This window comes from Lynx rufus, unplaced genomic scaffold, assembly GCF_022079265.1.
Source record: "Lynx rufus isolate CCGP_SWC_20201006 ecotype Redwood Valley unplaced genomic scaffold, mLynRuf1.p SCAF_7, whole genome shotgun sequence".
Classification (NCBI taxonomy): Eukaryota; Metazoa; Chordata; class Mammalia; order Carnivora; family Felidae; genus Lynx; species Lynx rufus.
This window is the reverse complement of record NW_025814889.1, coordinates 141,983,396-142,119,094: the sequence shown is the minus strand read 5'-3', so window position 1 is coordinate 142,119,094 and position 135,699 is coordinate 141,983,396. Positions and strand designations below refer to the sequence as shown.

At 50.5% G+C, this 135,699-nt stretch overlaps 3 protein-coding genes and 1 pseudogene across 5 annotated transcripts; 2 read left to right on the top strand and 2 right to left on the bottom strand.

Moving 5' to 3' along the window:
- The first annotated feature begins 15,865 nt into the window (after positions 1-15,865).
- RABL2B (RAB, member of RAS oncogene family like 2B) lies at positions 15,866-39,196 on the top strand. Of its 3 annotated transcripts, none has more exons than XM_047066685.1 (10): positions 15,866-16,051; positions 16,270-16,474; positions 17,418-17,587; positions 31,042-31,071; positions 32,160-32,239; positions 32,940-33,019; positions 35,950-36,061; positions 36,397-36,491; positions 36,859-36,942; positions 37,118-39,196. In XM_047066685.1, the coding sequence occupies exons 3-10, from the start codon at positions 17,481-17,483 to the stop codon at positions 37,196-37,198; spliced, it is 669 nt and encodes a 222-aa protein (XP_046922641.1). In that variant the 5' UTR covers positions 15,866-16,051; positions 16,270-16,474; positions 17,418-17,480; the 3' UTR covers positions 37,199-39,196. The 3 variants fall into 3 exon arrangements, with proteins under 3 accessions (XP_046922641.1, XP_046922640.1, XP_046922639.1); XM_047066684.1 differs by having other exon boundaries at positions 15,868-16,051; positions 36,394-36,491; XM_047066683.1 differs by lacking the exons at positions 15,866-16,051; positions 16,270-16,474; positions 17,418-17,587; positions 32,160-32,239 and adding an exon at positions 28,532-30,216 and having other exon boundaries at positions 31,042-31,173; positions 36,394-36,491.
- Positions 39,197-55,781: 16,585 nt separating this feature from the next.
- LOC124502019 (glucose 1,6-bisphosphate synthase-like) lies at positions 55,782-56,886 on the top strand (annotated as a pseudogene).
- Positions 56,887-67,248: 10,362 nt separating this feature from the next.
- Positions 67,249-73,520, bottom strand: ACR (acrosin). Its single transcript, XM_047067213.1, is given in 6 exon segments — positions 67,249-67,624; positions 67,626-68,005; positions 68,555-68,700; positions 71,840-72,123; positions 72,326-72,532; positions 73,391-73,520. Coding segments are annotated over 6 exon segments (1,278 nt in total). The 5' UTR covers positions 73,468-73,520; the 3' UTR covers positions 67,249-67,440.
- A 7,180-nt stretch (positions 73,521-80,700) lies between these two features.
- SHANK3 (SH3 and multiple ankyrin repeat domains 3) lies at positions 80,701-129,837 on the bottom strand. Its single transcript, XM_047066426.1, is given in 22 exon segments — positions 80,701-81,492; positions 81,494-81,596; positions 89,566-91,828; positions 96,843-96,927; positions 97,553-97,683; positions 105,597-105,677; positions 106,639-106,771; positions 106,869-106,993; positions 107,502-107,584; positions 107,877-107,952; positions 113,178-113,291; positions 114,445-114,647; positions 117,634-117,907; positions 123,602-123,668; positions 124,628-124,705; positions 125,110-125,226; positions 125,401-125,568; positions 125,664-125,815; positions 125,891-125,999; positions 128,053-128,124; positions 128,943-129,146; positions 129,538-129,837. Coding segments are annotated over 22 exon segments (5,427 nt in total). The 3' UTR covers positions 80,701-81,003.
- Positions 129,838-135,699: the final 5,862 nt, after the last annotated feature.

The following is a 135,699-nucleotide window of genomic DNA, read 5'->3' as shown; positions in this document are numbered from 1 at the left end:
CCCAGGACTCAACCCTAACCCTAGTCGTGGCTTGGCCCAAAGGGGTTTCCACTTCCTAGGGAAGAATGGAACATTCTGAGGGATGTTCCGAGGAAAGAATGGATTTGAGGCCCATGACCTGTGCAAAATCATTCAACGAGGAGCTCAGGAGTTCACCATGACATTTTCAAGTCAGGGATGGTGCTGCAGAAGGACAATGTCAACCTGTGAACAGTCAGTGTGTCCATCAGCAAGAGATGGAATGCTGACCAATCCATCTGCCAAGAAGCAAGACCTACTTCTAAGGAGGATGGACCCATCTCCCCCATAATTACTGGTGGAAGGAGGGGGGTGGTTAATGAATGCTAAGGAAGCAAGTAGGTGTTCACAAGCAAGGTGCTCTTTCTTTCCAGGTGAGGTCTCAGAACCACGAGCAGCATCCCCCTCACCTGGGAACTTGTTGGACCATGGAGTCTGGATGCCCACCCTCTGCCTTCCAACTCAAAATTGGATTTGACAAGACGCCCAGAGTGTGGGATGGTGGCCAACCCCTGGTAGGGCAGACAATAATGTGCAGAGGTAGACTGGGTGGTCCATATGGGAGCAGAAAGTCAATCTTCATAGCACTAATTTGCCACTGGGAGTCAAAGGCAAGTCATCAGCCAAGAGAGATGTAAAGAAACAGGGTGGGCCCATGGAAGAGAGTAGTTTAGACAAGAGAGAGAGTGGACCATGGCCACAGGCATGGATGACTCATCCTTACTGAGGACACATGGTAGAGAAGACCATGCATGTGTCCCTAACCCATAATGCTGGCAATTTCATCCACCTGTGCATACATTTTAACCTAGATGTGAGAGTGGGGTGTCTGATGCAAGCTTGGGAGGATTGCAGAGCTTGTGCAGTCAGTCCGGTCGAAGGAGGAAGGCAAAACAGTGGTTGAAATTATGCATGAGCTCTGCAGGGGAGGAACTCGCTAGGGACAAGGGGACAGGCAGGAAGGAGCACAAGACTCAGGGCTCTACACTGTCATAGATTCAGGGATGTGGGAGAGAAAGCTGAAGCATGGGGGATCACACAGGATATGGTGCACTGGAAGTCAAGCTCAGAGACAGTGCATCTACAGGTGGCGGGGCCATCATCCTAATGCCCTGGCTGCCACACTCTGTGTTCTTCAGCACCTGTTCCTGACCCACTTCTTGCATCGAGATGTAGTGTGACCAACACACATCAAATTGGGGTTGAGCCATCTCAGAAAACAAGCCGGACTACAACTGCATATCCTGCTAACAATGCAATTATTCACTTTTTGGAAAAATAAAAACCTAATCGCATACATTAAAAGACTGAATAACATAAGACAGTAGGCAATAAAAGATGTGATTTGACTGGAGTGGGAGACTTTCTGGTTGTTCTGTCCAGATTTCTAACTAGTATTTTAATTATTTTTAAACAGTTAAATGAGTGTATGTTGCCTACACAAGCAACTAGCTCAGAAAGAAGTCTTCCTGGAGGAAGCTGTGACAAATCTGAGCAAGTTAGCCCGGAATTTAAATACTGTGGACCAACCACCATGTGGTTAGTGCTTAGCCCAGCCTCCATCCAAGTGAACAAAATAGAATTTAGCCAAATGGAAAAAGGGAACTTGCTAAAATGATGAGTATGACCTTCAGGACTCCTGTAACCACAGCACCCACATCACGTGGTATCAGTGCCCTTTACAAACTAGTCATTAATTCTCCCAAGGGCCCTGCAATGTTGGAAGTACAAGAACTACTGTGGGGTCAGCACTCAGGACTGAGGAGCTGGAGGGCAGGTCTCCCCTGGAATTTCAGCTGGCAGGGGTGGGGGAGGCCAGGCAGCCCAGTCCAGGAACAGGAGCGGCCAGCAAACCCAGCAGAGAAGTTAGAGTGACCCACTTGCTCCTGCCCACAGTGTGCAGGCACCCGTGTACAGTGGGAGGCACAAAGGGGGGGGGGGGTGGGGGGTGACCCTCACAGGTCTGGTGGGTGGAGGGGAGCCCTGAGTCCCACATTGGGCCTGCCCAGCTGCAAGAGGGCAGAGCACAACAAACACTCCCTGGATGACCAAGCCTGTTCATTTTTTTTTTTTAATTTTTTTTTCAACGTTTATTTATTTTTGGGACAGAGAGAGACAGAGCATGAACGGGGGAGGGGCAGAGAGAGAGGGAGACACAGAATCCGAAACAGGCTCCAGGCTCTGAGCTGTCAGCCCAGAGCCCGACGCGGGGCTCGAACTCACGGACCGCGAGATCGTGACCTGGCTGAAGTCGGACGCTTAACCGACTGCGCCACCCAGGCGCCCCCAAGCCTGTTCATTGAACTGAAGACGTAGGCACCACGTCGGAACATTCCTGAACAAAGCTTTTGAAACCGTGAGGGGCCCAGGCCTGAAGAGTCCTCGGGACAATCGAGAGCAGAGGCACCGATGGAAACCGGACTGCTGAAGACAGTCCCATGGAAGTCTGATATTTGGGAGACTCTTGTAGGGGATGATGTCACTGTCAGCTTGACTGGACCACAGGGTGTGTGCCAAACAGCATCTGGGTGCATCTGTGAGGTGCTTCTGGGTGAGGTTCGCACCTGAATCTGCCCTCCCCAGTGATGGTGGGCCTCGTCCAGTGCACTGAGGCCTGAATACGGCAGAAAGGGGAGTAAACCCCTCTCTGCCTCGCTGCTGAGTGGGACCCGGTCTTCTCTACCCCCAGACCAGAATGTGCACCTGCTGTGCTCGTGCTCTCCAGCCTCCTGGCTCGGGTTCTGACCCCCACCACCAGCTCCTGGGTCTGCAGCAGGCCGGCTGCAGGTCAGGGGGCTCCCAGCCTCCACAACCACACAAGCCATTCCTCATATAGTACACACAACAGGTACACACACATATACACATACATACACACACACACACACCACATACACACACACACAGGTACACACACACCCACACACACACGCCCCACACACATACACCACATACACACACTACACACACAACACCACACATGGACACACCACACACACGTACACACATACCACATACACACAACACCACACACACAACACACATGCACATACACACAGATCACATACACACACCACACACACACATGCACACACACCACCAGCTCCCAGGTTTGCAGCAGACTGGCTGCAGGTCAGGGGTTTCCCAGCCTCCATAAGCGTATGAGCCAATTCCTTAGAGTACCCACACAGGTACACACACACATACACACATACTACACATATATGCACACCACACATATACACACATGTACACAGCGCACACACTACCAGCTCCCGGGTCTGCAGTGGGCAGGCTGCAGGTCAGGGGGCTCCCAGCCTCCATAACTGTGTGAGCCAATTCCTTGTAATATTATATGTTATGCTTCCCTGGAAAACCCACACTGAGACACTCATGTCCACTGTAAAAGACAAGAACCAAAATTATATTTGCAGTACTTTCCCAATTTTCACAATTTTAGGTACATAAATACATACATACACATGCATGAGACAGTTTGGGAAGAAACACAGCAAAATACCCTGGTGGTTAAAACTGAGTAGTGGGAGTCTGAAGAATTACTTTTTCCTTATCCTTTATTCTAATTTCTATATGTGGTATGAGCATGATTTAGTTTTTTCAGAAAATAATAAACATTTGTTTTTTCTAAATTCATACTATCCACTGTTAAAGACATTTATTTACAACCATCACAAACATGGAAACCACCCAGTGTCCATCCACTAGTAAATGAATAAACAAGAGAGAGGACTGTCCATACAAGAGACCACGTGGATACAAGCAGATCGCTGGTCCGCGTCCCCCCACATCACAGTGAAGTTCAGATGTCCTGCAGAGAGCGAATGTCCTGTCCATGACCCAAGTCAAGAACAGGGAAAGCTGGTGGACAGTAAGGGAAAGCAGATGTTTACTTGTCTGGCATGGGGTGAGAGGGTTACTTGGAATGGACATGAGGAGACTCTGGGGGTGAAGGAAATGTCCTGGATCATGGAGGTGATCTCACGGGTGTGTACATCTGTCAAAACTCACCAAACTGGACATTTTAAATCCATGCAATTGACAGTATGAACGCTACGCCTTAATGTGCTAATTTTTTATAAAAGCAAACATTTCCTGGTTATAATTAAGTAATTGGATGAATGCAAGAATGGATGAGTGAAATCCAACGTTGCCTGGCATCTTTCTGAGGAGCCACCTGCACAACTTGTGGGTCCTGCATGGTGAGTCTGCCCCAAATTCCAGGGTCTCGGGGCTGCACCCACACCCTGGCTGCCCCAGAAGCCTCCTTTCCTGCGGGGGGGGGGGCTTTCTGGCTGGGAAAGTCTGTCCCTGGGGGCAGCCTTCCCCTGTGGCAGCTGGGAGTCAGCAGACAGGACATCCCGAGGTGTGGTCCAGGCTCTCAGAGGGTCCCAGCAGGATGGACAGTTACCCACAGCTGAGATCTGCTTCTCCCCCACCACCTTGACAGCCAGCTCCCAGCACATGATGTCCTCCTGTGCTCAGCCCTTTCCCCCCAGGATTTCAGCCTGGGAGGAGGGAAGGGTATCTTTCAGGGTGCAGGTCACTGGGAGCCCACTGCTGCTGCAGGCCAGGGTTCCAACACCCAGGCAGACCCCTGATACAATAAGGAGCAAACATGGGAGCAAGCCGTGAGACATGGAAGAGAGGGTGCCAGGCCCCTTGTGCCCACCCAACCCCACACACTCATTCCAGTGGGGTCCTGATACGCGCAGCCAAACAGGCCTGACTTACACAAAAGACACAAGAACAGTTACCATCTGCATCATGTCAACATCTGGCAGGATTATGTGTCAGCCGTGCATCTCAGGCTAATGCCCATTCACCACTGGTTTGATGGGTTTGGGGACTTTTCTGATAAATGTTGTTTCTTATTTAATTTCATTGCTTCCAAAAGTGATGATTTGTTAGAGGTACCAATGTTGGTATGTTCTTTTTTTTTTTTTTTTTTTTTTTTTTTTTTTGGTATGTTCTTAAACAATGCAAGGGTTAGGGCATCAACCCCCCATACAGTCAAAAACCCATGAATAACTTTTGACTTCCCCAAAACCTAACCACTAATACTAATAGCTACTCTTGAGCAGAAGCCTTACCGATCACATCAACAGTCGATTAGTATATATTCTGCATGTTATAAGTATCATATGCTGAATTCTTGCAATAAAGTAAGCCAGAGAAAAGAATATGTCATTGAGGAAATCATAAGGAAGAGAAAATATATTTATAGGACTGTAGGGTATGAATTTTTTTTTAAATCCACATATAAGTGAACCCGCACAGTTCAAAACCCCATCCATTTCATCTGGATAGACCTTCCAAAGTCTCTTCAGATTAAGAATTACTATTTTAGGGGAGACTGGGTGGCTCAGTAGGTTAAGCGTCTGACTCTTGATTTCAGCTCAGGTCATAAGCCCAGGGTTATGGGATCTAGCCTCAAGTCAGGCTCTGCACTGAGCATGGAGCCTGCTTAAGATTCTCTCTCTCTCTCTCTCTCTCTCTCTCTCTCTCTCTCTCTCTCTCACCCTCTCCTTGTTCATGCTCTCTTCCTCAAAATAAATAAATAAACGTTTAAAAAAGAATGACCATTTTAAAGGGTATCCACAGACTTTATAGACCCACTTAGCACAATGCTTATATAAAATTGCTCCCAAACATGTTTATTTTATTATTAGGGAAGGAGATGGGACGCTTGGTTGCAAGTGACAGAAGTTCAGCTCACAATCGTGGATCACTTACATCTAAAGGTGCTGCAGGTACAGCTAGACCCAGGGGCTGAGACGCCATTGTTGGACTCCCTCCTCCCCTCTCTCTGATGGCCTCTGGTTCTGCTTGGGGTTGGTTTCCCTCTCCCACAACGATGCACAATAATGGCAAAGACTCTCTCTCACCATACTGAGAGTCTCATGGAAGGACTACAATTGGGTCTCATGCCCCACCCGTGAACTTACAACCCCGAACAGGATGGGGAGCCACGACCAGTCAGACCTGGGCCACCTGCCTGTGCCTGGGAAGGGTGAGTCCATCACCTCACAGAACCGCGGGGCTGGGTGGGAGAAGCACCCTGGTGGAAGGGTGGTGCTGAGCAGGCAGAACCAGCACAGGTGTCGCTGTGTTAGAGCCACAGGTGAATGTGCAACCACAGTGCGTCCTTTGGGGGCATGGTTTGCTGCCATAAAAAAGAGACCTGAAATGCAGTGGCTTAACGAAGGGGGACGTCTCTTTACTTCTAACAGAACATTGCCAGAGGTGGACAGGCAGACCGTGGGCAGCGTGGCATCTGCGGGGAGGAAGGGCATGCTCACAGATTCAGTGGGACAGGGAGTGGCACCCATCAGCTCTGTCACATACCATTGACCAGAACTTACTCACAGGGCTGTTTGCAGCTGCCAGAGAAGCTGGGACGTGCAGTTGCTAGCTGAGTGACCACAGGCCCAGCTACAAGTGTACTACATTAAGGAAGGGGAAATAGATAGGAGTGCCAAATCAGGAACTGCCCCCAACGCTCCAGTGTAATTAGCGCCGTAATAAACATACGTGGAAAACTACTTGCCCACTAGCACTCTAAAGTTGACCACGTGCTGGGGAGGATGTGGAGCAGCTGGTGGGGGCAAGAAACGGTACAGCTGCTTGGGAAATCGGTTCAGCAGCACCCTTCGAGGCAGACAGGCACATGCCCTCTAACCTGGCAGTCCCTCTTCTGGGCGTAGACCCCACAAAATTAAGGGCATATGTTCACCAAAAGGCGTGTATAAGAATGCTCATAGCAGCTTTATTGTAACCTCAAATTAAGAAACATCCAAGTGGACAAAGGAATCCCGGGGTGTTCACATCGTAGAACACCACTAGTCACGTAAAAGGAAGGGTTCGTGCCAGGAAACAGACGAATCTCTGAGACACGGTTCTGAATGTCGGGAGTCCCACACAAAAGCGTACAGTCTGTATGTCCGTCTGTTGAGTCTGGTTAGAGGCCCCGCCCCGACTGGAGCATTCCCAGTGGGCAGAGGAGGCTGGCAGTGGCACCGTGGCCCTGACAGCCCAGGGCTTGGGTTTCCCTGATACCAACACGCAGGCGGGGCCTGCTGGCCTCCAGACAGGTGATCGTCCAAACAGGGGCAGGTGGCTTTGGCAGGGGTGGGGAGGCACATTTTTCATTTGTCCTGGTTAATAGGCCAGGTGAGTGCTTCCCTCCAGGAGAAGCTTCCAGATGCCTGCCTGGTGGCCCGACCACTTACACTCACATCTGCACCTGACTTCCACTGCTGGGTCCTGCCCAGTGCGCGTGTTGTTGGCTGCCCCAGGTCCATCCGTTCTGGGGCTGAAGCCCGAGGAGATGCTCCTGTCACCTTCCAGATGTATATGGTGACAGGAGATTTCACAATTCTGGTGGGGAAACATACCAGCCTGGGAGACCCTGCTGACAGGTGCAGCTGAGTCTCAGACACATCGGCACAGTGTTCTGATCCAGATTACCTGGAAGTCGATGTGTGGACTGATCCCATTTGGGGGAGCTCCCAGAGAGGCTTTTCTTGCAGCTGGCCCTGGCTGCATCCACCTGGCCTCACCTTACTCTCTGGAGGGGGTCTGCACGGCCATCGATGCCTCAGCAGGATTCTGTTGGGTGGAGACTGGGCAGGAACTCTTTGGATCTCTTTTGTTTCGAAGACAAAGTGTGGGATGTGGGATCAAATGATGGGCTGCTGTTGGCTTCATTGCTCACATTCTCATGTTCTTCCTTCTCTAACCCAAACAGAATCAAGATCTGAAGTTATTTAGGAGCTCTGAACATAGACCATGTCTGAAATAAGAAGCCATATCTAGGAACCTCCCCACCCAACCACACACTCATAGAAGACCAGGGACCTGGAGGGTGTCACATCCACATAGAAGAGGAGGTGGGAAGCTGCCTGCCAACCCTGTGGATTGCGAAAGGCACATGCAGGCAGGAGAGGGTCTGGACGGGCAGCTGTGTCCTAGAGTGGGGGTGGGGCTTTGGGACAATCGACCTCTCCTGGGGTCCCCACATCTCCACAGGTGGGCTGTGGCCCGTGGGACTCCTGAGGCTACCATGGAGGCAGCCGTGCCACTGTGCCTCCTTCTCATGGGACACCTGCTCGGGTAGTGTCCATGGGACAAGCTGGATTCTGAGGGCACCCAGCAGAGGGGCCACATGGGGCCATTTGGAACAAGAGGGGCCTCTCTTGTTAACTTCGGCCAGCAGTGAGCACTGAGACGCCCAGGGCCTTGGGCATTAGCTGCAGGTCCCCAGCGGCAGGGACGCTCCCTGCAGTGGCTGCAAGCCCCCAGGAGGCAAGACACCTTGAAACATGGTGCCAGACCATCTGGGCCACGAGGCATGTGCTTTCTTCTGCTTCCTCGCTCCTCTGGGCATTGCCTTCTCTTTCTTAGACTTGAAGCTCCAGGGAAGCAGAGATCTGATGTTCCTCCTCATCCTCAGAATCAAAGTCTCCCTGAACATGGCAGGTGCACAGAGACAGTCTTCACCTGCTCATGCCCCCCTCTCTGCTGCCCCCCTGTGCACCTGCTCTGCTACAGCCATGCCCACCCCCCAGTGATGTGCACACTGTCTGCTGAGCCCAGGCTGCAGGCACCAGCAGTCAGGTCTCCCTGGGTTAAATGTTGCTACACAGCATTTATGCCATCGAGGTGTGAGGACCTGAGATTCACCTGTAGGATGAGGCAAAACGTGTTCCTCAGGATAAGTCAAGGCCAGCCCGACCATCACTGCCTGCCAAAATGTCTTTCCTATCTCTGGGAGCTGATGGTGGGCTTAGTGGGCAGAGCTGGGCTCTCCTTTTCTGTCTCTTGGCAAGTTGCTGAACATTTGCCATTTCTGGTTACCATATCCGCAGTGTGATGTTGTCTGTGCTGCAAGGGGGCAAGGCTGGACAATGAGGTCCCTTCAAGGTAGGGAGCTGGCTGGCCAGCGGGCCTGTGGTGCATTCCCAAGTGCAGAGCTGAGCCCCAGGAGGGGCAGGACGCCCAGGGTCAAAGATTCTCGGTGGAGAGCTGAGTGACCAGGCATGGTGGGACCATTTCAACCTCAGTTCTACCAACGGAGGAGACTCCCAGGGGTGCTTGAGGGGGAACCTGAGCTTAGATTTTGGGGGGTGGGCCCTGGAGTGTTGGACCGGGAGGGCAGGCTTCCTTGAGGTGCCAGGAATGTGTCAGGACCACCAGTGTCTACAGGTCATCAGCAGAGGGAGGGGCTGGTAGTGACAACACATTCTCCTCTACAAGCCCGGCCTGTATGGCTCTCTGAAGTGGGAAAAGCATGGGGTTGGCATGGGTGACCCTCATGTGGGGCAGGAGTTGGGTGATGGGGCAGGACGATGTGGTACGCAGAGGTCATGCCCTCACGTTCTTCCCTCCCTCTGAGACTCTGCCAGCCCCCGGCCCCCCTGCTCTTCCCCTTGCACCAGTGGCCACAGGCATGGGCCCTGACCCCATGGAATGCATGTCAGGGGCCTGAGGTCAGGTAGGTAGCATGTGGGGAAAGACGAGAAACACCCCGTACTGGTCCCTCACCCCTTGTGGCTGCCGGACCTGATAGATCACTTCCAGGGACCTCAGTTGCCCCCTCAGTGGTCTGGGAGGATGGATGTCTTTGAAAGACAGTCTTTGTCACAGAGTGGCCCTCAATGTGGGGTCTAGATCTACCAATGTGTCACCCCTGCTCCTAGCTCTGCCGTGGGCCACTGCCACCACTCACCACCTGTTGCCCCTGAGAGCACATGCACGGTGCAGCTGGGGTATGTGTGCTTGTGTGTATGTGTGTTGTGTGTGTGTGTGTGCATGTACATGTACATGCATCTGTGAATGTATACAAATGTGTGCACACCTGAATACACATGTGTCAATGCATGTATACAAATGTGTGTGTGCATGTAACTGTGTCCGTGCATGTAGACAAATATGTGTCCGTGTTCATGTATGTGTATCCGTGCATGAACACAAATGTGTGTGCATGTGCAGGGGGGAGTGAAGGTGGGTGGGTATGTGCAGGGGGGCAGTGGGTGTGTGCAGAGAGGGCTGTTGGGTGCATGTCGGTGGGTCATGGTTAGGTTTGGGCTCAGGATCCCCTCCTGCAGCTCTATCCCAGCCTTGGAAATATCATGGTGAAATTCTGGGTTCCTTGCCGAAATGTTCTGCACCAATCCTCACCCCAAATCCTTTCTTATACCTCAAAGCTGAGGCTGCTTAGGGCATGAGCCATGGGTAGGGTTAGCATTAGGTCCCAGGAGGCATCATGGACTGAACCACCAACAGCGCAGTGGTCTCCCTGGAGGACTGAGTTGAGGGCATGTGTTTTGGCACATTTCAGACTTAGGGTTTGGGTTCAGGGGTCTGACAATTTGTGGGCCAGGGTTAGGTTTGCCCTCAGGATCCACTTCTGCAGCTCCATCCCAGCCCTGAAAATATCACAGCAAACTTCTGAGTTCTTCACTGAATTATTCTGCACAGGACATGGGCCCCAAATCCGTTCTTTCCTCAGAATTTGGAGGTGGAACAGGCCTGAATGAGGAGGCAGGTCTTGCCTTGGGGTGGGGGGTTCGGATGGGACTACAGCCCCGGCTCACATTTTCATCTCAGGGGACCCAGCTAAGCCTCATCCAGACCCCTGCCCGTGGACACTGTGAGATAGTAAATGTGACTTGTTTCAAGCCGCTCAGTCCGCTTAATGTTGTCATGTGCCAAGATCACTGATGCCAGTGTCTTCCCGTGTCTGGGCATATTTACACCCTTCTCTTTGAAAGCCACGTGTGCCCTTGGGAGGTGGGGCCACACCATGTATTAGTCCCTGTGGGCCACAAGGAGACGGCCACCGTGATTTCTCCATTGTTCACAGTGGCCGAGTACGTTCAATGAGGATCCTTGCGTGTGTCTGCAGGGATGCCTCCACACAGGCTCAGTCACAGGCCTGCACCTGCACAATTCAGGTACACAAACTGCCACACTGCCTCCCCAAAGGGGCATCGTGGTGGGCAGAGTGTCAACAGTGAAGACGCCAAGAAGAAGAGAAAAAGGATTTCACTGCCTCCACTCTAACCAGGGTCTGCACTCTCTAACTGACAAGCTCTTCATTCCAGCCACCCCTAAACTCCAGCAAGAGACCCCACAGACAAAGCATCCTCCGCTGGAACCCACACCACACCCTCAAGCAGCAAGGACTGCCCTGAGCCGGCCAGACCCTGCCTGGGACTGACCCCAGGACAATGATGGGCCTGACCTCAGTGCTCCCTTACACTCACCCACCAGCCTTCGCTCCCCCGTACATGCACCTACTGGCCTTTGCTGACCCCTGCACGCACCCACCAGCCTCACTGACCCCTTGTGCACACCCAGTGCCCTGCACACACGTACGTGCTCCCCCGCACGCACCCAATGACCCCCCCCCGCACGTACCCGCCTACCTCCCTGCACACATCCACCTGACCCCATTACACACTTACCTGCCTTCACTCCACCTACACACACCTCCCTGCCCCCACACCCCTGCATGCACCTATCTGCGCCTCTTCACACACCCACCTGCCCCCTGCCCCCTGCATACACCCACTTGCCCCCCGCCACATACCCACCTGTCCCCCTGCTCGCACTCCACCTACAAACACCCACTCACCCCCCTATCCCTGCATGCACCCATCTGCCTCTCTGGATGTACCCACCTGCCCCCTGCCCCACACCCACCTTCCCCCGCCATGTACCCACCTGTACCCCAACACACACATGCCTTCACTTTCTGTAGGAACCCACCCACCCCCCTCTGCCCCCTGCATGCACTCACTCCACCTGCATGCAGCCACATGCCCACCAGCACACAACCACCTGCACCACCGTATGTGATCACCTGCCCCCTGCCCCCCTACATGCACCCACCTACTGTTGACATTCTTATTCCCATCCTCCAGCGTTGCTCGAGGGTTGTTGGCACCCACCCATGGATTACTTTTGCAGTAGCCATTGAAATGGGGGACAGTCCATCCCCATGTCTGTGTTTTGCAAAGTTCTGAGCCTCTGCACAATCAAGTCCCCCGTTGTCTTTTACTGAGGATACCTTTTACAGCTACCTGAATCGGCACTTCAAGACTTCCAAACTCCTCCACCTCTTCCTTCCTTGGCAATATCCAACTCCTGTTAATAGGCCTTTCCAGACACTTGCCCTGTACCAGGTCCCTGTCTACACGTATCTCCATGGCATGCACAATAAGCAAGCACCCCATCAGCCTATCGAGAGCACCTGGGTGCCCTCCAAGCCTGTGGAGCTTCGGTTGGTCTGGAACCCCCTGCACAGCAGGGGGGAACACCACCACCCAGAAGTCTTTTCACCACCTTTCAACTGGCCAAGCTCAGTCCCCGTTTGGAATGGATACCCAATAGGCTCCAGGTTCTTGCTAGTATCTATAGCTCCCAGGTATCTTAGTGAGGTATACTCCAGCAGCCCACCAGGCTGAATCCTGGAAAAGCAGTCCAGTCACCTGAAGCTGTACCTTTAGAGAGAAGATGCACACTTTTGTAGGATATGAGAATAGGCGGGTGTCTCGTCCTGGAAACAGCCCACGCCCAACACCCAGCTTTTCAAGACACTTGCCCTGGTTCCGGATATTCACTACCTGAACCTCTACAGTCCAAGCATACACAGTACGCACCTCCTCAGTCTGCCAAGGTCAGCTGGGGTCCTTCAGACCCGTGGAGGGCAAGCTGGCCGCAAACCACCTGCTCGGTTACCTGACTGTTGGAATCAAAACCCCGCAAACGCTTCTGCAACAGGGGTTTTAAACTGGTGAAGATCAGTCCCAACAGATGCCTGGCTTCTTCAGCCATCAAGGCTCCCAAGTGTCCCTTATAGGAGGATAACACAGCCAGTCTATCCGGCTGCACCCTGGCAAGGAGGTCCACTCTCCTCTAGCTCAGCTTCCAAAGGGAATAGGTGCATTTGTGTTGGTTCAGGCTTGGAAGTGGGTAGAGTCCATGCATCCACAACAGCCTGCTCCTGAGACCAGTCTTCTCCTGAACTTTTCTCTGTACAGATTGCCTGGGTAAATCCAGCTGTGTGGGACATGCTTGCGCAGGACACATTGATCGGCCAGCCTGGTGCATCCAGGGCCCGACAAGCCAGTGGAGTTTGGACTGTCCCCAGCAAAGTGTATAACTGATTGAAAAGAGGGAGTGCACCCCCAAAATCATTCCACAGTGGCAGATTTAAACTGGGGCGGATTTAATCAGTATGCTGGGGATGTTGACTTCCACAACAATCAGTGCTCCCAGCTGTTTTACTGGAGGAAACCAAAGCAAGTTTGTGGAGCCTGACACAGGCAGGACGGTGCACCTTCCTCCAGCTCTGCCTTCAGGGGGAATATGTGCATTTGAGTAGGATAATTCTTGGAATTAGGCAGATGTCTGGTGCCCCCAAATAATCAGCTCCCGGGACATGCATGGCCTCTCTCCACAGCTAACCCTATTCCAGCTCCCTGGCTCCTTGGATCCGCCCAGCTTACACACTACACGCCCCCTTAGCCTGCAGAGGTCAGCCTGCACCCTGCAGGTCTGTAGATCCAGGGCAAGTCCTAAACCACTTGCGTACCTCCCGGGTAGAGGGATAAAACCCCGAAAATTTTGCTCAAGCAGCACCTTTAGGCTGACAACAGTCAGACTCCAATTTGGACTGGCTGCCTGAAGGGATCCCGGCTGCTACAGCAATCAAGAACCCCAGGTCTGTCTTCTTGAAGACAATCCCCCACTCTCACCCTTTGTCTGATATTGATATGGCCACACCAGGTCTCCACCACTGCTATTTGTATGGACTGTCTTTTCCAGCCTTTCACTTTAAACCTATTTGTGTCATAGAGTCTAAAGTGAAGCTCCCATGGACAGCATATAGCCAGATCTGTCTTTTAAGCCATTTTGCCAAACTCCGCCTTGAATAGCAGAGATCAGTTCCTTTACATTAAAAGTAATTACTAATAAGGAAGGACTGACTTCGGGCATTTGTTTTTTGTTTTCTGTATGTCTTAAACTCTTTTTCATGTAGTCAAGAGTTATTTCAAACCTTGAAAACATTTGGACTAATCAAAATGGCGCTACTGTAATTTATTACAATACTTTAGTATTTAACATGGAGATTTTCAAACCTAGGCATAATGACCTAACCCCTAACAGCACATTGTAAGAGTCACAGAGGGTGACAAAACAACACAGCAAAGAACTTCTGGGTACTTAATGATGACATAATCAGCAGTAAGCTATTCAAATAAACCAAATGCAAATTTGTTTTTACACTTCTTGATGAGGGAGCATAAGGCAAGCTGACACCCCTACAAACCGCCCCCCCCCATCCTCAGGTGGAGTATGTGTGACATTCCTCAGGCACTCCTGGCTGCCCAAGAACAAAAGAAAGGATAGAAAACAACTGGTTAGCTGATAGAGATCACAGGACAGGAGTCTCCATCGGTTTAGAAATGTCTTAGTAAATTACAAGAAAAAGCAATCTTATCAATAGCCTAATCTCCAGAAACCTCTAGATTCAGTTTCCTGGAGCCCCTAGTATCACGCTCCATGTGATCCCCTGTGTGTGATATGTATCCCCTCCATGTGATATGGGAACAAAGGCAAGAAGAAAATGTAAATAACATTAAAGTTATTACCTGCAGCCTACTGACAAATATTTGAGGCAAATACAGAGTATAACATTTCTCCAGGAACCCCATACTGCCCTAATGTTAATGCCTTACTAGAAGAAAACAACCTTAGCTTGACAATAGGGAGGTCTCCGGTATCTTAGGGGTCTTCTTTGGCACATCAAAGTCCTTCTGGGAAACTCTCTGATGCCTTTACCTCGCCAAGTCCATAGTATATAACCAGTCCAGCCCAGCTCCTCCTGCCCAGGGGTCCTGTCCCCGTGCTTTAATAAAATCACCTTTTTGCACCAAAGAATTTCTTAAGAATTCTTTGTTGGCCGTGAGCTCAGGACACACCACCATCACCACGACACCAAAACCCATCACTTCTCATGTTTGTTTATTTATTTACTTACTTATTTATTTAAGTTTACCTGAGAGAGATAGAGCGAGACAGGGAGAGAGAGGGAGAGAGTGGGAGAGGAGCAGAGACAGAGGGAGATACAGAGAATCCCAAGCAGACTCCGCACTGAGACTGTGGAGCCTGATGCGGGGCTAGAACCCACAAACCATGAGTCATGACCTGAGCCCAGTCCAACGCTTAACGGACTGAGCCACCCAGGGGCCCCTCATGTTTATTTCTAATTTTCGCCTCAAAGTCACTCATAATCGAGGCATCTTTCTTTCAAGTACAGGATTTCTAAATATTTTAACAAAGAAGAAATGAAACTGCCACGAGCTACTCTGTCACAAATTCCTACACCAAGATGGAAAACACAAGCCAGCTGCATTTATCCACGTTGCCCCACTTGAACGTCGCAGGAAGCCCAACCCCGCACATTCCCGCCGCCCGGCCTCCAGCCCGCCCGACTCAGCACCCGCGGCGGTGCACGCAATCACCTGAGGTCCTCCCGGCCGGCACCGCGCTAGCCAGCCCGCGCCCAGGAGGGGTCCTTCAGGCCTCCGGCCGGGCAGCCCTCCTCCGGGTCCTTGCGCGGTTGCGTAGCAGCTGCGAGGACGCCGACTGAGCCGGAAGCGGAGCGCGGCGCGGAGTAAGTCCCCGGCTGGCCCGCGGGGTCCGAGGCGGGACCGGGTCGGAGAATGACGCGATTCGGGGCGGAACGGGGACTGGGGCGGGACGCGACCGGGGCGGGGTGGTCCGGGGACCGGGACAGGATCGGGATGCATAACCGGCGGGCGCGGACTGGGGAATGGTTGGCCACAGGCGGGCCAGCCTGCGGAGTCCGTGGTCTTATTTGTTTCCCCCCAGCAGGCTCAGCGTTGGGACCCACCATCCCTAGGCCCTAGGCAGGAGAAGGACGCGTCGTTGGGTGCACGCAGCGATCTGGGGGCGAGGGCAGTCCAGCCTGACAGGGAAGGTTGGTTCCGAGATGTGTTGAATGCCAAAAAAAAAAAAAAAAAGTTGAATGAAAGACAGCTTGCGCACTGGATGGTGAGGACAGTGACAACCATTGAAACTCTTCGAGCTTGAAGTTAACAGGGTTGGGTTTGGCTTTGGAACAGGTCACTCTGCTCCAGGGTGGAAGTGGAAGGGGCACCCCTTCATTATGCTTACCAAGCATCTGCCGCTTCCCAGGCACTGCTCATGAAGCCGAGGGTACCTGGGTAAACAAGGCTCAGTACCTACCTGCGGAGAGGCAATGGCACTGCAGTGGTACAATCAGGGAAACTCGGGATCCTGTTGGTATTTTACACCCTCCACGGTATTCACACCCCTGCCGTCGCTCTTGCCACAGTAGGCTGCCAACATCGTGTCTCCTTTCTTCTGAACCCAGCACAAGGTCTGCTCATGGTGAATGCTCAGTAAGAGCCTATGGCGTCATTTCTGTGTGCCTAATTACCTCAGAGTCTGGACTATTGTACATTCTCAGTACAATTTTAAAGGTTCTGTTTGGGAGTGAGGAAAGAACAGAGCTAGAGATGATGTCGCACCTAGATGTTGTCACTGGGTGGCCGGCACTGTCTTGTACAGATGAGGGATGTGAGGATTGATGTTTGGGGTGGGCAGGACTTAAGTATTTGTGTTTTCACATGGTATTTGTCCCTGTGTGGCAGAATCTACTAGTCCAAGTCTGGTAGGCAGTTGCCTACTTGAGTCTGCTGCCAAGAGAAGCAATCTTGGTGTAGGTACAGATTTGGCATCGTCAGCAGTTAGAAGATACTTGAAATAACCTTAGAGAAGAGGGTCTGTGGAATGTCCACAGTGAGAGAGGAAGAAACAGCTACTGATTGAAGCAGGGTGAAAAGTGTAGGGGAGGTGAGGGGCATGAGGTGGGTGGTCAGGAATGCACATTAGGTGTCTCTGGCTGTGTGGGCTGTCGTTCAGAGAGAAGAGCTCAGGTTTACAGAGGACTGTCTCTGTCTCACACTGATTGTATGACATGGGCACTGGCTTTTGTCCTTGTTTTACCAGTGAGAAACTTGTCTATGTACAGTTTGTAAAATACTGTCTTTTGAGGTGGGAGTGGAAGGTGTGGCCGTGAACATAGCTGTCGTAAAGAGATGACATAGGGTCCACCACCTGAAGAGGATTTGGGTGGGTACAAGATTACAACCCCACAGTGAAGCAAGTGACAGCCAGGTTGGTGCTGAGTAGAGAAGGATGTAAGTGTGTCCTTGGGCCCTGCTCTCATCAGCTCCTTCTCTCCCCAGTCCAGGAAGAGGAAGAAATAGATTTGGAAACTTCCCATCATTTTAACAACAGCCTCTTCTTGAACTTCCCAGACAGTGACAAGACCCCCTACACACACACCTACCCCAGGCTGAACAGCCAGGAGCCGGGAGCCAATGGCCAGCGACAGAGCCAAACCCTGTGAGCTCGACCAAGAGAAATATGATGCTGATGACAACGTGAAGATCATCTGCCTAGGAGACAGCGCTGTGGGCAAATCCAAGTATGTTGGGAGATGAGGGAAGAAAGACCAGTCCCAGCGCAGGTCAGGGTTATTAGAAAAACCTGCTGGAGGCACAGAGGATCATGACTTCTGTAGGGGTGGTAGGGAATAGTCTTGGTTGGAGCCCAGGTGGGGGGGGGGGTGGGGGGGAACACATCAGCAGCTGTGTGTGTTGCAGGAGGGCGGAGCAAGTCATAAGGACTGAATAAATCAAGCTTTTTCCATGAGTCCTAGCAGCAGATATGGGCAGGTCACCCTGGAGGCTACTGAAGCAGTCCAGGGTGAGGACATCAGAGCCAGGGGATCCTGCATGTGCTGTGTGGGCGAGTCTGTGAGGCAGAAACAGTGGGAATGGAGACCCGGTGACAGATTGATTAGAAGTGGTGCAGATGCTTTCTTGGAGGAACCCATCCAGATTAAGCAGAGTAGAAAGAAATGACGACTGGCTGTGATCAGTGTGGAGACTGGCTGCATCATAACTGGCTCCAGTGCCCATGTGCACAGTTTGGGACTCCCACCTGTAGGGCTGAGGAGGGGCTCTACAGTGCTGGCAGATCCCACGCCTCCCATTCTGCCTTCTCAGCTTGAGTCTTGTCTCCTAGGTGCTCCAGAGCTACCTTGTCTTCCAGCTTCATCATTTATTACCTTACCCTTTGATTCCAAGGGCTTTGCTGGTTTTTAGGCCATCTTCATGAATTCACATTCTCTCCGCCCTACCCCATACGTACACACTGCAGCTCTAGTTTAGCGTCTTGCAGTGACTCTGACCGTCCTCAGCAACATGCCTGTACAACGAAAATGTGGGTGAGTGTTGTAGCATGGGGAGATTACATAGTAAATAACACCCCCTTTTTCCCCAACCAAGTTTAGTATTTGCCAGCACGCAGGGAGCAGGAATGGCAGGCAGGCAGGGAGCAAGCTGTCAGCTCATTAGCAGATGGGGGCTGTAGAGAGTGTAGCTTGGTGTGAGCCCCAACATGGCCACCTTGCCAGCTTCCTTGGTGCTGCCCAGCCCCAAGTTCAATGCCAGTTTCTTACAAGCCTCACTTAGGATGACAAACACAAAGTAGTAATACAAGACTTCATCGATTACCACAGTGTTGGCCACTGGGGCCGCCCCAAGCGCCAGACTTTCTCTGAAATGCCTTTCTTGTTCACACAGCACATTCGTGCCTCTTGATTCCATTTCCTGTTTGCACCTGTGTTTCTGGCCCCCCAAGCCTCTGTTGAGGGTGGACTCTAATGATGTAGTTCTTCCACTGCTTGTGAGCAGGCGTCCTCAGATCTGGTCACTGCCTCCTGAGGGGGGCTTTTCCTTCGCTCCTGCATGTGCCCCCATCCTTTCTCCATTGTATAATCTTAGTTCTCTGATGAAATATTTGACCGTATATGTGTGGGCTTATTTCTGGGCTCTCTATTCTGTTCCATTGGTCTATATATCTGCTCTTAGGGGAGTATCATTAAGATACGATCCTACATTTTCTTCTCAAAGTTTTATAGTTTGGGGCACCTGGATGGCTCAGTCGGTTGAGCGTCCGACTCAGTATATCAGCTCAGTTCATGATCTCACAGTTGTAATATCAAGCCCCACATCGGGCTCCAGGCTGAGCATAGAGCCTGCTTGGGATTCTCTCTCTCTCTCTTTCTCTCTCTCTCTCTCTGTCTCTGTGCCCCTCCCCTATTCACATGCACACTCTCTCTCAAATAAACAAATGTTAACAAGAAATAAAAGTTTTATAGTTTCAGCTCTTAAGTTTAGGTCTTTGATCCATTTTGAGTTAATTTTTGTATATGGTGTGAGGGAAGGGACTCACCTCCATTCTTTGGCATGGCAATATCCAGTTTTTCCAGCATCATTTGTTTAAGAGACAATGCTTCCCCCCACATTAAATGGTCCTGACACCCTTGTCAGACATCAGTTGACCATGTATGTGAGGGTTTATTTCTCAAGTCTCTATTCAGTTGGTCTGTATGTTCATATTATTTGTGCCAGTACCACACTATTTTAAGTATTATAGCTTTGTGTGAAGGTTTGACCTCAGGGAAATGTGAGTCCCTCAATTTTGTTATTCTTTCACAAGATTGTTTTGGCTACTTGGGATCCCTTGAAATTCCATATGAATTTTGGGATATGTTCTTTTATTTTGCGAAAATGTCATTGGGATTGAGATAAGGATTGCATTGAATCTGTGGATTGGTTTGGGTAGTGTTATCTACTTAACAACAGTAAGCCTTCAAATCCATGAACACTGATATCTTTACCTTTATTTATGTCTAGTTTAATTTCTTTCAGCAGTGTTTTATAGTTTTAGTGTACAAGTATTATGTCTCCTTGGTTAAATTCCCTTTTCATTGCCAGTGTATGGAAATACTATTTTTGTGTGTGGAATTTATATCTTGCAGCTTTGCTGAATTATTAGCTCTATTACTGTTTTTGTGGACTTCTTAGCGTTTTCTATGTATAAAATCATTATCTTTAAATAGAAATAGTTTTACTTCCATCTTTCCAATTTGGATGCCTTTTATTTCCTTTTCTTGCAAAGGTGCCTGTGTTAGGGGCTTCTTGCAGCTGGTGTATTTGACTTAAGCACCTGGGTGGCTCAGTCAGTTGAGCGTGTGACTCTTGATTTCAGCTCAGGTCATGATCTCACAGTTCATGGGATTGAGCCCCACGTCAGGCTCTGCACTAACAACATGGAGCCTGCTTGGGATTCTCTCTAAATAAACATTAAAAAAAAAAAAAAAAGAATATACCAGCTATGACCTGATGGATAAGGGTGGATGAGAGGTATAAGCCAGCCCTGAGCTCCCACTTTGGGGAAGTGAAAGCCCTGGGCTTGTTTTGACTGAAGGTGCACTTTCAATACACCCACAAGAAAAAGTCCCAAGATTTATTACTTACGGATCCCAGAAGTGGGAGTGAAATGAGCCAGGGGAAGGGCAGCCCTCCATCCTGGGTCACCAGCAAGCACTTATAAGGTGTTTGGGGGTGGAGGTCACTCACTTTTTGCAGGCTCAAATCTAAGTGGCTGTTTAAAAAAAAAAAAAAAATTAATTTACTTATTTTTTGAAGGAGGCTCCATGCCCAGTGTGGGGCTTGAATTCACAAGCCTGAGATTTAAGAGTCACGTGCTCTATGACTGAGCCAGTCAGGCACTCCCTAAGTGGTTGTTTTAGAAGGTGCAGGGAAAGACAAAGTGGGAACTTGGGCGGGCATCCTAAGCTCAGGTTCTTATCTGCATTTCGAGACTCAGTGTGAGCAGCCTTGTCCTGTTTGTCAGATGCCTGAGCAGCAGCTCAGAAGGGCTGTTTTCTCCCCATAGCACTTGGACTGGAACTTCTACGGCTGTGTTGAATGGAAATGGCAAAAGTCGGATCCTTCTCCTGTTTCTGATCTTAGGGGAAAAGCTTTTAGTCCTTCACAATTAAGTATAATACTTATTACAGTTTTTTCGTATATGGCCTTTATCCTGTTGAGGAAATACCTTCTATTGCTAGTAATTTAGTGTTTTTGTCATGAAATGGTGTCAATTTTGGCAAATGCTTTTTATGCATTTATTGAGAATAGGTAGGATTTTTCCTTCAGTCTGTTAATATGGTGTGTTTTTTCCTACATTGAGCCACCCGTAAATTCCAAGAGAAATCTCCCCTGGTCACAGTATATGATCCTTTTCTTAGTATATGTGCTGCTGAAGCAAGCACGATATATGATCCTTTTAATATTAATTTGGTTGCTATTGCTGTGTTGAAGATTTTTACATCTATGTTTAAAGGTACTGTTTGTTTTTCTTGTATGTCATTGTCTGGCTTTGGAATCAGGGTAATGTTGGCCTCCTAGAAAGAATTAGGAAATGCCCCTCCTCTTCAATTTTTTGGACAAGTTTGAGAAGGATTGGTGTTAATTCATTAAGTGCTTGGCAGAATTCACCAGTGAAGCTATCCAGTCCTGGCCTTTTCTTTATGGGAGATTTTTGGATACTGCTTACTTGGTATAGTCCATTCAGATTCTCTGTTTCTTCTTATATCAGTTTGGTAGTTTGCATATTTCTAGAAATTTGTGCATTTCCTCTAGAGTATCCAGTTTGTTGGCATACAGTTATTCATGGTAGTCTCTTTTTTTTTTTTTTTTAAGTTTATTTATTTTGAGAGGCAGAGCCCACAAGCAGGGGAGGCAAGAAAGAGAGAGTTGGGGAGAGAGAATCCCAAGCAGGCTCCATGCCGTCAGCACACAGCCCGACATGGGGCTCGAACTCACAAACCATGAGATCATGACCTAAGCCAAGGTCAAGAGTCCAACACTTAAGCGACTGAGTCACCCAGGCGTCACCATGGGATTCTCTTATCATGTTTTTTGTTTCTGTAAAATTGATGTTAGTGTCCCCAGTTCTGATTTTGAGCAGATTTTGCCTTCTCTCTCTTTCCTTGGCCCAGCTAAAGGTTTATTGATTTTGTTGATTTTGTCAAAGACCTAATTATTGTTTCAGGGGTTTCTCCATTGTCTTTTTAGTCTCTATTTTGTTTATCTTCACTGAAATCTTTACTACTACCTTCCTCTCATGAGCTTGTGTTTAGTTTGCTCTTTTGTGTCTAGTGTTTTAAGGTGTAGTTTGTCATTGATTTGAGATCTTCGTTCATTTTTAAGGTATGTGCTGAACGGGTATAAATTTTGCTCTTGGCACATCTTTGGCTTCATCCTTAAGTTTTGGTTTGCTGTGTTTCATTTTCATTCATCTCAAGACATTTTCTTTTTTTTTTTTTTTTTAATGTTGATTTATTTTTGAGAGAGAGACAGAGCGTGAGTGGGGGAGGAGTAGAGAGAGAAGAAGACACAGAATCAGAAGAAGGCTCCAGGCCTCTGAGCTGTCAGCACAGAACTGACAGACATGAGCCAAAGTCAGACACTTAACTGGCTGAGCTACCCAGGCACCCCAAGTCTCAAGACATTTTCTAATTGTCCTTATGATTTCTTCTTAGACCTTTTGCTTGTTTAATACTGTGTTGTTTAATTTCCACATAGTTGTGAATTTTCTGGTTTTCCTCCTGCTATTATTTTTGGTATCCTTCCATTCTGTTGGAAAAGATGCTTCCTATGATCTCAGTCTTTTTAATTTTATTAAGACTTGTTTTATGTTATCACCTATGTTCACTCGAGAGACATGTGCTGCTGCTGTTAGGTGTAGTGTGCTCTGTATGTGTGTTAGGTCTGACTGGTGTGTGCTATTCTTCAAGTCCTTGGTTTCCTTGTGGTTCTGCCTCAGCCATTCTCCCCATTGCTGACAGTGGGGTTTGAGATCTTAGTATGTTCTCGTGCAGCTAGCTACAGCTCCCTTTACTTTTATCAGTGTTTGCTTCCTGTATTTGGGGACTCTGTTTTTAGGTGCATATATGTTTATAACTTTTATATTTCCTTGGTAGATTAAAAAAAACTTTTATCAATGTGTAATATCCTTCTTTGTTTCGTAACTTGTGACTGAAAGTTTATTTTGTCTGACTCTAGTACAGCTGTCCCAGCTCCTTTTTAGATACTGTTTGCATGGATTATCTTCATCTTTTGTTTTCAACCTTTTTGTGACTTTGGGTCTAAAGTGAGTCTCTTACAGATAGTACATGCGTGGATCAGCTATTTTCATGTATTCTGCCAGTATTCTCACTCTTAATTGGAGAGCTTTATCCATGGACATTTGAAACAACAGTAATTGAAGCAATTACTGGTAAAGAAGGACTTATTTCTGCCATTTAGCTGTTTGTTTTCTGTGTCTTTTGGTTGTTTTCCTCAATTACTTTAATATTTTTTTTATTGATTTTTTTTTTGCAGTGTGCTGTTTTGATTCTCTTTTCCCTTTTTTTGTATAATTCTTTAATTGTTTCTTAGTGGTTGCCCTGAAGACTACAATTAACATCTTAAACTTATAACAACCTATTTAAATAGTACCAGTTTGTTACAGTAGTACACCAACACTCTGTTCCTAGATGTCTCCATCCCAGACCTTCGTATTGGTTTGTTACAGACTGCATCTTTATATGTTCGGTGCTCGTTAACTTAGATTTATAGTTATTGTTTTATGTATTTGCCTTTAAAAAATTTTTTAATGTTTATTTATTTTTGAGAGAGACAGAAACAGAGCACAAGCCGGGGAGAGGCAGAGAGAGGGAGGGAGACACAGAATCAGAAGCAGGCTCCGGGCTCTGAGCTGTCAGCACAGAGCCTGATACGGGGCTCAAACTCACGAACCTTGAGATCATGACCTGAGCTGAAATCGGACGCTTAACCGACTGAGTCACCCAGGTACCCCTGTATTTGCCTTTTAAATCATATAGGAAAAAGGGGAGTTGCAAACCAAAAGTACAAGAATACTGGCTTTTATATTTACCTACATAGCTACATTTACTGAAGATCTTTACTTCTTCATACAACTTCCAATTACCATGTAGTGCCCTTTTGTGTTAACCTAAAAGAGACTCACTTTAGCATTTCTTGTAGGGCAAGTTCACTGGTAATGAGCTTCATCAGCTTATCTTTATCTGGGAATGTCTTAACTTCTTAATTCTTGAGGAATAGTTTTCGGGATATAGAAATCCTGGTTGACAGCTTTTTTCTTTCAGGACCTTTTAAATATGTCATCCCACTGCCTTCTGACTTCAGTGGTGTCTGATGAGAAAGGGGCTGTTTGTCTTATTGAGGATTTTGTCTTTAGGGTTCAACAGTTTGCCTATGATGTGTCTCAATGTGGATCTCCGGGTTTATCGTGCTTGGAATGTGTGAAGCTTTCTGGGTGTGTGTATTCATGTCTTGTGTCAAGTTTAGGAAGTTTTTAGCCATTGTTTCTTCAGATCTCTCTTTTCTTTACGATGCATATGTTAGTTTGCTTTGTGTTGTCCCACACGTTCCTTAGGCCCTGCTCATTTTTATTCTTTCTTTCTTCTGCTTCTCCAACTGGATAATTTCAACCACCTTATCTTCAAGTTTGCTGACCCTGTCTTCTGCCTGCTTAAATATGTTGTTGAAACCCTCTAGTGAGGTTATTTTGTTTTGTTTTGTTTTCATTGTAATTAATGTGCTTTTGTGCTCCAGAAGTTTTGTTGGGTTCCTTTTCATAATTTTTATCTCTTTATTAATATTCTCATTTTATTCATGTATCATTTCCTGATTTCTTTAATTCTTTGTCCATGAATTCCCTTAGCCCTTTGAGCATATTTAAGATACTCAATTTTGATAATTGATGAGTAATTCCAATGTTTGCATTTCTTTTGGGGTTGATTCTGTCAGATTCTTATTTTCATGAGAATGGGTCATATCTTCTCATTTCTTTGTAAGCTTTGGAGTTGTTTTGATGAGAATTAGACAGTCTGAGTGTTTTAATGTGACAACTTTAAAAATCAGATTCTCCCACTCTTCAGGCATTGCTGATTTCCCCTTGTTTGGGGCTAGAGTCGTCTATTTGTAATTTTTCCAGACTATTTTCACAAAGTGTGTATTCCTTGTGTGTGGTCACTGATGTTTCTGTTCTATTATCTGTGGTCAGATAGTGACCTGACAAAGATTTCCTTAAACTTCTGGCTCCAAAAATAGAAAGAAAAACTAAGATCTTCCTAGCCCTTGAAATCACCAATATACACCAGCACGGGAAACCTGAAGCCTGAGAGAGCTGAGACCTAATTGAGCAAAACATGTGACCCAGACTTATTGAGGGCAATATCTCTCCGGCACCCCAGACCGTAGCCAGAACCTTGGAGCATAGCTCACCAAGTTGGTGCGGCAGGCCTGAGGGATGGGCAGCTGCCGCTGGTTGACACACGTTGCCCTTCTACGGGGATCAGCACTCTGTTGCCACCTAGTGCTGTCCTGCTTCTGTGTGTCCACTCAGGTTCCGGAGTTCTGAATTGGTTCGTTCTGATCATCTTTTCCAGTTTACTGGATATTTCAGGTGGGGGTTGACCCCCCTAGAACCTCCTACTTCCCCATTTCATTAACGGCCTCAAGGTTCATCTCTTCCCGGTACAGATACTCAATTGCTCCCACATGCTTAATTGATGAAACAGTTAACCCCACTCAACTATAGCGATGCCTTTGTCCTAAGTGCAATGACCACACATGTGGTTGCATGTATTTTAAGGGCTTATTTATTGTCTGTCTTGACAGGGATCTTCATCTGTTTTGTTCAGTGTTATGTCATGACACCTACCATAGTATCTGCTAAGTGGTAAGCAACTTAGTAAATTTGTTTTTAACTAGTTTGTACTAAAATTGTCTACTCTTCTGTTGAAGAACATTTCCAATGTTGTCATTTTTATGATATTAAATACAATACTGCCGTGAGTATTTTTGTGCCTACCATCTTGGGCACACACTTAGGCCTGGGGTGAAATGGCCTAGTTTCAAGATTACCTCAAACATTGAGATATCCAAATTGCTCTCCAAAATAGTTATATTAAATTTATGCTGCTGCCAGCACAGTACAAAATCCCCAACATTCAGTGTCATGTGACTTTCTGAATTGTGCCAGTCTGAAGGGATGTGAAAGCTACTTCATTTTAATTTGTGTTAAAGTTATTAAATTCTTAAAACACTGAGCATCTTTTTATATGTTCATTAGCCATTCACCTGTTTGTATTCTTAGTGCACAGGCTGTCTGTGTGCTCTCTCACTTGCGTATCAGAGCTGTTCATATTTTCTGTGTATTCATGCTTGTCAGTTACTAGCATTGCAGACATCTCCCAACCTGTGGTTTTTGTTTGCCTTTTTTTTAAATTTAAATCCAAGCTAGTTAACATACAGTGTAATAATGGTTTCAGGAGTAGAACCCAGTGATTCATCACTTACATATATAACACCCAGTGTTCATCCCAACAAGTGTCCTCTCTCATGCCCATCACCCATCTGGCCCATCCCCCGCCCACCTCCCCTCCAGCAACCCTCAGTTCTCTGTATTTAAGGGTCTCTTGTGGTTTTTGTCCCTCTCTGTTTTGCTTTTTTTTCTCTTTTCATTTTGAAATAATACAGATTCACAGGATGTTGCACAGAGTGTACAGAGAGGGCCTGTGCACCCTTCACCCAGCTTCCTCAATGATAATATCTTAAGTTACTGTAGAACATTATCAAAATCAGAAAATTGGCATTGGTTTGATGCATGTATAATTCTGTGTCATTTTATCACATGTGCAGATTTATGCAACTATCAATGGAATTAAGATACAAAACTTTGGTCATTCTACCCATTTATAGTCACACCCACCCCACCTCACTTTCCACCACCCCTAACCCCTGTAACCACCAATTGATTCTCCATCTCTATAATCGTGTCATTTGGCAACATTGTGTAAATGGAATGATACAACCTGTGACCTTTTTCACTCAGCATAATATCCTTACAACCCATCCAAGTTGTTGCACTATCAATAGTGTGCTCCTTTTTGTTGCTGAATAGTATTTCATGGTAGATGGCCACGGTGTGGTTTTCCAGACTTTTCCAGTCACCTGTTAAGTGACATTTCAGTTAATTCTGGGTCTTGGCTAGTACACATGAAGTTGCTGTGAACACATGTGTGGGTTTTGGCACGGATGTAAGTTTTTATTTCATTTCATGGCTAGACCATACAGTGAGTATATGTTTGATTTGTTAAGAAACTACAAGGTATTTATCCAAAGAATACAAAAATGCTGATTTGAAGGGGCACATGCACCTCAATGTTTACAGCAGTGCTATCGACAACAGCCACCTTATGGACAGAGCCCAAATGTCCATTGACTGAGGAATGGGTAAAGAAGATGTGGTATGTATATATACAATGGAATACTAAAAGAAGACTAAAAGAATTTCATTCAAAAAGAATGAAGTCTTGCCATTTGCAGCAATGTGGATAGAACTAAAGGGTACTATGCTAAGCAAAATAAGTCAGAGAAAGATACCATATGATTTCACTCATATGTGGAATTTAAGAAACAACAGATGAACATAGGGGAAGGGAAGGAAAAATAAGATAAAAACACAGAGGGAAGCAAGCCATAGGAGACTCTTAAATACAGAGAACAAACTGAGGGTTGCTGGAGGGGAAGTGGGTGGGGGATGGGCTAGATGGGTGATGGGCATTAAGGAGGGTACTTGTTGGGATGAGCCCTGGGTGTCATATGTAAGAGATGAATCACTAGGTTCTACTCCTGAAGCCAGTGCTACACTGTGTGTTAACTAACTTGAATTTAAATAAATAAATGTTTTAAAAAAGAAATAAAATTATTTTCCAAAATGTCTGTTTTCCCACCAGTAATGTGTGAAAGATGCAGTTTTTTCTGCATCCTTGCCAACATTTAGTGTTATTGCTAATTTTTATCTTAGCCATCGTGGCAGGCATGTAGTGATAGCTCAGCATGGTCTTACTCTCCATGTCCCTAATGCCTGGTGATGTAGAACATCTCCTCTTTGGTTACGTGTCTCTTCATGCCTTCTGCTCATTTTCTAATTGAGAGTTTTCTTCATTGTAGAGTTTTGGCTATTATTTTTCCAGGTACTGGTCTTTGCTGGATGTGCTCTTTGCAAACATTTTCTCCTGTTGAGAGCTTGTCTTCCACTGTCTTGTAACAAGCTATTTCATAGAGCAGAAGGTTCTACTTTCCATGAAGTCCATTTGTTTCTTTTATGGATCATGCTTTTGATGTTACTGAAGTCATGGACTTTGATCTCTACCAAGCCCTGGGTCCCAAAGATCTTTTTCCTGTGTTTTCTTGTAAAAGCTTTGTATTTTTACATTTTACGTTTAAGTCTGTGATCAATTTTGTTTATTTTAATTTTTTTTAACGTTTATTTTTTTTATTTTTGAGACAGAGCATGAATGGGGGGAGGGGCAGAGAGAGAGGGAGACACAGAATCAGAAGCAGGCTCCAGGCTCTGAGCCATCAGCCCAGAGCCCGACGCGGGGCTCGAACTCACGGACCGTGAGATCATGACCTGAGCTGAAGTCGGACGCTTAACCGACTGAGCCACCCAGGCACCCCTATCTGTGGTCAATTTTGAATTAACTTTTGTTTAAGGTATGAGGGTTTGGGGTAAAGGTTTATTTTTTCCTTTGTAGATACTCACTTGGCCCAGCATCATTTGTTGAAAGACTGTCATTCCTCCATTGCCTTCTGCACTTTTGTGAAAAACCAGTTGGCTTTACTTCTGTGAGACTATTTCTGGGTTCTTTCTTGTATTCCATTAGTCTGTGTGTCTGTCCCGCTGCCAGTACCACACATCTTGCTTACAGTAGCTATAGTAAGTCTTAAAATTGGGTAGACTGATTCTTCCCATTTTATTCTTATTCACATTTGTTTTAGCTTTTCTAATTCCTTTGCCTGCCTACATAAGTTGTATGCAATCTTGACGATACCTATAAAACATCTTGCTAGAATTTCAATAGGCATTGCGTTAAGCCTGTATATCAATTTTAGGATCATTGACATCGTTTTTTTATTGAGTTTTCCAATCCATAAACATAGTATGTCTCTCCATTTATTCAGATCTTTAATTTTTTTCATAAGTATTTTGTACTTTTCAACATACTAATTCCCCTCGATTCTTATTTTTTTTTTATCGAGAATGGATGTTGAGTTTTGCAGATGCATTTTCTCCATCAATCAGTATGATCCTGTGATTTTCTTCTTTAGGCAGTTAATATGTTAGATTGCATTCATTGATTTTCAGATATCAAACTAGTCTTGCACGCCTGAAATGCATCATACTTGGTCATGGTGTATAACTTCTTTTGTATGTTCCTGAATTCTGTTAATAATTTGTTGATGCTATATTCATGGAAGATATTGGTCTGTAGGGTTGTTTTTCTTTTCCTGTACTGTCTTTGATTGATTTTGATATCAGGATAAAGTGACTTCATAAAATGAATTCCCTCTTCTTCTGTTCTCTGGAAGAGATTGTGCAAAATTGATATTAATTCTTACAGTGTTTGGCAGAATTCTACCCTGAAACCATCTGGGCCTAGAGATTTATAGTTACAGAGCTATTCAAATGATCTCTTTCTTACTAGGTTAGTTTTGCTTGTTTGTGCTTTTAGGAATTGGCCCATTATTGAAGCTTTCTGTATTTTCATTTATTTCAAGCACATCTATAGTTGCTCATTTATGACAGCTACTTTAAAAACTTTGACAAATAATTTGAACATCTGTATCAGCACAGTGTTGGCATTTATTGATTATCTTTTTTCACTCACTTTGAGATCTTCCTTGATTCTTAATATGATGAATGATTTTTGGAAGAAACTTGGATATTTTGAAGATCATGTTATGAGACTCTGAATCTTATTTGAACCTTCTGTTTTAGCTGGCTTCCTGCAGCATTGCTTCAGTAGAAGAAGGGGGGAGGCAGCACCTGCGGTCTCCACTGGCACTATGGGGTGGCGGCAGCGGGAGGGTGTCTCATTGCCATATGGTAGAGAAGAAAGTTCCAGCTCCCTATTAGGACAGCTTGGTAATGTTGTTGAGGTACCCCCCAAGGGTGGAAATCTAAGCTCCCCACTGAGGCTACAGTTTTTCCTGTGGTGTTTGCATGCTAGTCATAGTCTAAATGTTTTTTGTCCTAGGCACTGGCTGTGCAGCAATAAACTAAAATTGCTTTCGTGGCCTCCCATTCTAGTCGAGAGAGGTAAACTGTCAATAAGTAAAATACTGAGTGTTTCTGTTGGTATTACCTACAGGGTAAGACAGAGTACAAGGTAAGATAGAACTTGCCTATCACAAGTAAGATCACCAGGGAAGGTCCCACTGCTCAGGTGACATTTGAGCAAAGCCCTGGAGGACCTGCAGAATATTAGGGGAATGGCTCTTGGGCAGAGGGCACAGTCTGCCTGGTGTCAGTTTCCTAGGCATAAAGCAGGGATCATGGTATTTGTCAGTAGTGTGCAGAGGCAGGAACAGTGGGTCTGAGAGCCTCGCGTGGACTGGTATATGAACTTGTGGTAATGTAGCCTGTTTTGTTATGAGGGGCTGGTAATGCTGATTCCAGGTTCCAGACTTGGAGAATGGGGTGATGCCACTAACTAGATAATTCAGGAACAAGGACAGGATGAGTGGGTTAAACAAACTCACTTTTAGATTTATCGAGTTCATGGTTCACACAGACTTCTCCAGTGTAGACATATGACAGAGCTCCAAAGATCGGTCTTTATCCCTTCAACTAATGTAGGTTACCAGCTGTTGTGGTGCTCCAAAAGAAGGAAGGTGGGGTCCCTGCCCTCCGGCAAAGCAGCTGTGGGTGCTGGATCGGTGTTACAACTAAGGGATGCCGGGCACTTAAGGGGAGTCAAGAAGAGGGTTGGGGGGCAGTTCCTGGGCATTGTCCTAAAAGGAAACTGTGTGGCTGTGGAATGAATGGCCCCAGCTTGTCAGCCTGGACAGGGGTTATGACGCGGGGCAAGGAGGAGGAAGGTTGAAGGATGTACCCTGATCACCTTGCACACTGTCCTTACAGACTTATGGAGAGGTTTCTCATGGATGGATTGTATCCTTCAAAGTTTGAAGTGCTCCTTGTTCCTGGGGCCCTTCTCCCCTCATGCCAACTCAACCTCACCGTTCACCCCTTTGCTCTGGGGAGGAGGGCTAGGTGAGTGAATGCATAGGTTTCCTTCATGACTGTTCTCACCAGTGTCCTATTTGCATTTGCTTTACATCAGAAAGACAATAGAATGGCTAACAGTACCTGGTCACGTGCCTGGATTCAAACCCCACCTCCTCCTCCTTAGTAGCTCTGGCCTCGGGCAAGTCACTTAACCTCTCTGACCTCAAAGCTTGGGCTAATGCTTTAAAATTCTCTGGTATGAATGAACTTTGTAAAACAGGAACTGCTCCCTCCTATGGATTGTCACAAGGTCTAGGCTTGGAGTGAGACACTCCCTGGCAACTGGGATGGTTTTAAAAAGCTTCCCACGTCAATCTACTAAGAACTGTAGCAGAAAAGAGCCCTGGAGTGTCCTGCTTCCTGCCCTAGGCCTTGACCCCCAAGGTGGAGCCTGAGTATATCTTGCTTCACCTTCTACCAAGTGCTTCTTTGCAGCTGCCCCTGCATCATCCCAGCTTTGCTGGTTCGACCACCCTGCATCTTGCAGCTTCAGGAAGTAATTCCCCAGGCTTTTTGTTGGGGTTTCATGTACAGGCAGTTCACAAACAGCTTGTCAGCTGTCTAGCTTGTAGAGACTAATTTTCCCTGGAATGGTCATGTTGCTGCCTAAGGCTGGGTTTCCTCTCTGGCCTGCAAGAGCCCCGTCCATGAAGAGGCTGGGGCCCCCATGGTAGCATTTTCCAAGTACGTGATGCTGTTTATGATGGCTTCTCTTGTAAAATTCCATTCCATGCTGTCCCTGGTACTTAGATGGCCGGGATGTCTCCCAGCCTCTCCTGCCCTTCGCCTTTCCATGGAGTTTGTGCCAGTGATACTGGAAAGTGATCCTGTCTGCCACATTCATTCAGCTTAAAATCTAAAGAACTCCAAAAAGAAAAGGAGAGGGCCAGTTTCATCACACCAGTGCCTCCCCCCCAAGCACCTTCCTTGCCTTCCTTTTCGTTCATCTCTTTTCCTTAACCTGAATGCAGTCAGCCGCAACAGCTGTCCACGTATGCCCTGACCCTGTACAAGCACACGGCCACGGTGGACGGCAAGACTGTCCTTGTGGGTGAGCAGCACAAGACCGAGCCATAGACTCTCAAGGGCGAGGAAAGGGGAGGGGATGGAAGTCCCTGGGAGAGGGTCAGGCAGGGAGCAAATGAGACCCCCAGCAGAGACTAAGGGTTGTAGGAAGGACCGGGAGAGGAGCCTAGGGAGGGTGGGAGGAGGCACTCAAGACCTCCGTTCCAGCTCTCTGACCTGGTATTCTAATTTAACCAGCATAAAGAAATAACAGTTGTGGTCTGAATATCATCTTCCACAAAAGCTTTTAAGATTGTGGGGTCATAGCCTTCTGCTTGGTTAGGCCATGCACCCTGCCTGACTGTGTCTGCCATCTGTGGTCAACACACGTGGAAAATCAGCCTGGTTTTGACCTCGGAAGGTCCTGCATCTTGTGGGTGGGAGAACAGGGACACCTGCCTTCTCCCTTTTGGGACTTCCTGTCTGCGTTCTCCTTCCTCCTGGCCTGCCCATGTGTCTTCTTCTCACCCACCCCCATGCACCCCCATACACACACCTCCCACGGCACACCCAGGTGCGTTGTGTCCTGATGACGCACACATGCGCGCTGTGTGGTCTTCGTTCCTCCCTGTCCTCCCCGCAGGTTCTGTTTCTGCACACAGAGATCTGCACAGAGATGCTCAGTGTGTTCGGGTCTCTCTGCCCTCCGGCCCCATGAGGCAGTCAGAGCTGTGTTCATGTTGCAGACTTTTGGGACACAGCCGGCCAGGAGCGGTTCCAGAGCATGCATGCCTCCTACTACCACAAGGCCCACGCCTGCATCATGGTATGAAACCAGCGGGGCAGTGGACAGGCTGCCCTCTGGGCAAGCTTGAGGGGTGACCCGGCAGTGCTGAGCCCTCCTCACCAAGGCCGGGTGCTGGGGGAGAGGGGAACAGGGAAGCCTGGGGAGGTTTCAAACTACACGTGCTTCCAGAGGTTCTGAGTGTGAGCAGGCCCAGGTGAGCTTCGCTTCAAGTGGGTCCGGATGAAGAACCCCCGTCCAGGGGGAGGAACACACCCAGGGCCTCAGCATCAGGCATGCCATCTAAGGCAAATGCAATCCTTTCCTGATGGAGCCACCTACTCGGATAGGCTCTCGAGGCCCCCTTGACTGCCAGCTGGTGTTGCTCCCAAGTGGCCCCTTTCCTCTGTGGTGTCCAGAACACAGTCTTCAGAGGTCCCCCCAGAGCCACAGGATAAAAAGTGCCATAAGAGGGCCTGAGGGAGGGCTAGGGAAGCACAGGAGAGCTGTGCAAGGCTGTGTCTCTAGGGCCTCCTGCCCAGAGTCCTGGCTCCATTCACAGGTTCCACTATCCCGTAACACAAAATCTCTTGAAATTTTCCAAATTGTAATACTAGGTAGTATCTTTAAGGGGACAGAACAAGGAGGTGACTGGGAAAGGCAGATGGGGGCAGTACAGGCCAGCAGTCTCACCTGGAGGCTCACATAGTCAACATCTTTGACCTTGGAGAACTGGGAGGGCAAGGCCCAGCCATTTGTTTTGATTCTGCTCAGGCATTTGGGGCTTTGAGCCCACCTCCGTTTTCTCTCTGGGAGTGTACTCCTCCTGCCTCTGACCCCTCTCCATTGGCTCCATTTGGACTGTCTTCTGAAACCTGGGGATGTCTGTCCTGCCAGCATTCCTGCATGCCTGTATCTGCCGGTGCCTGCTGCATGGGGTTAGGGTTAGGGCTCACCTGGTGATGAGCACCTGGGGATCTGCTAGTCCCAGAGGGAGCTAGGCTTCCACCCTCCACCTTGAACCACCTTGAAGTCTTGATGGGGCTGCTCCTCGTCCCAGCCAGCTCCTCCTCAGCTCTCAAAACAAGGAGAGGCAGCTCAGGAAACCAGACCTGGATGAAAGGTGATCGACAGTGATCATGGGAGGCAGCCTGATGTGAAGCCGATTGCAGAAGACTCATTACAAGTGTCATTTAAATTCAAGACAGCATGGTCATTTGTTGAAATGGGGCCTGTGGGTACCAACCTCCGGGGGACCTCCTGCTGCCTCCAGGGTGGGGACCCATGCCCACTGCCATGCAGAGCAAGCCCCTGGCCCCGGGTGAGATCCATTTGGTCCCATGCAGGACTGGGTGGTTTGGAAGTAAGAGCAGCCATTCCAGCAGGTTACAGGGTTGTCCAGCTCTATCTACTGTGTGCCCGGGGCCTTTGAGTCCATCCTGGAGGATGGCCTTTGAGGAGCTCCCACGGGGGTTGGAGGGACTCCATCCCTGCAGCAGCAACTTGAAGCGTCTCAGGACTTCTGGCCTCCCTTGTCCTTTGAGCCAGTCTGCAGTGTTCATGTTTATTGCTAATATTTTAAAATAGGTAGGGGCGCCTGGGTGGCTCAGTCGGTTGAGCGTCCGACTTCGGCTCAGGTCACGATCAGGCGGTCCGTGAGTTGGAGCCCCGCGTCAGACTCTGGGCTGATGGCCCAGAGCCTGGAGCCTGCTTCCGATTCTGTGTCTCCCTCTCTCTCTGCCCCTCCCCCATTCATGCTGTCTCAAAAATAAATAAATGTTAAAAAAAAAAATTTTTTTTTTTTTAAATAAAATAGGTAAAAAACTGTAACTTGTAAACTGGTAATCAAATTACAAGCTACAAAATAATAAAAGATAGTCTTTCCATCTCCGGCCACCTACAACGGATGGTCGTGTGGAACTGCTCCAGCTTCCTGATCCAGAGGGACAAGCGGACACACAGCACCGGCCCCGTCACTTGAGGGCTCGCAGCTCCTTCCGCTACAACTGGCGGATTCTCCCCAAGACTGTGAGGAGGAGCCTGCGGCCCAGCAGGGGTTAGTGGTGGTTAGTGGTGGTCGTGAAGTGGAGACCTGGCCGGTGAACACCCGCTGCCTCCTGCGTGTGGACCACTACCGACACAAGAACGCTTGGACGACCTTCCCAGCATCAGGCCCAGGACCTGCAGGAACAAGCACCACTGCGATTCCCAGAGCCAGCGCAGTCGTCCGCAGCCAGAGCCTGGCGGCGGCGAAGACACACCTGCCCCCTCCGCCAAAGCAGGAAAGATGCCGGCTGCCTCATGATGATGATGATGATGATGATGATGATGGATTGAAACTACTTTTAGGAAGTTTAAAATACAAAATGAATACGAGATTAAACAAAAGTTTAAAATTAAAAGTACGTCAATAGTAACTAAAGGGAATTTTACAAGCATTTAAAATTATCACAAAGAAATTTTAAGACAAAGTTTAAGCAATAAAAATAAGAATAGACTAAGGGGGAGAAAAAGCAAAAATTTACAATTTGTAACAGACTATTGATTAGTACAGTGATACAACTTGGTTAAAATAGGTAAACGGAATTAGGTGACAACAGAAAAGGAATAAACTTTTTTTTTAAGATTTATTTTTAGAGAGTGCGGGAGAGAGGGACAGAGGGAGAGAGAGACTTCTTAGCAAGCTCCACACTTAGCACGGAGCCCAACGAAGGGCTCAGTCCCATGACCCTGGGATCACGACCTGAGCTGAAATCAAGAGTCAGACATTCAACCAACTGAGCCGCGCAAGCATCCCTGGAATAAGCATTTTAAAAACCACTTTTGGATCTGAGGCTCTGAGGACTTCCCTTAGAGGGGCGGGAACAAGTGCAGCCTTTCTTCACAGGGCCGCTTGCCTGCATGTGCACATCACGTGTGGGTGGGGTGCAGACACCGACACCCTGAGCTCTCTCCCCTCCTGTTCATTGCAGGTGTTCGATGTGCAGAGGAAAGTCACCTACAAGAACCTGAGCACCTGGTACACAGAGCTTCGGGAGTTCAGGCCAGAGATCCCGTGCATCGTGGTGGCCAATAAAATTGATGGTGGGGCCATCCCTGCATCTGCGTGTCAGCATTCCGTGGGGGACCCACCACCACACATTTCCTCCTCCATTCCTGGGGCAGGGAACCTTCAGTGATCTGTCCTCCTTCCCTTGTTTGCTTGCCATCAATCTCTTGCCAGTAAAGATACCAACTGAGGCAATCTTCCCTCTCCCCGAGACACAAATCCCTTTAAATGAACTCTTTCTAGGACATGTCCCCTGATTGCCCCTGCCTGCCCCACTTTCTGGAATGGGGGCCTCCAGTGACCTGTCCTGCCAATTCCTGTCCTTGTTGCTTGATAGACAGGCCAGTGTTTTACCTTCTCTCTACAGCAGACATAAAGATGACCCAAAAGAGCTTCAATTTTGCCAGGAAGTTCTCCCTTCCCCTGTACTTTGTCTCAGCTGCTGATGGTACCAATGTTGTGAAGGTAATGGTGGACTGCAGAGGTAGTCTAGTGAGGTTAGGGAAGGCCAAATGGTGAAGGGACCAGGGAAGCTGCAAAGAGAAGGGCTGGCCACAGGGACGGTGGAGAGGACAGGTATTGCAGGGACTATGAGTGGGCAATCCAGAGCAATAGAATAGGAAGGGGTCATTGTATTGACAGTAAGGGAGGTAATGGGCTGAGCTTGGCGAGAAAAAGTACATTGATGGGGAGAAGGTGAATTGAGGGGTGACCTTGCCGACTTTAGGGGTAGAGTATTGGGTGGACATATGACACGGACAGGGCATTGGCACCCACGGCCATGTCTTCCTTCCTTCTTTCCTTCCTTCCACCACCTCCACCTCACCCCCAGCTCTTCAATGATGCAATTCGATTAGCTGTGTCGTACAAACACAACTCCCGGGACTTCATGGACGAGGTTTTGCAGGAGCTTGAGGTAGGTCAGGCCAAAATTTTGGGTGGGATAAGGAAAGCAGCTTCTCCTCAGAGGGATGTGGAACATAACCCAGCCTTTTCAGGCAACACGTGCCCATCGTGCATGCGCCCCTAGAATTATCAGAGCTGTGCTCGGCAAGTACAGGGCCAGACCTCACCTGCAACCTTGTTCACAGAACTTTGATTTGGAGCAGAAGGAAGAAGATGTGCCAGACCAAGTGCAGCGTGGCAGTCTTGAGAGCCTCTCCCCTTCCTGAGAGAAGGAAGCCTCTCTTCATGGACTTGGGGGGTGGGGGTCCTTTCAGAATACCCTCCCCTCAACAACGCTCCAGCTCTGAATTGAAAAACTCTTGCAGGCCATCCCCCTCTCTACCTCCTGCAAGCCCACCCATCCCCCCCCGCCCCCACCTCCATGGCCCACGATACCTGACCTTTCCACAGTTGCCACCCCCACCCCCGTACTCAGGGACAGGGATGGGGTCTGCACAAGCAAGCGCCCTCGACAGGTATGAGAAGTCCAAGCAGAGCGTCCAGCAGAGTTAGAGATCAGTACCCGAAGCCTCCCTATGTTGTGTGGGGGCAGTGAAGAGCTTCAGGGAACATGCTTTGTGTATCTCTCAAATCAAAGGAAATTGAGGTGTGTTTTCTCTCCCAGAACTGACCTCAGGGCCTATTCATTGCCTTTCCACCAAGGGAATTATTTCTAATCCCTTACCATCCCATTCCCACCTCTACAGATTTGGGGGGGGTGCTCCATTCTTTTTCCTCTTTAGTCTCCCAAACAACTTTTTTTAGAAATGGTTTTGAGCAGACAGCTGTTCATCCCACATGTTTCTCAGGGTACCTGGGTACTGCCAGCACACTGGTAAACTGAGGTCTAGATCACAGGACAGGTTGGCCATTAAAGTTAGGGAAACAGGTGACATGTCTAACGACACTTAATACCATGGCTCACCTATTTGGATTAGAAGAGCTTCCCGTAGCCCCCCCCCCCCCTTGTTTTTTGAGACTATTTGGGCACTGCTTTGCGGGGCAGGGAGAAGGGCTGCCCTACTGCCTTTCCCACTTCTCTCCTGGACTTGGGGCTCACTGGTGTGTGTATGATCATCCTGTGCATTGTTTCCATTGCTTTCATTTTTATAGTAAAGCTTGACTTAACACAAACATTACACGTTATGTGCATGCTTGTGGGTCTGGATTTCACTGAGCAAAAACCCACAGAAAGAACTTGTGATCATCAGCTGATTAGGAGGAAGGTTGCCTTGACCTGACATGCGAGGGCAGCCCTGGTCAGCTTTACTGACCATTTCAATGGAATTCAGCATTTTAAAAAGAATGAGTGTGTATTTGGGAAGAACAAGAAACAAAAACAAACCTTATTTGCCTTTAAATTACTAATTCTTACAATTTCAACTGAAAAGATGTAACTTGACCTGGGATTTGGGGGAATGTGTTACCCTGGTGAGGTGGGCCTTTAAGAATGTCAAAAACAAAACAAAACAAAAAACCTTTGGTGCTGTAAATGACTCGTAACTATCTTTTTAACATAATGGCTTTATTGAGATATCATTCAAAGACCATAGAATTCACCATCAGTATTGGTTTTATGTAACCATTTGGAGTCAGGTTCCAAAGTGAGGGGAGCAGGAGAGGGTGGGAGGCCAGCTTCAGTCTCCTCTGCCTCCGAGTTGGTCCCACTTAGAGACCAGGAGCTTTTTGTGGAGGTCAGCTATTGTGGGTCAGGGAGGGGGGTGCAGGTGGTGGCCCCCAGCCTCCAAAGCAAAGTGGCTCCTGCTGCGAGTCAGCAAAGGGCAGTTCTCTGGAGAAAAGGGCAGGGTTATCCATCAACACTTAAAGCAGCCAGGGGAGGAGTGCTCAGGCAGGGTTTCAGAAGCACCCATGGCCACCCACCTTCACACGCTCAGACCCACCTGCTGCTTAAAGTTCATTCCACCCTGACTAATACAGGGAACACCACCCCTGGATCTTTTTTTAAATAATTTATTGAGGTGAAACTTATATAACATAAAATTAACCATTCTAAAGTAAACGACGCAGTCCCATTTAGTACAATTTCAATGCTGTGCAGCTATCACCTCTGTCTAGTTCTAAAATATTTCCATCACTCAAAAGTAAAACCCCTTGCTCATCAAGCAGTTTCTCCCCCAGACCCCCTCCCTTCAGCCCCTAGCAAATTCTAAGCTGTATTCTGTCTATGGATTTACCTATCCTGAATATTTCATATAAATGGAATTATATACTGTGACCTTTTGTGTCTGTCTTCTTTTACTTAGCACAATGTTTTCAAGATTCATCCACGTATTAAATATTTCATTCCTTTTTAGGACAGAATCATGTTCCATTGTATGTATCTACCACCATTTGTTTACCACCACCACCACCACCCCCATTCGTTGATGGACATTTGGGCCGTTTCCACCTCTTAGCTATATGAGTAGTGCTGCTACAAACAGGCTTGTACGTGGACTTCCATGAGCACCAGGCTTCTGCTGTCACAAATTACCACTGCCCGGAAGGCTTACAGCAGATGCTTGTTTCTCAGTTCTGCAGCCTGGGTACTCTAAGGGCGCCAACAAGGTTGGTTTCATTCTGAAACCTTGTTTCTTGGCTTGTAGGCAGCTGCCCTCTCACTGTGTGCACACAGGACCTCTTTGTGATCAGAGAGATCTCTTTCTCTTCGCCTTCTTAAAAGACCATACATCCTTTGACATCCAGATTGGGCCCTACCTCATTTAACATTAATTAACTCCCTAAATTCCTTGACTCCAAATACCATCACATGGAGGGTTAGGGCTTCAACATGAATTCCAAGGGGACATAATTCAGACCATGGTACAGTACATAATTAGGAGTGGCATTGAAGGATCATATGGTAATTGCACGTTTAAACTTTTGAGGAACTTCCGATGTTTCTCAAAGTGGAACCATGTTACTGTCCTACAAGCAATGGACAAGGGTTCCAATTCCCCACATCCTTGCTAGCACTTGTTAGTTTCCATTTTTAAAGACACATTTAGTCATTCTAGTGTTGTAAAGTGGTACCTCATAGTGGTTTTGATTTGCATTTCCCTAATGACATGATGTTGAGCATCTCTTCATATGCTTGTTAGCCATTTGTAAATTTTCTTTGGAGAGATATCTATTCAAATACTTTGCCTGCTTTTAAATTGGGTTGTCTTTTTGTTGTTGAGTTATAAGAATTCTTTATATATTCTGGATCTAAATCCTCATCATATTTATGATTTACAACTATTTTTTCCCAGTCTATAGATTGTCTTTACACTTCCTTGATAATGTCTTTGATGCATGAAAGTCCAATTTTTTTCCTTTTGTTGCTCACCTAAGAATCCATTGCCAATTCCAAAGTCATGAAGACTTAACCTTTATGTTTTCTTCCAAGAGTTTAATGGTTCCAGCTCTTATATTTAGGTCACTGATCCATTTTGAGTTAATTTTTGTATATGGTGTGAGGTAGGGGTCCAACTTCATGCCTGTGCATGTGGACACCCAATTGTTCTGGCATCATTTTTGCAAAGACTATTCCTTTTTTTTTTTTTTTTCCTAATCTCTACACCCATCATAGGGCTCGAATTTACAACCCCCAAGATTTAAGAGTTGCACACTCCACCAGCTGAGCCAGTCAGGCACCCCTGTAAAGACTATTGTTTTCTCTTTGAATGGTTTTGCCACCTTTGTCAAAAATCAATTGGTCATGATTATATGAATTTATTTCTGGACTCTCTATTCTGTTGGTCTAGATGTGTATTCTTATGTGAGTACACACTGTTGTAATTACCGTAGCTTCATAGCACAATTTTGAGCTTGGGAGGTATGAGTCCTTCAACTTTGTTCTTTTTAAAGATTGTTTTGAGGGGCGCCTGGGTGGCGCAGTCGGTTAAGCGTCCGACTTCAGCCAGGTCACGATCTCGCAGTCCGTGAGTTCGAGCCCCGCGTCGGGCTCTGGGCTGATGGCTCGGAGCCTGGAGCCTGTTTCCGATTCTGTGTCTCCCTCTCTCTCTGCCCCTACCCCGTTCATGCTCTGTCTCTCTCTGTCCCAAAAAAAATAAATAAACGTTGAAAAAAAAATTTTTTTTAAAAAAATAATAAAGATTGTTTTGATATCTTAACAATATTAAGTCTTCCAATCGATGAATATGGGATCTCTTTCCGTTTATTTAGGTCTTTAATTTCTTTCAGCAGTGTTTGTAGTTCTCATGTAAAAATCTTTCACTTCTTGTTTACATTTATTTCCAGATATTCTGTGGAAGCTATTTCCTTTTTTGATTGCTCATTGCTGGTTACAGAAACACAGATCATTTATGTGTGTTGATCTTGTACCCTGAAACCTTGCTGAATTATTTTATTAACTCTAGTAGTTTTCTGTGGATACTTGTACATTTTGTACAAATAGAATCATATATGCATACTGAAAAAGTTTTATTGATTCCTTTCTAATTTAGAAGCCTTTTGTTTCCTTTTCTTGCCTAAGTGCTCTGACTAAAACTTCCAATATCATATTAAAGTGTGAAAGCAGGCATCTTTGCCTCATTCCTGATCTTAGGGGGAAAGTATTCAGTTTTTCACTGTTGAGTATGATGTTAGCTATGGGTTTTTCATATGACCTTTATCATGTCGTAGAAGTTCCCTTCCATTGCTAATTTTCTGAGTGTGTTTATTATCAAAGACTTGAAATTTGGCAAATGCTTTTCCTACATCAAATGACATAACTGTGTGTTTATCCACTTCATTCTATCAATGTCATATATTACATTGATTGAGTTTTGCATATTGTACCACCCTTGCATTCCTGTAACAAACCCATTTGTTGATAGCATATAATCCTTTTAATATGATATTGAATATGCTAGTCTTTTGCAAAAGGTTTTTGCATCTGTATTCTTAAGTGATTTTAGAGATATTTTAGGTAAATTCTTAAGGGATTTTAGGGAATTTTTGATGGTAATTTTCTTTGCTTGCAATGTAGCTTTGATATCAAAATAATGCTACCCTCTTAGAATGAGTTAGGAAATGGCTGCTCTTCTGTTTTTTGGAATAGTTTGGGAAGGATGGGTGTTAATTCTTCTTTAAATGTTTGATCTATTGCTCAGAATTCAATAGATCAAGTCTTTGACCTATTGCTCAGAATTCACCAGTGAAGGCATCTGGTTCTGAACTTTTCTTTCCTAGAAGGTCTTTTTTTCTCTCTCTTTTTCCAAACTGATGTAATCATTGCTCTTTGTAGGTCTGTTCAAACTTTCAATTTCTTCTATTTCTTATTGAATCAGTTTGGTAATTTGTGTTTTTCTAAGAATTTGTTTATTTTATCTAGGTTACATAATTTGGAAGATGTACTTATTTATAGATTTTCCTATTTTTTTTATTTCTGTATAATTAGTCTTAATGATACAACTCTCATTTTTTATTTTAGTTATTTTCACCTTTTCTCATTTTTCTTTGTCATAGCTAAAATTTTGTCAATTTTGTTGATCTATTCAAACTAACTTCTGGTGTAATTACTCTTGTCTGTCTTTCTTTCTTTCTTTCTTTCTTTCTCTCATGCTTACTTATTTTGAGAGAGAGTGCAAGCAAGGGAGGGAGAGAGAGAGGGAGAAAGAGAATCCAAAGCAGGCTCAGCATGCAGTCTGACTCAGGGCTTGATCTCATGAACCCTGAAATCATTACCTGAGTTGAAATCAAGAGTCAGTCACTTAACTGACTGAGCCACCTGGGTGCCCCTCTGTGGCTTCTCTATTCTCTATATTTCTTCTGCTAGCTTTGGTTCAGTTTGCTCTTCTTTTTCCACTCCCTAAAAGTATAAAGTTAGGTTACTTATATGAGATCTTTCTTCTTTCTTAACAGACATTTATTGCTATAAATTTCCCTCTGAGCACTGCCTTTGCTGCATGCCATAAGTTTTTGTATGTTGTGTTTTCATTTTCATTTGTCTGTAAGTATCTAAGTATCTTCTGTATTCTCTGTGATGTAGTCTTTGATCTATTGTTTGTTTAAGAGCATTTCTTACGGAATGGGAAAAGATATTTGCAAATGACATATCGGACAAAGGGCTAGTATCTAAAATCTATAAAGAGCTCACCAAACTCCACACCCGAAAAACAAATAACCCAGTGAAGAAATGGGCAGAAAACATGAATAGACACTTCTCTAAAGAAGACATCCAGATGGCCAACAGGCACATGAAAAGATGTTCAGCGTCGCTCCTTATCAGGGAAATACAAATCAAAACCACACTCAGGTATCACCTCACGCCAGTCAGAGTGGCCAAAATGAACAAATCAGGAGACTATAGATGCTGGAGAGGATGTGGAGAAACGGGAACCCTCTTGCACTGTTGGTGGGAATGCAAATTGGTGCAGCCGCTCTGGAAAGCAGTGTGGAGGTTCCTCAGAAAATTAAAAATAGACCTACCCTATGACCCAGCAATAGCACTGCTAGGAATTTACCCAAGGGATACAGGAGTACTGATGCATAGGGGCACTTGTACCCCAATGTTCATAGCAGCACTCTCAACAATAGCCAAATTATGGAAAGAGCCTAAATGTCCATCAACTGATGAATGGATAAAGAAATTGTGGTTTATATACACAATGGAATACTACGTGGCAATGAGAAAAAATGAAATATGGCCTTTTGTAGCAACGTGGATGGAACTGGAGAGTGTGATGCTAAGTGAAATAAGCCATACAGAGAAAGACAGATACCATATGGTTTCACTCTTATGTGGATCCTGAGAAACTTAACAGGAACCCATGGGGGAGGGGAAGGAAAAAAAAAAAAAAAAGGACGTTAGAGTGGGAGAGAGCCAAAGCATAAGAGACTGTTAAAAACTGAGAACAAACTGAGGGTTGATGGGGGGTGGGAGGGAGGGGCGGGTGGGTGATGGGTATTGAGGAGGGCACCTTTTGGGATGAGCACTGGGTGTTGTATGGAAACGAATATGACAATAAACTTCATATAAAAAAAAAAAAGAGCATTTCTTTAATTTCCACATATTTGTGAATTTCCCAGTTTTTCTTTTGTTGTTGATTTCTGCTTCAACCACTGTAGTCAGAGAGGATCCTTTGTATGATTTCAGTCCTTTTAAATTTATTGACAGTTGTTTGTGGCCTAAAACATGATCTGTCCTAAGGAATGTTCCATGTGGGCTTGAGAAGAATGTGTATTCTGCTGCTATTGGGTAGAGTGTGCTATATATGTCTATTATGTGTAGTTGACGAGCAGTGTGGTTAAAGTCCTACATGTCCTTATAGACTTCCTGTCTACATGTTCTGTACACTATTGACAGTGGGATGCTGATGCCTTCAAATGATACTGTTGTAGCACTGTTTGTTTTTCCCTTCAATTATGTTAATGTTTGCCTCATTATTTGGGGGCTCTGTTGTTTGGTGCATATATGCATATATGTTTCTTAGAGTATCTGTATTTATCCTTTATGTTTCTAATTATCTTCTTGATGAATTGACCCTTTTTTCAATGCCTAATGTCCTTCTTTGTCTCTTACAACAGTTTCAACTGCTTGCACTTATAATCCATTTTGTCTGATATTAATATGGCCGCACCATCTCTCCACCACTTGCTATTTGTATGGACTATCTTTTCCAGCCTTTCACTTTAAACTTGTTAGTGTCACTGGGTCTAAAGTGAAGCTCCTGTAGACAGCATATAGCGAGATCTTGTCGTTTAAGCCAGTCAGCCAAGCTCTGCCTTTAATTGGAGAGATCAGTTCCTTTACATTAGAAGTAATTGCTAATAAGGAAGGACTGACTTCATGCATTTCCTGTTTGTTGTGTTCTATATGTCTTTAGTCAAGATTTATTCCAAACCTTGAAACATTTGGACTAATCAAAATGGTGCTACTGTAATTTCTTATAGTACTTTAATACTTAACATGGAAATTTTCAAACATAGGCACAATGACCTACAATGACCTAACCCCTAACGGCACATTGTAAGAGTCATGGAAGGTGACAACAAAATAACACAGCAAAGAACTTCCAGGTAGTTAATGAGGACATAATCAGCAGCAAGCTATTCAAACAAACCAAACCAAACTTGTCTTTACACTATTCATGTTTATTTTTAATCTTCACCTCATAAAGCGACTGACAATTGAGGCATCTTTCTTTCAAGTACAGGATTTCTGAATATTTTAACAAAGAAGAAGTGAAACTGCCGCACACTACTTTGTTTACCACAAATTCCTACACCAAGAAGGAAAATACAATCCAGCTGCATTTATCCATGTTCCCCCACTTCTCCAACATCAGTTTTTGATATTTTCCTATATGCTTTTGTAAATATCTTTATTGCAATCAGCTCTAATTTATGTAAATTAGGGAAACTGATTTATAATGCCATCTGTAAAGTTATCTTCTGTATATGCCTTCCCTCCAACATGCCCACCAGATCTGTCGCTGAGGTGAACACTGATGCAATCAGCTGTTTGAGGAGCCCAAAGCAATCTGTGACCTTAGCTTCCTAAATATGCAATGATCTCAAATTTCTGCCCATGCAAACAAAAAGACTCAAGGAATCAAAAATCATATAGTCAAAGAAAAATGTATTAGTATGAAGATTATTTAACTATAAGTTTATTATGCCTTTCCTCCAAGGCACAACCTCTCTTTAAATGATCAATAAATTACAGTGCATACACACCTATAACAGCTTAGACTTGCTTAGGAACATATGATTACATTAAAATAAATAACGTTCTAAATATTTCAGAATTTACGGGGCGCCTGGGTGGCGCAGTCGGTTAAGCGTCCGACTTCAGCCAGGTCACGATCTCGCCGTCCGTGAGTTCGAGCCCCGCGTCAGGCTCTGGGCTGATGGCTCAGAGCCTGGAGCCTGTTTCCGATTCTGTGTCTCCCTCTCTCTCTGCCCCTCCCCCGTTCATGCTCTGTCTCTCTCTGTCCCAAAAATAAATAAAAACGTTGAAAAAAAAATTAAAAAAAAAATATTTCAGAATTTAATTGGCTCTTAAATAGTTTTCCCAGGGACAAAAGAAGCATTCTGTGTTCTTTGAGAAACTGGATATATAAGTGAACTGCTATGTATTATTTAAACCTTGAAGAAACCTAACAACAAAGGTTTTTCTCTAAAACTACAATACAGATATGCGTGATAATCATGTTAATACAGTGAAAGTATGAAATGGTATCAAAGATTCAATGTCCTGTAAATATAGTTGTAAAATATTCTACATGGGGAAAAAAAACTGACACAGTCATTTAAAGGAAAGAATCAAAAAATAAAGGAAAGAAAAACCTAAGTCAAGAAAAATGTTGACGAATAAAAATATGTACTCTGACAAAGGAATGAGAAGTGTTACCCAACCCAAAAATGAGACCTATAGAACAAAAAACACTCATTTTACTTTGTCTTAAAAAAATGAACAAAAAAGGGGTACCTGGGTGGCTCAGTCGGTTAAGCATCCAACTTCCGCTCAGGTTATGATCTCTGCAGCTTGTGGGTTTGAGCCCCACATTGGGCTCTGTGCTGACAGCTAGGAACCTGGAGCCTGCTTCAGATTCTGTGTGCCCCTCTTTCTCTGCCCCTCCCCCCTCCAACCTCTCTCTCTCTCTCTCTTTCTCTCTCTCAAAAATAAACATTAAAAAAAACACAAAGTCTGAGTTGTTAATTTTAGCCATTCTGACAGGTGGGAGGATGTATCTTATTGTGGCTTTGATTTGTATTTCCATGATGATAAGTGATGTTGAGCATCTTTTCATGTGTCTGTTAGCCATCTGGATGTCTTCTCTGGGAAAATGTCTATTCATGTCTTCTGCCCATTTCTTCACTGGATTATTTGTTTTTTGTTTGTTGAGTTTGGTAAGTTCTTTATAGATTTTGGACACTAACCCTTTATCCGATGTGTCATTTGCAAATATCCTCTCCTATTCCATTGGTTGCCTTTTAGTTTTGCTGATTGTTTCCTTCATCATGCAGAAGATTTTTATGTTGATAAGGTACCAATAGTTCATTTTTGCTTTTATTTCCCTTGACTCTTGAGACATGTCCAATAAGAAGTTGCTGTGGCTGAGGTCAAAGAGGTTGCTACCTGTTTTCTCCTGTAGGATTTTGATGGTTTCCTGTCTCACATTTAGGTCTTTTATCCATTTTGAATTTATGTTTATAGCAGCACTTTCAACAATAGCCAAATTATGGAAAGAGCCCAAATTTCCATCAACTGATGAATGGATAAAGAAGATGTGGCATGTATACATATACACAATGGAATACTACTCAGTGATGAAAAAGAATGAAATCTTGCCATTTGCAATAATGTGCAAACTAAAGTGTCTTATGCTAAGTGACATAAGTCATTCAGAGAAAGACAGATACCATATGATTTCACTCATGTGGAATTTGAGAAACACAACAGATGAACATAGGGGAAGGGAAGGAAAAAAAAGATAAAAACACAGAGGGCAGTAAACCATAAGAGACTCTTAAATACAGAGAACAAGCAGGGTTGCTGGAGTCGGGAGGTGGGGGGTGGGTTAAATGGGTGGTGGGCATTAAGGAAGACACTTGATGGGATGAGTACTGGGTGTCACGTAAAAGATAAATCACTGGGTTCTACTCCTGAAGGCATGACAACACTGTATGTTAACTAACTTGAATTTAAATTTTTAAAAAAATGAAAAAAAACATATAAAGTCTGGATTTTTCCTCTTAGGTTTATAATAAACCTGAAACCTCTATTCAGTGCATTAGCTTTGATAAGCCTTCTCTGTTTCACAGCACGTGCTATACAAGTGCTGGATTTTATCGTGAGAATTACAGTTCTCAACTCAAATTAATAACTGTTAGCCTTTTTACCCATACTTATGTAGGTTTTATTTCCAACAGTTTTAAGACTTTTCTAGTTATATATTTTACAAAGCTTTGGAAGAGTTTTTAATTAACATAACACTTTTCAAAATCTTGATTTTTTAAGATGACTCTTTTTAGTACTGTCACATGATGGGTTTAACTTAATAAAGCATAATATGGTAACTACATTAAAACAATTCACAGCTTTAGGAATATAACCAAAGTGAGGTTGCATAGTTATGAGCAGTGAATGAATAAAATAGATGATTTCTCACCAGAGGTCATTCTTTAGTTTGCTTTTAGGAACCTGGAAGACATCGTCTTCTTTGAGTTTCAAATGTTCCAGTAAACTTAGTTGTTTCTTAGCTTACTCAATATCACCTTAAATTGCTGAAATAAGTGACCTAAAAATCAAAGTCCTTTTTCCAATCTGAAGCGGACATATTGAAGATTTCCCAGGGAAGTCCACTTTGAGGGTATTCTTGGCATCATTTTCAAAGAGTTTTCCTATTCTTGCATTCTGGGTGCTATCCTCTGCTCACCACCATCCATGGATGTCTCCTCTTCCAACACTGGCTCAATCACAGTGAATGCCAGTGGATGCTTAAACTGCAAGATTACTACTCACTCAGGAAAGTTAACTCTGTTGATGCCTAGCTACTTGGAGCAGCTTGCCTGACCTGCGTCTGGAGCAGCCCCAGCTCCACCAGCAGAACTTGGCCAGTCTCATGGGTTGGCGCACAGTGCAGGGGACGACACCTATAACAAACTTTTCTTCTACTTTTCTGTCCTTCCTTTTCTCCACTGCTGAATTCTTTTCTATTTAGTTGATTTTGTGTAGTGTAAATTTCTTCACTTTAGTATTAAAATATAAATACAGTAACATAAAGTTAGCATTTAACTATTTTTAAGTGTACAATTCAGTGGCATTAAGGGGCCCCTGAGTGGCTCAGTTGGTTGAGCAACTGACTTTGGCTCAGTCACAATCTCATGATTTGTGAGTTCGAGCCCTGCATCAGGCTCACTGCTAGCAGCACAGAGCCTGCTTCAGATCCTCTGTCCCCACCCCCCCACCCCGTCCCTCCCTCGCTTGCACTCTCTCTCAAAAACTGATAAACAAAGGGGCGCCTGGGTGGCGCAGTCAGTTAAGCGTCCGACTTCAGCCAGGTCACGATCTCGCAGTCCGTAGGTTCGAGCCCCGCGTCGGGCTCTGGGCTGATGGCTCAGAGCCTGGAGCCTGTTTCCGATTCTGTGTCTCCCTCTCTCTCTGCCCCTCCCCCGTTCATGCTCTGTCTCTCTCTGTCCCAAAAATAAATAAAAAACGTTGAAAAAAAAATTTTTTTTAAATAAAAAAAAAATTGATAAACATGAAAAAATTCTTCAATGGCATTAAGAACATATACAAAGTTGTGTGACTACCACCACTGTCAATTCCAGAACTTTTTCATGACCTCAAGTAGAAACTCTATTAAGCAATTGCTCCCCATTCCACCCACTCCTGGACACTATTCTACTTTCTGTCACTATGAATTTCCTATTCTAGCTACCTCATATAAGTGGAATCATGCAATATTTGTCCTCTTGTATCTGGCCTATTTCACTTAAAATATTTTCAAGGATCATCCATATAGTACCATGTGTCAGAACTTCATTCCTTTTCATGGCTGCATGATATTCCATTGTACATATACACAACATTTCGTTTATTCATTCATCTGTTGATGGACACCTGGGCTGTTTCTGCTTTTCGGCTATTGTAAATAGTGCTGGTGTTAAAGTATCTGTTTGGATCCCCATTCAAGTAATCTGGGTATATACCTAGGAGTGAAATTCCTGGGTAATATAATTCTATGTTTAATTGTTTTGAAGAAATGACAAACTGTTTCCAGAGAGAATGTACCATTTTACATTTCTAGCAGCTAAGGAAGCACTGGTTGTATAGTATTGAGCATAGCTGCCTTCCTAGCAGCTAAGTGGTGTGGGGTTTCTCTTTAGGGGAATAAGAATGTTTTAAAATTGATTGTGGTGATGTGCAGAACTCTGTGAATATACTGAAAGCCACTGAATTTAAAGAGGTGAACTGTACGGTATGTGAATTATTTTATCAATATGCCTGTTAAAAATATATACAAAGGAAAAACTGATCTACAAGGAGAAGTAGACAAAGAGATTTCAATAACCCCTCCCAAAAATTTAGAGAAAAAATGCACAGAAAACCAGTAAGGATATAGAAAATGTGAACACTCTCAACTACCCTGAACTAATAGACATTTATAGAACATTCTACCAAAAACAGAATAATATACATCTTTTTTTAAGGTACAGCCAAAACATTTATGACTATAGACTATATTCTAGGCCATAAAACAAGTCTCAGAAAGTTAAAAATGAATCAAGCTATTCAAAATATGTGCTCTGACCATAACATGGAATTAAATTATAAATCAATAACAGAAATAGTCCCAACTATTTGGTAACTAAATGACATACTTCTAAATAACTCATGCATCAAATATTAAATCAAAAAGGAAATTAGTATTTTGAACCAACTAAAAATGAAAACAACATATATAAATGTAGGATGTCACTAAAGCAATACTTATGGAGAAATTGATAGTGTTAAATACCTATATTAGAAGAAAAGAAAGATATCAAATCAATGACCTCAGCTTCCACTTTAAGAAACTAAAAAAAAAGAGGGGTGCCTGGGTGGCTCAGTCGGTTGAGCTACTGACTTCGGCTCAGGTCATGATCTCACAGTTTGTGAGTTTGAGCCCCGTGTCGGGCTTTGTGCTGACAGCTCAGAGCCTGGAGCCTGCTTCAGATTCTGTCTCCCTCTGTCTCTGTCCCTCCCCCACTCATGCTCTGTCTCTCTCTGTCTCAGGAATAAACATTAAAAAAAATTTTTTTTAATAAAAATTTAAAAAAGAAACTAAAAAAAGAATAAGCCCAAGTAGGAGAAAAGAAATAACATAGATAAAAGAAAAGATCGATGAAATAGAAAACAAGGGGGGGGGGGAATAGAGAAAGTTAATGAGCCAAAGCTGGCTCTTTAAGATCAGTAAGGCTAGGCACCTGGGTGGCTTAGTCTCTTGGTTTTGGCTAAGGTCATGATCTCATGTTTTGTGGGTTTGAGCCTGGCGTTGGGCTGTGCTCTGGGCACGGAGTCTGCTTGGGACTCTCTGTCTTTGCTCCTCCCCTACTCATGCTCGCTCTCGTTCTCTCTCTCTTTCTCTCAAACTTCAAAATTAAAAAAAAAATCAGTAAAAAAAAAAAAAGTCAGTAAAGCTGACTTTAGTCCAGTCAGACTAATCAAGAAGAAAAAAAGGAGAGAAGATTCAAAATTACCAATATCAGGAATTAGAAAGGTGACATCAGTAGAAATATAGCACAAAGGCAGTCATTAGAAGGATAATAAGTGAATACTATACTATGAACAATGTTATGCCTATAAATCTGACTAGCTAGATGAAAGGGATAAATTCTTTGAAAGATAAAAACTACTAAAGCTCATTCAAGAAGACAGAGGACCTGAATTGCCCACAAATACCTATTAAAGAAATTAAATTCCCAATTTCATACCCTTGCACAAAGTAAACTCCAGGTCCAGATAGCTTTACTGGCAAATTGTACCATTCAAGGAAGAAATAATATGAATTTTACACAAGCTCTTACAAAAAGCTGAAGCATGGGACACACTTCCCAACTTATTTTATGTGGCCAGCATTATCCTGATAGCAAGATTAACACAAAGATGTTTCATGAAAAGGAAACTACAGACCAATATTCCTCATGAACATAAATGCACCATTTTTTTATTTTAGCAAATGAAATCCAACAATATGTAAAAAGGATAATACACTATAATCATAGTGGAGTTTATTCCAGGAATGCAATGTCTATTAAACATTCAAGGGGAGGGTGGGTGATGGGTATTGAGGAGGGCACCTTTTGGGATGAGCACTGGGTGTTGTATGGAAACCAATTTGTCAATAAATTTCATATATATATAAAAAAAAACATTCAAAAGTTAAGGGTTAAGATACACGCCTACATTATCTAGTTTTGTCTTACCTAGCTTAGAGGCCCTGAAAGCAATGACATCTCAGTATCAACAAACAAGCCTTGTGTCCTGATCTTGGTTTCCAAATAACATTCTCCAATTAAAGGAACTAGGTCATCTTGGAGAAATGACTGATAACAAGACTGAGACAGGGAAAATACAAGATAAGCCTGGAGTATTTGTAGTATCAGAAAGTAAGGATATATTCAAAAAAATAAAATGTCACATGAAACGGACACAGTAGCCAATGTGAAAAAATTCCCAATGGCCAAAGCTAGAGCAATGTGACTGACAGATTAAATAACATAGTGTTGGATTATAATCCAAAGTATAAAATATAGATGAGTCTAAAACTGCTAAAATAATAAATAAATAAATAAATAAATAGGAAGAGACAAATATTCCCTACAGAAGAACTCCAAATAATATACATAGATACTACACCTTGCAGGAGCTGACACTTCATCACCACCACTCACCCCCCAAGAGTGGGCTAAATGGAGTGACTCAATTCCGAAGAATAAATATGGAAAGGGAATAGTGAAGTAACCTGGAAAACACTACCCTACCCGAGTGACCAAGGTTAACATCACCACTGATGTCACGTGTACATCATGGACTCCCCATGGGAGTGATGAGAAGGGTACTTCATCTCTATGGGATTCTTTCTGAAAACTCATAATCAAATAATCGTGAGAAAAACATAGAACAATTCAAATTGAGGGACTTTCTACAAAATATCTAACCAGTATTCCTCAAAACTGTCAAGGCCACATAAAATCAAAGTGAAAATGTGAGTAACTGTCACAGACCACAGGACACTAATGGGACCTGACACATAGAAGCAACATGGTGCCCTGGATTGGACTTTGGAACAGAAAAATAACAGTAATGGGAAAACTGGGAAAATCTGAATACAGTCTGGAGTTTGGCTAATAGTAACATACAAATGTTGATTTCTTAATTTTGACATATATACCATGGTGATAAAGATATTAACAACAGGGGAACCTGAAATTGGATGAGGGGCATACGGGAACTCTGTACTACTTTACAACTGTTCTGTAATCTAAAATTATTCTGAAATGAAAGTTTATTTTTAAAAAGAAGCCAATATAATTTACCAGATTAACAAAATAAAACCATATGACCATCTCAATAGACGCAGAAAAAGCTTTTGACAAAATCCAACATTCATTCTTTAAGTTTATTTTGAGAGAGAAAGAGAGAGAGTGCAACTGGGGGGAGGGGAAGAGAGAGAGGGAGACAGAGAATCCTGAGCAGGCTCCATGCTGTCTTTGTTTACAGCAAATATTGTAATATTATTACAATTTAAATAAAATAAATAGATGAATGGATAAAGAAGATGTGGTGTATATACACAATGGAATATTATTCTGCCATAAAAATAATGAGATCTTGCCATTTGCAACAACCTGGATAGACCCAGAGGGTATTATGCTAAGTGAAATAAGTCAGAGAAAGACACATACCATATGATTTCACTTACATGTGGAATCTAAAAAAGAAAACAAACAAACAAAAAGCAGAAACAGACCCATAAATACAGAGAACACATTATTGCCAGAGGGCTAGGGGTAGGGGGATGGGCAAAATGGGTAAGGGGAGTGGGAGACACAGGCTTCCAATTACAGAATAAATAAGTCACGGGAATGAAAGGTACAGCATGAGGGGCACAGTCACTGGCATTGTAATAGTAATATATGGTGGCAGGTGGCAGCTACTCTTGTGGGGAGCACAGCATAACTTCTAGGCTTGTCCAACCTTTATGTTGTATACCTGAAACTAACGTAACATTATGTGTCAACTACACATCAATAAAAAAAGGCTGCTAGAATTAAGAAGTGAGTGTACCAAGGTTTCAGGATGCATAATTAATATACACACACAAAATAATTATATTTCTGTATACTAGCAATGAACAACTGAAAATTGAAAATTACATTTACAGTAGTATCAAAATGTGAAATACTTAGGAATAACTTTGACAAAATACTGACAAAAGGCCCTGCACACTCAGACCAAAACATGGCTAAGGGACATTAAAGAAGTCTTAAATAAATTTTGTTGGGAAGATATACTGCATTAATGATTCAGAGGACTCGATATTGTTGAGATGTCATGTCTCCTCAAACTGATCTATAGATTCAACATAATCACAATAAAGGCTTCAGCAGGATTCGTTGTATAAATCAATAAGGTGATTCTAAAAGTCATATGGAAATACTGAGGACCTAAAATAGCCAAAACAGCTTTGAAAAAAAATTGGAAGATGTACACTACCTGATTTCAAGACTTCTTGTAAAGCTGTACTCAGTACGATAGTGTGATATCAGCATCAAGGTAAACGAATAGATCAAAGTAGAACTGTACATACGTGAACAACTGATCTTCTTCAGAGATACAAAGGCAATTCACTCGAGGAAGAAGTCTTTTCTACACGTGGCACTGGAACAACTGGATAGCCACACACCAAAAAACAAACTTCGATCCATAGTTTACCATACACAAAAATTAACCCAAAATGGACCACAGACCTACATGTAAAACCTAAAGCTCTAAAACTTCCAAAAGGAAACATGAAATAAAGTCTTTGAGGCCTTGAGTGAAGCAAAAATTTCTTATATATGATGCAAAAAAAATGATCTGCAGAGGTGCCTGGGTGCCTCGGTCAGTTGAGCATCTGACTCTTGATTTCAGCTCAGGTCATGATCTCACAGTTCGTGAGATCGAGCCCCGTGTTGGGCTCCACGCTGAGCACGGAGCCGGCGTGAGATTCTCTCTCTCCCCCTCTCTCTGCCACCACCATCCTGGCCTGCAGATGTGCTCTCTCTCAAAATAAATAAATTTTTAAAAAAGAATGCTCTATAAAAGAACATATTGATTAAATGTACTTAATCAAAATGTAAAACTTCTGTTCTTAAAAAGACACTATTTAGAGAATTAAAAGACAAGCCACAGACTGGGAGGAAGTATTTACAAACCATATATGTGATAGAGGACTTATGTGCAGCATATAAAAAGAACTCTCAAAACTCTAAAAAAAGACGATAAAAAATTTTAAAAAAGCAAAAATTTGAACAGACCACCAAACAAGATACGTGAATGGCAGTAGACACATGAAAATATGCTTCACATCACTAGTCTTTAGGGAAATGCACATTGAAACCGGGCGATTTCCAGGTTGGTGAGTTCATAGCAGTGCTGGGAGCGTGGGGTCCTGAGACAACACAGATCTCCACAGCGCGTCCCCCCACATACTTTGCCCTATTCATCTCTTCCACGTGGCTCTTCCTGGATCGTACCCTTTTTTTATTTTTTTTTTGAACATTTATTTATTTTTGAGAGAGAGAGAGACAGAGCATGAACGGGGGAGGGGCAGAGAGAGAGGGAGACGCAGAATCTGAAGTAGGCTCCAGGCTCTGAGCCATCAGCCCAGAGCCTGATGCGGGGCTCGAACTCACGGACCGCGAGATCGTGACCTGAGCCGAAGTCGGATGCTCAACCGACTGAGCCACCCAGGCGCCCCTGGATCGTACCCTTTTAAATAAAACGCTGAACAATCCCAAAACAAAAGAGCAAATTGAAGCTCTGTTCTGGCGTGGGACAAGCAAGAAGTTTCGAGATCATCTTTGTCGCCAAATGACTTCTAGAACCTCAGGACTTGACTCTGCCATGGGGGCAGGGTTTTGCTGTATGAATGGCCTTACAGTGAAACGCCAACACAAACAGAATGCACAAATGCCTTCAGGGCTGTTGCTAAGACTTCACAGGGACTTCGTAGGACACCGGTGTCAAGTAACCAACAGCTACAGACTTGCTCAGCTCGCTGCGCCGGCTGCCCTTGTCCCTGCCTCTTGCTTCCCTCAGTACAACCCCTGCACCTTTTCTGTCAGATGCAGCCCAGGAGCGCCTCTCACAACTGCAGGCAAGACAACAGATACAAGGGTTATCGGGAAACTGGTGTTCACAGCTCCTCATGATAAAGAAATCCTGAAATGTATGGAAACTGTGTGGAGCCCTGCAACGATCCCTGGAATGAAAATGTAGTGGGTACTAACCCACTGAAGAGAGATCCTCTGTGGGACACTTGCAAGAGGTACATGAAGGGTCTGAAAAAGACCTGTTTGCACAGGGAGTTGAATTCAAAGACCACCTTGAAATGCTATACATGCATCTTTTCATGGGGGCAGATGTGACCATGGAGGTGGCCTTTCACATGTTTGGCTTTAAGCCTACAATTCCTGAATCCAGGACTTGTTCCAGACTCGTCTACGGCTAAATGCTGCAGACCCTGACGGCAGTGGCAGAACTCGAGGAGGACGGCCGCTGGAGAGTTTTCACGTCGGTGGCTGTGTTGGGGGTGGGCATTTGATTGCGGGAGGAAAACTACGTCAAGAAATGCCGATGTGAAGGATGTGTATATGTTAGCCACCACAGTCTCTTCCAAAAATCTGAAGCCAGCTGCACCTAAAGAAGGGTTTCGTTGTGAAGAAACATTAGCAGGTTTTAAGTGGGTTGGGAGTAGAATAAAAGGAAGCAACTGCGTGGTGCACAGCCAGGGGGCTAACAGAGGGGAGGGCCTGAGGGTTCTTATCACAAGGAAACCATGTTTCTCCTTTCTTTCCTTTTTTCTTTTCTTGTTGTTATATCTGTATGAGAAGACGGATGCTAGCTGAATCTACTTGACAATCATTTCACAATAGCTGCAGATCAAACCATCGTGCTGCATGCCTTAAAGGTATAGAGTAACATACGCCAATTATTTCTCAGTAAAACAGGGGTGGGTGGTGGGAAGGCCTCCTGGAAAATGGGAAAGAAGTCCTTTTAGTTCATTGGTTTTCCATGTGGAACTTCCCTTTGCATAAAGATGGGGTGAGTACAGCCATTGTTGCTGCTAAGGTGGCATCATACCTGGAAACCATGAACACAACATTGAAACAGCGACTGATTAAGGGTTATGAAAATATGGTTATCAAATTCAGAGACTCCTTTTTTTAAGTTAATTTATTTATTTTGAGAGAGAGAGAGCGTGCGCGCACACAAGCAGGGTAGGGGCAGAGAGAGAGAAAGAGAATCCCAAGCAGGCTCCGCACTGTCAGCGCAGAGCCCCCACAAGGGGCTCAATCTCATGAACCACGAGATCATGACCTGAGCTGAAAGCAAGAGTCAGACACTTAACTGACTGAGTCATCCAGGCACCCCTTTAAAAAAAAAAGTTTAGGGGCGCCTGGGTGGCGCAGTCGGTTAAGCGTCCGACTTCAGCCAGGTCACGATCTCGCGGTCCGTGAGTCCGAGCCCCGCGTCAGGCTCTGGGCTCATGGCTCAGAGCCTGGAGCCTGTTTCCGATTCTGTGTCTCCCTCTCTCTCTGCCCCTCGCCCGTTCATGCTCTGTCTCTCTCTGTCCCAAAAATAAATAAACGTTGAAAAAAAAAAATTAAAAAAAAAAAAAAAAGTTTAGGGGCGCCTGGGTGGCGCAGTCGGTTAAGCGTCCGACTTCAGCCAGGTCACGATCTCGCGGTCCGTGAGTTCGAGCCCCGCGTCGGGCTCTGTGCTGATGGCTCAGAGCCTGGAGCCTGTTTCTGATTCTGTGTCTCCCTCTCTCTCTGCCCCTCCCCCGTTCATGCTCTGTCTCTCCCTGTCCCAAAAATAAACGTTGAAAAAAAAATTAAAAAAAAAAAAGTTTAAAAGACTTCTCAGTTCTTGTGTTATGCTCCAACTAACCTCAAAAGTGAATTTGAAAGGTTTCACAATTTTTATTCTCCAAAAGACTATCCACAATTCTGTGTGATACTTGTTATAGTGCAGGTACAGGACATTAGCACTGGATACGACAGCAGCAGCCTCCTGAGAAATCAGAACAGCCAGGTGATTACCTTTACTTCTCAAAAGGGCTGTGTTGCTGCTGCTTGGATGAGCAGGACAGAACCAAACATAAAGTACTATCAGAGCTGTGGGTATTTCCTGACCAGGGTGACAGTGCCTTATTGGAAGAAGGATTAAAGAAACTTAGTAAAGCTCTGATTTAAAAATTTTTGAACCCAGGGGTGCCTGGGTGGCTCAGTCGGTTGAGGGTCTGACTTCAGCTCAGGTCATGCATGATCAGGTCATGATCAGCTCAGGTTCATGAGTTCGAGCCCCGCGTCGGGCTCTGTGCTGACAGCTCAGAGCCTGGAGCCTGTTTCGGATTCTATGTCTTCCTCTCTCTCTGACCCTACCCAGCTCATGCTTTGTCTCTAAAAAATAAACATTAAAAAAAATTTTTTTTAATGAAAATTTTTGAGCCTAGTTAAGAGTGAGACGATCGGGTCTTCCTTTCTGGTATGCCCCAGTGCGACAGTACTTTGCACTGGTATGTGGGGCAGATCAACCAAGAAAGCTATGCATTGAATGCTTGTTAGCATTCTCTATTTAATCTGGACAAGTGTCTTTTTTCCTTTTATTTCCTTTCTTTTTGGTCAGGTGACTAAACAAACGGCATGAATTTGAAATGAAATGGTCTTGAGGGAAAATATTCAAATTTTTCATAATCTTGAACAAAAGTCATTACATTAGAAGTATTATAGTTAACACTTTGTTCTTCCTTTACCAGAAACATAAGAATACAAAAGTGAGTTTTCTAATTAAAGTATGATTAAACTTAGTTCCATAGTCTTGTGATTGTGTATTGCACATTTTTGAAAGGCATATAAGTGTTAATGTAATTGTTGGTTAAGGAAATTAAATCATAAAGTGGGCAAAAAAAAAAAAAGTGGCATTGTTCCCCATTCACTGTGGTAAAGTGCCATTGTTACATCACAGATATTTACAAATTAGAGTATTTGAAATAGGTATTTAGCATTTGTAGTTTAAAACAGTGTTACAATATGTGCCGTCAGCACCTCTGTTAAAGATGCTCTTGGTGTGGGGACACCTGGGTGGCTCACTCCGTTGAGCATCCGACCCTCGATTTCGGCACAGGTCATGATCTCATGATCATGATCTCATGGTCATGAGATTGAGCCCCAAGTCATCGGTCTCAGTGCTGACAACACGGAGCCTGCTTGGGACTCTCTCTCTCTGTTTCTCTCTCTCTCTGTTTCTCTCTCTCTCTCTCTCTCTCTCTCTCTCTCGCTTTCTCGCTCTCTGCCCCTCCCCCACTCATGCACACATGCACGTGTATGCTCTCTCAAAATAAACAAAAAAAAGATGCTCTTGGTGCAGTGTAAGTTTATTATATGTATTTACAATTATGACGTTCATTAAACAAAACAATAATGGCGACACTCCTCTTGTCAGATTTCTCAGTGAATTCTCAGGGTCTGGTGTGAACTGAAACTGTGTCCTGCATTGAATATGAATTAAGCATTTAATTTAATCCTTAGACAGCTAAAGAAAGTCAAACTGCATAGGGGCTTCCCCTCTACATCAGAGAGATTTGCTGATTTAAGAAAAGAATCTAAGAAGCTCTGAGTCTATTTAAAACTCTAACTTGTGAGTTATACCTTTATAAGTATATTCTTTTGTCAGATGAAGTAATGCTAATTTTACTAATAAACAAAAACAGATTTTAGGTATTAATGAAACACTAAATTGAAGAGCCAGTTTATTCTAACATTTGCTGGCTTCTATAAGAATTTGTAATCACATGAGTTCTATTTATCACCTCTAGTGTGGAAGAACATTCCGGAAGGTCACTTTGGGTGCATTCTATGGTCTTCTGAACAAGACTTAACAGAGAAGTGCGGTCTAATCTTCCCAAAGTGCATCCTGTCCTGTATAGCTCACAGAGTACCTGTGCACTTGGGGCGTAGTTAGGAGGTAACAATCACCAGTCTTGGGTAGAATCACACTAAACAAATTACCTAGAGGATATGGCACTGGTATTAGAGAATTTATTTCCTTAAAAGAAGAGCAATAATACGAAGTTTAAACTGATTAGAATGTTCATTAAATCTTGGTTTGATGCAGCCATAAGCTAACATTTGGTTGAACTCACAGGATCCAAGTATAATTTTCAAATTATTGTATTGCCACAATTATTAATTTGCTCCTTCCTTACTTTCTAATAGCTGCATCTTGCATAAATGCAGAGCACCACTTTTCGGAATGTTTGAGGTTTGTTTTCAAAGGCTTTGGAAGAAGAAATGTGTAGAATTTTTGTTTTGTTTTGTTTTGTTTGCTTTTAGGAATGTTGATTACAATTTTGAAAGTGGCCTATATTCTACAAAGTAATCTGAACCAAGCTGTGTATGTGAAAAATATATACATTTACTGTGAGTAGACAGTGTTTCGGTGACTGGAGAGCAAAGTAGAAGCTGAAACGGTAGGACAGCCCATTCACCATCACTGACCCCACATCACCAAGACCAGGCCGTCTTCACGATCCCATTCTGTACGGCAAGAACACTTTAACTGCTTTAATATAATGCAGCAGTTAAGTCATCTTAATCAAGGTGAAAATTATTGAAGCTTGGATTCTTATCTCACAAATTTAAAAACCCAGAGTTAGGTTAAATTTTATAAACATTCCTGAAGTATACAGCCTGAAGAATCATTTTACCCTAACCACACTCCCGGATCTGTCTGGGCTGATATGTAGCATGAATCTGACACACTGGCACACACTTGCCTAACAAGGTCAATTGAGCAACAGCTCAAGCCACCCAGGAGAATTTAGGGCCAATTTAGGTCCCAGCCCTGGGCTCTCTCTGCACTGTTTATCTTCTTCTTTATGAAAATATCATGGAAATGAATGAATTCTCACTGAGCATGCAGATCAAAACTGGGATTTCCTAGAGCTTTGGGGAGAAGGAAAGACTTTGCGGAGCAAGACCAACGCATACATTGGAACTAAACGAACAACAGAAAGGTCAATAAGGCAGCACAGGAAATGCTTCTTGTGAAGGACAAACCTATCATCACCCTAAAAGTGGGGGATAAACTGTGGCTAAGTTGTTGACTTGTGTGTGTTTATTTACTATTGGTTGTTTTTGTTTTTGTTTTGAATTTTTTAAAAGTAATCTCTATGCCCAACATGGGGCTTGAAGTCGGGACCCCAAGATCAAGAGTGGCACACTCTACACTGAGCTTAGCCAGGTGCCCTGAGGACTTTGTTTTCAACACAAAGTGTTGCTCTCCCTCAGGGAGGCTCTGGGGGGTTGGAAACTGGAATATCTTTACATGGGAGGCAGACCGCCAGCTTCTTCATCAGGCCTCACCTGGAACTGATGCAGCAAAGACGTTAGCAGCATCTTAACGGCGAAACTTAACGGCTGTCGCTATCGTATGCCCTTCACATGTTTTCCATTGATGTTTATGATGCTTGAAAAACTTAAATTCTATTTGGACAAATTTAATTTTATGCCTTTTTCTCTCTGCTTCCTTCTTTCCCTAGGTGCCCTCCCACATTTTGCTACTGTCAAATATTCTTGCCCTATTACCTCACTGATAATACTTCAAACTTACTTATAAACTACATTTGTGGGGGAAACCCACAAATGACATATTACCACACAACCTATAAGAATGGCTAAAATGAGAAGACCAAGCACACCAAGTTTTGGCAAGGCGTTAAAGGTACAGGCTCTCAGACATAGCTGATGGGGATGTAGAATATGGCAACCACCTTGAAAACACATTTTGGCAATTTTTAAAAATGCTAACCAGGGGCGCCTGGGTGGCTCAGTCGGTTGAGCGTCCGACTTCGGCTCAGGTCATGATCTCACAGTTTGTGAGTTCGAGCCCCGCATCAGGCTCTGTGCTGACCGCTTGCTCAGAGCCTGGAGCCTGCTTCAGATTCTGTGTCTCCTTCTCTCTCTGCCCCTCCCCCGCTCACACTTTGTCTCACTCTGTTTCTCAAAAATAAATCAATGTAAAAAAATTTTAAAAAAATCTTTAAAAAAAAAATGCTAACCACACACCTACCACATGATCCAGCACATAAGTACTTAGCAAAGAGATACGAAAGCATATGCCCACACAAAGACTTGTGTACAAATGCTCATAGCTCCTTTATTTGCAATGGCCAAAAACTGTGAACAGCTGAAAGTCCATCGCCTGGTGAACAGAACAACAAATTGTGGTTCCGGCACACAGTGGAGCACTCATCAGTGACCAGGAAACTGCTGGAACACACTGCCACAGAGACAAATCTCAAAATGATTGCACTGAATGAAAGAAGCTAGACAAAAAAAAAGGGCAGTCACTGTATGATTGCATTTATAATTTTTTAATGCAAATGAATACACAATGAGAGAAACAGATTAGAAGTTGCTTGGGCCAATGGGGCTGCAGGGATGACAGAACGCCAGAAGGGAGCCTTCAAAGTGATGGCCAGGTTCACTATTTTGACTGTGGTGCTGGTGCCCTGGGTGCATTCATATGTCAAAATTTACATTGACATACTACCCAGCCATTGCACAGTCTGAGTATTTACCCAAGAGACGTATATGGGCTCAACTATAGTGACCAGAAGCAGGTCACTGATGATTCTTGGTCCAAGAGTACTTTCTGCAGAAAACTACATTAAGCTGATTTCTGTTTCTTGAACAGTTTTCTACACATTAAAGATGAACTACTGGGAAGCCTTAGTGGCTCAGTCAGTTGAGTGTCTGACTCTTGATTTTGGCTCAGATCATGATCTCATGATTTGGAGTTCGAGCCCCAGGTCAGGCTCTGTGCTGATGGTGCACAGCCTGCTTGGGATTCTCTCTCTCTCTCTCTCTCTCAAAATAAACTTTTAAAAAAGAATGAACTACCTCCATTTTTTCTGCTTCCACTTAAAATTTACCAAAATTAGGGGTTCCTGGGTGGCTCAGTCGGTTGAGTGTCAGACTTCAGCTGGGGTCATGATCTTACAGTTTGTGGGTTCGAGCCCCATGTGGGGCTCTGTGCTGACACCTTGTTCAGAGCCTGGAGCCTGCTTCGGATTCTGTGTCTCCTTCTCTCTGCCCCTCCCCCACTCTCACACCATCTCACTCTGTCTCTCAAAAATAAATCAATGTAAAAAAATTTTTAAAAATTTTTTAATTTACCAAAATTATATTAATTGGGATCATTTTTTTCCTTGAAAATATAAAATTTCATGTATGTATCAAATTCACAATTAGAACTTGTACCTACACTCATTATTGCACGTCTACCCCCCCCCCCCGCCACCGAACGCTCAGGAGTCAGGGTTTTACCATGTGCACAGATTTAGCCACTGTCAAATCACTTTGTTACTGTTCTTAGCAATAAAGTTCAGTATGAATTCTATTCTTTAAAAATACTTATCATTTGCCTAACCACCTTACAAGGAAGCAGTGAGCATATCCCTCAGATGCCCTGATGCCCTCTGGTGCTGGCTCATCATGCAGCCTGTGTGTTTCGCCCCTGTTCTTTCCATCTCTGTGCAGCAGTACCTGCTCCGGGATCTGGGAGCCGTTTTCAGGGTTACAATATCCACAGGGACATGAAGGCTATCAGAAGAGTCTCATTTCACTTATAAACAAATTCATTCATAACTTTTAAAATGTAAATTAGAATATCTGTTAGTTTTGCAAACATCAGTGAGTTTGATATAAACCAGTGTTGGCTTACATATGGGGAAATGGGCACATTGAGGGAAGGCTAAAGCGGAAGGCTAGATATTCCCTCCCAGGAAGGAAACGTGGAGCCCTACTGCAGAACACAATTTAGAGGAGGTGGGTCCCTATGTGCTAAGATGGAAATATGCCTAATTTGCTACATGAAAAAGGAAGTCAGAGTAGCATAAACAGCGAATAAATAAGGGGATTAGATTATATATAAATATATTCATGGGCATGGAAAGTTTCCAGAAGATACACAAGAAACCATCACGTGGATTCTGCAGGTTCTACCCAATCCATGGCCTCCCACGAGTATTCCCCAAGCATAGGCTCTGTCTCTCCAGGGAGGAGACCCAAGTGTCAGCGACAGATGACAGGCCCAATGAGGAGAGAGGGATGAGGATTCGAGCGTGTAAAGAAGAGAGAGTGCATTGGCACAAAAACAGACACTCAAATCAATGGAACAGAGTAGAGAACCCAGAAATGGACCCACAAACATATGGCCAACTAATCTTTGACAAAGCAGGAAAGAATATCCAATGGAATAAAGACAGTCTCTTCAGCAAGTGGTGCTGGGAAAACTGGACAGTGACATGCAGAAGAATGAACCTGGACCACTTTCTTACACCATACACAAAAATAAACTCAAAATGGGTGAAAGACCTAAGTGTGAGACAGGAAGCCATCAAAATCGTCGAGGAGAAAGCAGGCAACAACCTCTTTGATCTTGGCCACAGCAACTTCTTACTCAACACGTCTCCAGAGGCAAGGGAAACAAAAGCAAAAATGAACTATTGGAACCTCATCAAAATAAAAAGCTTCTGGACATCAAAGGAAACAATCAGCAAAACTAAAAGACAACCAATGGAATGAGAGAAGATATTTGCAAAGACATATCAGATATAGGGTTAGTATCCAAAACCTATGAATAACTTATCAAACTCAACACCCAAAAAACAAATAATCCAGTGAAGAAATGAGCAAAAGACATGAGTAGACATTTCTCCAAAGAAGACATCCAGATGGCCAACCGACACATGAAAAAATGCTCCACATCACTCATCATCAGGGAAATACAAATCAAAACCACAATGAGATACCACCTCACTCCTGTCAGAATAGCGAACACTAACAACTCAGGCAACAGCAGATGTTGGCGAGGATGCGGAGAAAGAGGATCTCTTTTGCGCTGCTGGTGGGAATGTAAATGGGTACAGCCACTCTGGAAAACAGTATGGAGGTGCCTCAAAAAAGTAAGAACTACTCTACGACCCAGCAACTGCACTATGAGGTATTTATCCAAGGGATACAGGTATGCTGTTTCGAAGGGACACACGTACTCCAATGTTTATAGCAGCACTATCAACAACAGCCAAAGTATATAAAGAGCCCAAATGTCCATCGATGGATGAATGGATATAGAAGATGTGGTGTATATATATATACACACACACACACACACACACACACACACATACAATGGAGTATTACTCGGCAATCAAAAAGAATGAAATCTTCCCATGTGCAACTACGTGGATGGAACTAGAGGGTATTATGCTAAGTGAAATTAGAGAAAGACAAGTATCATATGGCTTCACTCATGTGAGGACTTTAAGACACAGAACAGATGAACATAAGGGAAGGGAAGCAAAAATAATATAAATACAGGGAGGGGGACAAAGCATAAGAGACTCATAAATATGGAGAACAGAGGGTTACTGGTGGGGGTGTGGGAGGGGGGATGGGCTAAATGGGTAAGGGGCATTAAGGAATCTACTCCTGAAATCATTGTTAGACTAGATGCTAACTAACTTGGATGTAAATTTTTTAAAAATAATAAAAAAAAATGCTTAAAAAAAAAGGAGAGAGAGTGCCGGAAGAATGTGTTCTGAATCCTGGGAGGCTCTGAGGAGGAGGGATGATCTGAAGGTGGAAGGAAACCACTGGTACTGTAGCTCCTCCAAACTTGTCCCAAACCCTCCACACCCACCCCCATTCCCTAGCCTGAGCACACCTTGCCCCACCACTCCCACCTGCAGATCCACGGGGCTCTGGCTCAGGATTCAGGACTGCCCAGGAAGGGTGAGGGCAGGTCCGGAGCTGCTGCCATGACTGTTTCTGTTCTGGATCACGTGGCCCATAGTTGGTTTCTGTCTCGCTGTGTGACTGACTCTGAGTTTTATTCAGTGTTTAGAGGATATCTAGCATCTGATACCAGGGTACAAAGCTTATGTACCCAGTAGGGAGAGTAAGAAACTGGCTTTAGAAGAGACAGACCAAAGCCAACAAAAAGAATAATGGACAATCTTAGCAATGTCAGTTCTTAGCCAAGGCAGATAAAATGTGGTGTTTTAATTTAATCAAACATTGCTACACTACAGAGCTATGGGCCGCCCAGACCAATTTGCAAGCTTTCCTTTGTAGCCTAGCATTTCAGGGATCATGAGTGTGCAGATGGTATGCACCAGAGCGCCCCTGCAGATAAACATGAGGTTACCCAGCATCTCCTCGCCAGTTGGCTCTAAATTACAGCATTTACAGCGTGTCAACTCTGCTCTGAATGCTTCCTATCTGTCCTAATTTCATTGTCACACAACCGTCTGGCCATATTCCCAAGGCCACACAGCTGAGGAGGGGTAAAGCAGGGTGTTTGTTTGAACCCAGTCAGACTGATGAATCCTGAAAACGAAGACGCGTGCTGCTTCATCCGTCTCTGTTGCCACCCCAGCAGGAAGAGGACAGAGTCCTTGGTCTTCCTCACCCCAGGTTCCTCCCTCATGCTCCTGCACCTTCTGCCATCTGTCTTTGCAACCAGCACATGGGACCATCTCACACATGAAATGTGCACAGTTTGGTGAACAGAGAAGAGAATGGATGCTTCTTGCAGCAACTGCCCAGCCAGGAGCCAAGAGGGTTTCTTTCTGGGGCCTGCCATCTTTTCTTTTTTTAAGCTTACTTTTATATATTTTGAGAGAGAGAGAGAGAGAGAGAGAGCAAGCAGGGGAGGGGGAGAGAGAGACAGAGAGAGAGAATCCCAAGCAGGCTCCTCACTGTCAGCACAGAGCCCGACACGGGGCTCAAACCCATGAACATGAGATCATGACCTGAGCCGAAGTCAAGATTGGACACTTAACCTACTGAGCCACCCAGGCGCCCTTGGAGCTTGCCGTCTTTAATTCTGAAGTGGTTAATCCAGCATTTAGGTTGGGTTTATGCCCAGACCAGAGTAGGCAGTTGACCTGAGCCCATCAAGATCTTTCTCAGGATTGACAAATGGACATGAGCAATTCTGGTTGAGGGCAGACTCCTGCCTGGGGTCGGCCGTGCGGACTGAGCACTGGTCAGCCACCCTACAAAACTTCAGATTGGGGTCATTCTTCCAATGGATTCAGATGCACACTCCTCCTTCTGAATCAGTTCAGCTCACAGGAGTACTGCCAGCACCCACCCCTACTAATTTAATATACAGAGACACTGAGTGTGAAATAAAGACCATAACCGGCCTATGGCCCCAGGTCACCTTGTTCCAACTTTAAAAATCAAGATTTAGGGGCACCTGGGCGGCTCACTTGGTTGAGCACCCAACTTCAGCTCAGGTCATGATCTCATGGTTCGTGAGTTCGAGCCCCACATCAGGCTCACTGCTGTCAACACAGAGCCACTTCGGATCCTCTGTCTTCCTCTCTCTCCGCCCCTCCCCTGCTTGTGCTCTCTCTCTCTCTCAAAAAAAAAAAAAAAAAAGGGGGCTTTATAAAAATCAAGATTTAAAAAACCACAACTGATGTTAACGTATAAGCAAGTCCACCTTGTTGGAGGGTGAAAGAGGGAGGGTAGATTTGATGTGGGAGGGTTTGGACTGAGTTGGAGAGGGCAGGTAGGAAGAACTCCAGAAAGCATCTCTTCATGGATATGTATTTATAGTTATAGTTATAGTTATTTATTTCATCTTTTTTTTTTTCTCAAGAGTGAAGGGCTCACTGGGTCTGTTGGGAATGGGGTTGGATCAGGAAGCAGCCGTCAGTTCAGGGAGGTCTGTGGTCTCCATTTCATAATACCCCTTCGCGCTAGAAAAGGTCTTCCCCTTCAAGATCTCTATGAGTTGCTGTAGCCGCTTGGCAAAAGAAAGCACTTGGGGAGGTTTAGTGATAGGTGGGGGTGCGGGAGGGGGTGGGGATGGGGATGGAGGCGGGGGGTGGGGGTGGGGGTGGAGGCAGGGACGGGGCTGGGGGTTTGGGTCGGGGTAGGGGTGGAGGTTGAGATGCAGGGGGATGCGCGGGAAGTGGTTGAACAGGGCGTTGGAAGTACCAAGGAGGGCGAGCAGAAGGGTGGGCAGAGGGGCGTCTGACTGGGGGTGCTGGAGTAGTGGGAGGGGGAGGGGTGGGCACTTGAGCCATGTGCAAGACATTAGAACCGATCTTGGAGGCAATCCAGTTCAGATAGGGCCAGGTGGCCGTGTAGACTCCAGGGCGCTTAGCTCGGGCACAGCCTACCCCCCAGCTTGTAACTCCCACGACCACATAGGTATTTGCCACGTTGTCTCTGCACATGAGAGGACCGCCGCTGTCCCCCTGCCCAGAAGGACACAGGAGTCACTCTCTGCCTGAGCCACTTTTCCCCTGCCCAGAAGGGCCATAGGCTCTGGAAGGACAGTCTCTGGGTCACATGACTTCCTGCTGCCATGAACACAGTGGTTGTGGCAAAGTTTGAGTTGGTACCAACATCTTCGGTTGGAATGTGAGAAGGGTATGGATTGTCGTGGGTTTCCTTCCAGTGAGGAGGGAGTAAGCGACCCATGCGTCCATGCATGTGGCTTCACGCATACATGGGCCTGTGTACACGTGGATTGGGAGGTTTTGATTTCTGGCGAAGAGAGGCAAGCATTCTCCTCAGGGGTGGCCGTTGGGTGGTTTGACCCCTGTGCCATGGCAGAATAAGCTCTCGGTGTGGCGACTGGTCCTCTGTAGGGGCAGCAGGTTAGTGTCTCCCCCCACCCTCACTGCTGGAAGATGGGGCCAGGGAAGGGGTCACTGGAGCAGGGCCCTAGCGGTAGTGTAGCTCAAACAAGAGGGACTCAAACAAGAGGAGTCGGCTGGAAGTGGGCACCTGAGGGGAGTTACCTGGCAGGTGTCAATCTTGCCTTCAGGGTACCCCGCGCACACGTTGGTGGACCGGATGCGCCCGTTGTACCACTGGGTGGAGTTACATAAGTCGAGATCGATGAGGTTCACGAGTGCCTCCTGCAGTGTAGGTGACGTCCTGTAGGCTGCAGCCAGGCGCCTGGCTCAGTGGTCAGCGAGCACAGATGTGTGCTGGGAAAGCCCTGCCCCGTCCCCCCCCAGAACCCCATCGCCCCCAAATGCTCTGATTAAACCCATGAAATCAAACCATTAAACCCGTGGGAGCGAATGCCCCTGGCCTCTCCTCACATAACCCTGAGGAGAAGAGCAGGCGGGGTGTGGGGTGGAGGTGGGCGTGTGCAGTCGGTAGATGCAGATGCGGCTCCAGGGCTGTGTGTGCTGAGGGCAGATTAACAGCCGGAGTGTGTCACCTCATTTACAGCCCACAGCAACCCCCTGCGTGGAGCGCTGTGACTCGCCTTTCCTCCACTTCGTCCTGGCGGGGAAGTGCTGAGGCCGGGATTCAGCCCAAGGTCTTCCTCTACACTTAAGCCCAAGACACACGTCTCATCCCCCATAGCACAGCTCTGGGTCACCCTCCCTGCTTTTCACCCGGATGCCTCTGCTCAGCTGTGGACGGGAGGAGTCTCTCCCGCGTGCCTCCCTTCTGCTTTGAGGAGATTCTATAAAGGGAAGAGCTGTGGGGTCGTGTCCACACACAGACAGACCTGTCAGGGGTGCAGGTGGTTGGAATGACCTGAGGCCAAGTCAGAACTTCCTTTACAGCCCCAGATGCTCCATCATGACCTTCGGGCTAAGGAAGGTCCAGCCCAGGCGATGCCTCAATCAGCCAACCTCGCATCTGGCTTAGACAGAGCTCAAGAATAGGTGCAGCCATTCCCCCTTCACCAGTGGCCCCCGCAAACAGAAGGGCCCCCCTACAGCATCACCCACAGCCCAGCCACCGCCTGGCGGGGGACTCTGAAATTGCTTGCATACAGGTGGTGAGGTGGCAGTCAGACCTGGAACATGGCGATGCAGGCCAACGTGAAGCCAGAGCCACGTGCAGCAAGCAGGGGGGGGGGGGGGGGGAGCAAGGCACACAGTAGGCACCCGGAAAACAGCTGAATGTGCGTCTCTGTGGCTTTCAACATGTTTCGGGTCCCTTTAGCTCAGCTTTGCATACCATCCAAGCAGCAGTGAGAGTGTTGCATGTGCCCCGTCCCTGAGACAGGGGTGGCACTGAAATTGCCACAAGAAGCCTGCTCATTTAAGGTGAGCTTTTTTTTTCTTTTACATTTTTTACTTAATTTTCAACGTTTATTTTTATTTTTGGGACAGAGAGAGACAGAGCATGAACGGGGGAGGGGCAGACAGAGAGGGAGACACAGAATCGGAAACAGGCTCCAGGCTCTGAGCCATCAGCCCAGAGCCCGACGCGGGGCTCGAACTCACGGACCGCGAGATCGTGACCTGGCTGAAGTCGGACGCTTAACCGACTGCGCCACCCAGGCGCCCCTTTTACTTAATTTTGAGAGAGAGAGAGAGAGAGAGAGACAGAGCACAAGTGGGGGAGAGGCAGAGAGAGAAGGAGGCACAGAATCTGAAGCAGGCTCCAGGCTTCGAGCTGTCAGCCCAGAGCCCGACGTGGGGCTCGAACTCACGAACCGTGAGATCGTGACCTGAGCCGAAGTCGGACGCTTAACCGACTGAGCCACCCAGGCACCCCTAAGGTGACCTTTTAAATCTATGGCACAGCCTACAGAGTCTGGACAGCCACAAGTTTCATTGTCAAGAGCCAGGTGTCCTGAAACAGAAAGGGGGTTCTCAATCTCGACACCTTGGCTTTACAGGAAAAAGGCTAAAAAGGTCTGCAAGCATTCAAAATTCAGTAGAAAAGGAAGACCACCCCCAAAGTGCTCTTTCAGCCCCAGAGCGTATGGGTTCAAGGAGGACATAGAAAAAGAAAGGTCTGAAGGAATGTCACAGAACTTTGGAGGCTGGAGATTTCTTTGAGACTTAGCCTTGGCGGTGGGGGAGTGTTCACTAAAAAATAATAGAAAACCCATTACGTTGAGGGGAATTCTAGAACAAAAGAGACTTTGCATGATGTCCAGGGTGTAGCTGGGAGCCTAGAATCCTTCTGAGCGAAAGGATAGCAAAGGTGAGGGTGAGGGTGGGGGTGCAGATGGGAACCCTGAGATCAGTCCCCCCAGGGACGGCAAGAACCCCGGAATGCTGTGCCCATGTCCAAGTGGGTGGGCAGAGCAGGGTAGGCCGGTGAGTGGGAAAAAAAGAATGCTCTAGAGGCCACGGCAGAGCCATGGACATCAACAGCCAGACAGAGGGTGACACCCCGGGCCAGGGAGGGAAGGCCACGGGCCAGCAGAGGCCAGTGAAAGCAAGGGTGCCTGGGAAGAGAAGCCCTCCCCTGAGGGACAGAACGGACAGCAAACCGGCCAGAGAGCGGAACCAGCCTTAAGAGAGAAGAGTTCCAGGAAGCACCCTGAAACTACCAAGGTTCTGTCACCAGGAAAGCCTGAGTTTTGACTCCAAACGACTGCAGTGCCTTGAATTGGGAACCCTCGGTTTTCCATTATCAAGGGACACAAGAGATTTCAGTCTTGTTTCACATCCCCAGTGTGACTGGGTAAAGATTTCCATGAGACCACCTTTGGAAACCCGAAAAGCCTAACCTGCTGGTCAAACCCTTGCTGCCCACTGCTGACCTGCAAAAAACCTCTCCTACAGTGAAAACGAAGTAACTCCAAAGGGCAGGGTGGGTTCTGGCGTTGTGACCACCAAGGGTGGGGAGGAGAGGTGCACTGATCAGGACCAGGAGGGCTGGGCTCAGGGGGCTCAGAGCCCAGAGACCACGTGACCGGCCCCTTCCATTCACAGATGAAGAAATGGAGGGCCAGAGAGGAGAGGGACTGGCCCACGGCCCCAAAACCCTATCCAGAGCTCTTCTCCAAGTTTCAGGAGCACCCACTTCCAGAATGCAGCAGCTAGGCCTCAGGCCCAGATACAGACACAGGCTAGACCCCGTGCTAAGAGCACCAAGGTTCTCCTGTGCCTGCGTTCAGCCTTCCCTTCGGCGACCACACTAGTCATAAGTTGTGAGGCTTTGAACAGTTTCTCCAGCTATAAAACGGAACCTACTTACAGGACTCTGGTGGGGTCTGGGTGTCACTCCACCAGGCAGCACATATTACCCCTTCCCCTCAGAGACCACCAAGAGAATGACCAGCAGTGTCCCCCCTTGAGAGTCCCCTCCATACTCACCATTCTCTCTTAAGAATCCCCAGCCAGCCACCCAGCAGGCCTGGGAGACTCTGGGTGGGCCTGCCCTAAATTGGGGCAGGCAGCCGGGTCCGATGAACTGCCCACATGGAACTGGAGGGGTGATCTTCAAGAGAGCAATGTCATTGTACTCTAAACTGGGGACGTATTTCTCATGAATGATGATTTTCTCGACATATCTCTCCTGTTGAGGCGGCTTCACTGGTTTATCGCTCCCATACACAATTTCCCTTGCTCCAAAAATCAGTCTCCAGTCATATACTTTTCTGTGGGCACAGAGGCAAGCCAGGTTATCCTCAGTAGGGACTGGCTCGACAGAAACCTCTGGTGATGGTGACCCTCAGAGCCCTCCCCTGTCAAAGGTCTGGTCGCCACTAGGCCCGGGAGACTGCACAGAGAGCTCTGGGGAAAGTCCCTGCCCCAGAACAGCCTTCCTGAAGACCTCCCTCCACGCGTTCCCACACGTACTTTTTGGACCCGAAGCAGTGAGCAGCCGTCAGCAACCAGTGGGAGTTCAGCAGGGTGCCTCCGCACGCGTGATACCTTCGGTTGTTGTGGGAAGTGAAGACCTGGAGGCTGACCATCCAGGGCCAGGCCCCGAGTGCCGCATCCTGCCCTCCGACGATACGGACACTCCCCTGTGGGTTCTGCCTGAACCGTAACCCACAGGGGCCACTGAGGAGAGACCAGGGGCACGGTTCAAACCGAGAACAGGTCCAGCCTGTCCTACCTGCACAATGGGGGAGGTAAGGCTAGGGGTCTGCTGAAAGTGGGGTGGCCCAGAGTAGGTAGAGTCCAGGGGGGACGATGCTGAGGAGAAGCGCTGTCAGGGTGGTGGCGAGGCCAAGGAGCTACAGCGTCTAGGAAATGGTTTGGGGGAAAGAAAGGGCCACGGGAAGCAGGACAGACAGTAAGGGCCCTAGAAATGTAGGAGAGCCCTAGGCAGACGGGGAGGCTAGAGGTGTCGAGGCTGCAAGGCAGGGGTGGGTGGTGGCAGAGGAGGCAGAGTAGCCAAGGCAGGTCCAGTGGCCCCAGGTATGGGGAGCCGCGGGGGTCCAGGGACAGGAATTCTGGGAGCTGGGGAGAGGCCACAATAGTTTGGGGGTATCTTGGAGGCTATAGGAGTCTAAGTTGGAGGGGGGATCCCAGAGGCATGGCGTGATGGTATCCTGGGGCCTTAGGAGTCATACACAGGTGGGGACACCTCAGTATCTGTGGGAATAAAAGGCCTCCTAAAAAGTAAGACTTGATGTTCCAGAGGCAGTGAGGCCAGTCTCCAGGTGAGGAAGCGGTCCCAGTGTCTGTGCTGTGGGAGCCACAGGAACCCAGGGGTCAGCCCTGGGGCCCATGGGCTGATGAAGCTGGGAACAAGGACAGTCTGAGTGGGGGGTGTAGGTCACACCTGTGAGACCCAGCAACGACTAAGGCCTGCACTTGGCCTCCTCCCTCGCCCTGGACGGAGAGTCTGGGTGGGGCTTACTATTCAGAAGACACTCTGTCCACACACACCCCAAAGGTGTCCCTGACACTTACTCACACGTGGCGTTATCTTTGGCAACCACAGACACAGCCAAGACCAGCAGGATGGCAGTTGGCAGCATCTCCACCATACTCCTGCCCCAGCCTGGCCTGGAACCCTAGCGACTTCACAAAGCCCTGTGGCCTCCTGACCAATCAGCAGTGCGACCTCCCACCCCCACCCCCCCAGGCATCAGGCCAGGCAGGAGCCCTTTCGCTTAACTGGTTCAGGCTCAGAGGAGTTCCCAACTTCCTGTTCGGGCTCCCCCTGACTCCTGGGTGCAGCCCCCTCCCTCTGTCCCAAGGCCAGGATCTTCATTCCGAGTTACCCTTCTGAGGTCCCATATCATCTGAGGTTCTAGCTTTGTGCAAGCTCAGGGTCTGCCCCTCATGCAGGCTGTAAGCACGTTTCCTGTTCCAAACATGGATTGAAGGGCAGCTCTGTCCCTCTGTGTCAAGATGGCGCATGTCAGTGGTTACAAGGGGTCAGGTTAATCAGGTCAGATTAATCGATCCTTAATACTGTGTGGGGAAAACTGTCTTTCCTCTTCCAAGTACATGCTATCAGCACACTTTTCAGAGAGCCATTCTGAATTTCCTTAATTCAGTACTTCAAAGCCCACCTTTCTATTCATTCCTGAGTATCACAAGCTCTGGTGTTTCCTACCTGAGTGTCTCCAGGCCTGCCCTCTGGGACCTACGTGCAACAAGGTGTGTCTCCTATACTTAAGTGTAAAGAACTCTCATTACACTTAACTGAATATCAGGAAGTTTCATTTCTTCTGATTGTCAGGAGACTGTGTCTCACCTACCAGAGGTTGACAAAGGCTCACCTCACATACCTGCGTGTTAACACGTTTCACCTCTTCTGTAAGAGTGTGAGAGATCACATCTCTACCTGCATGAAGGGCAGTCTCCCATCCTCGACCTGAGTGTAAGTTCTCCACTAGTCAATCTGAATGTCCGGAGGGTGCACCTCTCCTACCCGAGTGTCGGGACACCTCGTGTCCTGAGTATTAAGGGTTTTCAGATTTCCAGATGATCTTTATTCCTCCAAATATGAATGTCATACCTTCTCATCTCACGTAACTTTCAGGAGGTCACATCCCCCTCAACTGAATGTCCAGCAGGTCTTGAACATCCTACCAGAGTATCAGGAGCTATCATCTCTTCTTCCTGAATGTGAGGATGTCTCTCTTCTTCCATCTCAAGGCCAAAGGCCTCGTCTGGACCGCCTGAGTGTCACTTTGTTGCATCTTCTCTACCTGAGAACCAAGAGGTCCTATATCCCCTATCTGAGGCTCAGGAAGTACATCTCACCTCTGTGAGTGCCCTGAGGTTTCACCTGCCATGCTCAAGTGCCAGGAACTCTCATGTCCTCCACCTGGCTGCCAGGAAGTCTCCCTCCCTCCCTAAAAGTCATGAGCTTTCATCTTCTCTGCCTGAATATCACAAGGTCTCCTTTGCTCTGTAAATATCTGATATTCTCGTCTCAACTCTCTGACTACCTGAAGGTTTTCCGTCTCCTTCCAGGGCATCTGGAGCTCTCCTCCACCTGAGAGTCAGGAGATCTTGTCACTCACCTCTTCTGCTATGTCTGGAGGTTCCAGCTCTTTTCTCTTAGCAACCAAGGGGTCTCCTCTTCCCTATTCGAGTGTAACAAGGCCTTGCCTTCCCTACCTGCACGTCCAGTGTTTCCATCTCTTCTCCCTAATTGTCAGATGTCTCGTTTCCACTAGACAATTGTCCGGACATCTCATCTCACTACCCAATTGTCAGGAAGCTCTCATTTTCTATACAGAGTGTCCCCAAGTCTACTCTTCTTGCAGGCCAGAAGATCTTCCCTCTCCTATTACTGGGTTAGGGTTGCTGACAATACTGACTCCATCTCTGGCCCTCCATCTTGTTCCTGTTTGCTCAGTGACCTCCCTTGGGGCCATGTGTTCCGGGCACCTTGGAGATTGATATACACACCTTAGGAATGCCTGCCAAGGCCAGGATGGGGGAAGGCTTGTTTTCACCCCCTCCCCCAAGAATCTGTTGGAGATAACATAGTCTTTCCCCTTGCTGAGGCACAGGTGGTGACACAAAAGCTAATTAAAGGTCGGCTGTCCATTAGGTGCAATCTCACTACTGCCCTTCTGCATGTGCCTCATCGTATGAAATCTTTCAACTGTGCAGTCATTCTCTGCCCAATCCACCTGAATAAAACTCTGTAAACAGGGGTGCCTGGATGACTCAGTCAGTAGAGCGTGTGACTCTTGATCTCAGGGTTGTGAGTTCAAGCCCCATGCTGGGTGTAGAGCTTACTCAAAATTAAATCTTAACAAAAACAAACTCAGAGTAAACAGTATGTAGTGGCTTGCTTGGTTTTCCAGTCTCAAAGTGCCTTCTCTGGGGAATACTTTCCTGTTCCTCCTCCGTCTTCTAACACTGGCCCAGGACATCTTATCTTTGTTTAGCAGGGAGTGACAAGGCCATATCCCCCCAATTAGTGGCAGAATGATTCCACTTGAGTTTTGATATGCATTATTTATCTTCCTGACAAGCAACAGGTTTTCTTTCCCCTAGAGGAATGTAATTGGGTCTCAATAACATCAACTATGTGAGTATCACAAGATTTTTATCACTGCCCCCTGCATGTCAGTGGGGCGCTCTCTTTTCTACCTGAGTGTAGGGAGTCATCTCTCCTAGGAGAGTTTCAGGGCCCTTGTGCACTTACCCGACTGTTAGGATTTCTTCTCAGACCTGAGTGTCACAGAACATATTTCTTCTGCCTGATTTCAGGAGGACTCTGCTCCTGTGTTTAAGTTTCTTCATATCAGGTGATCTCTCCTCCTCTACCTGAAGTTCAGGAAGTCCTATTTCACAAACCTAAGTTACAATTCACCTACTGAGTGTTAGGAGTCCTCGCTTATTTTAGCCAAGTGTCAGATTGTGCCTGATAAAGTAACCAAAAAGGCTTTGGAATTATACCTCAAGACATTGCAGCAAGAATTCAAGTGATCATTGAAGTTTTGACTATTTAAGAAAACACCTATTCAGGTGTTTTTATAGGATTTTGATGGGTATAAAATTGATATGGTATTTAGGTCCATGAGAATCATTTAACGGAATGATGTCAACATTAATTTTAATGCTAATATGTACAATTTTCTAGAAATCACAACCTTTGCAAGTATTTAACCATATGACGAAAATGTTAGTTATAAGACTCAAGATGAAAAGTAGCACCTAGTTTTTCAAAACATTTAGGGTTATGCAGTAACAAAGTTGAGGGCCCAATGTCTAGATTCTAGAGGGCAACTACTATCTGACTCCACAGAGTAACACTCACTCCTGATTTTAGAAGGGGCTGCCAGTCCATACCTGCCCCCATGGCCACAGTAATGAGGGATAGGAACATGGCCTACCAGGTCTAATTCTGTCATTAACCCTAACGGAAGAAGCAAACATCTCAAATAAGAGTGACTTCTCCACGCTGTTCCAAAGCACAAGGGAGAGAGGCAGGAAGGTACCAGACGGTAGGAGTCTGGGGCCAGAGGAAGGGATCCCAGGGGTGCCTGGGTGGCTCAGTCGGTTGAGCAGCTGACTTTGGCTCAGGTCATGATCTCATGGGTCGTGAGTTCGAGCCCCACATCAGGTTCTGTGCTGACAGCTCGGAGCCTGGAGCCTGCTTCAGATTCTGTGTCTCCCTCTCTCTCTGCCCCTCCTCTGCTCGCTCTCACTCTCTCTCTCAAAATAAATAAACATTAAAAATTTTTATTTCAAAAAAGGGGGTCCCAATGGTTACTAGAGGCTTGACTCAAACCAAGACGAAGCTCCCAGCACAGGGAGCAGGATGAGGGCTTCCCCATCCCCCCCCCAACTCACCTCCCTCCTTCCCTTCCCACCCCCATATGCCCCCTTGCTTACCGCAGCCTGATTCCTGCCCCTCACTTCTGAACTCCTACCCCTGCTCCCCTGACCAGTCCAACTCCTACCTCATCTTTCCTCACCCTTATCTCTAACTCTTGAGGTTCCCACCCCACCCATTCTCCAGCGAGACCCTCTGCAGAGCAGACACGTCCGTCCATCCAGCCCAAGTTGTTCACGGGACCTCAGGCAGTGGTGGCTGGGGTGAGGGAGAGTTGGGGCTGCAGCCTCTGCTGCAGACTCCAGAAAGAGTGTTGGTGAGTTGCTTAGGGCCCCCAAAAGGATACGTTGAGGTCATGAGGAGACCCTAGCCCTGAGTGAAAATGTGTTTGCCCCCAAGCATTTGGGGCTGCAGCTCCCCTAGTCCTCAACTTGCAGAGAGGATTTCCTCTGCCACGTCTGCTCTCACAGGCACGGAAGCTTCTGACTTGTCTTCTGAGGTATGAGGGTGGGGGGTATTCATTTTCTCCCCCAAACCCCTTAGGAGCCAGAGTGGGTGATGCCCTTTCTGTGGAAGGCTTGTTGCCTTCCTCTTCCTCCTCCTCTCTTCTGTTGAAAAGCTGTACTTACCCCAAGCTCTGACCCAGACCCAGAGAGACCCAGGGCTCCTCGTGCAGAGGATACCGGCTCCCCAACACCCTGGCTCAGGCAGACAGCAAGTCAGGCAGGGTCCCACCTCTGCCCCCACATTTAGACCCTCCCAGTTCCTTACTCCTTGACTTCCTTCATGGCCTCTTCTGTATGCTGACCACAGTTTCTGACTTGAAAGTGAAAACTAAAATTTTGAAAAAGTTGAAAATTTGAAATTGTGGGGCTTTCTAGATAGCCTGCAAGCCTCTCAAGGTCCAAGCCTCACAGGGCCTCACCCTCCCTCCCAGGCCAGCCAGACCTGCACTTGCTCCCTCAACGCACCTCTGCCTGCCCCCACCTCCTCTGGGTGAAGACACTGGAGTCTGTCCGTCTTCCAGCCACTTCACTCCCTCTGGGATCTTCACACTTTCCGGTGGTATCTCCCACTGGTCCCACCCCTGACCATCGATAACCCAAGTCAAGGTCCACGTTTATTACTCTGTCAGATCTGCACTCCACCTTGACCCAGTGGGGCCAGGATCTGCAGGCACTGCCCCTGCCAAGACCCCGTCAGGTGACTGATGCCTGAGGAGCCCTCTCCCAACTCCCGCTGGGCCTCCTGTGCCCACTCTGTGGGAAGATATCCATCCATCCACACTGTTCACCCTCTCTTCCACCCTTAAGGCGCCTCTGCCCTTCCTGTGGGTGGGCCACGCCCCACCCGGTGCCACACTAGCCTTGCCACATCATTGGCTGGTAGCAGCCAGCTGCTCACATGACTGTCAGCTCGGGTGGGGGCGGGGGGTAGTAAAGCCCGGACAAGGGCAGTAGCCATGGGGGCAGGACAGCAGGCACAGACATGAGAAGGTTCAAAGAATTCAGAAACAAATGGACACAGTGGGGGAGGTGGGGCAGGGGGACAGAGGACAACTGGACTCCTACCTCAGGAGGGCTACACTCAGTGAGCTGGTGGGCAGAGAGGAAAGCTCCCCGACAGGAAGCATGAGCTGAGGCCCAGCAGGAGTCCGGAAGAGATGCGGAGAGAAGCCTGGCATGGGGACGTGGGGTCAGCAAGGAGACTGAGACAGGGCTGAGAGTCACCAGTGCATGTGGCTGAATGCTCGTGTCAAGGCTGAGGTTCGTCCCATTCAGGGGACAGCAGTTTGTGCTCCCAATACCTCCTCAAACAGGCGACTGAGAGACGGCTTCATTTCTTATAAATTTATTACATAATAATATTATAATAATTATTATCAATAATAATAATATAAGAAACATAGATCTCTGTGGGGTGTATCACAACGTCAGGGTCAGGAGGCCTCAGGACTGGAGCAGGGGTGAAATCCCCCGGATGGAACTCCATACAAAAGGAGGGGTGAAGCGGGACTGACCCTGTAAAGTTAAAAACCCAAATTGAACGGAACCAAAAACCCACAGGTGAGTGTGAGACTGAGGGTGTATGTGGCAGTCTGTTACAGTGACTGCTGCTGTGTGTGACCTGGTCTGTCAGTGAGAGGGTTACTGGGTGTGACTCTGCCCAGGGAATGGGGCCGGTGGGCCAGGGCGGGGCAGGCGGGCACAGACCGGCGTGCCAGGCCCCTGGGCTGTGAAAACTTCAGTTTTCTGTTTTTTTTTTTTTTATTAAAAAAAGCTAGAAATATAAACAGAAACTTGTGAGTGACGTGGATGGAGCTTAGTCCAGACTCCAAACCCTAGGTTTAAAAACGTCCCAGGGCCCCCCACCCCACAGGTCATTGCTGAGTGTGAGGAGTCACAGTAAGGGGGGCTGGGGTGCCCTCTGGGGTCTTTGCCTCTCCCCAGGGCTTGCGGTGGCCTGACTCTAGGGGTCCTCTATGATCCCCCCTCCCCAGAAGCCCAGTGGGGGGCGGGGCACTGCCTCCAAGGGCTCTTGGGAGCCTGTCCAAGCAGCAGAGCCTCACCAAGGAGGCCCGCTCAGGCTAGACGAGGCTCTGGAAGGACGGGCTGGGCAAACAGCAGGTCCTAGGGTGCCTCTGACTTTCTTTGGAAGTGGAAATGGGGTGCTTTCACAGGGACACACCCATACATGCACCCTGTGCACACTGCTGAAGCCCCCACACTAGTCCAGAGTGGCCCGTTGGGACCACACTCCAGTCAGGCACACACAGGGCTCCGACGCACTCAGCCGCACCCAGAGTTTCACACACTCGCACGTGCGTGCGCGCACACACACACACACACACAGGGCAGGAACAGGAGACTTTGGGGTCTGAGGCAGGGAGGCTTCTCTGCTGTGGTTGCCCAACAGTGTGGGGAGGAGGCTAGACCCCTCCTGGGAAGGGACCCTGTGAGGGACTTGGCTGGGGCGGATGCCAGGGCCCTGCCCCTCCCCAGGGCAATGGTCTCCCAGGCCACCTGACCTGGCTAGTGCCCAGCAGGACTCGCTGCCTGCCGCCCCTCCTCCACGCAGCACCTGAAGGGTCGGTGGGGCACACTATAGCTCAGCGAGGGGAGAGGGCCGAGCTGGGGCCCCAGGGCGGGCTACTAGGACCCTGGCCAACCCCAGACCAGCTGGAGCGTCCCCCGCCCCATGTGGGGTGGCAGTGGCAGTGAGGGGCCAGAGATGGAAGACTGGGCAGCAGCAGCGGAACCAGTGGGGGGGGGGGGCTGTAGGGGAGGGGAAGGGAAGCTATTAAGGACAGAGATATTTGTTCCTTTTCTCGTTCCAAATATAGAGTGGATTAAAATATGCAAAACAGGGGGGGGCTCCTAGGCCCCCAACCAAGAACCCCAAGTCTCCCCCCTCCCCCCGAGTCACCAAGGTGTGTCCTGACCTCGCATGCTGGACTAGGTCCCCCCCTCTGGGAGAGTAGCCACCAGGAGCTGTGCGGGAGATGGTCAGGCCGGAGCACCCCACCCCCAACCCTCTCCCGCTCCAGCCTCCCTGGCCCTCGCCCTTCCTGACCGTGTGCTGGGTGGGACTCGCCGGCCGGGGAGGGCACTAAGCAATGTACAGGGCAAGTCTCCGAGCAACAGCAAACAGGACGATTCATGCAACATTCCTGGCCCGGGCGCCTTTGTGGGGGGCAGGCCGAGCCCGCGGCCCGGGGGTGGGGGTGGGGGGCCCTGCCGGCAGGGCGCGGCTGGGACGTGGGGAGGGGGCGTCAGCTGCCGTCCAGCTGCCTGAGCGCGCGCTCAATGTTCATGCGGTGGCCCACGCGCGTGACGCCCAGCTCCACGAAGTCGTCCTTGGTGAGCGCCGGCAGGTGCGCGCCCTCGATTTCGTGGTCCTCGAAGCGGTCGCGGTGCTCGCCCAAGTGGATGCTCTCCAGCCAGTCGCCCACGTCGAACTTGCTCCACAGCTGCAGCGGCTTTTGTTGGAAGGGCCGGCGCGGGCCGGGGGCCCCGGGGCCGGGGCCAGGCGCTGGCGAGGGCAGCGGCGACGGCGAGGGCGAGCGGCTGCGTGCGCTCACGCTGCGCACCACAAAGCGCACCTCCTTCGGCTCGTGCGGGATGGAGAGGCTGGACGACTTGAGGATGGTGGGAGGCGTGAGGCCGAAGGGCCGCCCCGCGCCCCCCGCGCCCGCCCCCAGCCCCTCCACCCGCTCCAGCGACGCGGGCTTCACTGGGCTCGGGGCGCGCCGCGCCACGGGGGTAGCGGCCGCCGGGCCGCACCGGGTAGGAGGCCCCGCCGCCCGGGCCCCCAGGGCTGCGCTGCGCTGAGATGGAGCTCAGCTCACCGAGGCTGCTGAAGAGCCTGCGGAGGGAGAGGGGGTCAAGGCCAGGTGAGGGGCGCCAGGAGATGTGGGGGCAGGCAGAGGGGAGAGGGGCCAGTGGCCAGGAGGACGCAGGTCGGGTGGGTACTGGGGCTGGGGTGGGGGTAGCCTTAGGGCCACAGGAAGAAAGAAGGGTGGGGTCCTGTGGTCTCGATAGGGCCCCTCTGTCTGGCCCCCAGGGTCAGAGCCAGGGCCCTGCCGGGAGAGAAGGGGCCTAAACTGAATGGAACATAAAGAGTAAAAACAGAGGGCCCCTTCCCTCCATGGGGATCCAAGAGCAGCCCACCAGAGGAAAGAGCCCCTCGTGGCAAAGGGCCGACTGCCCCATCCCTGACAGCCTCCGACACAGGCTCTGGGCACTGCCCCATCCGCCCGTGTCCTGGACAGTAAGACTGGCAGTACCTCTCCCCACTCCCACACACAGCTCTGCTCTCCTGAGGAGACCCAGAGAAACCTGGGCAGGCTTCAGGGACGGCTGAGTCGTGATGAAGGCTGGTGGCTGCACAGACTGACCAAGTCCATGAGTCAGAGACAGACACCAGGCAGCGCTCATGCCCACACAGAGCAGCAGCATGTGCAGGTGTCAGGCAGCGACACACCCATGACAGTCGGCCTCCCTGCACAGGACGGCACCCACACGCGTCACAGACATGCAGCAGCAGCAGCGGCAGGAATGGCAGCAGCCTGCTCGTGACAGGGACACAGCAGCACACGTGTGCACACACACACGCACACACATACACACACACACACACAAATGATGCCTCTCTTCCCAACATCACCTGACAGGACCCCCAGACCTGCAGCCCCTCTCCAGCATGGCCATGGTGGGAGGCCTACCTGGGGGCACCTCCAGAGAAAACCCACTCCCCTCCCCACCCCCTCCTTTCGGTCCCTATCCCCAGTTGCGCCCGGGGGAAGCCTCAGGGGGCTGTCGGTGGCACAGAAGCCTCACGAAGCCAAGCAGAGCAGAGACCAGGGTGACCAGGTGCAGCTATGGACAGTGAGAGGCATGGGATGGGCATGCTCACTTACACAGCCGGCGCTCGGGACCACCGCGCAGCTAGACAGAGCAGCCACATGCAGATGGGCAGGAGAGAGCAATGAGAAAGAGTGTTAGCAGCCCAGGCCCACACAGCAGGCACATGGCCCACAGTCACAGCTACAGTATGGCAGCCAGGTACAGGTCTCCCTGGCCAGACACCCACTGGGGGAGGAGCTCAGTCAGGTACAATGGGAGAGAGCAAATCTGGGGCTGCTGGGGAAAGGGACCTGCAGGCCACACGTGGGCAGATCTGGGTGGGTTCCGGGTCTGCCTGTGTGACCTCCACAGGCTTTCCTTGGGACACTGTGTGGCAAGTGCTCGGCAGACACCTGGCACTTGGGTGACACTTCATGTCCCCTTACACTCTCTGCGGCCTGACTGGCCTCTGCAGCTGCCATACCCCCTCCCTGCCCCTGCCCCTGCCCCTGCCCCTGCCCCTGCCAGGCTGAGGAGCCTCCTCTGGGTGCCCCCATCCACCTCTGCGCTATCCTGACTGGTGCCAGTCTCGCACCGCACAGGGCACCCTGGGCGTCCTTCCGCCCCTCCGTGCAGGCTTTGTCTTCTCATCTCCCACCTGGGCAAGACCAGCCTCTCCCTAAAGATCCAGTTCTGTCTGTCCCTCCCGCTTGACCTCAGTTCCAGTTTCCAGCTTCCATCACTTTCCACCGGCTTTCTCCCCTCAGCCGCTCTCCCCGCTGCCTCCCCCCAGTGCTCAGACCCACAGCAGAGCCTCCTGAAACCAGGCCTCCCTCCGCCCTACCCCCCATGGCGAGGGGCTCTAAGGACACCTGGGGTGGGCTCAGGGAACAGGCACCAGCCAGAAGAAACCCTCCCTGCTCCCACCACACCTGATCTCCCTGGCACCACCTGGGCTTTGGGGCAAAGTGGGTCGGCAGTGAAGGAGAGAGGGAGGGTACCCAAGGGGATGTTGCAAGGGGGTGGTGGGTGCCCAGGTGGCGGTGACTGCTAGGGAAATGCCAGGGTGGGGGCTGCAGTGCAGGGTAAGGTGCGGAGGGGATGGTCCCAGTAGAGCTCCACCACGACTCTCACACAGCGACCCAGGCCTGAGGACCTCGTGTCTCAGGAGGGGATCCTGCTCAGCCCTACCCCGAGGGTTAAGTTTCAGTGGAACCATGTGGGTGTGCCCAGGGTCTCCGGTGTGACAGAAGCATATTGACAAGTTGGCAGGACCACAGCCAAGCTGTGAAGGCAGAGAGAACTGGACGGGTGCTGGGGAGTGCAGTGGAGACGCCTGGCCTGAGCCCAGAGCAGGGTCTGGGCTCCAGGACGCCCTTCTGGCCAGTGCCGAAGCGCTCCTTCCTGTCAGAGGGGTGAGGCAGGCTCTAGCAGCACCCAGGCAGACCCTCCTGAGGAGAGGTGGTGGGTGCCAGGAGATGGGCACCTGCCGGAGAAAATGCGGCTGATGCCAGGAGGTGCCATGAGTGAGGGAATGAAGAGCCATATTCCACTGGGTGGGGAAGTGGGGAGAGAGCCAGTCCTAAGGATGCCCAAAGCATGGTGGACATGGCAGGAGGCCTACAAGAAGAGCATAAGGAAGTCTGTGGCCTCCCAAGGCCCCAGGACACAGCAGGGAGTGGCCAAGGGTACCCACGGCCCAAGTGCTTGCCCCTCCTCCCTTCCTCCAGGGGAGCAGGGAACCGCCCACGTCGTCCCCTGAGCAGGAACCCCAGCAGCGTCCACAGCCAAGTCTCCACGCCACTGCGGCACAGCCGTCACCGTCCATCGCCACTCTCAACTGACGCCGCCCCAGCCGGGCCCCAGCCACGGTGTGGCCACATCACAGCACCCGCCAGCCTCCCAAAGGGCTTCTGGGCCACCCGCCCCCTAACGAGCGGTACCTCACCGGGCACCCCGAATGCCGTCAGCATCCTCCTCCAGATGGCTCCGCAAGGCTCCGTGGCCCCGGACGTCTCTTCCACCACGTCTGAATCTGCTACTGTCTTGCTGCCTGGTGATTCCTCAGCCACTGGGGTCTGGCCTCGCCCCTTGCCCCTTGCCCCACACCCCTGCAGTTACCCAGGCTGTGGCAGGACCCCTTCCTTCCTAGATGGGTTTTGTGGGTTCTCCTCTCGGCACACACACTTTCTCCTGGGCCAGGTAGTCCACTCCCACCCTTGGCTACGGCTGACGTGCCCAAGAATGCTACATGTGAGCCCAGGCTCTCCTGAGCTCCAGACCTCTACTGGGGCCTCCAAACGTGCTCTCCCTTCCCCCAGTCCTCCCCACACCAGGGACCGGGAGCCACCCTCAGCTCCTCCTCCTTTTCATGGAGGGCTCCCAGCACTAACCCAGGCCCTTATCCTCACCCTCCCGGCCACCTCAGGGTCCAGACATTTTCACTCAGCACCTCTCACCTCACTTCCTCACTGACAAAGCTAAATGTCAGCCAACAAAAATAACGGGACGTGTCCCTCCCAGGCTCGACTGCCTGTTGGCCCGTTGGCACCAACAGACAAGGAAAAGCCCAAGCTCTGGTCCTGGCCTCTGTCTTGGGCCTTCTGCCAGTGCACTCATGCAGGGCAGGTCTAGGCCTTGTGGGCTTTTGCAGTCTGGGAGCTCCACTCAGGGACAGAACCCTCAACAGCAGCGCAAAACTGGATACAGACTCATAAGCTTCAAAGCGCACTCTCCGCTCAGGGCGTCTCCAGCCTTTCGCCTTCTCACCGCCCAACCTCAGCACCCTCCAAATGCCTCTACATCCCCTCATCTGTGAGCACTTCCTGCTCCCCCAGCATAGTTCAGGGCTCCTGAAGCATGTGACCCGGTTTCGTGTGGCCTGCAAGGACAAAGCACATCCTGGCCCCAGTGCTCTTGCGTCGGCCGTCACACCACAAGTGTCAGCCCAGGTTTCAGAAGAAGCCCCACCGGCCTTGAGATACCTGCGGTGACGCAAGGTGGTATCCAGATCCCAGCCAAACATGTTAGTAGAACGGGGTCCACAGAAAGTCACCAGAGCAGGGTGTCTACCCCATCAAAGGAATGTGCGTCTTCTGCAAGACACTTACTAACAATCTGCCAGAGAAGCTGAGACCTGACAGGTTCGAGGCCATGGCGCAAAGCACATCAAAGGGGCTAAGAAGATGCAGGGAAGACACCCTTTCACTTTGTATTTCCACAGCTATTTCACCGTGAACTTTCTTCTATGAAACCAGAGGTGAGGGTCAGACAGATGTAAAACTGAAAGCCACAGCAGAGCTGAGTGTTTCTGCGGTGCTCAGAGACACCATGGACTTCAGACGACATGTGGGATTCCGATCCGAAGGCGAGTGGAGTTGGGTACAGATGTGAGCCTCAAAGACCATGGTGGGGCTCTGAGAAGATGGACGTCCTGTCTATACGAGGGCTAGACCCGAAGCTAGAAGCATAGAGCGGATGAATAGTCTAGGATCAATGTCGCAAAAAGCCAGAGGTCCCTCCAGGTGGCCAAGGCAATTACTCTGGGGCCTCTGCCAAGAATGGCCCCGGGAAGGAAAGAGCCCCACCCAGACACCAGAACTTCCCGCACTTTGAACGTTTCTCTTAGAGACCGTATCACTAGCAGTTCATCACTAAATGAGAGAGGAGTGCTAGGTTCCAGCCACAGTGAGCTGCAAACGAGAGCTGCCCAGCAGCCCTGGCGGGCACCACAGCTCCTGCCAGCCACACGGAGGGGCCGACTCCACACGCTCACTGAATCCTCCGCTCAGCCCCCTGCCTCTGGCCAGAAGCCAAGAGTGGGCAGTGGGGTCCACGCCACTGGGGACTGTGGTTTCACCCAGATCTGAGGGGTGAGGGGAAGCAGAGAGGGCCAAAGGAAGTGTGAACGAGAGAAGGGGGTGCAGAGGGAAGTGGGAATAGGAAGGCAGGGCAGAGGGATGGCTCCGTGTAGCTGGGCTGATGAGGTAGCGCTGCGAGGACTCGAGGATAAGCGATTTCAGAATACACGTGCTATTTGTGATATACGCGATTGATAGATAACGGTGTCAGTCTACCCAGTGAACAGGTGCGCATTTCTGTGTGAGAGGCTACCGCACAGAAACCCAGCATCCGTCACCAGAAGGGGCTTAACGACACAGCCCCCAGAGTACAGTGAACAGAGAGTGGGGCTTGGGGCCAGACAGATACCACCACTTACCAGCTGCAATAGACCTCTTTAGAACCTTAGTTTTATTGTCTGGAAAATGGAGAGTATGCTGTTATCCATCTGAGAGAATGGCTGTAGAAGTGAAATAATATGACCTGGCATTTTCTAGTGCAATATCCGGCCCTTTTATTTCCCACGAAGGACCTGGCTGAGTGCCCACTTCATGAGAACCCACCATGCTGCAGCCCTGAGCTTGGTGCTTCAGGGTGTCACCGTCACCATCTCACAGGGGAGGGACTGAAGTTCACAGTGGCTCATCCAAGACTACAGAGCTCAGGTGCAACTAGCTGAGACTTGATATCCAGGGCCCTCTGACCCCAAGCTGATGCCAGGGAATGAAGAAACTGCCGACATTGGTGAGAACATGTCACAAGGGACTTGTGTTGTTTTAGGTTTTCCAGCATCTGGACCCCCGTAACAGCAGCTGATTTTCCTCTGGAGACCCACCCTCCCTCACTCTCAGCACCTGTTTGCTAGGTGGGCTGGCCCCGTGCCCCAGCTCCCAGGAGAGCACGGGACTCAGGCCTGGCCAATGGAGGCCTTACGGCATCCCTGACCCTGCTGATTCATCCAGGGGAAAGCAGGGGACCCATGTGAAGCCAATCAGAGGCTGGACTTTTGCAAGAAGTGCCAAGTCAAAGAGGCTCCCTTTCCAGTGCACCTGTGGGGTAGGTGGGGTGCAAAGCTGGCACCTGTGGGTCTTGCCCTGCCCCATCCCATGTCCAAATCAGAACACAAACACAGGGTCCTGGCACAACCCAGAGCCATGGGACAAGAGACCTTTACCCTGACAGAGGAGAAATGCTCAGGGTGCCCAGCCACCCCATGGGAGCCAGTAGAGCAAATGACAAGACCCAGGCTCGCCTGAGCCTGATCATGGGGTCCAACAACCAGTGCATCTGAATCATGTGTCTGTCCTTCAGTGATATTTATCCTAAGCCCCCTCCCTAGATTACAGGTCACAAAAGACAGTGCTTGCATTTAGCTTAGTTCTTTCGTCTGTTGAGCAAACGTTTATTGAGGGCCTGCACTGTATCAGGAACTGTGCTTCCCACTTTAAATGGCTTTAATTTTCACTGGGACCAAAGGACATAGAGAACAGAGGGACTGGCAAGGGAGGAGAAGCAGAAATGAAGATAGGGGCTGGTCGAGGGTGGGTCAGGGAACCCCCCGTCCCCAGGGGTTAGGTCCTGCAGAGGCCCAGGACCTGGGCTACTCATCCCAAATGGATACCCTGGCCATGCCCATAACGCCCACTCTCAGGGTACCTTTGGCATTGCCCTGCTGGAAAGAGGGCTTTCACATTCAGCTGGGAGTTGGAAGAGGCCAAAAGGGGAGGGGGCCCCAAAGCGAGCCCCTGAGATGACAGGAGCTGAAGGACAATATTCCTGGACCACTTAGGGGAGGCACCGTGAGCTTCCCAAGCCCCCACATATCTTTTGAACCCTTAACTGGAAGAAGGTAAATCAGACAAGCCCTTGTGAATAAGATCGAATCCCTCACTTTGTGAGCTGTGCCTTCCAAGGCTGACAGGAAAGGGCCCAATAGGCTGGTCTTCAGGGAGCAAGAAGGAGGCCAGGCAGTGGCACCTCACACCCCACACCCCCCCCCCGACAAAGCCAGAAGAGGGAGGAGGGCCTAAAGGGGTACAGAAGGCAAAGGCAGCTTGAAAAGGGCAGACAAGGGCCAGCCAGGGGGTTACCAGAGCTGCCTCAGACCAGCACCAGTGGGCAGGAACCAGCTCTCCCACCAACATCCATGGAGCCCACAGGCCCAAGGGGGACCCCTTCAGGAGCAAAGCCTTGGGAATGGGGTCCTCAAGGAAATATCCAAGGGACCAGCCCAGAGGCTCTGGCAGCTCTACCAGAGCAGCACCCCAGCCCCTTGCTCAGCAACCCCCACCCCCATTTCCAGGGCACAACGTGGCCTCTTCAAGTCCTCACCCTGGGCAAGAGGTGGGACGAGCAGACAGACAGAGGAACAGGGAAGGTACGGAGAAGGCGAGAGGGCAGATGGAGTATGGAGGGATGCTGTGACTTCCCCCTAAGAATGGCTTCTTAATGCACTTTGAAAATGCACTGCAGTCTGTGTTTAAGGGGCTCTGAGGCAGAGCAGAGAGACAAATTTTTCTGGGGCAGAACACAGGGAGCTGCTGGTGCGTCCCAAAAGGAAAAGGAGTCTGTGTACTCTAAGCCTCAAAAGGAAGCAAGGCAGGAGGCAGCTACAGGAAAGGTGGTACCAGCCATGTGGCCACAGGGAGGATGGGGTTGGGGGCCCACAGGCTCACAGCGAAGCTGAACAGTGGGGGGAGGGGAGCGGGTTGCAACTCCAGGATGGAGCACAGAACAACCCGTAACAGGAGAGGCAGCTTTGGTCGGGAGCAAAAGAGTGAGAGCCCACAAGAACCTCCCCCCCCCGCCGAGGCAGGGCGTCTCCAGGAGGGCTGTGGAGGTGCTCGGCCCCGCTGGGTCTCTGATGGGTGCCCAGCCCCCACTCCTAGCACCAACAGGATGGAGAGAACAGCGGCCCCAAGATTTCAGATCCCTGAATGAGACTTGTCTCACACAGACAAAGCAAGGGCAGACAAAGGACACAAGTGGACAGAGAGGCATGCCACGGACAGGTAAGGGGTGGGATAGAATGGACTGGGGAGGGGAACGGAGGAAACCTCCGATGGTGGACAGACAAGAGGGAAAACACAGGGTGGGTGGGGGGGGGGCATGGACACGGGACAGGACCCTCCCCACACTGCCCTGCTCACCGAGCTGCCGCGATGGGCGACTTCTTGGCAGGGTCCAGCAGGCCGCCCAGGCCACCAACCGGCTCTTCCCCCAAGGAGCGTGTGTCTTTGTTGAGCTGCTGCAGGCGAGAGCTGAGCTCACTGATCACAGTTGGTTTGTCATCTTCAGGCCCTGGGAGTCCCCGGCTCTCCACGGGGTCCCCCCACAGCTTGGACCTTCTCTGGAAGAGGTAGCGAGGGCGAGCAGGTCCGGCAGCGGAGGCCAGCCCGGCAGAGGCGGCATGCTGCTGGGCCATGAGCTCACTGTCCGAGGACTGCTTCAGCAGCGGGTCCCTGAAGGTCACCGGCCCCTTCCCCAGCGGGGACTTGAGCTTGGGCTTGGGAGGCACTGGTGGCTTCTCGAGTAGAAAAGTGTGTCCATCGGCGAAGGAGGTGTGGGTGTCGGTGAGCTCCCCACTCTCCGAGCTCAGGGTGGACATGCTGGACACCGTGGAGATAGTGCTTGTGGTCTCCAGGTGGGGGTCGCTGGAGCTGCGCGTGTCAGCCTCCTCCACCCCTGAGTCAGCTGCAGACTCAGGGGCGGGAGGCGGCTCGCTGCTCGGCTTCCCTGAGGCCGGGCCTGGCACCACGGTGGGTGAGGGACCTGGGCCAGGAAGTGGGGTGGCCAGCAGGACCCCGTTGGCAAACTCTTCGGGAGGCGGCACCAGCCCAATGCGGGCCAGCTCCTCCCTGGTCTCCTCATCGCTGGAGGACAGCTGGGCGGGCGGCAAGTTCACGGCGAACACCAGCTCTGGCTCCTCCTCGGAGCTGCCCTGGCCCGGCCCGGGGTCTGTCGGAGCCGTGCTGCCAGGGGGCTGAGCCCGGGGGCTCGCCAGGGGCTCTGCCACCACTGCTGACTGTGCGGGGGCGGGGGCCAGCTCCGGGGTGCCCGGGCGCTCCTCTTCAGCCCCCAGCCCGCTGGGCTCCTGCCCATTGCTGGTGGCGTGCACGACGATGAGGCCGGCCGGCCGCTGCAGGGATGTGTCCAGGACGCTGAGGATCATGGACTTCTTGTCCTCTGGCGACTTGCGCTCCTCCCGGGGTGCTTTCTCCGGCTCCCTCCGAGCAGGCACAGGAACCCAGGCGGGGCTTCTTGGGGAGAAGGCTGGGGAGGCCAGCGCCCCTCGCTCAGAGTCGCGGGCCTGTACATCCACGAACAGAGGCCCAGGGCGGTCAGCGTCAGGGCTGTGCACAGGCGTGGGGGACCGGGAGGGTGCCTGGGAGGCCAGAGCACGTTCTCGAGCTGCCAGGGCGAGGGCCAGGGGCGAGCTGGGGTCCAGGGGTTTGCCGGTGAGTGGGTGGATGAAGGTGGAGCCTGAAGGCCCAAGGCTCGGGCCGCTGACCAATGGCTTCAGAGCAGAGACGGGGGAGGGCAGGAGCAGGTCTCGGCCGGTGGTGGTGGTGGTGGCGGCGCCAGCCCCCAGCAGGCGCTCATCGATGGAGCGGGAGGGCTGCAGGGAGGGCAGGTCTGTGCTAGGTGTGCTGCCCTCGATGGCTCCCACCGACAGGAACACGGTTGAGCGGCGCCGCTCCTCCAGCCGCCGGTCCTTGCCCGGGCCTGGGCCCCCGAACGCGAGGCCGGGGCTTTCCCCAGGGCCGTAGTCAAGGCCGCTTGGCCGAGGCCCACGGTGCGTCGGGGAGGGCTCCCGGGCGAAGCTGCCGCCACCCGGGCCAGGGCTGCCCACTGCCAGGGCTGCGCGCTCCTGAGCGTCTTCCACCTGCAGCTGCTTCACCAGCGGGCTCTTGCGGCGCTGAGGCTTGGACGGCGCGAAGATGCTGGCGCTGAAAGCGCCCAGGTTGGCGTAGGGACTGTCGGGGCCCGGCGGCCGCGGCCGTCGCTTTGGACGCTCCGGTGGGGTGGCCGCCGGAGGAGGCCGGGGGGTGTCGCCCGCCTCCGGCGCCGAGTCCTGAAGGATGATCATGGAGCGCGCACGCTTCTGCCGCTCCGGGTAGGGCAGCGGACCCAGGGGCGCGCCAGAATCGTACAGGCCCGCGGCCCCAGCGCCCAGGCGCGCCTCCAGGCCGGGCTTGAAGCTGGAGCGCACTGTGTCGTAGGCGCGGCCTGGAGGGGGTGGCGGTGAGAAGGCGGGGGGCGGCCCGGAGTCGAAGTAGTAGGGAGCGGGTGGGGGCGGCGGTGCGGTCTGCGGCGGGGGCGGGATGCCACGGCCCTCACGCACCGTATCTTGCATGGACGTGCTGCGCGGAAAGCGCCCCTCCAGCAGGGACGCCAGCTTTTCATCCTCCCCTGCGGACAGAAGGGCCCTGGTGAGACCCCGGCGCCGGCCCTGTGCAGGGGCCAGCCCTGCCCTGACTCCACCTGAGGGCAGCCATGGCCCCAGATGCAAGGACTGCGAAGCCACCCCCTTAGAAATTGGCGGGAAGCGATACCCAGCCGGGGAGGACGGGGTCAAGAAGGGCACAGAGGCTGGGGTCTGAGAGAAAAGGGGACAGGGAAGCCCAGAGCAGGAGATCTGAGCGAGGCCCCTAGTCTGGGCTCCTCCCTGAATGCCAGCTCTGCACCCCAAGCCCAGTGTTGAGTTGGGGGGAGGGGGCTCTTAGAAAGACTTGGGGAGAGGTATTCTTTCAGATATAAGGTAGAGGAGGGCCCCACCAACAGACTGTGAAAGGACCCAAAGTCTTGGGTTCGGGCCAAGACCTGCCCAAGCCCCATCACACTGAGAGGGCCCAAAGAAGACACCCAGGGAGAATCGGGGCAGCCCCTACACATCCCCCCACGTGGAGTGGTGAAGACAACTGCACAGAAGAGGTAGGGGCGGCTGGTGCATGGCTTCCATCCAAGACTGAGCGAGGCCACATTGCAGCAATGGAACAAGCAGGTGTCACCGGGAGTTCCCTGGTGGCAACCAGAGACGGGAAGAAGAGAGATGGTCAGAAATTAGGGGGACGCTCTCCCAGAGTAGGAGTGATGCACGGACTGTAGTCACAGGGGCAGCAGGACTGTGGCCAGCTGAGCCATGCATCTGGCAGAGAGAAGGCTGGCGCCCAGGTGAGAAGGTGTTTGTGAAAAGACAAGCCCTGAGAGGCTCCATCCCAGAGACCCAAGTGGACTGGACTGGACACACTGCCTGGTCACTGCTATAACCTCAAAGGCTGAACTTCAGTGAGGGAGGGTGGAAGGGAAGGAGGAAGAGCTAAAGTGGAATTGTAGACTAAGCACCTGACCCATGTGTCAGTTGTACTCCCTATGGGCTGTGTGGCCCCAGGCCGGGCCCTGGGCCCCCCTGAATCTCAATTCTCTCATGGGCAACACAGGCTTAAAATGAAACCCGCTCTGCTGCCCGAGTTAGGGTCTGTGCAAGAGCAGGACTGGGATGCTCAGGGCCCTCATTGTCCTGCTGCCTGGCTAGAGCCTGGCAAGATCTCCCAAGTGTCCTTGTGGGCACAATATGGACACTTGTACCATACGCATGTTCAGTTAGGCTGCAAGTGTTCGACGGCCCAACCGGAGGACAGTGGATGAATGTTTCCTCCATGTTGATACGCACAGGTCTCTGGTGGAGTGCCTTGGGAATCTACACTCGGCTTCACCCTGTACTTGCTCGCATTTTTACGAACTCACTACAATGCAGATTGCCTGTTCCCAACCACCTCCTCCTTTAGCCAAGGTGGTCTCCCCAGGCCTCCCACACTGCACGATCTACATCTTGTCCTGCATGACAGCTCTTCACCCCGGGCACAGCAAAGGTGGGCTTTCATGTGGCTTGAATTCTAGCATTGGAAGTTACTGTCTGACATTACTTAATCTCTTAGCAGGTCAGTTTCCTAATCTCAAGCGAAATGCTGGCCCCTGTTGTGGGGCTGCCACAGCTGGAGCCATTTAAAGCCTACAGCATGGGGCTGAGCACCTAGAAGCATCCCAGGAAGGAGGCCGAGATCATCATCACCATCATCATCATCATCATCATCATTTTTAGGTCTGCCTTCCACCCCCATGGCTGGACACAAGATTTGTGCCAGGTTCTTTTGGGGCCTCCTCCCCGCTGCACAACTTATCTTATGAGACAAACTACATGGGGAAAAGCTTGTGCTCCTAGAAGACGCAGGAGATTTGGCATGCCAAATTCTAACTTAGGGTGAAGATAAGTCACTTGCCTGGGATGAAGTGGGGAATCTGTTCTGATACCACCCAAGGTGGGGTGGGGACCTCTGTCCAATGAAGAGTAGCAAACATTTCTCAAACACTGTGTTCCAGCCTCAAGATTCAGGACCTGCATCTAGGAACAGTATCAGTGGTTGATGCCTATACTCAGCCTCTGAGTACAGCCCACTGGGTGAGCCACATCGTAGACTTGGAGGCAAGTACTAGATGGGACTCAAGTTTATGGACCAGGACGCTGAGGTTTCCAGGACTGAATCATGTGCCCAGGACAAGGGTGGGTGGGGGACTCTGGGAATCTGACACCTTGACCAACACTCACATTGGTGATGGGCAGCAGGCCAGGGCAAGGAGCCTGAAGATGAACCCCTCTCACTCACTCACAGAATGAGCACAGGAGGGTCCAGGAGGAATACCCACCAAGAGGCTCACATCCTGCAGGGAAGGCACTGAGATCTGGACCTGTGGTGGTCAGTCCTGGGACTGGGCTGGGCTGAGCGACAGGCCATCCAGGCAGACTGAGGCCAGGTGCAGAATAGCGAGTGTTGGTACACCCAGGTAAGAAGGAAATGGAGACAAATGCCCCCAGATGAAGTAGGAGAAGGCTGAGACTGGTCCCCAAGGCCCCAAGGCAATGAAGAGCCCACCACGGGTGAACTGGAGGGATATGGGGTGGTATCCGCTCTGCAGAAAGCCCCCTTTGGGCAGGTCTGGGCAGATGGCTGGCATGATGTCTTACCAGAAGACAAGGTAAGACCTTGGGCAAGTCACTTTACCTCTTTACCTTAGTTTCCTTACCTGTAATACAGAGGTACTAATAGTATTACCTCAACAGGGTTACTGTAAGTATGAAATGAACCAGTGTGCATAAACACTGTGGTGTTTGATGATGAACAGATGATGGGGGAGCTGCAGTGTATGCAGACCGCTGGATGGACAAGTGGGCAGGTCTGTGAAGGAATGGATGGAGAAGTGGGCAGGTGAGGGGGGACTACATGTCTAGAAGGAAGGGCAGTGAGTGGAGCTTGTGAGATGCCCCAGTCTGGGGTCGAGAGAGATGGCTACATGAGAGGCGTGACAGCGAGTGTGAGGCATGATGAGGCCCCAAAGAGACAGGTACAGAAGGCACAGAGGCTAAGGACACAGCCTTGAGAGGACCCACATTTGGTGTGGAGGTCTTTTTTAGGTTTACATCTTGTCCTGAACAGGTACAGCCTGAGAACAGAGGAAAGAACCAGGAAATGTCCTAAAGCTCTGGGGAGGTGAGCAGAAAAATCAAATGCCAGTTGAGGTCAACAAGAGAAGGGCTGGTCACGTGTCTGCTGGAAGGAATGCCCTGCAAACCACTGGTGACCCTGGTGGCAGCAAAGTCAGTTTTAGGTGTGGACAGAGCTACGCTGCCCCAAGCTGAGGAGCAGATGAGGACAGAGACAGCAACTGCAAGTGACTTCTGGAGAAGACTGGCTGTGAACGAAAAGAGAGATACAGAGCAATACCTGGTGGGGGGCACAGACTGGATGGGGAGGAGTATGGGGGGCGCAGACTGGATGGGGATGAGCAGATGGGGGGCACAGACTGGACAGGGAAGAGCAGATGGTGGGGCACAGACTGGACGGGGAGGAGCGCATGGGGGCCACAGACTGGACGGGGAGGAGTGTGGGGGGCACAGACTGGACAGGGAGGAGCGGATAGAGGGATGCAGACTGGATGGGGAGGAATATGGGGGGGCGCAGACTGGACGGGGAGGGGCGGATGGAAGGACGCAGACTGGACGGGGAGGAGGTGAGGGGGCACAGACTGGACGGCGAGGAGCATATGGGGGTCACAGACTGGATGGGGAGGAGTGTGGGGGGGTGCAGATTAGACAGGGAAGAGTGTGGGGGGCACAGACTGGACAGGGAGGAGCAGATGGGGGGACGCAGACTGGACGGGGAGGAGTGTGGGGGGCGCAGACTGGATGGGGAGGAGCGGATGGAGGGGCACAGACTGGACGGGGAGGAGTGTGGGGGGGGCGCAGACTGGACGGGGAGGAGTGTGGGGGGCACAGACTGGACGGGGAAGAGCGGATGGCGGGCACAGACTGGAAGGGGAGGAGCGGATGGAGGGGCACAGACTGGACGGGGAGGAGTGGATGGGGGGGCGCAGACTGGACGGGGAGGAATGTCGGGGGCGCAGACTGGACGGGGAGGAGTGTGGAGGGCACAGACTGGACAGGGAGGAGCGGATGGAAGGACGCAGACTGGACAGGGAGGAATATCGGGGGCGCAGACTGGACGGGGAGGAGCGGATGGGGGGGCAACCTGGACGGGGAGGAGCGGATGGGGGCGCAGCCCGGACGGGGAGGAATGTCGGGGGCACAGACTGGACAGTGAGGAGCGGATGGGGGGGCACAGACTGGACGGGGAGGAATGTCGGGGGCACAGACTGGACGGGGAGGAGCGGACGGGGGGGCACAGACTGGACGGGGAGGAGTGTGGGGGGCCGCAGACTGGACGGGGAGGAGCAGATGGGGGGGCGCAGACTGGACGGGGAGGAGCGGATGGGGGCGCAGCCTGGACGGGGAGGAGTGTGGGGGGTGTAGACTGGACGGGGAGGAGCGGATGGAGGGGCACAGACTGGACGGGGAGGAGTGTGGGGGCACAGACTGGATGGGGAGGAGCGGATGGAGGGGCACAGACTGGACGGGGAGGAATGTCGGGGGCGCAGACTGGACGGGGAGGGGCGGATGGAAGGACGCAGACTGGACGGGGAGGAATGTCGGGGGCGCAGACTGGACGGGGAGGGGCGGATGGAAGGACGCAGACTGGACGGGGAGGAATGTCGGGGGTGCAGACTGGACGGGGAGGAGCGGATGGGGGGGCAATAGTGGACCAGAGCAGGGATGGGACACAATGGAGAGGAAGTGGTGGGTGGAGTGAGGAAGCCTCAAGGGTCTCTCTTGGCAGTTTGTCTGGATTTGGGGAAAGGACAGATCCCACATGTGTCCACAAACAAATGAGATTCCTGGGCTATGACCAGGGAGATGGGGTTCTCAGAGGAAACCTTAAGGAAACCTTAAAACCCCAACTGGAGGGCTGGGAGAGACAGGGTCCTCCAGCCCCACATCCACCCCAGCCCCATGCAACCCCCAGCCCAGCCGTACCTACAGACTTGGTCCGTGGAATCCCCTTCCGCAGGGAGCCGGGCAGCTTCTCTGGGCCTGGAAGGCCCTGGCGCTCAAATAAAGACTGTTGGAGTTGGGGGGTTAGAAGGAGGCTCTAGGGCACTGGGGGTCCCAGGTCTCCATCCAGCCCCAGCCATCCTTCTAAGCCTGAGATCAAACACCCCACACACTAATCACAATGGTGCTGGCACCGGTGGGGCCTCACCCAAGACTCAGACCCAGGCGCAGAGACTCCAGAGAGCAGGGGCATAGCCAGTGGGGGCCTGGGCACAGAGTATTGGGTAGGGTTGACATGGACAAGGCTGGGGGAGTAGCCCAGAAGATGCCAAGTGAGAGGAGTCGGGGGGCGGGGTGCAGAGACACTGCATTGTACCCTCAACAGGGCTGGGGTGCTCTAGGTGGTCCTGGGTGTGGCTATGCAGGAGGCACTGGGACCCAGGGCCAAGAGTGAGCACTCAGCATTTGTTAAACTGTGGCCATTCTGGGAGGACAAGATTTCCCCACGTGTGTGAGGAGAAGCCATGGGGTCCTTCACCCTCACCCCTGGAGAGGAGGGTCCAAATGACGGACTCCCACCCCAGAAAAATGCACAAACGCACAGTAGGGGACATGGAGCTCTGACCCCCGCGCCCCTCCCTGCCTTCTCCCCTCCCCATGCCCCGCCCCCCCCAGCTGCTGGGGTGGCTTACACTGATCTCAGCAGGTGTGATCCTCCGACTCGTGGGCCGCTGTTTGACAGTGGCAGCTCTGGAGTCAGCGTCCGCGATGTCTGGCCTCAGCGTGGGCTCCGTGGCGGCTGCCAGGATCTCATCCAGCTTCTCTGCACAGCCAAGGGAGGCACCATCTCAACCACCTGGACCCTGAACCTGCTCCACCCTCGTGCACCCCATGCTGAGTCCTCCTGATGTTAACGGAGCGACTGGGCCCTGCCCGCCTGATGTCCCTTCTTCCAGACCTGAGGCCGGGGGCCAGAAGCCGAGTAACATGCATCCCATCTGAGTCCCACTCCCGCCTGGCCGCTCTGTCCTCCAAGGGTGGTCCAGGTCACCCTTCGGAGCCCACTCCAGGAAAAGCCTGACTGACCATTCGGGAGAGGACCAGGACAGGGACAGCACTGTTTGGAGTTTCAAGTCTTCCTGAATTTGTTGCCCTTGGCCCTGTCCCTTTTCTCCTCAACACCTGGCACTACTCATCTGTCTGTAGCTGCTGCACCAAAAGCTAAGCTGCCTCTGGTGGACCTCAGCCCTAGGACAGACCCTGGTGTGCAGCAGGTGCCCATGGAAAGTGTGAATAAGCTACGAATGAATGAACAGGGGACACTGCCTGAAAACAGAACTCACAGTCCCAGGCTAGGGACCTAAAAATATGGCTCCAGGCAGATGAGCAGGCCGAAGAACCTCCCTTCCTGGAAAAGCAGCCCCACCCTGGGTGGGAGGTGCTGATGGTGCTGAAGGGGCTTCCACGGGCCCCTTGAGAGGAGGGTAAGGAAGATGGGGGGTGGGAGGGGTGGGGAGCTGATGTGTGAACGAGGCCCTAGAAGGGAGAAAGGCACCAGGAGGCCTCAGGCAGCATTCTTTTCAAATCCATCATAAAGAAAAGCTTTGTTTGCTTGTTTTTATTAAAGCTGTTTAGTACTTTTTAAAGTGGTGTTTTTGATTATCAACATGACTTGGAAATTGTGTTAAACGCATGTGTCTGACACTGGCAGCTGTGGTCCACTCGGGGCCGGATGTGGGCTGCAGCAGGAGTTGGGGGCAGCTCCCGTGCCCACATGGCTGCCACACTGACCTCGCCCCACTCGTCACTCAGGCTCTGAATCCCCAAGCCCTCAGGGCCCGTGCCACCCTAGAGGGCCATGTGTCTGGTCACGCCCGGGCTTTCGCTCTCCAAGTGCCTGTTGTCAGAGGACACAGTCAGCCCCAACACCTCCCACCAGCACCTCCTGGCTCTGCCTCTGCAACCCACTCGGCAACTGCCACGGAGAAAGAAGTCAGAGCTGGCCGGCACCCAACCCGGACCAGACCCACATCGCGTACCACCTCTGTCCTGACTTAACCTCTCTGTGACTCAGTTTCCTTATCTGATAAAACAGCCCGAAAATGGTGGCTGCTTCAGTGTCTACTGTCTGCACCTACTGTCCGTGTCTACACGCGACAAGTGCTGCCCTGCCTGGCTCAGGGGAAGCACTGAACACACACGGTGCGCCTTCTCTCCCCAGAGAGCCCGTGAGCTCTCAGGAGGAAGGAGCCAGTACCATCCCCCGCCTGCCCTGAGTGTCCAGCCTGGGCCCTGAGTAACACAGGAGCTCAGCAAATGTTACAACTCACCAGAGCGTGCTCCCTCTACAGACTAGCTTACCGGTCCTGGGTGTAGCTCCCAGCGCCACTGGTACCTGGGCCCAGGTGCACACCAGGAAGGGCTCGTTAGAGGGCCCATCTTCTTTGTTTTTGTAATGAAGCAAATAATTCCCCTTTGGAAGCTGAAACCACCATCACCACCCTGCGTTCAGTCCTTGGTGATTTTCAGTGAAAAGAGCTTCTGATGAGCCTTCTCCTCTCATTCCTCACAACCACACAAAGAAGATACTGATACCGCCCTCATTTTACCCAAAAAGAAACTGAATATCTGAGAGATCTGAGTGCTCCAGATCATAGATTCAATAAGTTAGGGGTCAGACTTAACAACCACATTTTCCGGAAACCTCAGACATAAAGACATGAGTGAAGTAAAAAGTGAGCATGTGCTCACCCGAGCTGCGGGTTTAGAAGCTGCATCTCTAGCTCCAGAAGAACTCAATCCCAGAGACCAGAAGCAGAGTGCACATGAAGTTAGCAAAGCAAATACTGCTGGAGGTAAGGTGATGGTGCTGGGGCCAGGCAAGAATTATTTCCAAAAGAGAAAGAATCAAGAATTCTCCGAACTAACACCTGGTGAGGTTGACACCAATCCCCACCGTTATTAGAAAATATATTCTTAAATTATTTTAAGAATTATTTAGATACTGGGGCGCCTGGGTGGCGCAGTCGGTTAAGCGTCCGACTTCAGCCAGGTCACGATCTCGCGGTCCGTGAGTTCGAGCCCCGCGTCGGGCTCTGGGCTGATGGCTCGGAGCCTGGAGCCTGTTTCCGATTCTGTGTCTCCCTCTCTCTCTGCCCCTCCCCCGTTCATGCTCTGTCTCTCTCTGTCCCAAAAATAAATAAACGTTGAAAAAAAAAAATTAAAAAAAAAAATAAAAAAGAATTATTTAGATACTCAAAAAAGAAAATGAAGCCCTCTAGGAACCAGGTCTGGGGCACTGGGAACCGCACATTCCCATCAGCCTCACACACACTGGTTATCAAGATTCCACATGTGCTGGCGACACAGCTCGATGTGCAGCTGTTTAAACAGCCAGAACCCAAGCAGGTATGATGGGCCCCAGGGGTGAGGAATCACCCGTCACCTCCCCTACAACTGGAAGAAGTGCACAGGCCACAGCATGGCACCCTGGGAGCTCCGCTAATGATCTTAGGACAGAACCAAAATATTCCAGAAGTAGCTTGTGTCTGCCTCATAGAGTGAAGAAAGGCGTCCCTAGGGGACACCCAGTTTTAATACCTGAAAAGACACCAAGGAAAGCACTTCACCTGAGATTAGGGCAAGGGTCAACAGGAGAGCTCTGAGGGCCGGACCACAGGCCATGCTGGAGAGCCTGGGCCCAGACAGATGGTGTTGGTGTGCCCCCAGCACAGGGAAGGCCCTGTGGATCCCAGAGTGAGGGATGGGTGGGCACCAGGCACACGGACAAATGGGCAAACGCACATGCCTGGGGCCACAAAGCCACCTCAGGCTTCCCTCTGGCTCTGACTCCTATTCAGCAGAAAGAGTCTCCCGTCCACTTGAGAGATGGAGAAGACTGGCAGAGGCCAGGCCCCGAGATCTCACCAGGTGCTGGACCTCAGACTCTGTCCCCCCCACCATGGAAGCTACATTCTTTGCAGCCAGGCTGGACACACAGAACATACAGGAAGGAGCCTCAAACAAACAGGTGAGGCCTGATGGGAGGAGCAGGGGGTGGTGAAGTCAACAGCCTGGGCTATGTTGGGCAGAGGAGCTCCAAGCTCCCTCCCCAATGCTGTGGGGCCTAGACTCCTGTTCTGAAGGGACTATCAGCACCGGACTAGACCCCACAACAGATCAGCACAGAAATGGGACCCACACACCAGGCACAAGGAGCCCCCAGAAAACAGGCAGAAAGAAGCAAATGGGCCAGAGCTGAGCACCCAACACTCTTGCCCACACTGGCCCAGTCACCATGCTCCCTGAGGAGACCCACAGCTGAGCCCTCTGAACCTTCCCCCTACCCAGCTCCAGAACGTGGCAAGTGGTGTGGCCTCCACCGGGAGGCTTTCCCAGCTCTGCCTCACTAGGCTGCCCCGACACTCACCTGAACCCCCAAAGCCCATGGCTGTGCCTCACTGTCACACCCCCACAGAGCCACACCCCCGGACCCCCCCATCCATCCTTCCCCAGCTCCCTCTACTGCACCCCCACCAGATCCCCAGGGAGAAGGCCGACAGGAAGGTACAGCCCAGGCTTCCAGAGCACCCTGACTTGACATGGAGCCTCTTCACACATCAGCACTTCCCTGGACAGGGTCAAACAAAGCTGGGGGCATGGGGACACAGCAGATGACTCACCCCCTTTCCTTCTCCGAATGGAGGCTTGCAATCAAGAAACAGAGCACAGGGGTAAGAGGCAGGCTTCATCCATCGGCATCTGGGCCCCCTTCCAACTCCCACCCCTTCCAACAACCGGGACCTCCCAGGTCCTGTACAACCCTGGCCTAACCCTCCCTATCAGACCCCAAGTGGCAAACGTGCCCAAATGCCAAGTTGGTACCCAGCTTGAAACTCAAGGTGGAAACAACCACAAGCAGGTATACATGCTTGTGTGTATGCATACACATGCACATGCACACACACATACACATCCATGCACCTCCACTCACACATATGCATAATTGCACTTATGCACACACAGGCATGCACACACGTGTGGAGATGTCCACACACAACTTAATCATACTCAGTTCAATCAAATGTTTGTTCAGAAAAAAGGCAACCCCCGCCCCAAAAAAAAAGTTCAGAGGCCACTAACAGTTGCAGTGGTCACCCTTGAGTATTCCGTACAGTATCAAAGAGCAGGTCAATGTGTTTGCCAGACCACGGCTAATCAGATATCACACTCAAGCACGGCACCTGCTCTAACATTCCCATCACGAAAGAAAAAGGGACCCAAAAGCCCCAGATTTCTCACAGGAAGGCAGAGAAATAGGAGAGGTTTAGACCCACCAAGGCCCTCCCTGGCCTGAGTCTCCACTGCTCTGTGCAGCCGGCTCATTATTGGTTCAGGCAGACGGACATGTGGTGACCACTGACCATGCTGAAGGGCACTGGGAGTGCCCCACCCTTCCGTCTCCTCCCACCACCTGCTTTGGGAGGAGGGCTCCTACCCCAACCTCTTCCTCTCAACCCCATTTCCGCCAGTCACCTCGGGCCTTCATTTTCTGGACACTGCCACTACCATCCCCCACAGTATGCTCTTTACCTCCTCTCCCTCCTGCATGACCTTGCTTCTCCCCCACACCCACCAAGGAGCAAGGAGCCATATGGGCGTGAGTCCCCACCCTTGCCACCTGCTTTTTCTGCGGCCTCACACTTTCCTTTCTTCCCAGGTGTTCAGGCCGTCTTCTCAATAGACCACAGCATCCTAACAGGTTCTATCAGTTCTTAACAGTGTGACAGAGAACTGACATATTTATGCTGCCAATGAGCCTACAGGTCTTATTTCTATCTTATAAAAGCACAAACACTGAATCATGGGATGACCCCTTAGGTACCTAGGGAAACCCTGATGCTGGCCTGGCCTCCTCAAACCTACAGAAAGTAAGCAAGCAGTCTGGTTTCCCCCGACAGCTGTCCTCTGGAGGCAGGAGTAGCTTCTCCCTCTCTGAATGGAGCTACATAGAGTCTAGGTCCAGCTTCAACATAAGCTGTGAGCCCGCCCTCACTCAGCAGTGTGCATGGAGGCTCTGTGCTAAGCTGTCCCTTTGTCCTCCCCCAGACTCTGCTCAGGAAAAAAATGGTGGAAACAATGCTGACCTGAGGCAGCAAGAGAGAACACCTCTGAAAGACAAGGGTGTACGGAACGACCCTGTCACACAGCAGCAGGAGGGCCCCGGATCACAGCAGAGAGGAAGGATCTTCTTTAGACAGAAGCATCCCATAAAGCAGAAGGCAATTCTTCTGTTTCCGCAGAGCTCAGTCCCCTGGCCCCTGGATTACAGATCTCGGGCTGCCTATGCACCTCTTCATGCAGAACTAGGAGGGTCCCTTCTGAACATGCAGTTCATCATGGCTATGTGACAGCCTCTGGAAGGAGACTCCTGGGACCCACCCACCAAAGCCTTGGTCTGGAGTCCAGCCGGACCCAGGTGCCTACGGGTACTGGTTTGTCAATCAGTTTCCATTCTCAATCAGTATGACAGATCAGCTCCCCCATAACTAGTCTTGGACCTTTGTGACCCTGGGGCCAAAAGTCTGCCAGCTTCTCTGCCTCACTCTTCAATGAGTGGGTTTAGTTGGGGACAGAATTCTAGGTGGAAAGGCATTTTAATTCAAGACTGTAGTTATTGTTCCATTGTCTTCTAGCATCTACTATTGCTGATGAGAAGTCTGCTGTCAGTCTAACCATTGTTCCTTTCTATGTCATCCAGCTCCTTTCTCTGGTATTTAAGATTTTTCTTGTCTATGGTGTTGTGAAGTTTTACTATGACGGCTCTAGATGTAGATTTGTTATTTCCTTGCTTGGGGTCTATACTTCTTCAAAATGGAATTTCATGTCCTTATTCAATTTCTGAATATTCTTAGCCATGTACTCTTTAAATATTGCCTCTTCCCCATTTTAATCTTTCCCTCTGGGACTCTCATTAGACTGGGATTTTCTCATTTGTTCTCCATCATCTCTTATCTCTAGGGATATTTTCCATATCCCTATCTTTCTGTGCTGCACTTGGGATAATTTCCTCAGAATTATCTTCTAATTCACCGTTTCTTTCTTCAGCTGAATCTAGTACACTTGTTTATCCCAGTCATGGATTTTTTAATCTCAGTGACTATACCTTTTGTTTCCATAACAGTTCTTTAGGGATCTTTTAAAATCTGTTTATTCATCTTTTGGTTTTTGGTTTTTGGGTTTTTTCTTTTTGGTTTTGTTTTTTGTTTTTTTTGTTTTTTTGTTTTTTTGTTTTTTTTTGTACTGTCCTGTTCCTTATGAGTTCTGTTAGTTTCCTTAAACTTTGTATTTAAACACCTTATTTTGCCTCTTTCATATTCTTTGATTTCTAGTTCTTCTGATGCTAATGCTGGTTCCTGGGCTTGCTTCTAGTTTTCCCACTTCTCATGGGTCCACAGCCTCATCTCTTGGCTTTGTGGGAGCAACAGAACCCTAGCCCCTGCCATTAGGGTCTATAACACTGTCCCAAGCCCTCATGGACTATGGAAGCATCATCAGCTTCCTCTCACTTAACTGACTTCTCTTTTCATTCTTGAGGTCTGGGAAATTTCCTTTGTCTTGAGTTGGCTATATCCTTTTGGCTTTTACTTTCTTCAGAATATTTATGGGGAAGAAAAGTATGACCATGTCAGCCTGACCTATCTTGGTGGCTGAAGTCCACACTAAATGACACTGCAGTCAAGAGTGTTTGCCTGAAAGGAGGGGGTAGCTCAACCTGTGGCCAGGACAAGGTCAGAGGTCACTCTATTTGTAAGATCAGGAACAATTTTCAGACCCAGGTAAGTGTTCCTTCTATAGCTGGGAATGAACAAAGCCTGAAGCCAAGGTTGGGGATCAGTCTAGAACCAGGATCAGGGCCTTTCCTGTAGACAGGACTATCTCAGAACTCAGCCTAGGACCAGAGTCAGCCTTCCTTCTATGGCTAGAGCCATAGAAAAGTCTGGGACTAGAACTGGGTCATGTATATTGGGATATGCCCATTATTAACTGCCACATATGTCAGGACACAGTCATGTATATCTGGACACGCCTATGCTGAGGCTATTAACCGTCACATATTCCAAGACATGCCCTACAACGAAGCTATTGGGGGTCATCCCAGGATCGTGCTCACAACATGCCATACCAAAGCCCTGACGTACTCTTATCTGCCTCTTGCAGCTTACGAGGGCCTGTCCCACCATCATACTAGTGATGTTCACACAGCCCCATGAGGTCAGCAGCTTGCTGTAACCCACGCTTAACTGACGAGTGAACAGGTGTTAGGAGGGCAAAATAAGCACAAAGATCAGAGAGCTAGTGTCAGCAGAGCCACGGCAGAGCCTAGGTCCCCTAACTTCTGCTCTTCCCTCACCTGGATGAAATGGAGGAGAGAAGTCAGACTGGAAGTACACAGAGCCAGAGGCAGCAGGTGCACATGCATGCAAACACACTGGGAGGCCAGGCCCTGCACCCTATCAGTCCCGGTTGGCCCACTGTCTATATCCAGCCCTCATGCCATCCATGTGTTGTACCCCTCCCCACCACTCCAGCACCCACCCATTTATCTTTGACCTATTCATACATCCATCCGTCTGTCCTTCCGCTCCCCTGTCTCTACCTGGCTTTGGCCCCAGCTCACTCTGCCTGGCCTCCCACCCTGGACTGTCTGCCTGCCGTCCACCCCCCACTGCTCACCAAGTTCCTCAAGTTCAGCCGTCATGGACTTGGAGCGCAGGGTCAGCGTGGTGCTGGGAGCCCTCTTGGGGGGCGGCGGGGCTGCAAAGAAGAGGGAGGCCTTGGACCTCCTGTCCAGCAGCAGGCAGCGCGGCGTGGCCAGGTGCAGGTGCCACTTGCGCTCCACCGCCTGGATCTCCTCGTACTCCCGTGAGGATGAGTCGCACTGCGCCAGGATCTTGTTCAGGCTGCGGCTGGATGCAAACTTCTTCATGGCGCTGGGAGCTCAGGGGGTTGCTGAGGGCCCAGCGGGGCCGGGGTAGTTGGGGCCTCAGGAGGTAGGTGGTCAAGGGCCCCAATGGGGGTCACGGTGCTGGCCAGCTCCCACCTGAATGCCCACCCTGTAGGCTCCGAGGGCTGAGCAAGGGGGCACCAGAGCCATGAGGTGGGGGCTGGGAGGGGTCTCCCGGCAGGCTGGGCTCCTGCTGCTCCGGGGCCCCCCCACCCCAGGCCCTGGAGGCCGCTGCCCCTCGGGGGACCAGGGTGTGGGCAGCAGAGCCAGGATCTGGGCTGGGCCGGCCCAAGCTGGCAAAGCCTCCTGGGCCCAGGCTGTGCCGCGACGTCGCGGGGAGAAGACGCTTTTCCTCTTCCCTCAGGTGCCGCCTCCCCCTTCCCTCCGACAATAAAGCGGCGGCAGCGTCAACCTCACAGTTGCTATGGCAACCCCGGCCTCCAGGCAGCTGCTGGCAGTGTCGGGAGGAGGGCTCTTCCACGCCAGGGGCTGGGGGGACGCCGGGAAGGAGGGGGTGGGGATCTGAGGAGGGGCACCCTGGGGTCAGGGGTCAGAGGTCAGAGGCTGGGGGCCAGGGTTGGTGGGCTAACATCAGGGATTGGGAAGCCACCCAGGCCATGAACGTGGGTATTTCACCTAGGTTTAGGCATCTGACCTCCACAGTCTGGGGTCAGGGCGTGGGCAGAGGAAAGTGAGCCTGGGGTCAAAGGTCTCAGGTCAGGAGCCAGAGGGGAAGGTCTGAGCACAGAGGCCTGAAGCCCGGCCCCTCACCTCTGCGCCGAGCCCCGTCTTCTTCTGGCTTCCTCGTCACAGACACAACCTTCATGACGAGGCGGTTCCCGCCCTGGCGGATCAGAGCCACCACCTGCTTGTGCCCGACCTTCACCACGTTCACCCCGTTCACCTGGGACAGACGGGTGGTGGGGGTGTTCCAAGTGTGTCCTCCTTGGGGCTCAGAGGTCAGCACCCCACCTGGCTGCACAGGTAAGGACAAGCCTCACCTCGATGAGGAAGTCTCCTGTGCGCAGCCCGGCCCTCCAGGCCACACCCTCCACATCCACCGACTCAAGATACTGGAGCGCAGGGAAGGCCGGCGTGGGTGTAAACTCCTCGATGGGGGTCTCTGCTGCGGTGGGGGGGGGGGGGGAGGGGTTGGGAATGGGGGAGGGCAGTTAGGAAGGTGCTTCACCTGCGTGGTCCAGGTGGAGGCAGCTGCCACATAGCAACCTCCCACAAGTGGCTCCGCACGCCAAACAAAGGACAACTGAGGCAGCATGTCAGGGTGTCCTGGGGCTGGGGGGCAGCAGGCAGTGCCACCCAGGGAAGAAACTGCCCCCCTCGGCCCCACCAGAAAGGACTCCCCTCCCTTAGACATGCTCTAGCAGAGATCTTGGAAATCAACAGGGGGAAGGGATTGCCTCGTACTGAGATATTCCAAACCAAGGATACAGAGTCAGAGCAGAGGAGCAAGGCAGGGGGACGGGAGCCGAACTAGCAGCGAGGGAGGCAGTGGGGGAGTCAGGGGCAGAGGATAGGGCAGGGGTGAGGCAGGGAGGAGAGCAGAGACAAGACACATGCTGGCAGTCTGGCAGCCAGCCCCACACCCACTCTCGGTGCTGTCTACCCTTCCTTACCTTTGGCCCCCCGGAGCACAAAACCAAAGCCCTCATGGTCCCGTTTCTGTAGGACAGCCACCTTGTCGTCAATGACGTAATCGCTGGTGGAGGAAAGCAGGGAGGGGTGAGGAGAGCCCTGCCAGAGAGTACAGCTGGCCAGGCTGACCCCACACATGCCCCAAACAGGATCCCACGGGCATGGCCCACCCCAGAAGTCACCCTTGCACTGACAGAGGAAGGCAGAAGACAGAGGTGGGCTGGGGACCACCTCGCCTCCTCTGACCCCTTCATCCACAGGCCTCCTCAACTAGCTCTGGTCCTCCCTCCACGCCTGATATCCCAGCCGCATGCATGCCTACCCTTGCCCACCTGCCCACCGGCCCCCACCTGTACCTGTGTGAAGTGAGACTGTCATAGGAGCCCACAGTGTAGTGACGGAAAAGGCGCTTCGTCCGGTCTTCCCGGGTTTCTGAGGGGAGTTTCAGGAGCTGATGGAGGGCCACATCCTCCAACCGACCTGAACTGCCCCTCAACCATGCTGGTCACCAGCCTCTGCCAACACACACACCCCTGGCCTGGTTGTACCCACGTGGAAGTGAGGGGCCCAAAGGTCCTAAGGTAAGAAGGCTGAGGGGACCATGTTGGAAATCCTGGCTTCCAGGGGTCAGGATCCAGAATAGGGTAGGAGCTTTGGCCCATCTCTCTACGGAGTGGCTGCACACAGCCAGGGGCAAGGCCGGGCCATCTTCAGAAAGAGTCAGCAAGCCCCAAAGCCAGGAGCAAAGAAGCTGTGTACATGTGTAGGCCTAGGTGTGTGTGTAACTTGCAGTCACGTGTAAGTGCCGTGCTCATATAGGCGTGTGTGCATATGACTGTGGTCACGTGCAAGGGTCATGCTGCAGGCAACGCGCACTGGCATGGAGGTGGCGTTGTGTCCTCACTGAGATTCTCATGAGAGCCCACCGATGCTCAGTCTCCCAGGTCCCTTCCTCCAGAGCCTGACTCTGAGTGCACAGGAGGTCCAGGTGTGGGGCTGATGTCACTGCATCCCACAGATTCCTGCCCCCATCTGTACTCTTGATCTCTAAGTCCCTCACAGCTGTTGCAGGGCTAGCCGGCTGTCCACCTGCTACTCCGCCCATGGCCGTGGCCTTGCTGATTTCCTGCAAGCGTGCAGACCCCAGTCCACATCTGCAGCCATAGCCCCTGTGCTCCAGGCTTTCTTCTCCAGCTGCCTGTAAGTTAAGATTCTCTTACACTCTAGCCCCCATTCCTGCCCTCCTGGCTTCCAGCTCTCCAGGACCCTGGAGGGCTCCCAACGTGGCTCCACCACCACCTCATGTTTCATCCACAGCTCCTCTCCCATTCCCTACCATCCTAGAATTTCTCAAGATTAATTCATTCATTCAACAAGTATTTATTGAGCTCCAACTGTGTACCAAGCACTGTTTGTTTTAGGCTCTGAGAATATAGTAGGGAACAGAACAAAGCCTCTACCCTGTGGAGTTTACAATCTATTGGAAGAGAGAGAACAGAGAGACAGGAAACAGGTGCATGCATAACATGTCAACTGCTGGCAAATGTTAGGAGAGAAGGGAGCAAAGTGGGGGTACAGAGAAAGTCTGCAATTCTAGGGTGGTCACATGATGGCTCATCAGGAAAGGATAGTTGGGAGGCACAGAACGTTAGGGAGCAGCCTGAAGACTCTGTGGGCAAAGGGCTTCCAGGGAGCAGGGGCACGCAGGGCAAAACCCACATGGCAGGGCTGGGTTTGGGTGTTCAAGGGACAGTGAGCAGCCATACAGCTGAAGCAGAGGGAGTGAGAGAGAGTGAGTGAGTGAGTGAGAGAGAGAGAGAGAGAGAGAGGAAATGAGATCAGAGAGGGAAGCTACAATTGATTGTGAGCTCCTCATAGGTAAGGACCACCTCTTATTTATTTCTGTGATCCCAGCACCTAGCACAGCAGCTGGCATATAACAGGCCATGCAAATGCTAACTGGAAGAATAGATGGGTGGACAACTGGCTGAATAAGTACATGGATGGATACATGGAACAAGAGAGAAGCAGAAGGATAGATCAGATCAAAGGTAAATAGATATTTAAGTGGATGGAGAGAAAAGAGAATGGGCTGGTGCGGGGAGAATGGATGGAACAAACGGTAGTGGATAAGTAAATGGATGGATAGGTGGGCAGGGTGGGTCGACAGAGGGGGATAGCTGGATTGGTGGATTGATCGATGTATTGATCGATAGATGGATAGATGGTTGGGTGGGTGCATATGTGGGTGGGTAGATGAATGGATGCAAGGAGGGGTTGGCTTCGGGGGTTGATAGAAGAGTAGACGGATGGCAAGAAAGGATAGTGAGTCAAGGGATAAATGAATATAAGAATAGATGGAACAGTGGCTGGATAGAACAAAGAAAGAATTCCTGTTAATACAAGAAGACACAGGTGTCAGGAAAAGTACTGGTCCAAATTGCAGGATCCTGCCACTAGTATGATTCTCAGTAAGTCAACAGACCCCTTTGAAGCCTCTCCTTGTAGAGCAGAAAAATTTACCTCGAAGGGTCCTCTAGGTTCTGATGGCTTGTAACCTGTCACCCTAACCCTAACCCACCCAGTAGTTCATCTGCTCCCTTCTCTCCTCTTCCCACACACTGCCTGTCCTAAGACCCTCTGTAATGTGGCTGCACACACCATTCTGCCGTTTCCAAGGCCAGAGCAGGCCAAGTCTCATCACTGCTGGTGGAGGCGGAGCATCAGACCCCTTCTTGCCTCCATCACACCCTTCTTCACATTGACCCAACGTGTGAAAATGTTGGAACATTCATGGTACCTGCCTGCAGAAGGACCCCCTCAAACTGCACAGTTCATTAACCTCCATTTTTTAGATTTTGTCAAACAAATTATCCTAATTACATAACAAAAATTCATCTTCCAGTTTTATTAATCTGACATGTAAAAGCCAGCTCAAGTGAAAACACACAGCATGACCCCCCAAGTACTGGAAAGACAGGGAAGGAGGGATGGAGGGAGAGGAGGGAAGGAGGAAGGGGAGGGGAGGGAGGAGCTGGCCAGAGCTTTCCAGGTGCCCTACAGACCCTCTGAGCACACAGGGCTTCACCTCAGCTCTCAGCTCTCTGCCTGCAACTGCTCCTTTTACCCCTTCTGCCCCAGACAGGTGCCTGGGAGGTACACTCTCTGATGACCCTGGGCATCAGCCTGGCCCCCAGCAGTGGCCCCTTTTTGGCCTGTAAGTCCTTCTCTGTCCCAATCTCCAGTCTCAGAAACAGATCTGTCTTTGGAAAGAAAGCTGGGCCTGTTAGAAGCAGACTCCCATTCCTGAGCTGCCCTCTGGCCTCCGGCAGAACTCAGCACTTGGGTCCCAGATCAGAGCAGCTGGTGGCTGGTCTTCAGATGAGGACAGAGGTCACTCCCACGCCTTGCCAGGTGGCAGACCCCACAGGCCTCTCTCCCTCTGCCTACCCATGAAAGGATCCCATCTACTTAGGTCCCTTTTGACTCTTTCAGGTGACAGACCCCAGAGCCACCCTGGTCTAGGAGCCCTGCAATTGTCCGGAGGCCTACAACTCCTTCTCCAGGTCACCCCTTACACTCTCCCATTTCGGGATTCTCAGCCCACCCTAGCCCTCTCCGCCTCTCACTCTGCTCTGCCTGGGCCTTCACCCTAACCCTAAACGACCTGAAGAATCGAGACAATACGACCCAGTCTCCTGCAACGCTGCAGCAAACTGGAAAGTTCCTCCACTTGCTCTCACAGCCACCTGACCGGCCTCACGCTCCCCAGTAAGGCCCCCCCATCTCTCAGCGCACACACTTGAGTTCACTCACTCAGAGGCCCCGAAGCATGGCAGCTATAGCAGACTCTGCAGCCCACTGCCCTCCTCGAGATGAACTAACAACAGCCTCCACCTCTTAGACCTGCCGGGATGAGTAAGTGCGTTCTCATCTATACAAGTGCTTCAAACTATGCCACACGTCCAGACGCTGCTAGGAGCGTGCGAGACGCCAGCACACGGAGATCTGCAACAGCAGGCCCGGCCCCCGGCCCCATCAGCTAACCAACCGCATAGCAGACCCCCAGCTTCCTTCGCGGCTCCTCTCCAACTCCTTCAGGGCAACCCCGGGGGCCCCCCTGGACTCACATCATGACAGCCGCGCGCCAGCATATCTGCTGTAACTGCTGTGCGTGCCTGTTCCTCTCCAGGCAGAGAGCCGGCCTCCGCAACCCAGCTCCCAACACCGGGCCCAGCACACATCAAACACCTAGTGAACATTTGCTCTTCTCAAATCCCAGCTCCAGTCCAGACCTCCCCAGCCCCTTCCCAGCTTCAGATCGGCTTCTGGATCCACACAGTCCTCAAACCAGAGTCTTCACTGTCCTCCCACAGGGGCGCACAGGACCCCGTCCCTACTTGTCAGGCCAGAGGCCCTTTCTTCCCCACCCTCCTCCATGAAGTTGGCACCAGGACCCAAACTTCTGAAACCATTCCCCACCTAGACACACGGCCCCCACGACCCTCCACGGGCAGACAACAGGGGGCCATGTCCCTTATAGGCACTCAGCCACCAGGAGATCCGTCGGGGCAAGATAGGGAATGGCTGAGTAAAGTACTAAAGGCATCTGCTCAGGAACAGGCCAGCAGCGGCACCCCTGCCTCCGTGGGACTCTGCCATGCTCCACACAGAGCAGAAGTCCAGGCCACACGGCTGGGGGAGGAGGGGGGCTGTCCCCTTGAGAGACTCACAACCCAGGGCAACGGAGCACGGCAACCCTGGGCCCAAGCCCCTCACGTGCAGAGGGAGGGATGCATGCACCCTTGGTCTAGACGCGACACTGGTAACAATCACTGGCCACCACTTCTCCCACTGACTCTCTAAGGCAGAAACAACACTCATGGGTCCAGGGGCCTGGGAGCTATGGAAGGAACAGCCACTGTTTTCTACTGGCAGGACCACCTCAGATCCCAACACCCAGAGGGGTGCTTTCTGGAGGCCCAGGCAGTCAGCAAGGTCTGACTAAAGCCGTCCACCAGCCTCAAGAACTGCAGCCTTTGCCCTCACGGCCTCCCTGCAGGCCGAGGATGGAGCTGTCCCCCACCTGCTACCCTCGGACCATCCTGGCCCCAAGGCACCCACGACAGCCCCTCCGGGCCCAAGTGGCCTCATTTCCTCTTGGCTGGCCCAGGCTTCCCTGCACTGCCCACTTGGACAATCTGTCCACCTTGGAAAGACGCCTCTTTTCTCACACTGACCTCTTTACTTATCTGCCAGCCACACAGGAATCTCACACCCCAAACACCCAGTACTTCTGTGACGACTACGTGTGTGTGTGTGTGTGTGTGTCTGGCAGGGGGTTATAGTCACTGGGAGCCACATGTGGGATCACATACAGATGCACATTCATAATACGTGTCCTATGGGCAGGTCACGTGTGTCTCTACAGCTGTAAAGTGCCCGGCTCCCTGCACATGTGCTCCTAAGTACGTACAGGGTGTGTGCACCCTGTGCCTGTCACGTACACAAGTTTGCGTCCACTTCGGATGTGTGTTTGAGTTTACTCTAGTCCTTTCTCTGTGAATATCTGCGGGTTTAACTCCAAGCAAGACCACAGGGGAGCTAGAAGGGGCAGTACCCCTCAGTAGCCACCCAGGGGATGGGGGGTCACTCACCATGCCGTGTGTCATACTGTCTCATCTGCACCTCCTCCACGCAGTCGGCCGGGAACCAGCCCGTGCGGCCTTTCACGGTCCCCTCCCAGAAACCGCCCTCCCCAATGCTGAGCACTGGAGGGACAGAAGCCAGATAGGGTGTCAGCATAGAGCAGGACACTCAGGAACCCACCTCACCCACCACCACCTCAGGCTCAGGCTCTGCCTACCCTGACCCTTCACACACACCCCTCCTTCACCCTTTCTCCCCTTCTGTTCCCTTCCTCCCCTTCATCCTCCTGGATTTTTCCCTGGGAAGATTTTGAGAGTCACACAGAAGACAGAAAGGAACAGATGGACACAGCACAGGACAGGCATGTGGGGGACAGAGAGACACACAGATGGACACACTCGAGGGGGGACAGGAAGCAGAGGCAGGGGCCACAATCCTGCTCCTGTCCTCTCGGCTGACCCTTCTCTTCCTACTCCTTGAACCAACCCCCATCCTTGCTCTGTCGCCCACCCCAAAGGTCACTGCCAAAAACTCAGGGTCATTGTGCTGTGACCAAGGGTTAGGCCACATGATGGACCAAAGGAGGGCCGACCTCACAACTGTTTCCTTCCCAGGCTCCCTGGACATACAGCACCCACAAGGATAGGACCCCAGTAATGACAGAGGCCCCCATGATGAGAGGAGCTTGTCATGGCACAGGATCTCCCCAAAACACAGGAAGCGTCAGTGACAGAAACCTTCATAATACACAGACACCCACATAACTGTCACACATATCCCCCACCATGGGACAGGGTCCCCACCTATCACAAGGATTTCCAATGAATGAGTCCCAGAAGTGACACAGGAATCCCATATTCGGGGAAGGTCCCTGATGGGATAGGGTCCTTCAAATACACAGAACCCCAATGACACCAACCTCCATCATGACACAGAAACACCCCCATGACGAGAGGAACCTCCATGGTGACAACAGGGAACCCACAGTGACAGAGGACGGAGAGGGACCCGCATGACAGGACCCCCCTGTAAAGGCAGGCACCCCTCCCTGACACAGAGCCCTTCACGGTGACACAAGGAATCCCCAGTGGCAGGTGCATCCCATAATGACCACAGCGGCTCAGAGTTCCAGAGACACCCCCCCCCATGACACAGACCCTGAAAATGGCATCAGCCCCTCCACGATCGCGGAGGACCCCAACCACGCACCCGGGAGTGGCGCCCCCCGCCCTCCTCCCGCGCGCCCCGCGACCCCGCCCCCCGCGCCCCCCTCACCCTTCACGGCCTCGCCGCGGTGCAGCGGGATCTCGCCCTCGCCCTGCGGGCTGTGCGCCTTCACGGCGATGAACTTGCGGCCGGGGACGGCGCTGTAAAGTTTCCGCTTCGGGCCCCGGGGCGGCGGCGCGGGGGGCGCGGGGGGCGCCGGGCCGGGGCCGGGCGCGGGGCCGGGGCCGCCGGGGCCGCCGGGCCCGCTCGGGCTGTAGACGAACACGTAGGTGACGGACGCGATGCCGGGGGGCAGCGGGCACGCGAAGCCGGCGCCCGGGGCCTCCATGGCGCGCGGCCCGGCCCCGCCGCCGGCCTCACCGCAGCCGCCGCCGCAGCGCCCGCCGCCCGCCGCCCGCCGCCGCCCGCCCGCCCGCCGGGGGCCCGGCCCGGGGCCGCTCCATGGGCCGCGCCGCCGCGCCCGGCCCGCTCCCGCCAGCGCACGAGCCGCGCCCGCTCAGGGCTCCGGGGCCGCGGGGCTGCGCTCCCGGGCGCGCCGGGCTCGCTCCATGCCGCGGCCGCTCCTCGCGCCCCGCCTCCTCCGCGGCCCGGCTCCTCCCTCTGCGGGCGGCGGCGGCGGCGGCCGGCCCTCCTCCCTCCCCTCCAGCGGCCGCCTCGCCGCCGCGGCCCCCGCGGCGGGAGAGGCCACGGGGCGAGGGGCACTGCAGCGCACGGAGGGGGCGGAGGAGGGGTCGGCTGAGGAAGGCGGGGGACGCGGTGGGCAGAGCCGGGTGGGAGCTGGGGAGGGGTTGGGGGGGCGGCTCCCCCAGCGGCCCGCCCCCAGCCCGCCTGCCCAGGCCTTGGCCTTCTCCTCCTCCTGGCCCCTGCCACGTGCCGGGCGCCCAAATCCTCCCCCAGACCTGTGTCCTCTCCTCCGCAATACCTGCCTCTGATGCCCATGCCCACTCCATGCTGACCACCTTCCCCGGACAGCTCCCCCGACCTGGGCACGGAGCCTGAGGCCTCGGCCCTCCACCTTCCCGCTGCTAAGAAGCCTGCACTGGCTCCCTAGTACCTAGGCAGCCCGGGTCCACATTCTCAGGCAATAGCCCGGCTCTCTGGGATGTGAGAGTCAGCTACACTCCAGTCACATGGTTAGGGACCTTTTCTTCCTCTGGGCTACTCATGATACTGTTCCCAGCACTTCATTCTAATCCCACTCATGCTCCCAGCTATTAAGTCACTGTCACTCAGCTACAGCCCCAATTTTTTCTGTCCTGCTCTGGGATGCTGGGGGGGGGGGGGGGGGGGGGAGAACTCTGTCACACATTGCAGGGGGCTAAGGGCTCCTTGCCAGGCTCTACCAATAGGGGGTGCTGGTTTGGGGGGAGGGGAAACCCAAGACAAGGCATCCCTCTGCATCACCTCTCCACCCCAGCCCGCAGCTCAAATGCCATCCTCTCTCCCTTCACCAAAGGCCATCTCTTCCCATGAGGTTTTCTCCCTCCCGTCGTGCACCAAACTTCCTCAGCCCCCTCCTGGCCACTCACCAAGAGGCCCCCTTACCTGAATCACTGCCCACCTAACTGCTTCTTAGGCCCGGGCCCCAGTTGCCAGTGTCCTTCTGACACCTTTAGGACTCCCTGCTATTTGCTCCTACCACTCCAGGCACCTACTAAATGTTTGTAGAAAAATAATAATAATCCTGCCATCCCCACAGAACAGTGAGCTAGAGCCCCATAAAGAGCAGGTCTCAGTTCTATGCTTGCTGAAAAGATAAACGAATATACAAAAAGATAAATGAAAGCAGGGCATCTATAGCTTTTTGTTTCTGGAAAACCGAAATATCCCAAAGTTCGTTCCTTTCGCCACTGGGCCATCCTACCCTTAAGAAATCCATGGGACATGCAAAAGCTCCAGGGGAGAATTAAGGTGATTTGGAGCAGGACAGACAGCCTTGGAGTCTGGGCAGAGACACGGAAAGAGAGGAGACATCACAGGTCACAGCTGCATGAGCAGGGACAAAGGCAGAGGAAGAAATGGTTTCTATCAGCTCATGCTGCACCCCAAGCCCTGTGCTGAACACTCAGGCTTACAAACTTTGGAAACCAGGTCTACCTGGGGCCCGCCCGGTTATGTCGCTTCCTAGTTCTGTGACTTTAGACAAGTCACTTACCCCATCTGAGCATCAGGACCCTCATCTGTAAAATAGTAATAGAGCAGAGCCTCACGTATGGCCAAGGTGAAGTGAGATGATACACATATGCTGCTCAGCCCAGCTGTCATCTTGAAAACAAAGTGCTGTTTATGTAACTCGTTGAACAGTGTCTCCTGAGCACCTCCTATGAGACTGGCTCTGGGGAAGCTGTAAGAGGACGGCTCCTGCCCTCGAAGTGCTGGGAAGAGAGATGCCTTAACCAGCAGTGGCTGGACTGTGCTGTGGGCCAGGGGATCCCAGGAGGGACCCATCACCTGCCCAGGTTCTGGAAGGCTTCCCAGAGGAAACCACTGTGTGGAATTAGTTCTACCTTACCGATGAGAAACCTAAGCAAGGAGTGGTTAGCTGTCACCCAGTCAACTGATGCCAGGTCTACAACTGTCCATCTATAGAACCAGTGCCCACCAAAGCCGGTGGGGCTTCAGCCCAGGCTTCTTCCTCTAAGTGCCAGAGATGCCAAAACCCCCACCACCACCACCCCCACACACACCCTCCCCCCCCCCCCGCCCCGCATATCCCTGCTTCTCAGGGTCCCAGTGCTAACGGTAAGGGGCAAAGAGTAGAAGCAGAGTCTTGTGGTTATATAGGGCTGGAGGGGTGGGGGAAAGACAAAGACTCCCCCCTGGAGACAGGGATAGGGGTCACTCATAGGCTTCAAGCCCTCATGGAGATAAAACTCCATTCCCTGACCCCTAACCCCACACCACCCAGCCCTGCCTCATCTCAGCCTTTGCCCTCCTAGCACTGCAAGAAACTTTGTAAAGCACAGAGCTGGCCAAACGCTCTCCTTCCAACATGCTCCCTGAGCTCTGTTCGGAGCAAGTCCAGATCCAACCAGATCAGCGTGGACAGGGCCTCACCTTCTTCCGCTTCCCATCCGGGAGGCCCATCTGGGGGCCTGCAAGCCCCCCACCCCAAGCCTCAGCCCATCACTGTAGAGGTGCCGGGCACCACTAGGCCTCTCCATGCCGGTTCCTCCTGCTCGCGTCCCAGCACCCCACCCACCCAGACCCTGCCAGGGCCTCCCAGACCCCTCCTACCTGATCTTGCTCTGGCTGCCCCTGCCTGCTGTGGGGCCACCGATGTCATTCTCTCGGTCACCATCCCGATCCCGGTCTTTCTCCTCCTGCAGCCGCTGGAGCAGCAGCTGATGGGGGAGGCTTCGCAGAGAAGGTCCAGGAGAAGCTGCCGGCTGCACCTCACCCTTCAGGTTGATGTCACTGGCTGAGCGCTGCAGGGGCCGAGGGGAGGCCAGGCCACTGGGGCCAGCCAACCGCCGCCGCTTTGCATAACTGGGGGTTTCCCTGAATGGTACTGGAGTGGGGGGGGGGGCACAGATGAGACTCTGGGCAACCAGATAGGGTGACCAACACCCTGGTTTGCTTTCCAGATTTTAAAACTAAAATCCTATGTCCCAGGAACTGCCTCAGTCCTAGGCAGCCAGGACAGCTGGCCAGCCTATGACTGAAGCTACCATTAGGGATCACATCCCAAACTGCCTCTAACTCTAGCTTCAGGGGTAGAAGCCTGTTCTTCCTGTCAGCCAAACGAGGTCCTGAGTGTGCTCAGACCTGCTCTTGGAACTGCCCATTTCGCAGGCTTCAGCAGAGACAGAACAGGCCACATATGATAAATCTCACTACACTACTGCTATACTGGACCATCTATAGGTGACTCTAACAAGGAAAACCGTAAAAGATGTTCTAGACAAGGGGTTGGCAAACTTCTGTAAAGAATCAGATAGTAACTATTTCAGACTTTGCAAGCCATATAGTCTCTGCCCCAAGGACTCAACATTGCCACTCTAGCACAAAAACAGCCACAAACAATATATAAGCAAATGGGTGTGGCTGAGTTCCAATAAAACTTTATTTAAAAAGCAGATGGTGATTTTTAAAAACATGATCCAACTATATGCTATTTACAAAAGAATCACTTTGGATCCAAAGACACAAGTAGGTTTAAAGTAAAAGGATAAAGGAAGATAGTTCATGTAAATAGTAACTAAGTGAGCTAAGTTGCTACATTTATATCAGACAAAACAGACTTAAAGATAAAAAGTGTTACAAGGACAGAGGACATTGCATATAGACAAAAGAGTGTCAATTCATCAAATAGATTAACAATTATTAACATATATGTGCCAAACAACAGAGCATCAAAATATATGAAATAAACATTAACACATTTGGAGAAATAGACAGTTCTATAATAACATTTAAGACTTTCAACACCCCACTTTCAATAATATATAGAACAATCTATCAGTAAGGACAATCAATAAGGACATAGAAGACTTGAACCAATTAGACCTAACAGATATGTGTTTAGAACACTACAGAAAACAAGAGCAGAATATACATTATTCTCAAGTGCACATGCAACATTCTCCAACGTAGACTACATGTTGGGCCACAAAACAAGTCTAAATAAATTTTAAACAACTGAAATCACATAAAGTATCTTATCCAATCACAATGGGATGAAGCTAGAATTCAAGAAAAACAATAACAAAAAAAAACGGAAAAACTCACAAATATGTAACAATTAAACAACACACTCTTAGTTAGAAAACTCAGAGTTAGAAAACACTCTGAGAAAATGAAAGCAAAAACATAAAACATCAAAACTTTTGGGATGCAGCAAAAGCCGTGCCAACAAGGAAATTCATAGCTGTGGACATCTATATCAAAAAAGGATAAAAGTCTCAAATCAATAACCTAAGTGCACATCTTAAGGAACTAGAAAAAGAGGAGCAAACAAAACCCAAATCTAGCAGAGGAAGGAAATATAAGGGTAGACAAAGATAAATGAAAAAGAGAACAGAAATGCAGAGAGAATCAATGAAAACAAAAGTTGTTTCTTTGAAAATATCCACAACACTGACAAACCTATAGCTAGACTGGCATAGAGAAAAAAGAGAAGAGGGACACAATCAACTAAAATCAGAAGTGAAACTGTGGCACTGCTACCGATCTTACAGAATTAAAAAGGATTAAAAAAGAACACTATGAACAATTGTATGTCAACAAATTAAATAACTTAGATGAGATGAACATATTTCTAGAAAAACAGACATTACCAAAACTGACTCAAGAAGTAGAAAATCTAAACAGACCTATAACAAGCAAGGAGATGGGTCCACAATCACTAATCTTGCAACAAAGAAAATTCCAGCATCAAACAGCTTCACTGGTGAATTCTACCAAACACTTAAAGAAGTATTGACACCCATCCTTCTCAAACTCTTCCAAAAACCAGAAGAGGAAAGAAAACTTCCTAACTTGTTCTGTGAGCAATTAAAAAATAAGCAAAGGACTTGACAAGTCTCCAAAGAAAATGTACAAGTGGCTAATAAACACATGAAAAGATGCTCGACATCACTAGCCATTAGGGAAATGCAAATCAAAACCACAATGAGATACCACTTCACACTGACTAGAGTGGCCATAATTTAAAAAAAAAAAAAAACTGACGATTACAAGTGTTAGCAAAGATTTGAAGACTTTGGAATTCTCACATGTTGCTGGTAGGAACGTAAAATGATGAAAAACAATTTGGTAGTCTCTCAAAAAGTTAAATATAGAATTATCACATGGCCCAGCAATTCCCTCCTAACTTTATACCCCCAAATAACTGAAAACAGATATTCAAATATATTTCACACATGTTCACAGCAGCAATGTTCATGATAGCTGAAAGGTACAAACAACCCAAGTGTCCTGCTGGAGGATGCATGGATTAACAAAATTTTATAAATATAAATGATGGAATATTATTCAGCCATAAAAAAGAATGAAGTAGTGATACATCCTACAATATGGATGAAGCTTGAAAACAAGCTAAGTGAAAGAGGCCAAAAACCAAGAGTCACATATTATATGATCCTATTTATATGAAATATCTAGAATAGGTCAAGCTGTAAAGACAGAGAGTGTGTTAAAGGTTGACAGGGACTAAAAGAGAAGAGAATGTGGAATAATTAATGTATACTCGGTTTCCTTTTCAGGGTGATGAAAATGTTTTGAAATTCAATAGATCTGGTTGTGTAACACTGTGAATATATTAAATACCACTGAATAATTCCACTTAAAATAATTAATTTTATGTTGTGTGAATTCAACTTTAAATGAAATTTAAATCCTCAATTTTAAAGCCTCAATTTAAAAACAAAACAAACAAACAAAAAAGCAGACTGTGGGCTGAATTTAGCTTGCAAGGTCTCATTGGCCAAGCCCTGTTCTAGACTCCCGTTACCAAAGTGTGGGCAACAAACCCTCAGCCTCACCTCAGAGCTGAAACTCATTGGAAATGCAGACTCTGAGGCTCCGCCCAGACCCAATGAGTCAAAATGTACATTTAACAAGATCCCTGGTGGGGTGCCTGGGTGGCTCAGTCAGTTGAGCGTCAGACTTCGGCTCAGGTCATGATCTCAGTTCACGAGTTTGAGCCCTGCGTCCCCGTGTCAGACTCCGTGCTGACAGCTCAGAGCCCCCCACTTCCTCCCCCCACCCACCATCAGATTCTGTGTCTCCCTCTCTCTCTCTGCCCCTCTCCGCTTCTGTGTCTGTCTCTCAAAGTACATATACATTAAAAAAAAAAATTTAACGAGATTCCTGGCTATAGCATTAGAAGCACTTCCCTCAGGCACTATGGGACAGCAAGTCAGTGAGACCTGCCCTTGAAAGCATGTATGGGAGAGATGGAGGGGAGAATGTGGACCCTCAGTTGGCCTGAGGTGACAGAGGTGAGGAGGCAGAGGTGACTGCTCCCAGACCTATCAGTCTAAGGGCTAGAGGCCTCCCAATAGGCTTCAATGTGTCACGTCCCTTGAAGGGTAACAGGACCCAGCCTACCAGACCCTCCACTAGGGCTCCTTTCCTGAGGAAGAAAAAGGAGGGTGGATAGGCAGAGCCTCCCTCCAGCTCTTCTGTATGCAGACCCACCCAGGGTCCCCAAGCTGGGGTGAGACATGGCCACTTGTGAGTGTCACTGAGGGAGTGTCCTTGGAGTGAAGGTGTGCAGAGGGAGTAGGAGTGACAAGGACAAACCCCTGGATTGCCCAGGTCCAAAGACAGGTTCTGCCCTTAACCAACTCTGTAAAAACAGACTAATAATAATCACTTGTTGAGGGGTTGTTGAGAGAGTGGCCTAAGATAACAAAGCTTATAGTAAATGCTAATGGATATATTACCTGTAACTCAAGGATATCCGGCTATGCCATTTGAGCATACATGTGATGCCTGAGCAGGTTAGGGTACGTGGCCAGCAAAGCCAGTGCCCACACAGGGACTAACAGGTATGGCTGCCTGCTCTGTACATCAGCTCAGCAACAGTGTGCCCAACGCAAAGCAGGTGATCCCACTCTGGGCCAGCCGGACAGTAAATCATAATAACGGTGACCCTAGGGACCCTAGCATCTCTGTCCACATCAGGAAAATGAGAGGCAGCTGGAGCCTTCCTCTCTCTTGGTCAGGACCAGACACCCCCCTCCCTCTAGTCAGATGGACCAAGGCCACCTGCCAGAGTCCAGACACACAGAATCAAATCCCACAGGAGGTCAGAGATAGGAAGGGTATGCAAATAACCATATTTTACTTAAGAAAAACTGAGGCACAGAGGCCTTCCTTAGTAGCTCTCCCATGGTCAATCACGAGAATATGAAAGGATCCCCATGTCCACAAACCACGGTTCTCCCAGGCTAACAACTACCTCCAAAACACTTACCAGTCCCAGCCAGACTATAACTGAGCCCTCACTCTGTCTCTTGTCCCTAATTCAAACCTCAGAGCTCATCGGGGTTCTCTCCCCACCAGAACCTGGACCCAAATTCTCCACCACGTCATCAGCCCAGCCGTTTCTCCAACAAGCACCTACTGATGCTCGCTGCACTGAGCTTCTGCAGCTGCTGAGTCCACCCCTCCCCTCTTAGAGACTTGGTCCATCATCATGGTCCCCTGGCCTGCCTGGGACATGACAGGCTCATAACCAAGCCTCATTTGAGAAGGTCTTTTCAGGGAAGACACTACAGAAGGAAGAATTCTTAAACATGAATTTGACCTTAATCTTAACCCCAGTCCAAATTCAACCCCAGCCCCAACTGTAACCTCACAATAGAACCAAGGCCAACCCTAGCCCTTTGCTGTCCAACGTCACTTATAATTTTTTTTTTTTAAATGAGGACACTGTACCCATCGCAAAAAAGGGGAGCTTGGGAGTCTGTGTTCCACAGAGAACCATGGGAGGGAAAACCTGGTCCACCCAGGACAAAGGGAGCTGAGAAGGGAGCCCCTCTGTGGCCAGGTAGCTGGAGGGGTGGCCTTTCCAGAGGGGAGGCCTACCCTCTCCCATAGCCCCAGCCACTTCACACAGGATAGAGCAGGCAGGATTCTAAGGACAGGTCCCAGAGCGGCTCCACACCCATCACATGTGATGGCTCTGCCCATACTTCTGCCACCGGTGGCATCTCCTGGTTTTCCTACTGAGACCATGAGTCAGGCATATACTGGGATCTCCTTGGCATACTGGTTCAGAACTCAGCGCATCCCCACCACTGTGTTTTGTTTTCTTTACGTGATCTTGTCATATTGAAGCATGCCATGGGCCACTTAAACTGCCTCTTAATCCAGGCACCAATGACACACTGAGGGTCAATGACTGAGATCCACTGCCCCATGTCCCCTGCTGGCCCTTTGTACGACCTAACAGAAGAATCTTGACCCTAACTTCAACCCCACTCTCAACCTGAATCGATCCCTAAACCCAGCAGTGTCCCCACCCTAACCATACTCTCGACTCTTATTCAGACCCTTTGTCCACTCTACACAGGCCCCTCCCTCAGCACAGTCCCCACACCTCAGGACCGCTGACCAAAGTAGAGCCGGGAGGAAGAGGTTCAGGGTATGAAGGGCTCCCCTGTACCATCCCCACTGACCCCTGTACCTGTGGGAGCCCCGACAACCCCCACAAATCCACATCCAACAGGGACCTGGGTTGAGCAGAACTCACCAACATCCGAGTCTTTGTGGGTCTTGATGACCTCTGCGAGCTCAAAGTTCCCTGCGATGATGGCCACCTGAGGAGGGAGGGCGAGGGGGGCTCAGGGATGCCAAATCTGCCCCCCTCGGCCCCTGTGCATTCTGCCTGGGCTGCTGTGTGGGATCTTCCTTGGTTGGGGTCCCCAGGCTCAGACTGTGGCCCCTGTCTAACCCACCACCCTATTCTGCCTAGGACTGAGAGGTTTCCTGGGACATGAAACTTTCAGAGCTAAAACTAGGACAGTCCGGGCCTACAGGTCACCCCAGTGATCCTCGTCACAGCCCCTCCGCACACACCAGCGCACAAGTGTCAGCCATGGCCTCACACCTGCTACCCTCCGTCTTCCGTTCCCCCACCCCTGCATCTAGTCACCTAACAGGCCCTTCCAGACTCCTTCAAACCTACCAGGCTCTTCTGCTACTGCGTCTGCCCCCTGACTTGATGCCCAGGGAGGACCTACCTGTTCTCCTCACATCTCTGACAAGACCTCTGAAGGCCCTCACATTCGCTGAGAAGAGAATCCCAGCTCTCTCCATGGCCCAAAAGTCTCCCCCACCCACAAACTCCAGGTCATACAGAGACCCACCCATGTGGTCATCCCAGTGCCAAGAACCAAACCCAACTGGAGAAGGGGCTCAGAAACATCACCTGAATTAAGTCAGGGACTGGAACCAATCCTCTCATCCCTAGTTTGGCCTCTGTACCCGGCCTGTTTCTGGCAGGTCAAGCCCACACTGGTTTTCCCCTGACCCCAGAGCCCTATGACCCTCCTCTCTCCCTGGAAGGAAGACAAGGAAACCAACCACAGTGAAGCCCTCCCCCCACCATGAACTGGGCACTGCACTGGCCCACCCTCTTCCTCTACCTCACCCTGGGCCAATCCTGGAGAGCTCTGCTATTGCCTTACAGGGGAAGAACCAAGGCCCAGAGAGATCAAGTCACGCAGAGACAGACACCCAGCGGTCAGCCTCATGTTCCTGTAAATCACTCTTGTACCTGGAAGGCTGTCTGGCTATTGTAATTGCGGACATCCTTGTTAGCTCCACGGAAAAGTAGGACTCGAGCACAGCTTTCCTGTTGGGAGGGTCGGAGTGGGGGGTCACAACTGGGCAGCTGGAGGGTGGGGTCAGGATACAACAGCATGCACACACACCAGGGCACAGACGGGGGTGCAGGGCACATACACCCACACCTCCACGTCCCGTGCACATGTGCATAGCATAGGCATTGGCAGATCAGGTACACACAACACACACAAGTCCACTTGACCCAGAAAGCCCGGATGTGCACAACTCAGACATGTGACTTGTTCGTTTAGGGAACAGATGTGCACACATAGGCCTACGAGGCCACAGCTCACGGCGGGACACAGGACATGCACTCAGGAAGTAGCACACAGGACCCAACATGCGTCCACACGTAAGCACTGTACCGGGGCACCTGTATACGCACATGCACGTATACACATGTAGTCACACCTGGTTATAGAGGGCACAGATGTGCAGCGCTGTGTTTCCTGAGGCGTTCTGAGCCCCCATGTCAGCTCCATAGAACAGCAGGTGTTCCAGGTGCTGCACGTGCCCAAAGCGGCAGGCCTGGGGGATGAGGGAGGTGCTGTTGGGTCCCCGAACAGAGCAACAGAGAGGACCCTCAATCCTACAGATAGGGCCGGGAAACCCCCTCCCCCCCCACTCCCTGACGGAGCCAGGAACTTCACCCTTACCCCCAGACAGAAGCAGACACTCCCCACCTTCACACTCCCTGCCTACCTGATGGATCTCCTGCCAGCCGTTCTCATCGGTGGTCCCCAGCTGAGCATGGTCGTGAAGGAGCAGCTCGCAGCAGAGGGCATCCCCGCCCCCCAGGGCACTGTGGTACAAGGGCGTCAGGCCGCGGCTGTCCTTGTAGTCAGGTGAAGCGCCCAGGTCCAGCAGAGTCTGAGGGCAAGGAGCCTCAGCATTCATGCGGGGCCCAGCTTCCTCCCCCTGCTGGGCCACGTGCCCCTCCAGGCCAGGGCCCCACCCACACTGACCGTCAGAGCTGCGGCATTCCTCTGGCGTGTGGCACAGTGCACAGCAGTGAGCCCATCGCGGGTGCGGAAATCCAAGTGAGCACCACCATTCCTCAACACCTTCAGCAGGTCCGTGGCATTGTCCAGCTGGGCTGCAAGGCTCAGAGGACACTCTGGGTTCAAGGGACAGATGAAGGTTAAGGTCCCAACCATTCCAAGGCCATGCCCCTTCCCGCTCTGCTTCTTACCTCCTGAGTCAGGATCGTGGAAATTGGGGTCCAGCCCCTTGTCCAGTAAGCGGGCTACCTTGTCCGTGCTGTGCAGCTGGACGTAGTCCATGAACTTCTTCAGGTTTGCCTGGAACACGCAGCCATCCTACTCAGCCCAGCCCCACAGCTACTATCTTCTGTCACCCACCTTACACCAGGAGGCCTCAGGCCACCTGTGGAGCATCTACTGCCCCATGCCCCCAGTCTGACCTGTCAGCCTACATCATGACCTTGTCGCCCCCTCACACCACCTCAAGCCCTACACCCCCACCATGGCCCTTCCCAGCTCAACCGGGCCCTCCTGCTGCTTGAAGTCCCTCCCTGCATCCCACACCCACCGCAATGATTAGTCTCAGCCCACCCAGCCCCTCATCAAGGCCACGTTGCCCTGGCCATGCCCCCCTGAGAGTTCCCTACCCCAACCTCACCCCTGGCTCCTCCCCCCAGCCCTGGTGCGCCAACCTGCCCAGCCCGGAACAGCCCAAGGCTCCCAGGCAGGAGCTACCCTCACCACAGCCCATGTCCCTGTCACCCCCAAGTCCCCATCACCCCCAAGGTAGCCTGCTCCTTCTTCCTCATGAGATCATGCAAAGGCAGACCGCCACCCCAGAGGCCCTTCCGCACCCATAAGCGGCCCCTCCTGTGACATGACTTTGACTGCCTTTCATTCATTCACCTAGTCATGCATCAATTCACTCAGCAAAATTCACTCATCCAAAGCCTCACTGAGGCTGATGCTACAGACGCTGCACGCACAAGGCACGGCGCCCTGGCTGGAGGCCCCAGGTCTTCTAGAAACAATCAGGGTACATCATAAATGGGAACCAAGGTGGGTCTGGACAATGACACAGGAGGAAAGGTGCTCCTGACAGGGGAGAGACCTCAGCCAGGCCCAGGGTGGATGGTATGATGGTGGGGGGTGGTCAGAGGCCAGGCAGGTAGAAGTACGGGCCTGGGGTAAGGAGTTGAAACTCGCTCTAAAAGCAAGTGGGACTCATTGGAGGCCAATAGTCACCAATGTCCTAGGGATTGCTTGGGACAGTTTTAGAGAAGAGGTAAGCACTTTGGGAGGAACCCAGAGCGACAGGGTCACACTGGGGTGAGTGGAGAGAGAGGGAGACCTTTCCACCACAGTCTCTGCCCAGCCGGAGTCATGGCCCCTGACCCCTGTGTGCCCCAGGGGCAGCAGAGAGACCTGGCATGGAGGCCCGAGGGTCACAGAGGGGTCCTTGGGACACAGGGGTGATAGTGCTCAGATCCTTCTCCTAGAAGGAGACAGGCTCCAGGGATTGTCAATGAAGTGTCCAGAAAGCAAATGCCCGCTGGTCACTGGAGCCTGAGGTGGGAGCTGAGAGAGTCAGCCTGTGGGTAGGGGCTGCGGCACCCACACTGCCTCTCCTACATTCAGAGAAGGCAGTGAGGTGCCCCTCAGAGAATATTCAGGGTCAGGCCTACCTAGCAATGGTGCTCAGCAAGTGTGCCTAGGCACAGGGACCCAGAGCCAAACAGACCAGGGTTCAGCCCCAGCTTCACTGTCTACACACCTGTGAGCAAGTCACTTCACTTCTCTGGGACTCAGTATCTTCATCTGGGAAGTGGGATAATAATAGTCCCTCCCAGGAGAAAATTAATGAGATGCCCAATTATTAGTGCCCAGCACTGGGCGACCACTAAATGCTAGGCCCCTTGTTCTCCCCCACCCCCTCCCGGTTCCCCTAAATGAGAACATTGGTTGGTGCTTGTTCATTTTCACCCCACCCAGGCTCCCACCAAGACACCATGCCCTGTCATATCCCACCACCATCACCCCGCAGGAGCCCACCAGAGGGGTCAGCCAGAATCTGACCTGACTTGAGCCCATCACCAGACCACCCACACAACAGCTGCACCCAGCCCTCCAGCAGCCCCAGCACATGCTGTGGACCCCTGACACAGGAGAAAACAGACTGAGGCAAACTAGAGAGACTGTGCTCAGCCCCCAGCCAGGGTGGAGGGTGCTAGGAGCAGAAGGAGGGCTCTCGAGAATTTTTAAAGGACATTTTCAATATCACGAAATCCAGCCAAGGCTGGGGTGAAGAGAACACTGCTCGTGGGGGTCAGGAGGTAACTCTGGAGTCCCTTCTCCGTGGCTGCCTCCTTACCTTTGTGTGAAGCTTTGCAAACTGCTTATCATCGATGAGGTTCTGGGCATAAACTCGCCTCTTGTATCGAAACTGCTCAGGTGAAAAAAAAGGCAGAGAAAAGGCACTCACCTGGGCTGAGTGAGCAAATGCACCGACAAAACCAAGCCCTGCTTACTCACCCTGCCAGCCACACAAAGCTCATGCTGCCAGTGACACAGAGCCAACCCCAAGTTCAGATGGGATGAATGCCTGCTGTCCTGCACCACCCTTTCCCTCTCTTTCCCATCCCCAGGATCCCCTGGAAAATCCCGCTCCTCTCCCAAGACCTGATTCCAGGCTTACCTTCCTAGATATGTCCTCTCTGAGGAGAACAAACCCTATTTCCCTGTGACACCAAAAAGGCCAAGCCACTTCGTGCTCAGCCACCATAATGCATATTTTAACGCTCATGGCACTTGCCACCACCGCCCCAAACTACAAGCCTGCGTCCCCACGCCTGACGGCGCATACAATATCCTTTCCATTATGACCGGGTCTGCCTTCAGAGACCCCCTGGAAGGGGAGGGGGCAGATGTGCGTACAGGTAACGCGCCGGCTCGCTCTACACACCGCTCTGCACACTCACACCCCACTCTGCAGAACCACGGTGTGCCCCCGACGCACAGATGCTGACTGCACACCACACACAAGGCTCGCACCTCACACGCTACACACACCACACTGCGCACCGCACTCACACTGCACGTACCGCTCACTGCGCTGGCCACACACAGCCTCCCACCCCCGCCCCGCACACACACACCGCTCCACACTAACTCTTCCCGTCCGCGTCCGTCGCTACCGTGCCCTTCGCTGCTCCTGCCACGGAACCCTGTGGTGGTGCCCTGCGCGCGCCCCTGCCCGCTCACCTCCAGGTAGGGCAGGGGCGTGTCCAGGTTGGGCGGGTACTCCTGCAAGAGCCGCTCCTCGTCCAGGAACTTGCCTGCGCGGCCCCGGGAGGGCGGCTGGAAGAGCCCGTAGTTGAGCGCGTCCTGGAGGCTGTGGTTGAGGGCGCAGAGCACGCGTTGCTTGGCGGCCCACACGGGGGCGGCCGGGTCCAGGCGCAGGCACTTCTGCAGCGGAGCGAGCTCGTGAGCGCGGCCCGGCCCGACCCCGCGCAGAGCACCAGGTCCCGGGAGCGCCCCCGACGCCCCCCACCCCAACTCCCCCCCACCCCCCCACGCAGGAGTCCCGGGCTCCCCAGCCCAAGCCGCGGACCCCGCGCCTCCGCGGCCGGCGGGCGAGGACCCGCCCCGAGGGCGGTGCTTCCCCGGGACCCGCCCCCGCCCGGCCGGTGGGGAGGGTCTCCGCGGAGGCGGCGGGGGAGGGGTGAGTAGCCGCGGGCCTGGGGTCTCCCGCGCCCGCCTCGGAGCGCGCGGTGGGGGAGTGGGGTGGGTGTAAGGAGGGGTGGGGGGCTGGGCGAGGACGGCGGGGGCGCTACCGGGACGGGGCGGTGGGGCTTACCGTCTGCTGCAGGTCCGGGATGCCGACGCGCACGACCACGGCGCTGGCCCCGGGGCCGTCCATCCCCGCGCCCGTGCCCGCGCCCCGGCCGGGGCCCGGGAGGCTCGCGGCCGGGAGCGGAGCGCACGGGGGCTCCGCGCGGCTCCCCGGCCCCCCCTTCCCCCCCGCCGGAGCCCCGTCGGCCGCGCTACGCGGGAGGGGACCGGGGGGGGCCGGGGCCGGGGCCGGCGCGGGGGACAGCTGCGCCGAGGGCTCCGCAGGGGCGGCGGCGGCGGCGGCGGCGGCGCGGCTCAGCTGCATCGGCCCCGGCTCCGCGCGGCGCCTGCCTTCCCCGGGGGCGGGGGCGGCGGGGGGAGGGGGCCTGAGCCGGGAGGGAAGCGGGGGTGGCTAGGGGGCTGCGCCGGAGGCGGGGGCCGGGAGGGCTCGGGGCCAGTCGGGGACCGGGGGCGAGGGGGACCGTGCCGGTCCTGGGGTGAGGTGGGAGGGGTCGTGCGGAGGGCCTGGGCCGCCCCACAGGGCGGGGGCCCTGGGGGCTGCTCGCTGGCGGCGGGGGGGGGGGGGCGGGAAATCCTAGGCCTCGGCGTGGGGGGAGTGGCTGAACCGCGAGGGCCGCGCCGCCCTTCGGCTGCGGGCGAGCATCCGCGGACCACCGAAGAAGATTCTGAGAGGAGGGGGTCCTGAAGCTGGGGTGGGGTCCGCGTTGGGCACAAGGACCAGAGACGAGGCAGGAAGGGGAGAGAAAAAACAGAATTAATTTCCGGGGGTGGCAGCGTCCCCCCCATTCTACCGACCTCTCCACCCCACTCAAGGCCCGGGGGAGACGGTGACCAGCCTTGCCCCAGGCTTGGGGGGTGAGACGGAGGAGACATCGGGGCCAGGGAGGGACCAAGGGCTCTTCCACGGTCGGAGCCAATTAACCCTCCGACTTAACCCTTACGACCACGCTGAATAGTGTTCAGCGCGGCTTCCCGCATCCCCAGCCGAGTTTGGGGAGTTCGCTCCGGACTCCGAGGCCGCCTTTCCTCCTCCCCACTCTCCAGGCCCCCTGGTCTGCCTAGATCCAATGTCTGTCGCCCCCTCCCCGTCACCTTAGCGACGACAGGATGGGGGCGCGACCTATGAGGACAGGCTTAGGGGAGGGGGCGCTACTAGTCTCCACCTGCGACGGGAAAGTGAATTTTAGTTTTACACGTTGTCGTGGCAACGCGGGAGGGGGTGATGAGTGGGCGGAGAAGAGGGGAGCGCAGTCAAGAAACTAGCTCAGGCACCACCGCCCCATTGGAGCATGGCACCCCCCCAACACTGATAAGCCTCCCAAAACTACCCCAGTGCTGCAAAACCTGTGCCCCCAAGACCCCCGAGAGCAAAGAGCAGCCCCTAAATGTAGAAATATCCCTGATCTCCGGAGAAACAGCTCCTGATTCCATAGAACTCCCCAACATGCCTTGACCATGCCCCCAAAGAGCAGGCCCTGACCCCCATAGCGGAACTGCTTACCCTTTCACTGAACAGACTTGATTATGTTCACAGAACAACCAAACATGGGCATACCCTCTGTTCCCTGGTGGAAAGAGACCCTGCCCGCACCCCACCACCCCCCCCCACCAGCCTCTCTAAACCTCCTCCAAGAACAACAGCCTTAGATCCCCTGAGCGTCCCAGGAATAAACTTGAATGAACCCCCCCCCCCCCCACACACACACACAGAAAACCTCCCTACTCCTCCCCACCACAACTTGGAAACCTCCTGACCCCACAGGAGTAGTGCATGGCACCCCTCCAAGAACAGACCTCCTTTTTACAGAGCCACCGTAACCACTGTCTCCCACCACAAAGCCCCCTCCCCACCAATACCCACCTCTCTGCCCCCAGAACAGTCTCTGATCAAGCCAGAGCAAGGCCTTCTTCCCAAGGACAAGCCTTGGCTCTCTCCTCTTTCATCTACTACCCCTTTAGGAAAAATCTCTGCCTCCCCGGACTCCCCACTGACCCCACAGAGCAGGATCCAGCGCTGTCTGTGGGTCGGTCCTGCTTTCTCCTCAAGCCTGGGCGGACCCACGCTGCCCGGAAGTGTGGCCCCAGGATGCCCAGACCTCCCACCCCCCTGTCCAGGCTCTTCCCAAGGCCACTGGTCTGGCCTGAGTGCTAGAGCTGATGGTCCCCTGGGGGCTGGGGGCAGGATGGGAGGGCTGGGGAAAGGGGGGAGCAGGAAGGGGCCGTCAGAAGCCTACTTTTTATCTTCAGGAAGCACCTTGGGAAGCGCGAGGGTTGGATTTCCTGTGGCCCAGCCCTGGAGAGAGGAAACTAATGCTTCCCAGCCCCTCTCCTGTCTCCACTATCTTCCTGCCCCACCCCACCCCCCACCACCAAGCAATCCAGGCCCACAATTCCTGCCCACCCTGCCCTCCCCAGCCCTCCCACCACAACCGCCACCTGCCCTCACTCCTGCTCCCAGCCTTTCATCCTGCTGTGGCTGGCTGCTAGGCCATGAACATGCTCAGCAGAGCCCTTAGTTCTGGGTGGATGAAGGAAGGAGCCCAAGAGGAGCAGCCCCAGACCTCTGCACTGGCCCTGCCACCATGCCCACCCAGCCTGGACTTCACAGGAGCCCCTCCCAGGCCTCCCTCTACCAACCTACTGCCCAGGGTGAGTCCCACTCTAGTCCTGCACCGTGGCCGTCAAACCTTTGGGGAGAAAACCTCATATCTGCTGATCAGCAACCAACAGATTTATGGTCTCCAGGCTCGGCTGGGCCTGGCACTGCCCGGGAGATACCAGAGCCTTGCTCAGTTCTGTGCTGGTTCCACAAAGTGCCTGGCACTTGGGGTGGGCACATAATGAATGAATTCCAAGCCTGCACATCCCCCCAGCTCTGCCACCACCCCAGCAAACAGCAAAAATAACAATACCCAGAAGCACGTTACCCACATTATGTCCTTCCATCCCCGCAACATGATGGGTTTATCGAGAAGGAAGGCAAAGGACAGTGGGTGTCTTTGCCCTTCATTTTGTTGAGAATAAAAGAACCAGGCCCCTCACCACCTCCCCTAGACTCCCGAGCAGCCCCGGGGTTCCACCTGACTCCACCTCTCAGGCAGGGCCACCCTTTGCCTGCCACTGCCCCCCTCCACAGCCCAGCCGAGCCCCCTCTGCACGCCTATGTCTGTCCTTGAAGGTGAGGGGTCACCAGGCCTATGGCCCTCTGCTTCCCACTCCTTCCATCCAGACCAAGATTCCAGAAAGATATTTTTCCCACATTCTCCCACCACACATATTCAGATGCAAAACAGGCCTCCTAAGGCCTGGGGGAATTCATGTAGGCAAAGCGCCTGGCCCAATGCCTGGCACGGGGCAGACTCATTCTGGTATGGGCCCCTGCCCACAACCATGCCGCCTCCCGTCCCCCACTCCCACCACACATGCTCCTTCGGCCTCCCAAACATCAATCATCTGTCACCTTTGACTTGATACTCCAAGCCCTGACATTCTTAAGCCCCCTCCAGCATTGGTGGTCCACACCTTCCTGGCCTTTGTGGTAGGCTCTCTCCTGACAAAGTTTTTTGCCTCCTTTCAGCTCGACTGTGCCCCTCCCTCCTTTTACACTCCTGGGGCCCGCTTCCAAATCCCAACCCTGCCCTCCTGTGGGGCCCTCTCCCAGCTCCCCAGACTCCCCCTTGGTTTCCATGACAACTTGGTGGGGTGTTCTGTTCATAGCCCTCCACGGACTGCCCTTCTCTTCAATGTACCCTCCTTCCCCTCACTGCTGCGCCCCTTCCTCTGATCTACTCTTTCTTCCGCAGCACCTCTTCTAACGTACTCACTTCCTTACTGTTTAGTGTCTGTCTTGCCCTATGAGAACATAGGCTCCTGTGGTTCACTGGTGTGTCCACAGCCCTGGAATAGTGCCTGGTGCCCCATAGATGTGCAGCGTATATCTGCCGAGTGGATAAATGAAAGCTTCAACCCACAGGCTCTTCACACCCACCTTTCTGTTTTCACATCAGACCCTCTCCCAGACTCCAGCACAGGACACATGAGGCAGGAACCCTTGAATGTTGGGTTGACTGTAAAACTGTCTGGATCTGGTGTATTTTTTGTGGGTAGGTTTTTTATTGCTTCTAGTTATTTAATGTCTATCAGTATATTTAGGTTCCATTTCATCCTGAGTCTAATTTGTTCACTTTAATTTCTGGGAATACAAGCTATTTCTAAAGAATCAGTTTTTTTTTTTTATTTTGCTAATCATCTCTATTTTCTATTTTGTTTTATTCTGTGATATTTCTCTACTTTTTTATTGTGTTATGACTCTTTCCAATTTTTGAGTGGATATTTAACTCAACATTTAGTCTCTCTCTTTTCTCACAATAAGCATGTAAGGTTGTCCATTTCCAAGTGCCACTTTAGTTATGTCCCTTAAGTCTTGATAAGTAGTATTTTTAATTTCGTGTTGTTCTGATCCTATAATATCAATTATTTTTTTGGCTTGGGAATTGCTGAAAGTATGCTCACTTACATTTTCTTTTTTTTATGTTTATTTATTTATTTTGAGAAAGAGAGAGACAGAGGGAGGGGCAGAGAAAGGGTAAGAGAATCCCAAGCAGGCTCTACACTGTCAGCACAGAGCCCGATACGGGGCTCAAACCCACGAACTGTGGTATCATAACCTGAGCTGAAATCGAGAGCTGGACAGTGAGATCATGACCTGAGCCGAAGTCAGATGCTCAACCAACTGAGCCACCCAGGCACCCCAAGATTTTTTTTACTTTTTAAGTAATCTCTGCACCCAACATGGGGCTTGGACTCACAACTCTGAGATGAAGAGTTGCATGCTCCACTGATCCGAGCCAGCTAGATGCCCCCCATTTTTATTTTATTTTATTTTATTTTATTTATTTATTTATTTAAAATTACATTTTTATTGATTTTAAAGAGAAAGATCATAAATTGGGGAAGAACAGGAAGAAAGAGAGAATCCCGGGGCGCCTGGGTGGCTCAGTTGGTTGAGCATCTGACTTCGGCTCAGGTCATGATCTCACTGTCCACGAGTTCGAGCCCCGCGTTGGGCTCTGTGCTGACTGCTCAGAGCCCAGAGCCTGTTTCAGATTCTGTGTCTCCCTCTCTCTCTGACCCTCCCCCGTTCATGCTCTGTCTCAAAAATAAATAAACATTAAAAAAAATTTAAAAAAAGAAAGAAGGAAAGAGAGAATCCCAAGCAGGCGCCACCCTACCAGTGCAGAGCCCAACTTGGGGCTAAAACTTATGAACCCTGAGATCATGACCTGAGCTGAAATCAAGAGTCAGACACTTCACCCAGGCGCCCCTACATTTTCAAATGTATACTAGGTTTTTTGGAGGGAAGACTAAACTTTGGTTGCTGATTTCTTATTTTATTGCATTATGGTGGGAGAAGGAGGAGGTCTGCATAATACTGATCTTTGGGGATTTTGTGAAGACTTTCTTTATAGTGGTATACATGCCCTGCAAGTTTCCTGTTTAATAGGAATTGTTGGATGCATGGGGATATATAATCTCCATTATATCAAGCTTGTTAATTGCATTATTACAGTAGTCTATGCCTTTTCTAATTTTGCATCTACTTGATTTATAAATTACCAAGAGAAATGGGTTAAAATCGCACTGCTATGATAGTGGTTTTAGCGGTCTCTCCGTGAAATTTGCCAGTTTGGGTTTTAAATGTTTTGAGACTATTTTTAACTGTTAACAGCTTTAGAGTTATTATAGCCTCCTGATAAATTATTCTTTTTGTCATTATACAGTACCCCTCATTATCCCTAATCACGCTTTTGGCCTTAATTTTGTTTTTTCCACCAATTAGTATACTACAGTCCTTTTTGTGTGTGAGTGTTGACCTCATATATCTTTTTCCATTATGTTCCTTATATCATAGGTATGAATTTGATGTACAGTCTGTGTAGCTAGATTTTTGAAATCAATTTTACAGTTTTAAACCTCTAATGGTGTGTTTATTATGTTTGATGATATGCTTTAATTCATTTTTACCGCCTTCCTTTGTATTGTCTACCTTTTCTCTCTATGCTTCTTTTTTCTCCCTTTCTGTCCTGAATTGGATGGATCGAGTATTCTATAATTCCCTTTCCCTCAACTTCCATTGGTTTGGAAATTATGCATTGCCTATCACTTT

Bases quoted from the DNA above. Each gene is read 5' to 3' on its own strand.
- RABL2B (XM_047066683.1), top strand. From the start codon at position 29,964: ATGGGGTGGCGGCAGCGGGAGGGTGTCTCATTGCCATATGGTAGAGAA. The intron at 33,020-35,949 runs GTATGAAACCAG...TGTTCATTGCAG, and splicing joins AGGCCCACGCCTGCATCATG to GTGTTCGATGTGCAGAGGAA. The intron at 36,943-37,117 runs GTAGGTCAGGCC...CCTTGTTCACAG, and splicing joins AGGTTTTGCAGGAGCTTGAG to AACTTTGATTTGGAGCAGAA.